This window comes from Pelobates fuscus, chromosome 5 (assembly GCF_036172605.1).
Source record: "Pelobates fuscus isolate aPelFus1 chromosome 5, aPelFus1.pri, whole genome shotgun sequence".
Lineage (NCBI taxonomy): Eukaryota > Metazoa > Chordata > Amphibia > Anura > Pelobatidae > Pelobates > Pelobates fuscus.
The window spans coordinates 211,853,665-211,997,843 of NC_086321.1; positions in this window are offsets into that span (position 1 = coordinate 211,853,665).

Here is a 144,179-nt window from a genome sequence, read left to right on the forward strand (position 1 = left end):
TCATCCAGAGCAGGAATAGCAGTGTCGGAGAACCTACGATTTACATTTATAATAAAGTAGTTTACAGGACTTATGTAACAATTAAAATAAAAAATTTTATATACACAAAGAAAATAATCCACACTTCCAGCCACAGAGATGATAATTACTAAAAAGTTGATGTATTCTCTTGTAATATCTCACATTAATTAATTTAATTATCTCTTAAGACTTACTTTCTCTCCTGTCACTTGTACCCATACTACAAACTTACAGGACCTCTTGCGAGCAGCTCTATTCCTATGGAACCACCTACCTTCACCATCACACGCTACTCTACACTCCAATCTTTTGAGAAGTCAATAAAAGTCAACCTTTTCAGAATAGCCTATGGACTCTCAAGACAACTATCATTAATCTCTCAGCTCAATTAGTAGGTCCATTCAATGTCTACTTTTCCATGCTTTTACTTGCTTGTTATTCCCTACGCTGTCCTTCCTATTGTGTTTTTCTGCCCCACCTCATCTATATTGTAAGCTCATTTCAGCAGGGACCTTATCAACCTGTTGTTTGTGACAAATTTATAATTGTCTCATTTATTGTTAAATTTCCCTTAATAACAATATAAAGTGATGCAGAATAATTTGGTGCCATATATATGTCAATAAGAATAATTGTTATAATTGAAGACTGAGATAAGGTTGCATTGACTGGCTAGATGTGTCCAGCAAATCACAATGCATCCCTAAACAAACCCTTTGAGGATACCCACATAGTTTAGAGAGTTTTCCCATAGATTGTTCCACATGGGAAAATACATTGAGGCCAAAATATAACTCACTGGATGATCTTTACAATTATTCCACATGGTTTGTTCAGTGTAGAGTAAAGAGAGAAAAGTACACATTGAGTTATCAGATGGAGACACCATGTTTGCATGGAGATGTCTATCAAATATGTCACATAGGTGGTTTTATTACAGTCTGTTCAGATGTTTAAACATCAACTGGATTAAAACTTGCAAATGCATAATATTCATTGATATCATTTTTAATTGTGTGGTAACAGGTTCTTGATCCAATGATAAATCTGACTGCCATTCTAGGGTCGAGAAGGATTTTTTTCCTCTAGTTTGTTGCAAAATTGGAAGTTCTTCAAACTGGGTTTGTCCCTTCTTTTGGATTAACAGCAAAAAACAGATGTGAGAGACTGAACTTGATGGATGCATGTCTCTTTTTGGCCAATGTAACTTTATTGATTTTAAACAGTGACATTAGAGTTCTGGGAAGTCAATACCATTTTTATTGTGTATGCATGCATTATTGTGTGTGCATGTGTGTGTATATATTTTTTTTACTTTAGTGCATCATAGAACTGAAAATTATAACTTTTAATGATGGCTAGGCAATATATTAGTTTTTATTAGGTGTTCAGTGTGTGGAACAGAGCAGACCAGTCATGAGGCAGATAATAATGTGTTCAGTTTTGATTGGCTGCTCTTTTGTTCAACTTTTTCGGGTATTTTACTTTTCAAGTTGGTCTGTTTCAGTAGTAAAAGTGTTCCATTCGTAGCTGATATTGAATAGTTCAAGCGCTGGACTGATTTTCATTGTTTTCTAAGTCAATTGCAGGCCTGCTTTATGTGAAGTCTGCTCTAGAGGGCAATCAAGGTGAAACAAGAATACGACATTCAATGATTAAGTGTGACATCCCAGATCCCAGCAATCAGTAGAGGGCAACTGAGGACAATGTACAGGTAATGCAAAGTGATTACAGTAGAATCTTCTGTATTTATATCAGTAGAGCAAGCACTTTCCTTGTAGCACCGCTGATAGGCAGGTTCCTGCTCTGATAAGAGGGGGATGCTCCATTCTCCCCATGCTGTCACCATAGCAGAATCAATAGTACTCACTAACTGAATGTGTCAGCTGATTGCTGTCCAAACAGAAATTGCATTTATTTTGCTGATGTGGTAGTATACCAAGTGATGGGACGGGCCATGTGCACCCTAAAGAACTATTGTTTTGTCTCAAACCTATTAAAAACAGTTTAACAGAAAACGAGCGGATGGAGTCAGGGGAAAGTTGTCTTTAGAACCATTACATTGGGCTGTAGTTGTCATGGTGTCGAGAGAGCATCTATAAATGTAATGTTTAAAACAAAATAAATGAATAAATACATATTAAAAAAATGATATATTATGCACTTCCTGCCTGTTTATTCTACTATTGATATCTGAATATTTTGATGTATCACAGATATACATTTTACAAATAATGTATATATGCGACTTTTTTTCCCTGCAACTATAGAAACTGGATGTTTTTCTTTGGCAGTTAACCTGCATGCTGATGAACTAACAGGATCTATAATTTAAAACCGTACTTGATGACACAAATGCAATTCTAATATTTATGCTGTCTTTTAAACTGCTAAGCTTTATGCTTTTTCAGTGTTTGAGAAGGATGCACAATACAAACTGCCAAAAATTCCATAAACCTTCTTGCCATATAATTATAGCCTGTAAGACTATGCAGTGCTGACAGTGCTGTGCTATTTGACTCTTGACACTCTCTAAAGAGCCTAATTATCTTTTCACTTCCGACCCCTTTTCATCCCTGTCAACTGTTCTGCACTGATTATGGGGAAAATAGTTATAATAACAAAAGTTTATCACAAGCAAAAGGATATACCAGGTCTTGTAAAGTTTAGATTCGAATAAGAAAATCCGTATTTCTTTATAACTTTAAATAGAGCAAGGTTGACAAACCTAAAGCTCTGTGAGAATCAAACTATTTTAATAGGTATGTGACTCAAATTCTGCATTTTAATTTGCAGAATTATTTTAGCTCCTGCTCTTCAGAGGCATTTGTAAACTTCTCAGATCCATCCAACATATGTATCAGGCAGCACAACTAGATCTCGCTCTACTCACAGATCACATAATACAGTCAAATTGACAAAAAAAGTGAATTGAGTTATGTATAAACTCATAGCAGCTGTGGTGTGACTGCCATTAGCTGATTGAGCAATTCCACTTACCACTATAATGAGTGGAACTGTGAAAAAAAAATATGTACACATCCAAAGGTATTTTTTACCATATAAACCAACTATATTAAAAAAAAAAAGCCCAGAATTTGAAAAATCTATTAGCTCCAAGTTTACTACTGAAAATGTTTAATTCTATTTTTTCACAGAATAAAGCTGAAGGATTTCGCAGGTGTGGTAACTGTTCCACCTGTGAAAATCAAGTTAGAAACATGTTACTTTTATAATTTTCCATGCAGGAAAAAAATTGTAAAATTAATTAACGTATGGACTGTAAATCTATATACAGGTGATACTCGAAAAATTAGAATATCGTGCAAATGTTCATTTATTTCAGTAATGGAAAGTAAAAGGGGAAACTAATATATGAGATAGATGCATTATATGCAAAGCAAGATAGTTCAAGCCGTGATTTGTCATAAGTGCGATGATTATGGCTTACAGCTCATGAAGATTGTGGATTACTGGGCTTGATTGGCCAACAAACTCTCCCGACCTGAACCCCACAGAGAATCTATGGGGCATTGCCAAGAGAAAGATGAGAGACATTAGACCGAACAATGCAGAAGAGCCGAAGGCCGCTGTTGAAGCATCCTGGTCTTCCATAACACCTCAGCAGTGCCACAGGCTGATAGCTTCCATGCCACGCCGCATTGAGGCAGTAATTGCTGAAAAAGGGGCCCAAACCAAGTACTGAGTCCATATGCATGCTTATACTTTTCAGAGGTCTGATATTGTTCTATGTACACTCCTTATAATACAAAAAATAAGGTGCGCTATACCTTTAAAAATATAAATATGTACATAAGTAGTGCATCAATTTCTTAAAGTGCAAGTGCAATGTGCAACACGTGAAGGTACCTTCAAAAAGGAAAAAGCACACTTAAAGTGGCGACTGGAACATATACTATATGGCACTGTATGTCCCTCAGGGTAATATATAAAATAAACACAAAGAGAAATATCCTAGGATAATATGTAACATAAATTGAAAAATCGAATGTAAAAGAGTAACACTCACAATGGTAGAGCAGTGAAAGTCTGCTCTAACTTAGTTGGCATGAGTCCTCTTTTCTCAGGACTTAGAGACCTTTCAGATCCAAGACAGCAGTTTCAGTTAAAGGCCTACGCTCCTCCCCCACCCGCTGATGTCCTTTTGACCTAATGAGCATGCGTGGCCAGCGGCAGGGGAGACCTAATGCGCATGCGCGGCAGTGCTTTCAATGCAATGCTTTCAATGCTTTCCAATAGGGATTTCGGCGACGCTAGAGGTCCTCACATAGCGTGAGGATGTCCAGCGTCATTATAACACACTTTTTGTGTTCTATGAACATGGAAGTGTCCTCTAGTGGCTGTCTAGTAGACAACCACTAGAGAAGGACTTAACCTTTTAAGGTACATATTGCAGTTTATGAAAACTGCAATAATTACACTTACAGGGCTAAGGGTAGTGGGAGTTGGCACCCAGACCACTCCAATGGGCAGAAGTGGTCTGGGTGCCTGGAGTGTCCCTTTAAATGCTCTCCAAAATCGTGACACAAATTGGGAACCCCTGTCTGACACAATATTTTTGTGGAATACCATGACAATTTCGCGTATAAATATATGAACCAGATCTTGGGAAGTAGGTAACTTTTTGAGTGGAACAAAGTGTGCCATTTTTGAAAAGTGATCAACCACCATAAGGATGGTGATATAGCCATTAGAAATTGTGAGTTCCACAATGAAGTCCATAGACAAATGAGACCATGGAACACTGGGTATAGGAAGTGGTTGTAATAACCCACATGGTAGTTTATGGGGAACCTTGGAAACCGCACAAACAGTACAAGCCTCCACATACTCTGTGATGTCTTTTCTAAGAGAAGGCCACCAAAATAATCTGGAGACAGCGGATACAGTTGTATTAATTCTCTGATGTCCAGCTGTCACATTATCGTGGAACACTCTTAGTACCTCCTCTCTTTCGAGGAATGGAATAAACAATCTATCTTGAGGTTTATCACTAGGTGCCTGAGACTGAGCCGCCATTATAGCACAAAGAAGAGGAGAAGACAAGGAAAGGACAGTAGGTGGAACGATAGGGGAGGTCTCTTGTTCTGACTCTACGTCAAATTGCCTAGATAGGGCATCAGCCTTAACGTTCTTAGGACCTGGTCTTTACGTGATGATAAAGTTAAAGCATGAGAATAACAATGACCATCTAGCTTGTCTAGTAGACAGCCTGTTAGCATCTCCAATGTATGCTAAATTTTTGTGATCAGTTATGATCAGGTGGGGTTTCTTGGAACCTTCCAAAATATGTTGCCATTCTTTCAGAGCTAGTATAATGGCCAACAATTCTCTGTTACCAATATCATAGTTACGGTCCACTGGTGACAACTTTCTAGAAAAGAACCCACAAGGATGCAAATGGGGTATCCTGAATCTCTCTCTGATAAAGAACAGCCCCTACTCCAGTCTCAGAGGCGTCTACCTCTAGTATGAAGGGTTTGCTAGTGTCAGGATGTACCAATATGTCAGCAGAGGCAAGTAATTTCTTAAGAAGCTCAAAAGCTTTTCTAGCTTCTTTAGACCGTATAGTACAGTTAACCCCCTTATTAGTGATGGGGGCTATCACGGTAGAGAAACCTTTGATGAATCTCCTATAGTAATTTGCAAACCCAATAAACCTTTGTATGGCTTTTAACCCATTAGGTAATGGCCAGTGTAGAACGGTTCTTCTAGTTTGCGAGGGTCCATCTGAAAACCAGAGGCCGAAATATTATATCCCAAGAACTGTTCCTCTGACTAATAAAATATGCATTTCTCAAGTTTGCAATATTGCTAATTTTTTTTATTTTTTAAATTCTTTATTTTTTGTTGTGCGGGGGGTTACAGACATTAACAAACGCCACAACAGCGTATCACGTAATCAGCGGCGTGAGGATCCGCACCATTTTATACAATTAGCATGTTTATCTACACATTGGTTCCAACAGGATAATATTCAGCTAGGATAGCTTGCGTAGAGGAGATAACATATTTTAAGTACAATTAGAAGATTAACATGGGTAAACGTTGCTAATATAATACTAACTTAGAACGGCCTAATGTGCTGTGAGATGGGATGTTGTATGGACCAACAAATATTGTGTTATTGCCTATAATGGTTCGGAGGGAGCGAGGCTGTGTGCCAGGTACGTTGTTTACCATAAGTGAGAGTGTAGAGTGGGGCATACGGCGGAGAGTTAGAGTGTACCAGGCTGCAGTGTGTCATCATGCACCCATTTTTCCCAGGTAAGGGCATAAATAATAACGACGTACATTGCCAGGTAAGTCAAAAACAAAACCTATAATAACATCGTTTTTGCTTTTGTCGTAGTAAGATATCATGCTATGTCAGATGTTAGTCAGATATACACCCGGTTACGGGTCTGGTTAAAGATAACATAGGTATGATGTATCTTTACAACCATTGAAGATACAGCAGAAGATACTAAATGTAAATGTAATATGGACTGACAGTGAGAAATAAATATACCCAATGGGATGAAATAACAGTAGGGCTGCGTCACATACAAGGGAGCGACTTATTAAATGAAACCGAAAAGATATAACTGGTATGTGAGCGCTCCAATTAATTATGCAGATCTACATAAAAATCAAGATGAAAATATCAATAAACTTAAAAATGACCAATCTCGCCGAGATCACCACAATGACCACCATAAACCACAATTGAATGTACTGGGTGAGTCTTATCTGAATCAGAATACTCTACACATATATATAAGAGTATAACAAAATATCATTTATTGTATAGTAAACCAATCATAAAAAATGAAACAACATCTCAAAACGTCCAGTATCAGATGTAAACGTGATGAATAGTAAGGGGCCCCTTATTCATATTCTTGTCGACAAAGGACTGATGTAAAAAATCAGAGATGTGCACATTAGCATAAAAACTATATGTGAACTCAAAAAAGTTCAAGCAGTAGGCTCCAGTCCAGTCCGTGAAAAAATATATAAGTGGATAAACGGATAATGCCCAGACGACCAAGCCGTCTTACGGAGAGGGAGCTCAAACACCAGCCAAACACCCTGGTCAAGACTAAGAGGGAAGCGATAGGGATGGCCCCAAAGGTGAAAAAATCACATCCAGATATGGAAAACTATGGGGATATCACTTCAGCAACTTACCCTATCCGTCCGACCATCGGGTGAGAAACTGGGAGCACATAAACTCCAAACCGTGAGGGCTGCAGGAAAAAGGCCGTTCTCGCCAGGTCGCTTGCCGAAAATCAATGGCGGGTCGTAAAGGACGAATCGGCTGGGAAGTTCAAATCCGTCGGCGGTGTGGTGAGGTAGCAGACAGCACGTCTACGCGTTTCGTCCTAGCTGGAGGACTTTTTCAAGACAATGTCTGCTGTCTAAGAGCCGGGTTTATATACCCACTCTTAATTGATTCATAGAATGGTCATGATTGTTAATTGATAAACTGAGATCATTACAGATCTAAAGTAAATGGTCATAATTGTTAATTGATAAACTGAGATCATTACAGATCTAAAATAAAATATGCTGCAAGTGGATAGAAAAACACAAAATATAATAAATGAAAACATATATCCTTATTAGGACAATCTCATATTATTAACATCGAAAAATTATATATATATAGACATAAAATAAAGATTAAAAATATATTTTTATTTTTACTTTTATTTTTACTAATAAAGTATTTCAATCTCAAGTTTAACAGAGATAATTAATCAATCTTGATTTGTGAGCCTTTTTTTAAAAATAATAATAATGATAATATAGTTCAATTGTTTTATAAAAATCTATTGTTTATATATATTAGATTAGGAACAAGAACATTAAAATAAATGTTGAGCACTATATTTTTGTATATATATTTATATGTATAATTAAGAAAAAGAACATTGGAAAAAAATGCTGAACACTCATATAGGATTCATATAAGTGTTAAAGAGACCATGGGGTCTAAGGTGAATCGTAATATATATGTGGATCCCGATTGATCCTCTCCCACATATAGAGACAGTGAAAGATCTTTCACTCACAGGGACAAATAAGTATGTCTTCCAAATTTTAAATGTTACATTCCACTTCTTCATTTAACCCATTAGGAGTAAGTGTGTTGAGTCTAAAGATCCATTTAGTTTCTGCTGTAATTAAGGCTAATTTTCTATTGGGTATATTCTCTGCAATATGCTCGATGCCCATTACTAAAAGCTGTGAAGGGTTACTGTCATGGGCCATTTGGAAGTGTCTGGCTACTGGAGATACTAGCAGAATACTTTAGTCCAAGACTGGCCTGTGGGCACTAGGGACTGTCATGTTTAGATCCTAGGTGGGTACCTTTAGCGTTGAAAAAAGAGTAAGCGGATCAATACAGGCTAAGGCTAACCTGTGAGAGCCAGATAACGTTACATTTCCTCTAATCAAGGCAAAATTAATAAGTTAATAAAGGTATGCATGCAAGGTAACTGAGCAAAAACAATATGGGTTTATCTGTACTGCGGCCGTGAATGGTATATTTGTGGTTCCTTCAATTGAGGAATATAGCTTGGTATATAAAAGTACATGAATAGTTTTGAGTAATATACACATCAGAACATTGGCAGGGTCATATCTTGGATACTGCGCTGATCTCCTTATGTGTCAGATGGGCATAAGATTGTTGCGGCATTGCTATGAAAAGCTAAACATGTAAGCACTTGGGTATGGCCCCACATCCATAAGGATACAGAGAACTAAATTTTAGCCCTGAGTAGCGGTATGGTTGGTCTAGTCTCGAGGTCCGAGACCAGGCGAAAAATTAGGGAAACTGGGGCGGTCGCCTAAGGGGCAAATCCCGTTATAACAGTAGGCATGGCCAGCTAGTTGCGAGGAAACCGCAGCGGTGCATAGCTTGGTTAGACAGGCCCAGGAGGCTGGTCGATAGCGGGGTTTAACCAGGAAGCCCAGTTGTCTTGCGGGGTCCCGTAGCTTAGTAGGGTTATCGCAGTTATGTGTGACGCCTCTAATGTGCTCAGGCATTCTCGCTACGCTCCTATAGTAGGAGCGAGTGAAGTATTGGCATTACGCTGAACAGTGTGGGCATATAGGAAAAACTGTGTATACATGCGGCTTAGAAAGCTAAAGGGGCCCAAGTGTAACACGTAGATACTGTCTAGTTAGAAAGTTAACATCTGGTTTGATCGACTAGGTGGCATCAGACAGTTACCGCTGGGTCGATATGTGACGTCCTAGTTAATAGGCATAGAAGTGATAACACCATAACTGAGCAACATGGCTTAGTCTAGGACGGCACAAGCCGTGCGGGGCCCTATCCGCTGTCTCCTAGAAAGACTGTGCTATAAAAGGGTTGTAGGTGCTACAGCGAGCAGTTATATTAACTAGAGGGTGTTGCTTAGGACCTAATGTCCGTCTAATTATCGGACATCAGCATGAGGCATAACAGGAAAAAAAAAAAAAAAAAAAACAAGAAAAACAAGAAAATCAACTGGCATATTCACGTGTTATATGTGTCATGGTAAAATGATAAGTTCACAGGCTCTTGTAGGCCTCGAAGGGTCCCCTCTGGGTGGCAGTAGAGCTACCCCTTTGAGGCTTGGCAATCTCCTGCAATACTGTGTAGTGGGTCTAGGGCCCAGACAGGTGAATGTCTCTGTGTCTCTATGTCGTGACCGCTGAGTATGCGTCCGGCGTGGAGCTTTGGGGTATGAATGGTGCAACCCGTTCTGGGTCCCATGTATGGGTGCAGTTGGGGGAACTGTTATTGTCCCTGGTGGTCTCTCCAGTCGGAGGCAGCAAGTCGTGAGGTAGGTCCAGGAGTCGGAGGAAGGCCGGGGCATCCTTGATGTCCTGAATGCTGTGTAGGGTTGACCCTTGTTGGACCGTCAATGTCCTGGGTGCCCGCCAGCGATAGTCAACCTTGCGGGTACGTAGAATCGATGTGAGTGGCCGTAGCGACCTGCGCCAGGCCAGGGTGCCGTTGGACAGGACCGAGTAAAGTGTGAGGTCCATGTTATCAAGGCGGAAGGGGGTCTTGCCTCGGAGGGCTGATAAGATCGCTACCTTATGGTCGCTGTTGTGGAGTGTCAGGATAACATCTCTTGATGCCGTAGTCGGAGCGTTTGCTGGTTTAGGGACTCTGAAGACCCTCTCCGGGGTGATTTTCGGCTGTTGACTACGAGGCAGTATTTCTTGTATCATGCGCTGCATTAGAGAAGGTAGGTCAGCCTCTGCTATGTCCTCCCTGACTCCCCTGATTTTGATGTTGGAGGCCCGCCTGGCGTCCTCGAGCGCCGCAAGGCGATGTTCGTATTGCCTGTTTTGCTGTTCCAAGGCTCGTACTGTGTGTTGCAGTGTGGCAACATCCTGGGCCTGGGATTGTGAGGTGCTCTCCAGTTTGGAGATGCGGCCTGTCAGGCCTTTCAAATCTGCACGGAGTGCTGTAATGTCCTCGTGGAAGCTGTGCTTCAGGTCCGCCAGTAATGTCTTCAGGACCACTATGGTGATCGGCTCTGTGTCTTTGTCGCAGCGCTGAGCCGTTTGTGGTGTGTTAGGAGGCCGTAATAGTCCCCTCTCTTCCTCGTCAGACAAGTCCTCTGAGAAATCGGAGCACCCACCGTGTTGAGCCGCCATGATTGTGTCGGAGGCTCCACGTGTCTGCCGCCATAACTCTCCGATTGTAAGTCCCGATGTGGGTTTGTGAGGTACCAATTTTTTCCCCTTTCTCCCCATTAGTGCTTGGGGTGGTTGCTGGTCCGTTGGGTTGTGAAGGGAGGGGGTATTTCACGCTTTTTCTTCGTTCAAGGCTCGGAGCTCTCTTAGTGTGCGTCCGTTCGCTTCAGTGTTCAACCGGAAGTCAATATTGCTAATTTTTAAGCAAAGTTTGCAATACTTTCTTAACATTCCTATGATTGGTGGAATAAATGAGAATATCATCCAGATCTACTAATACAAAAGTATATATGTAGTCTCTGAGAACATCATTAACAAAATCCTGAAATACAGTCGGATTATTGCATATTGCATAATTACCAAATTGTAAGCACTCCTAAGGTCGAGTTTGGTAAGCATCTAGAGTCTGTCAAACAATTATGAGGTAAGGAGAATGGGATAAGCATTTTTGATGGTGATCATGTTCAATGCCCTATAATCAATAAATGGCTGTAACTCTCCATCTTTCTTGGAAACAAAAAAGAACCCTGCACCTGCAGGTTAAGAAGATTTACGTATGTGACCTTTTTGTAGAGACGCTTTAATGTAATCCTCCATAATCCCACTTTCCTGTGGTGATAAGGCATAAACTGCCCCCTTAGGGGGCATAGTGCCAGGTAACAAATCAATGGAGCAATCTTAAGATCTGTGAGGAGGTAACGTATCGGTGTGACTTTTACTAAACACTTCTTTAACCTACCAGTACTGCACAGGAATTTTGGTAGGCTGAGGCGTAGGAGTAGGTAGAGCAACAATGCCCACTCTTTTAGTAATGGGTAACATACATCTCTCACTAAATTCTTTACCCCATTCCAGTATTTCCCAATTAGCCCAGTCAATATGAGGATTATGCTTAACAAGCCATGGGAATCTAGTATAATGGGACAAGAATTGTGGATCGGTATTCGAGCAGGACAATGACCCAAAACACACAGTCAAGGCAACTCATTTCACTCATTAACATGTAAATCAATGTATACCTTTTTTGACATGTGTTTTTCTGTATTTTTTGTTTAGTTATTCTGTCTCTCACTGTAAAAATACACCTACCATTACAATTATAGAATTATCATTTCTTTGTAAGTGGGCAAACTTTCAAAATCAGCAGGGGATCAAATATTTTTTACCCTCGCTGTAAAGTAGGTACAAAATTGAACGTACCAAGAGCACAAAGCATCTGTTTGTAATAAGAAATTCTAGAATTAATTAGTAGTGATGTGAGTAGAATGGACTGTGCAAAAGTTTAAAAAATAAGTAAAAAAAGTATTAAAAGTAAAGCTATTGTGAGTGATTTTGATTGTTGTACAAGCATTGAAATATATGTTACATATGTGAATGATTTTAGCTAGTGCAGGTAAAGTAGAGCAGGGAAATGGTTTATTGTAGACATATGTACACATTTATAGAAAATGAATGAAACTATGCACAGAACATAAAACCTTCCTCCAAAGAAAATTACATATGTTTGTCTGCAGAAACCTTTTCTATGTGTTTTGATTCAAAATGCACTTGTTGAATATGTATTAAATAATTGCAATGCAATTCTGCCCAAAAAATGCAAAGCATCGAAAATGCCCAGTGGTCAGTTGCTTTGGGTTTAAGATTTAAATATTTGACCACTGACTTCACTAGCAGTCACTATGACAATACCATTAGTACATAGGGGGCGTTATATATTCCCCATACTCCCATCCACCATACCATGTCTACTAAACAGTGAGTTATTCCTGCCCAGTCAGTAGTAACATACCCCCAATGGGTGGGTGGGGGCTTTAATTTAAAGAATGGTAGGTGTGGACAGGATCTGTCCACCCTGTTAACCATGATGGGGCTATCATATACAAATAATTAGTGCAGGTGTCTCCCTGTGCCCCCTAGGTGTGGCTCGAATTTTAATAATAAACAGAGAGGACATAGTGTCTCCATGTTTACACACCTACAGGCAGCAATTGTGGGCTAAAATAAAAATAAAAGGACCAGTGTGATTCAGTGTGTCCCCCAGCCGTCACCCATGGGCCGGGGCTATAATATTGATAAGGAGAGATACCTAATGTCTCTAGCTCCTAACCATGAGCAACAGTTGGGGCTCTAAGATAATGCTTTAAGTAATTTCTCCTACTAGGCAATTTCAGTCAATGCAGTCTGTGGGGATCAGTCCCCACCCTCTGCCTATGGGTTGAAGTTGGGTGTACACTAGTTCCCCTCTGCTATTCAAGACCTCCCCCTCACTCATAGATGAGGGCTGGGGGAAATTAGGTCTAGCCAACATCGACCATTCATAGGTGAGAGCTGGGATGGCACTATGTCCTCCATGAATTATAATTAATTTAGTGCCCAACACTCACCCTAGCAAGTGCTGGCCAGCCATAACATAACTAACCCTTACACCAGCAAGGGTTACTTAACTATTTGCCCACTAACTGCTAACACTGCAAATAGTTTGGATTTTTTAAGTACAGCTTAAATTTGGATAATCAAGGCCAGGATTTGGAGCATTTCATCCAGATTATAGTCATCTGGCAGTGTTCGGTCAAACTCGGAACAAAATTTAAATTACAAAATCCAGACTTTGTTGCATAGACTGAGAAGTGTCCGAATTTTTCAGTTTGCAGGGCCATTCAGACTTTAGTAAATAAACCCACAGGGATTTTTCAGGAACCTTATAACTCTTGTGTTTTGTAAGCTTGTGTCCCGATATATCCTTCACTTACATATATTTCTATTAACCATAGTCTAAATGGTAAAATAATGCAGACTTGACAATACCACTGCTTGTGATGTATATATTTTGTACATGCAGTCCACAAATATTTATTATTTTTAAAAACTATGTTTCATTGTAAAATAGGCTTTGTGACAAATGGAGTGGATGATCAGGTGAATTGAAGTTTATCTCACATGAAACATTTATCCTCTCATGCATTTAAATCTTCCAGATGTTAGCGACAACATCAGTGAGTAAAGTTTCCTTTACACATTGATGGGTTTGTTTGTTTGTTTAAATAAATGTGGTGTTCCAAAGCATGACTCGATTCTCTAATTAGGTCTGAGACTTTCAGCAAATTATACAGTGATTGCAATTGTCAAACAATGACATGTTGTTCTCTATTTCAGCATAGATGTTTTTAACTTAATGAGCCATAGTACAAAAATGTCATTGTTAGATTAAAATACATTTTACAGTAGGGTCACATTTTTTGTCAACTATATCTCTTAAAAAGTTAATAACAGTGATTATTCTATCTTTCAACTTTTTAAGAATATAAATGAAAGGTTGGCTGAATGAAGTTGTCTAAGATTAGTTTAAATCTGACCCATAAGTGTGGTGTTGACTGATAGTCAAGTATGGAATAAAAATTCCAACTTAGTTGACTAAAAAAGCCAGCAAGGGGGCGGGGCCGGACCGCCATGCTAACCGGTCACATGCAGGAGAGGCTCCAGAGAAATCTGGCCTCTTAGGCAACAAAAAGCAGACTTTACACAAAAGAAACAGAGCCCACGAACTACCCAAGGCTGTGGGAGAGGCAGCAGACCCCGAGATCGGGAGTTTTGAACCCCCAAGGGGGAATGCAAAGCTTCGAGGGCTGCGGCCTACCTGGGAGGGGAGCAAGGTGGACGGCCGCTGCCAGGTCTCCCTACCCGGCTACCACATCCGGACTGCTTGCTAGCCGGTCCCGTTTCCCCCCCTTTGGACTGGGGGGTCATCCTGGTCTCCACTGATGAGGGCTCATTAAGTAAGGCAACTGAGACCCACAAAACATCAGAGGTCAACCTCGCAAAAGGGCGGCGGTTTACGGCACAGCGCCAACTATTCCCGCACCACAGAACCACAGAGCAAGCAGCAGTTACGCCGTCCATTCTGACGGAAAGCCCCAAAGCAGGGTATCAGATAGAAACACCGACCTCCTCTGTCCGGGATAGCGCGAGACCCTCTACCCGACAAGCAGGCAGGATGTGAGAGGAGCCGACCCACAGCGGAATCCTGCCAAGTGGATATACCCAAACAGCTAAGTGCTGGAAAAGCATGGTATTTTCCGGGACAACAAGCCTGGCAATGAAGACCTACCGAGAACAGAGGAGTGTATGCGACATCTGAAATAATCGGAGGGTCCCCACAACACTAAGAGGGCGCAGACCTGCTGTGTTAACAGATAAGTGTCTATGGGGATCGAGTGAGACCTACAGGCATAGAGACACACACAGCCCACAGAACATGGACTATATAAGGGACAGCAGCTCCAAATGCATTGCTTACCGCTTAAGACCCATGGCCATGTTCTCCCTTCTCTAACGATCCCCTTTGCCCGCCTCACACAGAATCGTGTAATACAACTTGGGTTTACCCAGCTCCAGTGGTTACCTGCATGCTTGTTTGTTAACCATCTTGCTACATGTCTAATGTTAAATGTTTGTGAATATCACCTTGCCTTGTACGCAGTCATGGTATGTTTCAGCTAGTCTAAGCGAGCACAAAAAAAAAGCAAAAAAATAAATAAAAAACATTGATTTATAACTACGTTCTCTTGCAACAAAAACATCCTAAAGTACAAAGCAGTAACTTGTCAGTTGTGTAAAGCCTGTATTTAATACGCTTGTTAATGTTAAATCTACAAAATGTGCAAACACTCATGCCAATGTTAAATCTGTACGTATCCATGATGACGCTGTTGTGGTGATTGACAACATTATGTACCTACTTGCACAATAAAAATAAAGAATTAAAAAAGCCAGCAAAACTGTCACGGGAGATGGGAATCCTCATACATGTTCCCTTAGTTTATTTTGCCTAAAATCCTCTTGTAGTCGAATGGGTCACTACAAGATAATAGTTTCCTTTGTGTTCGGCTATCTGTTCCAATCTGTTCGGTTACCGAACAGAATATGTGTGGTCTCACTTGTGGCAGAGACCCTGGAAGATGGGCTCTAGAAAATACTACTAGAACAATTTTTTGCCAACACCGCCCAGGATGTATAGGACTGGGTAAGAGATCATGAACCCTGCACCTAGAAGCCGCTGCTCAACTTGCAGATCGATTTGTACATACCCAGCGGCCAACCTAGAATAGTTTCACCGGATCAGAGGCAAGGACCTTTCTCCTTTCGGGTGTTCAAATATGAACTCAGATGAGCACTCTCTTGGCTCTTAGGATGCGAATGCTCCCCCCTGTTCGGTAGTTCCTTACTCCAGAACACCGTTCTCCTAGTTGGTCGGGAAGTTGCATGGGCACCAGTACAAATTTCTCTAGGGTTCATGAGCTTGCGTACACAGAGATCCATACAGTCGACGACCGTGTACCGCTGCCTGAATTTGGGAGCTCTGCTAAATGAGCTACTCACTTGGGGAAATCCTTCCATCTTGAGTTCTCTGCAGTACAAGGCTTAAATAGGGTTCTGAAATGAGGCACCTGTAATAGGGAGAGGTGCAAAACTAACAAAATTGTTCAGCACTAAAAAACACTGTTTAGTAGATAAGTGAGTGCGCTGGATTTTCATTTTTACTGTACTTATTGGTCCCCAGCAGCACCCTATTTAAGTATGTTTAGGTGTTTTCTCCTATATGTATTTATTTAGGAGTCTAGCCAGCTCCTTGGGTTTTGCACCCCTCCCTGTTACAGGTGCCTCATCTCAGGACCCTATTTAAGCCTTGTACTGCAGAGAACTCGAGATGGAAGGATTTCCCCAAGTGAGTAGCTCATTTAGCAGACAGAGTAGGACCTGCCAAAGCTGTTTAGTAGATAAGTGAGTGCACTGGATTTTCATTTTTACTGTACTTATTGGCCCCCAGCAGCACCGCATTTAAGTATGTTTAGGTGAGTGCAGCCAAACCCTTGTTTTCTCATATATATATACATATATATATATATATATACACATATATATACACGTATATATATATATATATATATATATATATATATATATATATATATATATATATATATATATATATAGTGATCATCCACAACATTAAAACCACTGACTGGTAAAGTGAATAACATGTGGCAGGAAAAATGGGCAAGTGAAAAAAGTGCCCAATAGTGATGGCTAGACAACTGGGCCAGAGCATCTCCAAAATGGCAAGTCTTGTGGAGTGTGCCCGGTATGCAGTGGTAAGTACTTACCAAAAGTGGTGCAAGGAAAGACAAACTGTGAATGAGCTTAGGGCCAAAGCTCATCGATGCATGTGGGGAGTGAAGGCCAGTATGTGTGCCCTGATCACACAAAAGAGCTACTGCAGCTTAAATTGGTGAAAAACTTAATGCTGTCCATGATAAAATGGTGTCAGAACACACAGAACGTCAGTATAGAATCATGGATTTGTAGATCAAGTGGATTTCCAGGTGCATGTGCAGTGTTTACCTGTGAAAAGATTGTAGCTGGATACACTATGGAAAGAAGGCAGGCTGGCGGAAGCAATGTTCTGCTGGGAAACCTTGTGTCCTGGAATTCATGTGGATGTTACTTTGACACATACAACCTACCTACAGATTGTTGCAAACCACAAACCACATACATTTCGATTTTTACCCCTCTTTCTCTGTTTCCCTCTATTGGATACTTCTCAATTGATTTGTGAACAATGTAGTGTTCTCTGCTCACTCCTAGTATCATTCCCAATGTTACACTGTATTCTGAGGCAAAAGGACTTAGTCAAAATCCCAACATTGCATAAGTCCTGCATCAATATTGACACAATCAAAAGGACTTAATTTGGGGATAACATTGCCTTCACAGGTGAATGACTTTTTGGTGTCTTCTTGTGTTTATTGAATATTTTGTTACTGATTCCCGCTTCTCTTACTACTTTTGTCCTCTGGTCTTTTTGTGTTTCTTGACTATGGCCTGTTCACGTCTTCAATTTGCCTGTTATCAGATATTCTATTTGTCTATACTTAGTCCTAGCCTGGCTACTATAAGGACTAGAACACACTATTGTCTCGCCTCTGCCCGGGTTGTGTATTAGGGTTAGGTTAGCCTTGACAGCTATTGAAAAATTTATACATAATAGTTATATTTTGCAGTACCTGGATTGACCCATTTCTCTGACATTTTGCTTTGTCAAAATTGTTTTGCTTTGCCAACATCTTTCCAAGCAGAGCAAATTTCTGACTACCCAAACTTTTTTTTTTCAGCTGAACCAAATTTGTTCCTTGCCCATAATTCTACTAAATAGTGTTTTGTGGCAGCATACTTAACAAAATCTACAAACAAATTAAAGCAAATCAGTCTAAAGTGTGGTGATAAGGAAAAATATAGATATTGACAGCAATGAGCCATCAGCAGGGAAGCAGTAAAATTACTAACTACTTACTTACTACAGATATAAAATATGTTTGCATTTCACCTGACTTTTACAAACTGGCTAAAGAATGCACACATTCCTTTCGTCACTTCCCCATACCATGCAACTGACATATAGGAGAAGAAACTGACCCTTTATTAACCATAGCGGATATAAGGAATGGAAAAATATATCTTCCATCGTGATACAAACAAGCAATATTTGATTCTGTAATTCTATTGAAAGTTTGAAAATACAATTACATTGAGTACCAGAAGACATTTTTTAACTTTATTTACTTCATCTCACCGTATAACTCAAAACAAATATTTGCACCAGCATTACCTGACTCTTATGCATAAATCTTGTTAACCAAGCTTTTTAAACTCAATTGTTTCACTGGGGAGAAAGCACCAAAACCTTGCTGGATTGATAAGATACAGACAAGGAAAAAAAGTGTTACAGAATATAGATCGTGTTTACCATCCAGCAATCTGCAAAGCTACACATGTAAACAAAACAGATACATTCCAGAGAATTTGTAATATAATCATATAAAAACCCTCATTTATGTTATTTGCATTATTCATATCAGAGCATAAAAAACTAGATATAGTGTATTTTGTAAATATAATTATTTACTAAATTACACTATAAGGGCTATTTTTTAATGAGAGGAATATTTTTCACAATTGTTTGTTTAGAAGGTTCTAGGTTTAACAATTATCTCACGTGTAAACTGGGAGCCTTATTATGGTAAATCCAAAAGGAGAACTGGTAATTAAACATAAAAATAGACAACCCAACCAGGCATCCTGATCTATTAACATCACCAGAGCTGTATTAAGGTAGCCCAGGGCCCTAAATAGGCCCCCCTTTTAGAGCCCTGGGCTCTGTTTCTGTGAGTGGTGTGTAGAGACTGAGTTGTGTGTGTGTGTATAGTGATTGTTGTATGTGGAGAAAGGTGAAAGCTGTATAGGAAGAGGCTGAGGGGTTTTGTGTAGTGACTGAATTATGTGTATATGTGTATGTAGGTGTGAAAAAACTCCTGTACTCCGACTGAGTACCTCTGCCCAATCTGCTGTCCATGATGCCTCTCCAAAAGGCCATAGCATGGGAGCATCTATCAGAGTAGGGAATTCTGAGTGTGTGTGTTTCTATGTCATAATCTCTAAACAATGATATGTCGGGATAGTCAAATCACCTGAATTAAAATTCTTTTAATCCATACCAAAAATGTATTAGAAATAAGTTACAGTTGTTAGACCCAGAGGTCTACCCTGTAATCAAGTTGGACAAGGACAAAAAAGAGAAAGAAGTTACAGGTGTTAGACCCAAAGGTCCACCCTGCATATTTCGCATGGTGTCTTACTTGTGGCAAACTTGGTTATGCTAGTGTCTCAGTCAGCCTGTGATTTGCTAGAAAGGTTCACATTGGCTTGGGATTCACTGCAGTTATTAGCCTTAGACTTTGTGTGACTTTTTCTATGTGTTAGCACTCCAGTCAATTTGTAAAAACCTTTATCCAGATTTCAAACTGACTTGGACTAGACTACACAAGAGATAAATCACTATTATCTTTAAGCCTTTCAAACTCTAAAATATACAATAAAGGCTTGAAGAACTGTTAAACTGTTAAACCCTCTCTTTGTGTCCAAATCTTTTAAAGAGATTGAATTTTTTGATATTCAAACGATGTAAGCATAAACACATTAAATATATAGTACCCTCCTAGTAATATATAGACCAGTGGTTCTCAAACTGTGTGACAGGCACATTACTGCTGAACAAGGGCCTTTAAGATGGTGACCGTGGACTTGTGTCCGTGTGTATGTATGTATGAGTGTGTGTGTGTGTGTGTGTATGTATGAGTGTGTATGTATGTATGAGTGTGTGTGTCAGGCTTTGCATCAGGTCAGAGACGAGACTTATGCTGGGGTTAACTTTATGTTCTTTATTTTGGACGTTAGACATGATTTGACAACAAAGTAATAAGAGTAGCAGAACTTAAGGGGAAAAGGAAACAATACAGATGAAAGGAGATAATAGAAATGTAGGTTTAGGCAATATGCCCTAAATAGGTTATCAGGGTACGGGTTGTAAGAGATGAATAGAGGTAGAACATATAAACAAAATGATAGGTTAATAATGAGGCAAGCAAGTTATCAGGAGACAGGTTTGTCAGGATTACAAGTTGATCCAGCACGCAGAACTGTGTAATGCCTATGACTAAGGATAACGTACAACCGGACCTTAGAATGGCCAAACTTAACGTATCCAAGAATAGTCACAGAATCAGACACCACGATGAGGGAAAGCCAAAAGTCAAGGATACCAGAATTCAGGGAAGTCAAAATGAAGTCAAAGTCAAATACCAGAAAATCAAGATCAGGAACACACTCTCGGATTACCATCAGGATGAAACCACAACAGGGCAATGAGCAAAATGAGAATTGGTTTTAAATACCCCTCCTGTGGATCCGATTGGCTGTAACCGGCCTTTGACTCCAAAAGCAATTACCAGGTTTCCATGTGCATGATTGCTGCTCAGCACAAACCCTCCTGTGGATCTTATTGGCCATGACCGGCATCTGACCCCAGAAGCAATTAACAGGTTTCCATGTTTTTTTCTGTCAGGACGGCAATGCTGCTCGCCACAACTTTTCCTGTCAAGACGGTAAATGCCATTAACCACATTTTTATGTGCGGATGAATACGTAACATTACCCCCCACCTGAAGACCGCCCACCTGGCGGGCAGTACCAGGTTTTAGAGGAAGCTTTGCGTGAAAAGAACACATTTTATGGCCAGCATGAATGCCCAAGAATGGTCAGCAGGCCCATACCCTCTCCAATCAATTGTAAGGAACCATAAGAAAACCTGGAATCAGTGATGGAGGAGGCTTTGTACTTTGCCAGATCCCTTTCGCTTGCAGCGCTGGGCTTTACCCTGGGCAACCCTACCTACACTCTACCCATCTCCAGCCAGAACGGTGACCCATCCTGCCCTACCACCTCCTCGCCATGGGTGCACCGCCCCCCCACTCCAGGCCAGACCGCCATCTGGGGTTCATGGGACTCCCAATCCTCCCCGAGACTGCTACTTGCCACCCCCCCGATTCCCTTTGGAGCCCCAAGGGGTATCCCCCTTCCCACTCCTTCTGTGGCCCCAGGTGAACCCTGTTTGCCTAACACCCCGCGCCCTGCCCCCCGCCCCTTTGCCCACTAGCCCTGGGCGAGTCCCTGGTGGCATCCCTTGTGCCTGGTCCGTGCTGCCCTGGGGCCGGCCATGCCAGGGGGCGCCCTCCTGGGTCACGACCCCGTCTGGCCACCAATTCAGGGGGCACTCCGTCCACAAAAATAACAAATGAATTGCAGAAGCAAGAACTTTATGCAAATATGCAGAAGCAAGCACTTTATTAATACTCCTGATGAAGTCTAGTTTAACTAGACGTAACGCGTAGAGTTAGTTTTCATTTGTTATTTTTGTATTTTATGCTGCTGGTTTATATTTTGCCTTTGGTTCCTGTGAAGACTCCAGGTACCTACATTGTTGAGACCTGGACTGAAGTCCATGAGAACGTATTGATGGGCATTTTATTATTTTTTATCTTGTAAGTGTGACCATTAAAGGGTACTTTTTATTTACAATCAGTATTGCACTATGGGTTCTCAATTTTTCTCCATATGAACCTCTGCATTCCAGAATATATAATAGAACTTGGTGGAACCAACAGTTTATTGATGAGCCTGAATTTTCAGTCATTCTGTGAGTGCAACCTTTAATTCTGGGGGTGTTTTAATATTACGTTACTACCTATATTTTAAGGTATATTTTGTTTTTTTCTAATTAATGTAAACAAGGTAATTTTACTGTTCTAAATGTAGATAGCGTTCAGAAAATTATTTTAAAAAGCTCTGATGCATCATTTTGGTGTCATCATCTAAATGTTATACTGTGACCTTTTTTGTTATCAAGAAATGTATTGTCTGCACATATATCATTCTAGGGAGTAGAAACATGTATTTTATGTATTAAGTACAAAAATAATCATAAAAATATATTTTTTTACACATCAGTATTTAATTTAATTTTTTTAGGTATTAAATTAGAAACCTAGAATATTCAGTCAATTTATTAATAAAATTTAAAAATCATTTGGTCAATTGATTTAACTGGGAAAACAAACACAAAATATCCTTTTTCATGAGTTTAGTGATATGGGCTAAGGAGATAGAAATTAGGGAGCTAAGAGCATCAACAGCAAGTCAGAGCAAAGAGAGTGAAAAGATGAAAACAAGAGAGACCTACAAGAAATTCAGAAGTATACAATAATTACTACAATACCAAAGACAGTGCTCATGGGCTACCACTGTTGTAATCAACATTATTCAACCCATATTGAAAATCAGGTTTTGCAATCAGTTGTTTGCAATCAGAAGGGTGCATTGCAAAATGTACATTGTGTGGCAAGGAAGTGAGATGGGGAGAAATATAGATAATCTCACTACTGCCAGTATGAACCAACATCTGTAAAGAAATCACATGGCTGTATTACTAAGGAAAGAAGCAAAAAGAGAATTTGCTAGAGCAGGTAGCAGTTCCTCTAGTGCTATCTGATTCTGCACCGTTGACACCACCTATCACCAACACTACCTTCACCGCTACTAATAAGAGTACCCTTAGGCAGAGCTGGGGGGATGGTGAGGATTGTACCACTACTCAACAGAGGCATATTGGACAGCTAAGTCCGGCAAAGCCCTGGGCCCGGATGGATTCTCCACTGGATACTACAAGATTTCTGGAATACTCCTGCCATGGCTGACCAAAGCACTCAATGCCGTAGCTGAGGGGGGAAATATTGGACCGGAGTCACTGACCACGACCATAACAGTCCCACTCAAACCAGGAAAGGACCCGACAGCATGTAGTAGCTATCGTCCAATCTCGTTGTTAAATGTCGATACTAAACTATTTACGAAGACCTTGGCAACGAGGTTTCAACCGCTCCTCCCGGACCCGGCACACGCAGACCAAACAGGCTTTATCCCCGGACGCAAGGCAAGAGATAGCACCCTGCGACTCTTTTCTGTTCAACACCATGCGAGGAAGACAGGGAAGCGATTGCTACTATTGTCCACAGACGCGGAGAAGGCTTTTGACCGAGTCAACTGGTCTAATTTGATAGCGACTCTGAGACAGATGGGACTTGGACAGAAGCTTCTCACATGGATTTCAGCCATATACAACAAACTGCGAGCATCGGTTAGGGTCAATGGGGCTCAGATGACCGACTTCAAGATCAGGAATGGAACCCGGATGGGCTGCCCCCTCTCCCCTCTACTGTTCGTCATGTCTCTGGAACCATTACAAAAGGCGATACGCTGGAACCTGGACATTCAAGGCTATGAATAGCAAGGGGTAACCCATAAAGTTGCGACATACGCGGATGATCTCCTCTTCTATTCACAATCCTCGAACAACACTACCGTGTCTCCTATCGGAATTTGACCGATTCTGAGAGCTTTCCGGCTTTAAGCTCAATCTCCCAAAGTGCGAAGTACTGATTATCACGCTCCCTACAGAAGAATACATTGCACTAGATTCCCAGTTCGCATTCCATTGGTGCTTGGCAAAATTAAATACCTTGGCATATGGATGACTACCGACCCAAGAGACGTGTACAAATATAACTTCTTGTCCCTACTGAAGACACTGCTGGCGAACATAGATAGATGGGCATGTGGCTTGGCATGGATGCATAGCAGTACTCAAAATGAACGTACTAATGAGAATCTTAAACCTTCTCCAGACCATCCCCCTCGTTCTACCAGGGACCTTCTTCTCTGCTCTAAAAACAGTAGTCATTAGATTTGTTTGAAGAGGAGAACAAGCTAGATTAAGACATGGCATACTGTGACGGCCCAGAAATAATGGAGGCCTGGTGCTGCCAGACTTTCAGAGATATCGCTAGGCCATGGTGCTTCAACGCGTTCTGGATTGGCATTTGAGCCCCCCGAGGAAACAATGTGTTACGTTAGATAGAGGATATATCGGACCATCGCTGGAGACAAGGGTATGGGATGACACCGGGGGGGGCAATGGATCAGAGTATCAGTGATTCAGACCCCACGCAGCTGGAGAACACTACAAGGGCAACCTCACATCTCACCCATACCTAGCTCTTATACCGGTGACACATAAGGGCAAAATAGGAAGAGGGTTGCCTCCCAAGGCCTGGACCATCCTAGGTAATGGAGACTACATTCCTATACGTAGAGTGATACGAGACGTTACGTCACTACTAGAGGGTAGAACTCAGACCCCCCTCAACCTCCTCCGATATATGCAACTGAAACACTACTAAAACGCGCTGCAGCACAAAGATCGCCTACACAGGGAGCTCACCTGGTTTAAAGACCTTTGTGAACGAGGTGCCCAGCTAGAACACACAATCTCTGCACTATACCAGTATCTATTTGTAGGTGACCAGACAACTAACAATAGGAATAGGAGGAACTACTTTGTAACACGTTCACCACATCACAATGGGACAAAGCGCTAATATGGCAACATAAAAGCTCCATGAGCTCCTACTATCAGGAGTTGAAATATAAACTAATTTCCTTCCAGTACAGAATGTCAACCCTATTATATCGAATCTTTCCTACAGTTCCTCCGATGTGCTGGAGATGCCACACGGAGAGAGGCACGCTACTACATATATGGTGGGAATGCTGAAAAATAACCCCGTACTGGGAGATGGTCAAAGAGACAGTAACACTGATCCTGGGGGATATACCTGGAAGGTCAGCTGAACTGGCATTATTACATGTTTCGCCACAACCGATCTCACTCTATAAGAAATCGATCCTGCGACACTTGCTAAATGTGGCCAAAGCTAACGTGCCAACTAAACAAGAATGGATTCAAAGAGTGGAGGATATTCAAGGGGCGGAGGCACATCATGCCTCCCTGACAGGGAGGGGGACCAGACACGCGGAGATGTGGCAGCCGTGGTTTCTTTACATGACCCGCTACTCGCGAGGTGGGGGGACCCCCGGCTCTAAGGGCAACGGGCCGGCAGGTGTGGGCCCTCCCTAGAGTGGACCACGCCCTTTCCCTCTATTTATTCCTTTAACCTGATTTTTTCCCTTACTTTCTTATACTCAATCACCTAATCTCAGACCCAAGAGAGATGGGGGTGGATGGCAGAGGGGTTGACATGCACACCGGGTGGAGACTCAACTCCCTTCCAGAATGGGATTACTTGTGACAATAGTCACCCACTCACTGAGGCCACCAACCCTCATACACAAGAGCATTACACGCTGAGACAAACTGCAGACCACAGGAATAGGAGCAACTGATGAAAACACACGCCTAACACACACACACACATGCTAGTTCCACCAGAGCATCCCTAAGATGCTAACACTGTCTATATCCATATCAGCTTAAATGGATACAACAGCAAACAACACATTCACAGTAAATACATCAAAGGGGTAGGTGCCAAAAACAAAAACACAAAAAATTATAAATATATATATTCCACGCATCACGGGCTCCGATACTTTGGAATACGAGACGAAACAACAAACTAGGTAGAGATCGATAATGGCCCATAAAGCCCAGTTGAGCGGGGGTGGGAGAATGCCTAGGAGGACAGTCTACGAGCTCCGTTCTCGCGGTGACTCAGTATTTGGTTACCTCGCTCTGTATCGTCTAATTGTAAAGAACATGGACCTTGTACGCTTCTCTCATGTCTGCTAAGCTTCTCTACTAATGATGAGGCTCATGTATAGCTCACCACCTACCTGTGAATTGAAGCTCATGTACGTCAACAAAATTATTATCCTAACACTGTTGTACTTGGGACCTGCGAGTCCCACACTGAATCTTTTCTCTTTTGTTTGACTTGACAAAAAATATCTTAATAAAAACAGATTTACAAAAAAGAAAAATTAAACAGGGAGGACATAAGGAGAGTAATGGAACCATAACCACTGCAGCAGGTAAAAAATCACATAAATAATGACTTCCTAGGTGCACACGCTAATGGAATATATATTTAAAGTGATTATATATTATATTTTTTCTATATTTTTTTTTATTGTGTTACAAATATATAACCCAGACCAAACTACAATCTAATGTGTAAATAAGGCGGAGCCTGAGCGCCGAAGAGAACGGTCGCATGTGCCTGTAGCTCCGTGCTTCACCCGGGGAAATTAACGACTGGCCTACACCCCCTCACCCTTAAACGGCAGGAAAGGTCCCCGAGATTACATGGGACGAAAAACTAAAAAAACAGTACCGGGCAAGCCCACCCCAGGACTAACGATCGGGGAAATGTGGCGGCAAGCAAGCTACGCCTGTGGGCCCAACATGGCGGCTCTCCATGGCGGCTGCTCCAAATTTTCGGAGGATCTGTCTGAGGATGCAGATGACGATCATCTACCTGCTCCTGCCCCAACGCAAACGCCTAAACGTAACAAAAAGGGCGCTGATTCTGAACCGGTCACCACGGCGATCCTCAAGACACTATTAGCGGACCTTCAGAGAAACATCCTAGCGGATGTAACGGCGCTTCGAAACGACTTACAGGGGCTGACAGGCCGCATCGGCACGCTTGAGGGATCCACACAAACCCATGCACAGAGCATTGCCACATTGCAACAGGCAGTGCACGACCTCCAACTACAGACCCAGCAGCTAGAAAGCCGCTCTGCGGCACAAGAGGACTCTAGACGGAGACACAACTTGAAAATCAGAGGAGTCTCTGAGGCAGTGCCAGAAAACGACCTGCCACAAATCATAAAACGCCTGTTAACCGCCATCCTGCCGACCAGGCAAGCCATAGAAATCAATCCTGCAGACCTCTTTCGGATTCCCAAGCCTGCAAAAGCACCAGCCACAGCCTCCAGGGACGTCTTACTTACGTTCCGAAATGGCCGAGACAAAGCTGCAGTACTCGCGGCTCTGCGAGGGAAAACACCTCTTCAATTTGAATCCATTGAGCTGACGTTCTTCGCGGACTTATCCAGTGGCACCTTAGCCTGGCGTCGGTCGCTCCGACCGCTAACCACCCTGCTTCAACGCCACAAGGTCGGGTACCGCTGGCGACTCCCTCGGTCTCTCCTAATTCAACAGGGGGCAGACACGCACCAACTCCACGACATCCGGGATGCCGCAGCCCTGCTAAAGACTCTGGGCCTACCGCAGGACTCACTCTCACAGGAGGGACCTCCTACCCCCACTTCTACCACCTGCAGATGGGACCCAGCGAGGATCACACAATTTTTCCCCACGGGCACAACACCGGACTCATATGCAACGGTCACCACCTAGATGCTTCAGTCATCCCTGACGGCTCTCTGGTAGGCCCTTGAACGCCCCAATTAGTAGGGACACAGTAGCCCCATATCTGGACTCAACCACGGCTGGACAGCACAGTCACCCTGCGATGGGGAGTACGACTCACCACACATCCACACCCGGGGCCAGCCCATAACAAGGGCACAGAATGCTAACGGCAGAACAACTCACTGCAGCTCTGCTATCCACGCTGCACACTCTCTAATGCCGGAGGACTTTAACAAGCCCCTGCCGAACTCAAGTAGCCGTCTCCAGTTCTTGACGTATTTAGATTTTTCGTTATTGTCTCGCACCTCACTATGTTATTTTATTTTAAGTTACTAAGCCATCTAATATCAGTATTTCCTATGGAGCATCTCGGTGGTCCCGGGACCTCATTGGGTTTCAAGCTGTGTATTCTTGTGCAAGGGCCTACTAACATGTTTGAATGTTGGCAGTACACCACAATAGGATACGACCCTACAGGCAATACACTATGTCTCAACGTGTACACCTAATGTAGCAACACTACTACCCTGCAGAGCACACTCTATGACCGATGAACCAGCTAAAAATATACCCGCTCACCTCATTTACCTAGCATGTATTATAATATAAGATGTCTTGCCCTAGATCACAGAGGCCTAACATATATATGATGCAGGTTCAAAGTTTACCACACAGACGTGGAAGTTAGCATGTTGGCTTATTAATGTTTACTGCTGTGGGACACGAGAGCTCCCGCTTAGAGATAATGCTCCGTTTAGATTTTAAATTGGTTACAAGTTCGGTTGATCCACAGCATTTGCGCTCTCTTTTCTATTATGTTACGCAAACAAGCTGTAGTAGCCTGGCCTACCTGAACCATACGACAGCAACCCTGGTGGATCGGAGCACAGGTTATTTCTAATTTAGTTTGTTTTGTCAAAATTAAGTTTAATCATCGATACACTTCAACACGCCATACTGAGATGCATGTACGTTCTATATTAGCCTGGACTAGCCAAAACATACCACGACACACATGGTAGATCTTAACGTACCTAGTGGTTAGCATGGCATGCTGCATCACACTCAGGTCTCATTCCCACTATAATTACAACACCTCGCACGCAGGCCAACTACGCCACGCAGCACAGCGCACTATCGCACTACAGCTGTTTTAACATACCAGATATACCTTATAATACGCTAAGCTGGCGATTTAGCGCAGACTCACATTGTAACCTTAATTGTGTCGAGCACAGCAATGTTAACTCAGGTTTTGTCTACTTAAATTTATCTTACTTGAATACATCAAACATTTAATATAATATAATATAAAATTTGTGCAAATTATCATGCCACTGTCTACCTAGGAAGCTACTTGTTGTTACGCTGTTGTGGCGCTTGTATGAACTGCTGTGTTTATCTGCACTACAAAAATAAAGAATTTAAAAAAAAATAAAGTGTAAATAAATGTCATAAATTAGGTAAGCCAGCAGTAATTATGTATATTTATACGTAATCTATTAATGCGTATCTGCTTAGATTTATTGCTTCTGGATATGTTCTAGCATAAAACACACATTGGTATATTGGTTAAGATCCATCCCATATATTTAGTTTTTTTTTAAGTTAAATATATATATAAAGAGACAATGGCAATTAGAAAATCCTACCTCAAAGTTGAAAAAAGTATACAAATATATATATATATATATATATATATATATATATATATATATAAATATATATATATATATATATAAATATATATATATTTATATATAATAAATACACAAGATCCAGCGCACTCTCCTATCTACTAAACAGCAACTTCAATGTTGACAGATTTTATTAGTTTGTAAAAGTTTTTTTTTTTTTAAAAAAACACCTAATCTAGGCAAAAAATGGGGATTTAGTTACATTATATGATCATACATTGCATACGCCTGCCACAACGTCAATGTACCCCATCTTTGGCAGGTCCTACTCTCACAGTCTAATGTCTGCTCTTATGAGATTAACCACTTACTTGGGAAAAAATTCCATCTGAGGCTCTCTGCAGTACAAGGCTAAATAGAGACCTGAGATGAGGCACCTGTAACAGGGAGGGGTGCAGAACCAAGGAGTTGGCTAGACTCCCAAATATATATAGGAAACATGGGGGGATGGTTGCACTCACCTAAACATGCTTAAATGGGGTGCTGCATAGATATATGATATATATATCCATTACGGTCAAGAATTGATCTGTGCATGTAACAAATAATAATAATAATAATAAATAATAATAAATTTAAAAAAGGGTTATGTACTACAAAAGTGTTCTTAAGAGGAAATTTTCAGAAAGTGTATTTAGCTGATTCTTCTAAATTAGGTTCAATGCATTTTCCACACTTTAAAGAAACTGTATAATCCAGGGTTTGTTATCAGTTTTCTTAATGTATTTCCTTGAAATGACAGGCTTGCTAGAAGTAGACTGGTCTAACTAATGTCTGGATTACACTGTAGCTATGGTAACAGGTGTTACTGTGATACTCTGTATATCACGTTCTCTGCTGACCAATGCGCTGGCATCAATCTAGCTGATTTGTAGAGCACTATATTATAAGACAGTCAGAGAGGAAAATAGCTGTTTTTTGAGAGTGTGTGCTTTTTACTAAATCCCGAAATTATACTTTAAATTTACATTTTCAAAACAAAATAATTAAGAATTAGACTTGAACCCTTCAAAAAATAAAAATAAAATGTTTGGGAGCATGAATTTCAGCCATGCACACTTTTCAGGAAAAACTATTTATATGATCCAAAACAACAAAGTATATGTATATATTTTGCACTGCACTGATGCATGCCCCCTCTATTTGTTTCACAGATCAAGTAAGAACCAACAGAGGGGGGGAAAGGGAGAAGCATTAAAAATACAACAACAAAAAACTATTAAACATTATGGAAAATGTATTAATACTTACTGTAATTTCCGTTTCCTGGCTATTAATCATGGCAGCATTTAACCTATGGGTTAGCTTCTCCCTTTAGCCAATAGGACAAGAAAAACAATTTAATCCTTAAGTCAGCAGGTATAAGAGTATCCTACAATCCCCCACATAGTCTAGTAATAAGATAAAAAAAAAAAATAATAATTATAGTGATGGGAAACCCAAATGCTGCCATGAATAATAGCCAGGAGAAGAAAATGATGGTAAGTATGAATAAATTTTTCATATTCCTGGCTAATCATGGCAGCATTTAACCTATGGGAATACCCAAGCAGTAAGAAAAATACAGGGCGGGAATACATGAAAAAAAATATTTAATTAAGTATGAGAAGAACATGATTTGAGGACTGAAAGGCCACTCTGAATCAGTTACAGAGGCCACATCCACCCTGTAATGACAAACGAAAGTGAAGACCATTTAGCGACTTTACAAATGCTCTCTGCTGGTACACCAGTCTCTGCAGCTAATGAGATAGAAATGGATCTAGTAGAGTGAGTTTGTATACCTTTAGGTACAGGAAAAAAATTTAGGCTTTAGAAATAGCCGTACTTACCCAAGAACTTGGAGTGATAATGGAGGCAGCCCCTTTATGTGCACCCCATGGGGTGACAAACAACTGAGTAGACTTCCTCCAAGCAGCTGTACACTGAATATAAAGAGAAAGACATCTCTTGAGATCCAATTTTTGACATCTCTTAAGATCCAATTTGTGACATCTCTCTTCCTCCAAGGAAGAAGGGTTAGGAAAATATTCTGGTAGTACAATTCCCTGATTGATGTGATATGAGGAAACCACTTTATGAAGGAATTCCGGTCTGGATAGAATTACCACCCTATTATGGAAGAAGGTGGTGTAAGGTTCTTCCACTGAAAGTGCTTTCACACCCGCCATGCGTCTAGCTGAAACCAAGGTCAACAGAAGCAAAGTTTTCTGGGATAATAATGTGATGAAAATATCGTCAAAGGGGCGTCTGTCATGGCATGAAGAATAGTGGCAGATCCCAAGCCACCGTAAATGCCTGAACTAGAGGCCTATTTCTAATGACTGCTAGTTCTAATGACTGGATTTTCAGCCAACTTTATTTCTGAAACTACTGATAAGGCCGAACATTGCTTCTTCAGGGTATTATGGCTTAGACCTGCCTGCAGAAATCCCAGGACTTGGTAAGCAGAAATAGAACTTAGAGATCCTACATCCACTTTCAACCAATCTGCGAATGCTTGCCATATCTTGCGGTATGTACTAGAAGTGGAAATCTTCCTTGAACACAAAAGAGTTGAAACTACTTGTTCTGCAAAATCCTGCGCCATCAGTGACTGCCGCTCAAGAGCCAGGCCTGCAATCTGAGCTTGTGGAGTTCTGGATGAAGAAGTGGACCCTGTGACAGCAGGTCCAGTGATAACGGGAGTTCCAAAGACTCTGCAACAAGGAATGACAGCAATCACATTGCCCTTTCCCCTTGACATTTTCCTGAGGACCACATGGATCAGGGGAATTGGAGGAAAAATGTATGCCAGACTAAAATGCCAATCCACTGACAGAGCATCTTGTGCTATTGCTCTGGGGTGAAATATTCTTGATTTAAACCTTAGGACCTGTGCATTGCCAGCTGTGGCCATGAGATCCACCTGGGGAAGACCCAAACTCTGGACCAGTTGTAGAAATACTCTTCTGGAAAGGTACCATTCTGTTTCCTCTATTTGATGCCTGTTCAGGAAAATGAGTTCCTTGGAAGGATCCAACTGGCTTTTCTCAATGTTTATGAGCCATCTGAAATGGGCCAGTGTACTTAGGACTAAGGACCTCTGATGGAATATCCGCTCATAATCTGGAGAGACCACCAGAATGTCATCCAGATAGTGAAAGACGGCTATTCCCTGCTTTCTCAATAAAGCTATAACCGTTACCAGGACCTTGGAGAAGGTTTTTGGTGCTGTGCTTATCCCAAAAGGGAGAGCCTGGAACTGATAATGATACTTCCCTATACAGAATCTTAGGAATCTTTGATGAGCTGCAGTGACAGGAATGTGGACATATGCATCTCTTCTTGGATGAATCACCAGGATGATGGAGCTCAGGGACACCCTACAAAACTTCCTGACTCTTAAAAGATGATTCAGCAGATGCTGGTAAAAAATAAATCAGTCTCCACTTTCCTCCTGGTTTCCTTACAAGAAACAGAGGGGAATAGAATTGCTGGAATTGTTCCTCATTTAGGACCTGGCTGATTACCTCTTGCTGGGTAGCAATATACAACTTTAATGCCCTTCATTTCATTTTGGATTGACCGAGAGAGTCTTGTACTGATAAATTGATGGTGAGGCAACTCTTTTGCAAATTCTAGGTTATAGCCTGTTGATACAATAGCTCTTACCCATATGTTTCATATTTATTCCCAGGCTTTCTTGAGCCTTAACAGTCTGGCACCGAGAAGCCTCGGGACTGTAAACTTCAGAACTGCTTGTGGGGATGAAAGGAATCAGAAGGTCTCTGTCAGGTCCTAACCTGCCGGCATCTCCGCTACCCTGAGACTTCCGGGTAGACAGAGCTCGGCCACGCCCCCTCCTCTGACGCGGTCTACCCACGCTACATAGGGAGACCACACCAGATTCAAAGGGCTGAATTATTGGAAGCTTACCGGCAACCCGAACTCAGCAAAAGAGATTCTTCTACCTCCACTGTGTACCGGAACCGGACTGGTAACCATTGACCTACCTTCTCCTCACCTCGACCACGGATTATACCAACACCAACTCTTACCTGCCAAGTCCTTCAATTCCTCTCAAGGAAAGCTGAGCAAGCCTGGACTTCCACCACTACAAAGATAAGTAGTACTTTTCGTCCAGAATTGGATTCTGCCTGCTTGCAATTCTGCTTATCCTCTATTTCCTTCAAACTAACTGATATCTCCTGCAACCTACTAAACTAATACTGTTCTGGAAAGTCTCTCTATGCCATGGACTAACTATTGCCTTTCTCTTATACTAATACGCAATTCTGCTGCTGCTTGTTCCATTTAGCAAATTCCGATTATTTAAAGATACAGTACCTGTACTAAATTAAATCATTATCTCCACACCTATTCATTAAATAAAACCACCAGTTATTTGCAGTTGTGTTCCATCATATAGTTCCAAGTAAAGCATTACAGAATAATTCAGCCTTTTTGTAATGGATCCAGCAGATATCAATTCCAAAATTACTGTATTGAACCAAAGAGTAGATACACTTGCCCAAGGCATGCAAGATCTACAGATTGCAAACGAACGGATCCTTACTTATGTAAGAGACTTACAAACACATACTCCTCATACTGTTACGCACTCGGCTAGCGAACCTGCTGTCTGTAATCCCGAAAAGTTCTCTGGAGAGGGGTCCAAATACAGGGAGTTTCTTAATTCCTGCAAATTATTGATTGCCTTAAAACCTAGATCTTATCCCACTGAAAGATCCAAGGTTTGTTCAGTTATTTCTTTTCTAAGAGGTGAACCTATGGCCTGGGCTCACTCCTTCCTGGAGAACGATGACCCCATCCTAGACTCCTTGGATGAATTTTTTGAAGCCATGTCTCTTCTTTATGAAGATCCCAATAAACAAGCTACAGCGGATTTAACCATTAGAACCTTACATCAAAGAAACAGACCGGTCGAAGATTACATTGCTGAATTTAAAAGATGGGCAACAGAAACTCAATGGAATGACATAACCCTACGCAACCAGTTCCGTATCGGGTTATCTGAAGCAGTAAAAGATGAACTCTCAAGAACTGAACTGCCCACTACACTGAATACTCTGATTCAACTTTCAATCAGCATTGACAGACGGCTAAGAGAAAGAAAAGCTGAGAAAGCTCTCTCGAGTTCATTATGGAAAAAAACGTTCATTCCGTCAAAGACGCCTGAAAAACCAACAATACAAACAGAACCTATGGGCATAGGGGTAATAAGAAGTCATCTTACTCCAGAAGAGAGAACCAGAAGAAGAAAATTAAACGTCTGCATATATTGTGCTTCACAAGATCATGTGATCCCAGAATGTCCCTTATTGAAACGTCCAAGAGGCGGTAAGCATGCTTCTATTACTTCTATATTGAGTGTACTTCCTCCAAAATCAACCACTCATTTCTCCTCTATTTCTCTCATATTGCAGTGGGACAAAGAAAGAATTACGACTGAGGCCATTATTGATTCTGGTGCAAATGGGGTGTTCCTCGATTCATCCTTTGTAACAAAAAATAAAATTCCATGTGTTCGTAAAAGCACTTCTGTCTCTGTCAGAGTTATTGATGGATCCTTAATATCCTCGGGCCCCATTCGAAATTAAACTATTCCTTTAAGAATAACCACTAATAATATTCATTCCGAATTTCTTGTATTTGATGTTATCGCATCTCCTCTTTATCCGGTTATACTAGGAATCAACTGGTTAAGGACTCACAATCCACAAATTACATGGTCTCCCTTCTCTCTCACCTTTTGCTCTGCTTATTGTAAAGGAACATGTTTACAACATATCCCCATTTTCCAGGTTACTGAAGAACCGATTATACCTACCTATAATTCCGAGTTTGCAGATGTATTTAGTAAAAAGGAAGCTGAGACTCTTCCACCTCATCGACCCTATGATTGTCCAATAGACCTCATACCTGGTGCCCCTATTCCTTTTGGGCACATTTATCCTCTCTCCGAATCAGAGTTAAAAAACCTCAAGGAATACCTGGATGAAAAGCTCCGTAAGGGGTTCATTAGACCTTTCAGCTCACCGGCTGCTTCCAGCATGTTTTTCGTAAGAAATAAAGACCAGACTATACGTCCCATCATAGATTACAGATCTTTAAACAAAATAACAGTTAAAAATCGTTATCCTCTTCCCCTGATAAATGAGTTGATCGAAAGGTTAAGAACAGCTACCATCTATACTAAGCTTGATCTCCGTGGGGCATATAACCTTATTAGAATTAAAGCTAATGATGAATGGAAAACTGCCTTTCGGACCCGATATGGCCTTTATGAGTATCTTGTTATGCCTTTCGGGCTCTGTAACGCCCCCGCAACCTTTCAGCATTTCATAAACGACATCTTCAGGGATCTTCTAGATGTATGTGTTATCATTTATCTAGATGACATACTTATATACTCTAACAGTCTCGAGGAACACAGGAAACACGTTAGATGGGTGTTATCCAGACTGAGAACTCACAAGTTATACGCCAAACCTGAAAAATTTATCTTCGATGTTAATGAAATTAACTTTTTAGGGTACGTTATTTCACCTCATACGATAAGAATGGATAATTCCAAAATAGATTGTATTCTCAACTGGCCTACTCCTACTAATGTAAAGGACTTACAACGTTTCCTTGGGTTTGCCAACTTCTATAGAAAATTCATTAAAAATTACTCCGACGTAGCTCATTCACTTAATCTGCTTAACAGCAATAAACATCCCTTTACTTGGAATGAAAAGGCTCAATCAGCCTTCGATGAATTAAAGAGAAGATTTACAACTGCTCCTATTCTTCAACTGCCGAACCCTGCATTTCTCTATGTCCTGGAAACAGATGCTTCAGAGACAGCTATCGGAGCTGTCCTTTCCCAACACAAAACACCTCAAGATCCTCTCCATCCAGTTGCCTTTTTCTCACGATCCATGTCTCCTGCTGAAAAAAACTACCCTATCGGTGAAAAATAATTACTGAGTATAAAAGCAGCCTTTGAAACCTGGCGACATCTTCTTGAAGGGACACAAACTCCTATAATAGTATATACTGACCACAAAAACCTTGAATATCTGCACTCCAACAAAACTCTCTCAGCCAGACAAGTAAGATGGAATCTTTTTTTTTCTCGGTTTAATTTTCAAATTATTTATAGACCCGGATCCAGAAACAAAAAGGCGGATGCCCTGTCCAGAATCCACCAAGGTCCTCCTGTACTTGGAACTCCTCCCTATAAAGTTATTGGAATCATATCATCACTAATAGATGACATAAAAAATCTAAAAGAAGAAGCTCTTGAACTTCCCAAGTCAAACAAACTAACAAAGAAAGACGGTATCTACTATTTCAATAACAGAATCTACGTTCCTCCCATATTTAGGAATAAATTTTTTTATTTTTTTTAAATTCTTTATTTTTAGTAGTGCAGATAAACACAGTATTTCAACAAGCGCCACAACAGCGTATTTCAAGTTTCTTTCAAGATAGACAGTGGCGTGATAATTTGCACAAATTTTATATTTAACAGATTAACTAAACGGTTGATTTGTCCAAGCAAGATCAAGTTATGTAATGATACTGGTAGCTCAGCTAGGCCGCCTATGCTGCACGTGCACCATGTTATGTTTTGCATGCACAGATATACAAAAAGGTATGCTTAGCCACATTAGCCTCTGCAAGCACAGAATATCACATAATGACATTATCATGTTTTTGGTAGACTAGCACCTTTTTAGTTTAGGGACATCACAATATGTATAGGTATGTCTGATGCTTTCAATGCTTGAATAGAATATATAATCAGAAGAGGGACAAGAGAGGAAAACATAAGATGCCAGCTAGGGTGTCTGATAATGTAGCTTTGTCAGGTGAAGATTAAGCTAGTGTGTCATAAAATATATGGTATACAAGCTGAAATAACTTTGTTAGGCTAGCTGACCGCATCAGATAGGGCAAAAATAGTGCAACCACCAGTGTTGAGTGTTATCAAGGGAGTAAAACATGTTTTAAGTAGTGTAGTAAAAAGGGGGTGCAAGACATCCTAGCACACGTGAAAAGCACTTAGGTGGAGTATCTAGTGTAGTGCACTAAGGATATGTCCCTCTGGGTGGCAGGCATGAGTCCAACATAGTCATCCTCCACTGATGCCCCGCAAGGGGAGGCTGCTGGGATCTGCCAGTGAGTACAACCAGTGCTGGCCGGCTGCTTGCTCTGGTGGATGCTGTGCGCCTCGCAGGAGGATCCTGGATGCGATCATTTCTGGGTCTCAGAAGGAGCGATGGTGTCCTCCATAGACAGTGTGTTTTTCGCTCGAGGTATGCGGTGCAATCATCCCCTCGGTCAGCTCGATGTGGGCAGCCGACACAACCCTGGTGCGGGTAGTTGTGGTAGTCAGATGGCGGTGGGTGGTTTCTTCTGTGGCAGGCTCCATCTTGTTAGCAAGTTGCACCTATGGTGTGCGGCGGCCATCTTGGGGGGCATCGCCGGGGAGAGTTCCTCAGCAGGGTATTAGTGTTCGGCTCAGCTTGGCGGCATGGTCGCTTGTGCAGACCGGGATAACCCCCCCGGTCCAGGGGGGGGGGGAGCCCAGCCACCGGCCGGAGACCAGGGAGAGCGGCCGTCTCAACCCGGCTCAAGCTCCTGCACGCTTCAGGCCTTCATCGGGTTACTGTAGGTGCCGAGTATGGTTTTGGGGGGTGTCCCCTCGAACCCCAGAATCTGGGGGTTTGTGTGGTCGTCGTTGCGGGTGTCTGGGTGTAGTTAACCTTCAGTTAGCACCGTTTTTTAGGCCCCAAAGCGGGAGCTCAGACGGAGCACGTCTGATCCCTTCGGCGGTCTGGCCCCGCCCCCATTTAGGAATAAAATACTCGAATTAATTCACGATTCTCCATTGGCTGGTCATCCTGGTATAAAGAAGACCCTAGAGTTATCTACGAGATATTATTGGTGGCCTCGTCAGGACAAATCCATCGAATCCTATGTCAAAACTTGTTCAACCTGCCAGAGATCCAAGTCTGAACATCATCAGCCATTTGGTCAATTATTGAACCTACCGATCCCGGAAAGACCTTGGCAATCCATTTCAATGGACTTCTTGGTAGAACTCCCTCCTTCTCAACATCATACCACCATTTTAGTAGTAGTGGACCGCTTCACAAAAATGTCCCATTTTATTCTGGCTCTCCTCAAAAAACATTGCCACCAACCGTCCCTCGAAGAAACTGAGTTCCCTCTTTCTTAGTCCTTTCCAAATATTGTCAATCATCAACAATAACGTTGTTAAATTGAAGCTTCCACCTACTTTAAAACTTCCTCCTATCTTCCATGTTTCCTTGCTTAAACCTCACCTCTCCGACCCTTTCCAGAGGGATGCTATTACTACTCCTGATCCTATTTTGGTGCAAGGTGAAGAAGAATACGAGGTCCAAAGGATCCTGGATTCACGGATCCATCGTGGCTCCCTGCAGTATCTCATTAGGTGGAAAGGTTACGGAATCGATGAGGACACTTGGGTAAACGCCTCTGTAGTCCATGCAAACAGGTTGATTACCGCGTTTCACAGACGCTATCCATCTAAACCTTGTTGATAGCACCCTACGGGTGCTTCTTACAAGGGGGGTACTGTCAGGTCCTAACCTGCCGGCATCTCCGCTACCCTGAGACTTCCGGGTAGACAGAGCTCGGCCACGCCCCCTCCTCTGACGCGGTCTACCCACGCTACATAGGGAGACCGCACCAGATTCAAAGGGCTGAATTATTGGAAGCTTACCGGCAACCCGAACTCAGCAAAAGAGATTCTTCTACCTCCACTGTGTACCGGAACCGGACTGGGAACCATTGACCTACCTTCTCCTCACCTCGACCACGGATTATACCAAGACCAACTCTTACCTGCCAAGTCCTTCAATTCCTCTCAGGGAAAGCTGAGCAAGCCTGGACTTCCACCACTACAAAGATAAGTAGTACTTTTCGTCCAGAATTGGATTCTGCCTGCTTGCAATTCTGCTTATCCTCTATTTCCTTCAAACTAACTGATATCTCCTGCAACCTACTAAACTAATACTGATCTGGAAAGTCTCTCTATGCCATGGACTAACTATTGCCTTTCTTTTATACTAATACGCAATTCTGCTGCTGCTTGTTCCATTTAGCAAATTCCGATTATTTAAAGATACAGTACCTGTACTAAATTAAATCATTATCTCCACACCTATTCATTAAATAAAACCACCAGTTATCTGCAGTTGTGTTCCATATAGTTCCAAGTAAAGCATTACAGTCTCTTACCTTTTGAAGCCTTTTCCAGATTGACCACTTCTGCAGTTGGTATTTCTGGTATATTCATGACCAGGTGCTATTCCTATATGCATTCAGATCTCTGTAGGTACGTCTTTCCGGTAGGTTCATCCTTGTTCTTCGATCCTGTGGTAGAAATACCTGCTATATGTCTGCAGCTCTTTAAATGACATCTTCCAAAAGCTTGACAAACAACACTTATCCTGAAAAGGGAAGGGAGTAGAAGTTGTGCTTAGAGGCAATATCAAATAATAAAAAAAATTCTCACCTTTGACCTATTGTAGAAGATTTAGATGAAGTGGGAGAGAGATCCATTTAACCAATGTGCTAAAATCATAATAAAAAAGGCAAGCAATTAAAATTCTGCCTTAAAAATTTTTTTTTTATAATTTGATGCAGTGTGCGGTGTATGGTCTGAGCACTGACAGGCTGATCCCCCACCCCTTCAACCTCTGCAGCAATGATGGCAGCACTCATACATCTATTCCCAAAGAAAACCTCTAGATATGACGCTGAGCACGTGCACGCAACTTCTTTGGTCGACCATTGCATGGCCTCTTCTGAGCGGAACCTGTCCTGGGGAACCGCTGTTTGGTCTTGCCCACCATGCTGCAGCTCAGTTTCAGGGTCTTCAATTTTCTTATAGCCTAGGCCATCTTTATGTAGAGCAACAATTCTTTTTTTTTCAGATCCTGAGAGAGTTCTTTGCCATGAGGTACAATGTTGAACTTAAAAAATCTGTTTAAATCTGTGTTAGTGAGTACTTCATCTTTGCTGAGAAAATCCATCCACCTCACAGGTGTGGCATATCAAGATGTTGATTAGACAGCATAATTATTGCACAGGTGTGCCTTAAGCTGGCCACAATAAAATGCCACTCTAAAATGTGCAGTTTTATCACACAGCACAATGCCACAAATGTCGCAAGTTTTGAGGGAGTGTGCAATTGGCATGCTGACTGCAGGAATGTCCACCAGAGTTGTTGCCCGTGAATTGAATGTTCATTTCTCTATTAGCTGTCTCCAAAGGCATTTCAGAGAATTTGGCAGTAAATCCAACCAGCCTCACAACCGCAGACCACATGTAACCACACTAGCCCAAGACCTCCACATCCAGCATCTTCACCTCCAAGATCATCCTAGACCAGCCACCCAGACAGCTGCTGCAACAATCACTTTGCATAACAAAGAATTTCTGCACAAACTGTCAGAAATCGTCTCAGGTAAGCTCATCTGCATGCTCGTCATCCTCATCGGGTCTCGACCTGACTGCAGTTCATCATCATTACTGACTTGAGTGGGCAAATGCTCACATTCGATGGCATCTGTCACTTTGAAGAGGTGTTCTCTTTACAGATGAATCCCGGTTTTCACTCTACAGGGCAGATAGCGTGTATGGCATGTGGGTGGGTGGTTTTCTAATGTCAACGTTGTGGATCAAGTGGCCCATGGTGGCGGTGGGGTTATGGTATGGGCAGACGTATGTTATAGACAATGAACACAGGTGCATTTTATTGATGGCATTTAGAGATACCGTAACGAGATCCTAAAGCCCATTGTTGTGCCATTCATCCACAACCATCACCTTATGTTGCAACATGACAATGCATGGCTCCATGTTGCATGGATCTGTACACAATTCCTAGAAGCTGAAAACATCCCAGTTCTTGCATGGCCAGCATACTCATCGGACATGTCACCCATTGAGCATATTTGGGATGTTCTGGATCGGCGTATACAACAACATGGACCAGGTCCTGCCAATATCCAGCAACTTCTCACAGCCATTGGAGGAGTGGACCAACATTCCACAGGCCACATTCAACAACCTGATCAACTCTATGTGAAGGAGATGTGTTGCACTGCATGAGGCAAATGGTGGTCACACTAGATACTGACTGGTTTTCTGACCCCTCAGACCCTCCAATACAGTAAAACTGCACATTTTAGAGTGGCCTTTTATTCTGGCTAGCCTAAGGCATACCTATGCAATAATCATCCTGTCTAATCAGCATTTTAATATGCACCACCTGTGGGGTGGATGGATTATATCGACAAAGGAGAAGTGCTCACTAACACAGATTTAGACAAATTTGTGAACAATATTTGAGAGAAATAGGCTTTTTTTGTACATAGAAAAATTCTTAGATCTTTGAGTTCAGCTCATGAAAAATGGAGGTAAAAACAAGTGTTGTGTTTATAATTTTGTTCAGTGTATATTTTATTTTTTATTTTTTTACAGCAGAAGATGGTATTTGTTGTTTCATATTTCGTAAAGCATCAAAATCAACAATATCACATACCAAATCATCATTTGTTATTTCATACTTATGCTTTTCTTTTCTCTTTGTTTTAATAATCTTTTCTTTCTTTACTTTTATTTACCAATTAAATACAAACAACAGACTAACCTAGACAAACAGGTTTTTTTGGTCGCAGTGCTCCGGAAGTATAACTATAAAAATCTGGCAAGGGACTCGAAGCAGGGGGTATCCACATAGTCGTATACTGTAAAAGGGATTTGATCAGTCAAAAGTAGGTGCATAGAGTCTCTGTCCAGGATCTAATTTTTAATCCATCTACCCCAAAAACTGCATTGATGACCCTTCAATGGGGAGCGCTTGACGATAGCACTCTCCTTTTTACATTGTATAATACTTGGAGTATGAATCTTATGTATAGTTAAACAGTGACAAGTTTTATATAATGTCTTAAGAGAGTTATTCAATTCTTCCATATGTATTTGTGTTTTCCAATCATAATTCCATTTTGCAATTGTTGGGGGGATTGATTTAATCTGAGCCTTATAAACTAGTTTTTGGCATTTATTGACTGAGTTAAATCTGCTTGTTCCAGCATTTCTGTCAAGGTCTTAACTAGGGGTACAAGAGAATTAAATCTCAAATGAGTTTTCAAGAAAGATATTACCCTTGTATAATTAAACCATTTGGTAGAAGGTAAACTATATTCAATTTGAATTTGTTCAAAAGATTTGAAAGTATTTCCTCTAAAGAAATTATAGATCTTTTCCATACCCTTATTGGTCCATGGTTCCAAGCTTATATCTATTATTAAATTTTATAATATATTTAAATTTATACCAGGAATTATTTTCATTTTTAAACCATTTTTTTTTTTTTTTTTTTTTTTTAAAGAGAGGCTAAACTGGGAAGATGTGTTGAACTATTAATGATTTTGAGGTTTTAATATATTAATATAATGATTAGTTTCTTTATCTATGGACCATAAAAGGGCCTTATAATCATTGTCACTTATGGTTAAATTCTGTTCTCTTATATACCAATTTTCATTCATAGAATCTTCCTTATTTACAATTAAAGTATGTGCCAATAAATTAGCTTCTGCAATATCTTGAATGTTTGGGATACTCATGCCTCCCTCATCTTTTTTCCTTGACATTATATCTCTTTTTATTCTGGATTTTTTACCTGACCAGATCAATTTAGTAAATTATGATTGAATTAAATCCAACCAGCTATCTGAGACCTTTATTGGGATCATTCTCATAATATAGGAACATTCCGGCATAATATATGCTTTTAATGTATTTATCTTCCCTGGCCAGGAGATTTCCAAGGTTTTCCATTTTTTAAAACTAATATTGGTTTCTTTAATTAACGGTAATATTTTAATTTTCATCAATTTCTTTAAGTTTTTAGAGATTTTTATACCTAAATAATTTAAATAACTTGTAACTTGTTTGAATCCATATTTATGTTCTATCTTGTCAATATTAGTTTGAGATGTATTAAGATATAATGCCATAGATTTTTTTTTAGCATTTATTTTATAATTAGAGAATTGACTGTAATTTTGAATATTATTCATAACGTAGTTAATAGACTCCTCAGGATTCTGAATAGTTATCAATACATCATTGGCATATAACTTAATTTTTTGGGTGTTGTTGTTTCCAAAACCTATAATGGCCTTTTTGGATCTTATATCTGCTGCCAGGGATTCGATCGAAAGAATGTATAATATCGGTGATAATGGACAGCCCTGGCATGTGCCGTTTGTAATGCAGAACCAATTGGATTTGATACCAGGACCCACAATTTTACCTTGTGGGCCTCTGTATAAAGCCATAATAGCTCCAAGTATCTCTCCCGAGAATCCAAACGATGTCAAGGATTCTCTCAGAAAAGCCCAGTTGACTCTGTCAAAGGCCTTCTCTGCATCCAAAGACAGGGTCAACATAGGTATGTGCTAATCTCTGGTCTGTTCCAATATCCCAATCAAATTTCTTGTATGATTAATCGAAAGTAATCCCGGAATAAATCCTACCTGGTCTTTATGTATTAGATGGCCAATAACCCTCTTCATTCTATCTGCCAGTATTTCAACGTATAGCTTAATATATTAATTTAATAGAGAAATTGGGTGATATCTATCTAATCCCTCAGGGTTCTTTCCTGATTTTAATATTGGGACAATATTACCTTTGAGCAACTCCTCAGGAATTTTAGCTTTAGATATAAATTAATTAAAGGTAGTCTCCAGACAAGGTGATATTTCAGTTTTAAATAGTTTATAGAAAGTCCCCGTAAACCCATCTGAACCTGATGCTTTATTAGGCTTCAATAATTCTACGTATGTATATATTTCCTGTAAAGTAATTGGAGCATTTAGTTCCTTCGATTGTACCTCTGGGATCCTCAGATAGGTCTTATTTCTAAAGAAGTCCCTGGGGTCTGCTAGGTTATAGGGCAGATTATACAACTAATAATAACATTAATCATTAAAAGCTATCCCAATCGTCTCTGGAGATAAACATGTCTTATCATTATATATGATTTTAGAGATAATTTTTTTGTTTGATTTCATTTTTGAGTTTATTAGATAGCAATTTATCTGCCCTATTACCTCTATAATAGGATGTTGCTTTTAGTCTTTTGGGTGTTTTACTTACTTTATTTATTAAAAGATCATTAATCTTATTTTGTAAGATGATAATTCTATTAGACTACGCCTCAGTAGGGGATACTTTATTATCTCTTGAGAGATTGTATAATTACATTTGTAAATTAGTTAGATCTTTTTCCTTATATTCTTTGTTTTCAGAAGCAAGTTTGATTAATAGCCCCCTAGTTACAGCTTTATATGTGCACCATGCAACTGAGGGGGAGATCTCTTCGGTCTGATTCGTTTTAAAATAATATTCAGTCTGTTTTTTAATAAATTCTATATTATCTGGATTTGAAAGAATATCATTATTTAGTTTTCATACTGGTCTCGGAATTTCAAAAGAATCCTTGACATCTATAATAACTGTTTTATGGTCTGACCATGTAATCTCATTTATTTTAATCGTTTTTGTTTGGTGAGTTAATTTATTATCACTCAGAAAAAGATCGATACGAGAATATGCATAGTAAGATTTGGAAAAACAAGTAAAACCTAAATTCAATGGATGAAAAATACGCCAGATAACTAATAAGGAATAATTTTGAATTAGCTGTCTGCATTTATCATAGCGTTTTAGTATTCCTTCATTTCTTATCTGACCCGTAATGGGTTTTTTTAATCCAAAAATGGGTCAAATACAGAATTAAAATCCCCAAAAATCATCAAAATTCCCTGTTTAACCATTTCTGCTCTCTTTAAAATCTTACTTATAAATGATAATGATGAATTATTTGGGGCATAAAGATTAGTTAATGTATATATGATGTTGTCAATTTCACATACCACTATAATGTATCTTCCCTCGATGTCTGGTTCTATATTGATATTTCTAAAATTTAAGTTCTTAGATATCAATATAGCGAACCCTCGTTTTATTTTTTTTAATTTTATTTTTTTATGTTCAAGGGATGCAGACAGAATTGTCCTATATATTTTGGATTTTAAATTAATATTATCTTTGTTTCTCCAGGGAGTTTCCTGCACACCACAGATATCAATTCTCTGTTTCCTCAGGTATTTGTCCGGTTTTTACCTGAGTTTGGAGTCTGTAGTGCAGATATGTTGCTCACCCTTGCAAATAGAAACAGTCCAAGGTGACCAGATAATAAACCACCTGGACTGTGAATCTGTGCATGGGGGCTGTGCAGGATAAAGTTCCAAGTCGCAATACAGGCAAGGACACAAAACAGCAGCATAGTCAAGGGATAGCCAAAGTCAAAGGATGCCAGAGGTCAGGATCAACGAAGAGTAGCCGAAGTCAATGGATGCCAGAGGTCAGAGAAAACAATGGCAGAAGCCGGGGTCAATATAGAATAGAGACTCAATAGACTGGAACACAGGAACATAACACACACAACAGGATCAAAGACTTGAAAAAGTTCACAGGATGAGGCTGTGTTTATATACCCTGCTGATGTCTGATCAGGGTCAGATGAAGCACAGTAATTGTCAAAGTCCAGCCCCCAGTGCTGCAGACGAGCCAGGTTGAACAGAACTGTAAAAGCTCAAAACAAACAAAACTGCTGTGGCTCAAAGGTAGAATGCAGGCCAAGGACCGCAAAGTTCCCAGGTTCAAATCCCCTTTTGGACACTTCTGGGGCGACAATGTCTTGGTGTCTGGATGTCACGGTGAGAACCCTGATAGTATTCTAGTAAGATAGAGCTCTTAAATAGAGAATTAAGTTCCTGCGCGTTAATCGTAGCAATTCTAACCATAGTCCCTGAGTGTTATTCTCTTCTGATTCCTGGATCCCCATGCCCCGGACACCAAAATTACAACTTCACTGCAGATCAAACAACAAAAACACATTAAAAACATAAAGAACCCCATTGTTCTTAGGGTACAAAAATGTCTCGGTGGGTACCTTACCCTAACAAGAGACACAAAAATTATTGTCATTGACAAATGGCAACCCAAGCAGAGATCTGTTTTGAAGTACATGTTTCTCATTTCTTTACAAGGGGGAAGAAAGAAAGAGAAAAAAAAAAAAAAAACCACAGTAACCATATTTAATAAAATTCATATTACTCTTATTCTCTCTTTTCTTTCATCCTACTTCTGTATTTTCTCTTTGTTCTACTTTCATTTTCTTTCTCTTTCCCTTCCTCCTCCCCATGAGATCTTATGTTTTTTTTCCTCTTTAGAATCTTACAATATTTCTGACCTATTTCTACTATTGTGCAATGTTTTAATACTTGATGAATCACTTTCCTGTCTAATATTCTTAGTCCCAATCCTCCTTTGGTAAATTAGGATTCAATTCGGAGATAAGAAATGTTTGGGTTTTTTTATGTTTATTTTTTTCTGTTAACCAATGCTTAGATTTCACCTTCCTTTCCTTGTATCAGCTCTTTCTTCCTAAGTAATCTACCCTTACACTCTCTTTTTTTTCTTCTCATTTTATCTGGAGGGGAGAAAACACAAAAAAAAAAATTAAAAAGAAAACAAAAAGAAAAAATTGGAAACCAAAGAGCAAATAAATAATGAATTATCATGAGTCTCTATATACTCTTATTTTGTTGTGTTTAAATTTATATTTAGTGATAATATTATAGACATAATATGTGGTTAAGGTGCACCTGTTGTATTGTGTGCATTATAGTGTCGTATGTTTTAATATTATTGTTTCCTCATGTTCATTTTTTGCGTTATACTACAGTCTCTTCTTGTAAAGCTTTTCTGATTTTCTTTTTTATCCCCTATCCCTTTTCCTTCCTTTTTCTCCCTCTTTTCTCTGAATTCTAACCCTTACATTCCCCTTCTTTCTTCTACTCTCCTCTCTCCCTTAATTACTTTCTTTTCTATCCTCTATCTCTCAAAAAAGTGTGTAAATGAAAAATAATTCTAAATCTTTCATTTATAGATATCTCTGTGTCTCGCTAAGTAAAAAAGAGAATATTTGAGTGAAAAATAATAATGCCTTAAAACAATTAAATATTTCCTTTTCTCTTTACCTTCCTCTTTCCCTCATTCTTCCACTTATATTTCTTACTCTTTAACATTATTCTAGTACTAGTCAGGATATTATTCATATTCGGTAAAGCACATCACCCAATTTTGTAATTTTCTATAGTAGGGTGTATCATTAGCATCCAATAGAAAAAAAAATCTTCCCTTCTTTCTCTCTTTATCTTTCACCTCCTCTCTAAAGATTTTTCTCATAAAGACATACGGCAAGTTTTTCGGGTGAGTAACATACTACCGTATTATATTCGTAGGAGATAATTATTTTTGTGGGGTAACCCCATTTATATTTTATTTCCTTATTCCGTAGTAACTTTGTTAGAGCAGCATAACATCTTCTTTTGGATATAGTATAATAGGACAGATGTGGGAAAATCTTTATTTTTGTGCATGTGGAGGTCAGATGCACATATCGTGTGGCTTTAATAATTTGATCTTTAAGTCTGACTGATGCACAACATATAATAACATCACGTAGTTTAGAGCTGTGAATTCCTGGTGGTTTAAAAGTCCTATGGTATATCTCCAGGGCATGGTTGTATCATGATATGTCTATGCCAAGTGCTTTTATAAGATCCAATATATATGTTTCAAGTTCTTCATGGGTAATCGATTCTGGAATGTCTCTGAGCCTTAAATTATTTCTTCTGGATCTGTCCACTAGTTCAGCAATCTTTTTATCCATATTGTAAATTCTATCATCTTGGTTTTTGGCTGAATCTTCTTGCTGCTGTAAATTAACCTGTAATTGTGTCATAAACACTTTGTTTTCTTGAAGCTGCTTCCTTAACTGTTGTTGTTCTTTTTTAATTTGAATTTTTCTAATTGGGATTTAAATGCGCATTCTAGGAAGGCTTTAGTTATTGTTTGATCCTCTTTTTCTATATTAGATGGAGAATTATTTGAGACTGGATCTAGCAAATCTAAAGGATTTTCTTCCAGATTTGTCCTATCCAGATCAGTTTTACATGTTCGTTAGGAGAAAAAGGAGAGCCATTTCTCCGGTTTATTTTCTTGTTTCTTATCTCTTTTAGTAGGGTTTTTTGGGTTTGTTGGTCTTTTTGGATGACATTTCAATAATCTACATACATATATATATATATATATATATATATATATATATATATATTATTTTTTTTTTATAAAAAAAAACTAATGTAGAAAATATTAGATAGGAAACATAAGACTATTCACTAAAGTACAATTGGTCCCATACTGAATGGGGTAAAACATCTGGTTGTGTATGTTGTTATTCACTCCAGACATTATTTAAAAATGTTAAGATTTTGCAATTTAGGCACCAAATGGTTGTGAATTTGGCCCAGATTTCACCTGGACCAAATGCTGCCTGATGGCTTAGATATGGACCTGAATGCTTTAAATTCAGACTTGGATGCTTCAAATGTGGGCTATTTAATTAAAAAAAGCAGTGTGATATCTCAATGTTCCCCTCTGATACCATCTGTGGTCAGCTGGTGGGACTATAACATTTATACTAGGTTGACATAGTATGCCCCCAGCCCTCACCCAAGTGCAGTAGGTAGGATCTGTTATAATATAACCAGAAGAGAGACATAATGTCCCCAGCTCCCACACATTAGCGGTAGGTTGGCTTATATAATAATAATAATAATAATAATAATAATAATAATAATAAAAAAAAAATAATAATAGGTGGAGGAACCTAGTGCTTACAAGCCAACCAATCATAGCACAATGAGAATTCTAAGCATGGGGAAGCCATAGGGAAATCTGATGTTTAAGGAATAACCTTGACAATCTTATTTCACTATTGGGTTTACACACTATATTGCAAACTACCAAAATCATGTTTACCTACTAGAACATATTACTATTTGCCAGGATCTTCTAAAATATATGATGGGTATGGTAGAAAGTGCAATATACTTCTTTATGAAGACAAAGTAAAATAAAGTTTACTCTTTATTTATTTTAAAATAGCAGAGTCTAAAAAATGCATCTGCATATATCCTGAAGTTATTATATATGTATTACCTATTTAAATAAATCTTTGACATTATATTGTGAAAATATATTTTGAATAACTCACCAAGAAGTGAAATTAGATTCAGGTGTATTTGTACTAGTACACTTTGAATGACAGTCTTAAAATAATTAGTAAAAACGTAGTAATGCTGCGCATTAGTACTAAAGACTTAGTAATGCAGCACATTTTTCACACACAACATATATGAATGCTAACTTTGGCCAGTGTTTGTGACTAAGTGGCTGCTTAAAAAGACTGGACATAGCCCATTTGTAATTAATTGGGTTGTCTACTTTTGCAAATGATATGCCGTTGTGGGGGTAATTTTCATTCTTGGGCTACCATACGCTCTCAAAGGCAACATAACCAGTCTGGCAGATTTCAATGTGTATAAACTGAAAGATTTGACCCTGTAACTTTCCAAAAAAACATAAAATCTGTACACTGGGGGTGCTGTTTTACATGTGAGCCATCCCTGAATATAAATATGAGTACTTTATTGCAGTAACAGCTAACAGTATTGTGACATTCACAGTTAAAATGTCATGCAGAACTAAAAAAATAACAACATTTCTTAATTTCTCACTTTTTTTATATTTCATTCATATTAAATTATGCTCAATATACAAATATTTTATGTGACATAAAAGCCCTGTTTCTCCTAAACAAAATGATATATGATAAGTGTGGGTGCACATAATATAAAAGATGTGAATTACGCCTGAACAGACATACAGCGCAAATTCAAGGTTTTGTTTACGTTTTGTTTTGATCACAACTTGTACAACTGCCTCAGTCCTAAAGGGGTTAAATTGCACCAGGGCTCAGACAATATGAGGTGAGTGCTTAACATTCTCTTTTATCTACATTCTAAATGGCAGAAAGATATTCTCATCACATTTTGTTGTTGAGAATGCATCTGACAAGTTGAAATAAAGTTTTATGTAAAGAGGCTTATCCACCTATGGTTTCCCAATAGAATGTATTAGGAGTATTATGGCACTCAACAAGAGTGTTCAGTTCAGGCTTATCCACCTATGGTTTCCCAATAGAATGTATTAAGAGTATTATGGCACTCAACAAAGGTGTTCAGTTCAGGCTTATCCACCTATGGTTTCCCAATAGAATGTATCAGGAGTATTATGGCATGCAACAAGGGTGTTCAGTTCAGGCTTATCCACCTATGGTTTCCCAATAGAATGTATTAGGAGTATTATGGCACTCAACAAGGGTGTTCAGTTCAGGCTTCTGCACCTAGGTTTCCCAATAGAATGTATTAGGGGTATTATGGCACTCAACAGTTCAGGGTTCACATCTTTTCCATTTAGTATTACTAATGGTTTAGACAGGGTTATCCCATAAGACACCACTCTTAAACTTCTGGTATTTTGTTTGACCCTGGGGAGCATTTTTTATCCTAATTTGCAGACAAAAGATGTTATTAGCACTGTCAAAATCTAGTATTTTACTGCCTAGTTTGATGGCTTTGATTTCCAACTTTGGTAACCTGCTTTCTACAAGCTCAATGCCACAAAGGCCCAGGCACTTCCCACTAACAATGCCGAACCATTTAGTACATACCTTGACTCAAAATATTACATTTTAAATGTAGATAAGATTATTTGATTTATGTAGGTATAAAAATTCCTAAGACATTGTCTTCTGTGGTTAAGTATAATCAATTTTTCACCAAATCAAACTTACTCTTAAATCATGGAGCCATCTCATGGTCTCTTGGGCAGCCACATTGGTGCAGTTAAAATTATGTTGCTTGCAAAACTATTATATCTAATATTGCTGATTACTTCAAAACTTCCCATTTGGCTGTAACCATCTCTCTGCATTCTCATATGGGAACCTTTGATGGGTTGACACAGAAATATCAGTGTCATGGCCCACCAATTGTGGACCTTTTGTGAATACTCAAAAAATGTAGACAGAAACAAATGTATCTGTCTTCTATGACTGCTTTGTTCCTTGTGAACTGGAATGGTTTTGAATGAATAAGCTGAAACCTGGGCATTTTTTTTCCATCCGGCTCTCACAATGCTCCTATGGGCTATTTCCCTGGATCTTTCTTTAAATCCCTGGATCTCTAAAGGTATCAAAAATGTACAGTAACTTACCAATGTCATTCATTTTACCACTCTACCATCCAATTACAACCTGCCCTCCATCCCAATTTATTTTTATAACTTAAGAGTGTTCTTCTTACATATTTTAAATCTCCTGGGACACAAACTCCTATAGTTGTAGCCTTATTTTCAGAAACATTAGAAAGTTATTCATAGATGCTGCTCCTCTTCCATTTAAGCAGTTTTTAGCTATGTGTGACAGTGCTCTGATAACACATGCAAATGATACTAATGCTCATTGTATGTTATTGCGAGAAAGTGATTGTGAAAAGGCATTATCTAAATGTGAGTGTATCAGGCTGCTCAGTGGGTTACATGGTGTAATAACGATATAGAGGCTCATCATTAATTGCCTTACTGCAGTCATATATCATGTGCATTCTACTCCTTGTTGCAAAAGATATATACTTTGACCAATCCTAATCGCTGGAGGTGCTCAGAAGCTACCTGTACTACCAAACCCCTAATTGGTGGGATTGCATAGCTTTGTGTTCTTTTTGGACACGGGTGTGTGACTTGGTCAATACTCTGACTAAAGGAAGCATAACCATGTCTCTAGCATCATTCTTATGCCTTACTTTCTCATATTATGTTTCTTTTTATTCAACGTGCACTAGCTACATATGCTATTCTGGCTGCTGAGAGCATGTAGCCCTATGTAGGAAAAGACATATGGTCCCCATTCATCAAGAGCTTTTTTTTTTTTTTTTTTTTAAATAGTATATACTATACCTTTGAATGCATGCCAGCCTTAACCACCAGTCTGAAGAAGAAAAATAAAATAAAAAATAAAAAACTGGGGCAATGAGTAGAAGCATTTCATTTGTTCCCCAGGATTATTGTTTCTTTTTTTTTTTTTTTAAACTTCCCATATAATTGCTCAACAAAATTGCTCCAAAAGTCCAGTGAGAGTCATGAGAAGGGAAGGTTCCTCATTACATCATCTGCCTAAAGAAGTTGATGAGGTAGTTTTTGTTTTTTTTTCAAATCCAGTGTATTGTACAATTTGATATTATTGGAAATTCAGTTGACAGGTTGGCATTAAGATGGGTTTTTCCATTTTAGGTCTTACGACAAATCACCTTAAAGAGACACTATAGTCACCTGAACAACTTTAGCTTAATGAAGCAGTTTTGGTGTATAGAACATGCCCCTGCAGCCTCACTGCTCAATCCTCTGCCATTTAGGAGTTAAATCCCTTTGTTTATGAGCCCTAGTCACACCTCCCTGCATGTGACTTGCACAGCCTTCCATAAATACTTCCTGTAAAGAGAGCCCTATTTAGGCTTTCTTTATTGCAAGTTCTGTTTAATTAAGATTTTCTTATCCCCTGCTATGTTAATAGCTTGCTAGACCCTGCAAGAGCCTCCTGTATGTGATTAAAGTTCAATTTAGAGATTGAGATAAAATTATCTAAGGTAAATTACATCTGTTTGAAAGTGAAACCAGATTTTTTTTCATGCAGGCTCTGTCTATCATAGCCAGGGGAGGTGTGGCTAGGGCTGCATAAACAGAAACAAAGTGATTTAACTCCTAAATGACAGTGAACTGAGCAGTGAAATTGCAGGGGAATGATCTATACACTAAAACTGCTTTATTTAGCTAAAGTAATTTAGGTGGCTATAGTGTTCCTTTAAGTTTAGACTTTTTTTTTTCTTTTTTACGACCGCATTTTCAAGGATAATCCTTGAGAAGTTAAAAAAAATTATGTGACTTTTTTTCAAATCAGCTTAAAGGAACACTATAGCGTTAGGACTACAAATATGCAGTCCTGACATTATAGTTCCCTGGTGGCTGTTTAGTTGACCAGCCACCACCTGCAGGGAGAAAAAAATAGTTTATTTACCCTTTCTCACATGCAGTACTGGTCAGCACAGCTGGCCCTGCTCCTTTGGCTGAGATCATCAAAATCATTGATCTCACCCAATCTAATGCATTCATGTGGGAAAGTATTGGGAGGTTAGTGTATATGAGTGGAAAAACACACTGCTATTTTCTTGTGAGGGCCTCTAGTGGCTGTCTGAGTAACAGCCACTATAGGTACTTAAACCCTGCAGTGAAAACATGAGTTAAGACAGGGGGGACATGACACAGAGACCACTTTATTTGAGATGGAGTGGTCTGGGTGGCAAAAGTATACCTTCAAGTTTGTTTGCTTTTTTGATAGGTCATTACTATTCACTGGCAAAGCACCACTAGTTTCAAGGCAAATGCACCTCTTTATTTCCAGAATTATATATGCATGTTCGTGTATACTTATGTATGTTTGTCTTTCAAGTAGAATTCTTGACCAAGATTCAAAAAGTCAGACCATTACCCAGAACATTCAGTTATTTCTAGTGATACTATTGGCTTGTCTCAGTAAAAATCTAGTTTCATCAGGCAATATCCTAATTTTATTTATTCTATTTTAGTAATACTCTGACCACTATAAAATTATATATGTTTTTATTATAGTCAGTATGTGTCAGAATTTCATGTGTTTTGTATGGTAACTGCCCCACTTTTTCAATTTAATTATAGAATATCTCTTTAAACATTGCCACCATTTGTTCCTGAACTAATATATACTCATTGTTGAGTTTCATATTTAATAATTTCCCTGTGGCCTTTGCCCTCTGCTTTAGTAAAATATACTTCCAGGTATATTGCATAGTGCAGTCTGGTAAATAGCAATGCTGTAAAATACAAGCTAACAAAATGATAATTTTATCTTCTTTCTCCGATTACCATAACATAAAGATACTCAAATTACAAAGGTATTTTAATCATATTTATTTTCTACTTTACACTGGGTTTTATTGCACTGTGTAAAGGATGATAAATCAGTATTTAATATACATCGATTTGAAAACTATAGCTAATAAATTCAGTTTGGATCATTTTTTATGTCCTTGTAGTGAAAGTTCTTTAATAAAACTTGATTCTGATTTAAAATATTTCAATCTATTCTATGGTAAAACTAAAATATAGCATAGCCTAGGGAACTAGGAACATCAAAAATGAAATTGGAAAGCAGGATTACATCTGAAAAACATTATAATGTTATTAGCAGCTCCAACAAAATAATTTAAATGGAATAGCTAAAAAAGATTTTTATTTCTTAAGACAAATAGATATTTTTAAAAAATATGCCCAAGAAAGAAGAAATTCAAAGGAGAAAATCATTTTATAATGCAGCCGTGCATAAACAAGGCAGAAATGATCTGAACACATTCATCAAGTGTTGCACAAAAGATAGAAAATTGTTTATCACAATCCTTGCTTTACCAGCTTTTAACATGTATTCACAAAACTGTATGGGTGTAATTACTATTACTACTATTACTAGGGGCTTCCTAAAGAGCTCATTCACATTTTTCTCAGATTCATAATTTTCCTTATGCAGACTGGTCACTGAGACAATAATTAGATTGCAAAAAGTAGGCACAATGGGGGCTCCTTGTGGTATTTCATGTGAGAGGCTGTTTGTGGGGTTTGGGTGTGTATGTGGATTGTGAGGTGTGTTGTATTTGTTTGTTTGTGTGTGGGTTGTTTGTAATATTCGTATGAGGAGGAGGTTTCTTCTGCAACTCTGTGTATATCTAGCAGTGTGGGTGGCTTCCCTGTGGTCCAATGGGGACTGGGCTGGCCAGGTACAGGTCAGGAACAGGAGCTGTGATAGCTGCTGCAGGCTGCTCTACTCCAGTGCAGATTCCCGTTCACTAGTGCTGGGTGGAAGTGATCTAAGATCACTTCCTCTATGAGCTGCAATGCGTAAATTGAGGATTGTCCTTCACCACCAGCATACACTGCTTGGGCTGCACTTGTAGATACCTGAAGTTCCACTAGGACTACTATTAGGCCAGACCCTGTTTGTCCCTGTTTGTCTCTGACATCCTTAGTGCCGTGCAAAGGCACCTCCACATATTCTGAATCCTGAATACATACATTCTGTTTCCTCTCTTACAGTTTTGTTGTGTTTTCTCTTATTCTATTATCGCTTATTAAAATTATAAGAGTTATATCATTTATGTGCAAGGCTTTTAAAGTAAATTATAAAATGTTTAAATATATGCACATTATATGTGCATAAAAATAATACATTTACCTGCAATTCCTTCAATGTACCAGCTTTTTAAAAAAAATAAAAATAAACTCTTCACCTAACTGTTTTTGTTAAGAAAGTTGGTACACCCAATAAAATAAGAAAATACATGGTCAATATGCAATGACTCTTGTAAGTAGAAAATGTGAGTTTGAGACAGTTCTAATACAGTCAGCAGACTTGTCTAGATAGTCGCAGACAGTTCATAACAGATATTATAACTTTCAACCAGCCTTTACTGGGTAGCAGTAAAATAGATCTTCAGACAGTATAATTATCTGCTGAGTGAGGCCAGGAATTTGCAAATGCTTCACTTCTGAACCTGACTAAAAGATCATTCATCTGCTCAAAGTCCTTAGAAAGCCATATATGCTAGCAGTGGTGTCAGTTGTGCAACAGCCTAGCATAGTGTTAAGTGTCACTGGCTCTGATTCAGAATGGGACATCATTGCCACCCTCAGTACCTTTATATAGCTGTCTGTGTTTATGGTGTACATAGAGTTAATGTCCTTCAGTTGCTCTATTTTCAAGGATGGGAAAGCAGTTGCTAAGCATTTCTAAATGACAGCCCCAGGGTTCATTAAAAATATGGCAAACATTTGCAAAGCTCATTAAGTGTAATTTTTTTTCTCTGTGTGTATCAGATTCTCCTCTGTATGTTATGCGTGACCAAACATCTATTAGCCTTAATCCCATTGACAAGTCTGATACGTTCAAACCAGCAATTAAAGAAAACAAAAGGGATATTTATTGAGATAATCATACATGGACATTTTTATTGGCCTTGGCTTCTCTGAAATTACAGTTTAATTTCCCTTGTTAATCCATACCTGTAAAGATACTCACTTTACTAGATTATAGGCTGTCATTCGTATGGGTTTTTATTGTATTGGAATTTCATGGGGAGCTTGAAATTCATAATTATCAGTGTTAAGCATGGTTGCATTACAATGTAGATGTTTCCAACTGAAATCAGCTCAAAAAAGAAAAAATTTAAAGAACGTACATTTAAAAATACCCAATTTAACTTTTAATCATTGTTATCTTTTCTAGAATTTAGATCAAGATGTAAAAAATATTGTATTGTGCTAACTACTAGTATACCAGTATAATATTAGGTGATATATGTATTTATTTTGTGTAACTCCATGGTGATTTGATGAGCACATGAATAGTCAATTTACATTCCAAATTGATCACAATTTTGTTTTCAGAATCAGTATAGCTGATTTTACCAGAGTAAATTGGTATTTTCCCACAATTCTATTTTTAATTTGCAGCTGTGTCTGGAGTTCCATTCTTGGAATATAATAAAATAGAATAATGCATCAATACAAGTATGTTTATTCCTGTTTTGTATTCATACTATGTAGCTACATTCCCTGTACAAGCTAGTTACAGACTTTCAATTATTTTTTTTTATACAGCTGCTTGTATATAGTTAGGGTAGTTCATCTTACTTGACTGGATATTCAAATGTCAGCCAACAAATAAAACAACTCACAGTTTTGACCTCACAAACAAATTATTGAATAAGTATATGAGCATCATGAAGCACAATTTAACATTTTAATGGCAGAGCCTCATTTTAATTTAATGTAAAATATAGTGTAATAGACACTCAGGGGTTCCTTAGATTGTGTATGTTGAGCCTTATTGTAAGGTCCTTTTTCACTAAATCCTTTCAAATTTGTAATATTCCTATTGCATTTTTTTACATGGAAATTTCACCTTAAATTAATAAATGTTCCCTAAAGGAAACAAAGTATTGGAATAACACTCCTGTATAGAGTTGAATTAGTTAAGTCAAGTCCCACCTAAATGAATGTGCAGAAATTGAAGTGAAAGAAGTGTATACTACATAAGACTATACCTCAGCAAATCCAAATGCTTAATTGTAAAGAATTCCTTTATTATTACTCGGATTGCATGGTCTGTCTACTAAATGTTAAAAAGTGAAAGTGGAGAGATAACGTATGATGGAGGAACAACACTGATCAAGAGGAATCAAAGGAATCCTCAGAGACACTTATGTAGAGACTTAAAAATAAGCTCTCCCTAAGAAGTCTTACAGTTGCCTCAATTCAGGTTAATGATAACATCTACAGCTTTACTAATAAGTATAACTCTTAAGGGAAAACGGGACCACCCTTGAGAGCAGGCTTAAAGAGGGCTCTTCTCAGGATATCTAACTGTAGTCTCCACTAGGAGTTACTATATAATATATGTATCCTAGATGAGCCAAATATGCTTAACTCAAAGCCAACCAGACAAGCCTAAAAATGTGTACACTTCACCTAAGGGGGTAAGAGAAGTTATGTCTTATAACCAAGGAGGTAAAGACCTGCGGTCTGTAGTAATGATAAATGCCATGACTGTGATACTATCCTGTGCTGTCAATAAAACAAAACAGAAACACACTACTGGCAATACAATTATCAACTAATCACCCCTAAGGGATATAAGAAACATAGAAACATAGAATGTGACGGCAGATAAGAAACATTCGGCCCATCTAGTCTGCCCAATATTTCAAAATATTTTTAATTAGTCCCTGGCCTTATCTTAAGTCTAGGATAGCCTTATGGCTATCCCACGCATGCTTAAAACTCCCTCACTGTGTTAACCTCTACCACTTCAGCTGGAAGGCTATTCCATGCATCCACTACCCTCTCAGTAAAGTAATACTTCCTGAAATTATTTTTAAACCTTTGCCCCTCTAATTTAACACTATGTCCTCTTGTTGTGGTAGTTCGCCTTCTTTTAAATATAGTCTCCTCATTTACTGTGTTGATACCCTTTATGTATTTAAATGTTTCTATCATATCCCCCGTCTCATCTTTCCTCCAAGCTATACATGTTAAGTTACTTTAACATTTCTTTTATCCTGCAATCCATGGGCCAGTTTAGTAGTCCTTCTCTGAACTCTCTCTAAAGTATCAATATCCTTCTGAAGATACAGTCTCCAGTACTGCGTACAATACTCCAAGTGAGGTCTCACCAGTGTTCTGAACAATGGCATGAGCACTTCTCTCTTTCTACTGCTAATACCTCTCCCTATACAACCAAGCATTTTGCTAGCATTTCCAGCTGCTCTATTACAGTGTCTTCCTACCTTTTAGTCATCTGAAATAATTACCCCTAAATCCCTTTCCTCAGATGTTGAGGTTAGTAGGGTATCAAATATTCTATACTCTGCCTTTGGGTTTTTACATCCAAGGTGCATTATCTTGCAATTATCCACATTAAATATCAGTTGCCACAGCTCTGACCATTTTTCTAATTTTTCTAAATCATTTGCCATTTGGCTTATCCCTCCTGGAACATCAACCCTGTTGCAAATTTTAGTATCATCAAGACATACCTTACCATCAAGACCTTCTGCAATATCACTAATGAAAATATTAAAGAGAATGGGTCCAAGTAAAGATCCCTGAGGTACCCCACTGGTGACAAGCCCATTCTTCGAATATACTCCATTAACTACAACCCTCGGTTGCCTGTCACTCAGCCACTGCCTTACCCATTCAACAATATTGGAATCCAAACTTTAAGATTGCAGTTTATTGATAGGCCTTCAATGTGCAACAGTGTCAAAAGCCTTATTGAAATCTAGGTAAGCAATGTCTACTGCACCACCCTGATCTATTATTTTAGTTTTCTAATCAAAAAAATCAAGATTAGTTTGGCATGATCTAGCTGAAGTAAACCCATGTTGTCTCTGATCTTGAAATGCATGTGATTTTAGATGTTCAACAATCCTATCCTTTAACATGGTTTCCATTAACTTCCCCACTACTGAAGTAAGGCTTACTGGCCTATAGTTGCCCGACTCCTCCCTACTACCTTTCTTGTGAATGGGCTTAACGTTCTCAAACTTCCAATCTACAGGGACTACTCCTGTTAACAATGATTGGTTAAATAAATCTGTTAATGGTTTTGCTAGTACACCACTAAGCTCTTTTAATAACTTTGGGTGTATTCTATCAGGTCCCAGGACGTTGGAACCACTGGGGTGGAGTCTGGGAGCAGGACTGTGGTCTAAAAGGTGAGTGAGTATGACAGAGCCCCCCTCTCGAGACCCACTTACCGGGCGGGAAGGACCAGAATGAGAGGGAAAACGGGAGTGGAATGACCTCAGAGGACAAGGAGTGTGCACATCAGACGATATGACCCAAGAATGCTCCTCAGGACTGTAACCTTTCCAATCAACCAGATATTGGAGATGCTTACTTTCCTTACACACTGTTAGTGCAGAGTCTGCTTTTAATCCATAAAGGGCAGAAATCACCTAACATTGACACCTGTCCTCAAAACCCCTGATATACACTGACACAGAGCAGAATAGGGACTGTTCCTCCTACATAGGGTCACTTGGCAGATATGGATTGACACCTGTCCTCAAAACCCCTGATACACACTGACACAGAGCAGAATAGGGACTGTTCCCCCTACATAGGGTCACTTGGCAGATATGGATTGACACCTGTCCTCAAAACCCCTGATACACACTGACACAGAGCAGAATAGGGACTGTTCCTCCTACATAGGGTCACTTGGCAGATATGGATTGACACCTGTCCTCAAAACCCCCGATACACACTGACACAGAGCAGAATAGGGACTGTTCCTCCTACATAGGGTCACTTGGCAGATATGGATTGACACCTGTCCTCAAAACCCCTGATACACACTGACACAGAGCAGAATAGGGACTGTTCCCCCTACATAGGGTCACTTGGCAGATATGGATTGACACCTGTCCTCAAAACCCCTGATACACACTGACACAGAGCAGAATAGGGACTGTTCCCCCTACATAGGGTCACTTGGCAGATATGGATTGACACCTATCCTAATGATCCCTGATACACACTGACACAGAGCAGAATAGAGACTGTTCCCTGTCCTCAGAGACCATGATACACACTGACACAGAGCAGAATAGGGACTGTTCCCCCTACATAGGGTCACTTGGCAGATACGGATTGACACCTGTCCTCAAAACCCCTGATACACACTGACACAGAGCAGAATAGAGACTGTTCCCTGTCCACAGAGACCATGATACACACTGACACAGAGCAGAATAGAGACTGTTCACCGTCCACAGAGACCATGATACACACTGACACAGAGCAGAATAGAGACTGTTCCCTGTCCACAGACACCATGATACACACTGACACAGAGTGTCCGCGTGAAATAGGGCCGTGAGTAATGACGTCACGGGTAGCCTGCCCATAGTATCGCATAGGGTGGAAGAGCTGATAGGACATCTGAAACGTATTGGGATGGAGATGCTTAATTGTTCTCCAAAATGCTTGACACCACCCCATAGTGAATCTCTGCAAACTTTAATACCATCAGAGGAGGAAGAATGTGGCAGCCCACTGGGATTATTCGAAAAATTTCAAATTGATGATTTTCCAGACCCTGGGGTTGACATTAGTCCAGATTTACATCTTGTGACCCATGAGGATGTTCCAGGCACTACTTGTGAAATAAAGACAGATAATAAAGTGAATGATCCTTCTCCTTGGGACTTGCACCCTGTCGTTGAAGGTGGAGTAGGCAATGGCAAGAGCATGCTGTGGGTAGTCAGTGCAAACACTCTCTTCCCGGTGAATAATGAGGAGACTAACTATGATGACGTTATTTGCGTTGAAAGTAATGATGCCAGAGATCTTTTGAAACCATATGGAAGGAACAAATTGGTTAAAAGAAAGGCAAGAGACCACCTGCATATAGACAAGAATACGCATAAGAGGAAGAAGAGAACAGGTGAAAAAGAGAAGCTGCAGACTGCCTATCTGCAAATAGTTGAGTTATGTCCTGAAGATGTCCGTGTTACCACAGTTCAGACTCTGTTTGATACACTACTGAGGAGAGTCAGAGAAACCCCAGATCTTCACGTATTGGATGAGTCGGTGCGTGGAGTTGCAGAGAACGTAGAACAAGAAATATTTAAACTTTTCCTGTGTACTGACAGCAGATATACATAGGGTCACTTGGCAGATATGGATTGACACCTGTCCTCAAAACCCCTGATACACACTGACACAGAGCAGACCTACAGCGTGTACTCTGCCAACCTTTGCCAGTGCACATTGCCACTCATATCTGGTGTCACAATAGTGTGCATTTAAAACCAAAAAACTTTTTTCACTGTAATAGATTGAATAGCAGTTAGTTTTCTGCAAGCGTCTGTGTGTCAGGCCTACAGCGTGTACTCTGCCAACCTTTGCCAGTTCAAAGTGCCACTCATATCTGGTGTCACAATAGCTTGCATTTAAAAAAAAATATATTTTTTTTCACTGTAATAGATTGAATAGCAGTTATTTTTCTGCAAGCATCTGTGTGTCAGGCCTACAGCGTGTACTCTGCCATCCTTTGAAGGCAGCAGGGGCGCAAATGACCCACTCCCGACGCGGGAAGGTAGTGACGACAAATAACAATACAGGACTCTTTAGAGGCCCTGTAATTGTAATCAGTCCACTTGAAATCCTTTAACTTTGATCAATTGGAGGGAAGTCTGGTGCAGAGCCACTGACCCATGCGCAGGGCCAGCCTTAGGCCTTTGGGCGCCCTGTGCAAGAAATCTTCCCGACGCGGGAAGGTAGTGACGACAAATAACAATACAGGACTCTTTAGAGGCCCTGTAATTGTAATCAGTCCACTTGAAATCCTTTAACTTTGATCAATTGGAGGGAAGTCTGGTGCAGAGCCACTGACCCATGCGCAGGGCCAGCCTTAGGCCTTTGGGCGCCCTGTGCAAGAAATCTTCACCCTGTCACACCCATGTGCAAGAAATCTTCACCCTGTCACACACACACACACAGGCAGACAGCCATACACACGCACACACACAACTGCGACTGACTAGGTTTGTCACCTCCTCAAAAGGACGCATGAGCCTACAGGCATTGCGCATGAGCGTCCAGTAACGTGGCAAAAAAATTCCCAGCTCCCCAGAGGCTGTCCTAGCACCCCGGTCATACAAATATTCATTAACAGCTTTTTCTTGTTGGAGCAGGCGGTCGAACATTAGGAGTGTTGAATTCCAACGTGTAGGGCTGTCGCAAATCAAGCGCCTCACTGTTTCGCCGCTGGATATCGGCAAAGTGAGCCATGGCCGTGTAGGAACGCCTGAAATGGCCACACACCTTCCTGGCCTGCTTCAGGACGTCCTGTAAGCCTGTGTACTTATGCACAAAGCGTTGTACGATCAGATTACACACATGTGCCATGCACGGCACATGTGTCAACTTGCCCAACTTCAATGCCGCTATCAAATTTTTTCCGTTGTCACACACCACTTTGCCGATATCCAGTTGCTGCGGAGTCAGCCACTTTTCCACCTGTGCGTTCAGGGCGGACAGGAGTGCTTGTCCGGTGTGAATCTCTGCTTTCAAGCAAGTCAAACCCAAGACGGCGTGACACTGCCGTATCCGGGATGTGGAATAGTACCTGGGGAGCTGGGGGGTGCCGTTGATGTGGAGCAAGAAGCAGCGGCACAAGAGGACTCAGCCGAGGAGGTTATGGAAGAGGATGGAGTAGGAGGAGTAGAGGAGGTGGCAGCAGGACTGCCTGCAATTCGTGGCGGTGTCACCAACTCCTCTGCAATGCCACGCATTCCTTGCTTGTCAGCCGTCAGCAGGTTTACCCAATGCGCAGTGTAGGTGATATACCTGCCCTGACCATGCTTTGCAGACCAGGTATCAGTGGTCAGATGGACCCTTGCCCCAACACTGTGTGCCAGACATGCCATGACTTCCTTTTGCACAATCGAGTACAAGTTGGGGATTGCCTTTTGTGAAAATAAATTCCGGCCGGGTACCTTCCACTGCGGTGTCCCAATAGCTACAAATTTTTTGAACGCCTCAGACTCAACCAGATTGTATGGTAAAAGCTGGCGGGCTAACAGTTCGGACAAGCCAGCTGTCAGACGCTGGGCAAGGGGGTGACTTGGTGATATTGGCTTCTTACGCTCAAACATGTCCTTGACAGAAACACATGACTGTGGGCAGATGAGCAGGAACTGCTCAAGGCGGGAGACGGAGTGGCGGATGGTTGAGAGGGGGCAAGAAGGACAGCAGTGGTTGACGTGGCTGAAGATGCTGGACCAGGAGGAGGATGGCGGCTTAGAGTAGGCGTGCTGCTTGTACTCATGTGTTGATCCCATAGGCGTTTGTGATGTGAGATCATGTGCCTACGCAAAGCAGTTGTACCTAGGTGGGTGTTGGACCTCCCACGACTCAGTTTCCTTTGGCACAGGTTGCAAATGGCATCGCTGTTGTCAGAGGCAGACACACAAAAAAAATGCCACACTGCTGAGCTCTGCAATGACGGCATTCTGGTGGTGGACACAGCATTCGTTGATTGGCTTGCTGTCGAGCTGACCCCGGGTGCCGATGCATGCTGTCTGACTGTGCCACTAGCTCCTTGCGACGACCCCCCCCTGCTTCCAACTCGTCTCCTCCTCCTCCTTTCTGTCTCCCCATCTGAACTTTTGCCCTGTTCTTCTTCTTGCCGAGCGGGCACCCACGTGACATCCATGGACGCATCGTCATCATCAACCACTTCGCTTGTATCTGACAACTCAGAAAAGGAAGCAGCAGCGGGTACAACATCATCATCATCACACCGTACCTCCATGTGTTTAATGCTGCCTGCCTGAGACATATCCCTGTTATCTACATCCTCTGGCAATAATGGTTGCGCATCACTCATTTCTTCAAACGGGTGTGTGAATAACTCCTCTGACATACCAAGTAAAGCGGCTGTGGTGCTAGTTTTGATGGTGGCGGCAGGCGGGTGAGTGCTATCTTGAGAGGTGCCTGAAGCTAAGCTGGAGGAGGATGGTGCGTCAAGGTTCCGAGCGGAGGCTGTACAAGATTGAGTGTCCTGTGTTAGCCAGTCAACTAAGTCCTCAGAACTTTTCAAGTTCAGGGTACGTGGCTTCTGAAAACTGGGCATTATTCTAGGGCAAATGGGAATCACAGCACCACGACCACGACGGCCCCTGCGGGGTGGCCTGCCTCTGCCTGTCATTTTTTTGGGGATTAGTGGTACTATGCGTGCAAGCTACTGTGAGACCAGATATGATTGGCAATGTGCACTGGAACAGTTCTGTAGAGCACACGCTGAAGGAAGGACTGACAGAGCCGCTTGAAGACAAGTAACTGCTATTCAATCTATAACAGTGAAAAACAAATTTTGGTTTTAAAAGCACGCTATAGAGACACCAGATATGATTGGCAATGTGCACTGGAACAGTTCTGCAGAGCACACACTGTAGGCCTGAGACACCCGCTTGAAGACAAGTAACTGCTATTCAATCTATAACAGTGAAAAACAAATTTTGGTTTTAAAAGCACGCTATAGAGACACCAGATATGATTGGCAATGTGCACTGGAACAGTTCTGCAGAGCACACACTGTAGGCCTGAGACACCCGCTTGAAGACAAGTAACTGCTATTCAATCTATAACAGTGAAAAACAAATTTTGGTTTTAAAAGCACGCTATAGAGACACCAAATATGATTGGCAACTGTCAAAGCACGCTGGAACAGGTCTACAGAGCACATGCTGAAGTAGGCCTGACACCCAGACGCTTGCAGACAACTAACTGCTCTTCTATTACAGTGAAAAAAATTATTTATTTTAAATGTAAAGCTTAACCAATTGTTAAAACAGATATGAGTGGTGGCACTGGGCAAGTAGGCACAGTATCCAATGTGAACCTCACACAGAAGCTGGCAGGCAGGCAACTGCTCTTCTATTACAGTGGAAACAAAATTTTGGTTGTAAAAGCACGCTATAGAGACACAAGATATGAGTGGCAACTGTCAAAGTACGCTGGCAGGGTTGTGCAGGGCACACGCTGAAGGAAGGCCTGACAGAGCCGCTTGAAGGACACTGACTGTCTGCTATTAGCTTACACTGGAAACCTTTTTTCTTTGTAAAAGCACGCTAAAGAGACACCAGATATGATTGGCAACTGTCAAAGCACGCTGGCACAGGTCTGCAGAGCACACGCTGAAGTAGGCCTGACACCCAGACGCTTGCAGACAACTAACTGCTCTTCTATTACAGTGAAAAAAATGATTTATTTTAAATGTAAAGCTTAACCAATTGTTAAAACAGATATGAGTGGTGGCACTGGGCAAGTAGGTACAGTATCCAATGTGAACCTCACACAGAAGCTGGCAGGCAGGCAACTGCTCTTCTATTACAGTGGAAACAAAATTTTGGTTGTAAAAGCACGCTATAGAGACACAAGATATGAGTGGCAACTGTCAAAGTACGCTGGCAGGGTTGTGCAGGGCACACGCTGAAGGAAGGCCTGACAGAGCCGCTTGAAGGACACTGACTATCTGCTATTAGCTTACACTGGAAACCTTTTTTCTTTGTAAAAGCACGCTAAAGAGACACCAGATATGATTGGCAACTGTCAAAGCACGCTGGCACAGGTCTGCAGAGCACACGCTGAAGTAGGCCTGACACCCAGATGCTTGCAGACAACTAACTGATCTTCTATTACAGTGAAAAAAAATGATTTCTTTAAAATCTAAAGCTTAACCAATTGTTAAAACAGATATGAGTGGTGGCACTGGGCAAGTAGGCACAGTATCCAATGTGAACCTCACACAGAAGCTAGCAGGCAGGCAACTGCTCTTCTATTACAGTGGAAAAAAATTATTTATTTTAAATCTAAAGCTTAACCAATTGTTAAAACAGATATGAGTGGTGGCACTGGGCTAGTGGGCACAGTATCCAATGTGAACCTCACACAGAAGCTGGCAGGCAGGCAACTGCTCTTCTATTACAGTGGAAACAAAATTTTGGTTGTAAAAGCACGCTATAGAGACACAAGATATGAGTGGCAACTGTCAAAGCACGCTGGCAGGGTTGTGCAGGGCACACGCTGAAGGAAGGCCTGACAGAGCCGCTTGAAGGACACTGACTGTCTGCTATTAGCTTACACTGGAAACCTTTTTTCTTTGTAAAAGCACGCTAAAGAGAAACCAGATATGATTGGCAACTGTCAAAGCACGCTGGCACAGGTCTGCAGAGCACACGCTGAAGTAGGCCTGACACCCAGACGCTTGCAGACAACTAACTGCTCTTCTATTACAGTGAAAAAAAATGATTTATTTTAAATGTAAAGCTTAACCAATTGTTAAAACAGATATGAGTGGTGGCACTGGGCAAGTAGGCACAGTATCCAATGTGAACCTCACACAGAAGCTGGCAGGCAGGCAACTGCTCTTCTATTACAGTGGAAACAAAATTTTGTTTGTAAAAGCACGCTATAGAGACACAAGATATGAGTGGCAACTGTCAAAGTACGCTGGCAGGGTTGTGCAGGGCACACGCTGAAGGAAGGCCTGACAGAGCCGCTTGAAGGACACTGACTGTCTGCTATTAGCTTACACTGGAAACCTTTTTTCTTTGTAAAAGCACGCTAAAGAGACACCAGATATGATTGGCAACTGTCAAAGCACGCTGGCACAGGTCTGCAGAGCACACGCTGAAGTAGGCCTGACACCCAGATGCTTGCAGACAACTAACTGATCTTCTATTACAGTGAAAAAAAATGATTTCTTTAAAATCTAAAGCTTAACCAATTGTTAAAACAGATATGAGTGGTGGCACTGGGCAAGTAGGCACAGTATCCAATGTGAACCTCACACAGAAGTTGGCAGGCAGGCAACTGCTCTTCTATTACAGTGAAAAAAAATTATTTATTTTAAATCTAAAGCTTAACCAATTGTTAAAACAGATATGAGTGGTGGCACTGGGCTAGTGGGCACAGTATCCAATGTGAACCTCACACAGAAGCTGGCAGGCAGGCAACTGCTCTTCTATTACAGTGAAAAAAATTATTTATTTAAAATCTAAAGCTTAACCAATTGTTAAAACAGATATGAGTGGTGGCACTGGGCTAGTGGGCACAGTATCCAATGTGAACCTCACACAGAAGCTGGCAGGCAGGCAACTGCTCTTCTATTACAGTGAAAAAAATGATTTATTTAAAATCTAAAGCTTAACCAATTGTTAAAACAGATATGAGTGGTGGCACTGACTGTGCAAATGGGCAAGGCATCCAACCTGACACAGAAGCTGGCAGGCAGGCAACTGCTCTTCTATTACAGTGAAAACAAATTATTTATTTTAAATCTAAAGCTTAACCAATTGTTAAAACAGATATGAGTGGTGGCACTGGGCTAGTGGGCACAGTATTCAATGTGAACCTCACACAGAAGCTGGCAGGCAGGCAACTGCTCTTCTATTACAGTGGAAAAAAATGATTTATTTAAAATCTAAAGCTTAACCAATTGTTAAAACAGATATGAGTGGTGGCACTGACTGTGCAAATGGGCAAGGCATCCAACCTGACACAGAAGCTTGCAGGCAGGCAACTGCTCTTCTATTACAGTGAAAAATAATATTTATTTTAAATCTAAAGCTTAACCAATTGTTAAAACAGATATGAGTGGTGGCACTGACTGTGCAAATGGGCAAGGCATCCAACCTCACACAGAAGCTGGCAGGCAGGCAACTGCTCTTCTATTACAGTGAAAAAAAATATTTATTTTAAATGTAAAGCTTAACCTATTGTTAAAACAGATATGAGTGGTGGCACTGGGCAAATAGGCACAGTATCCAATGTGAACCTCACACAGAAGCTGGCAGGCAGGCACCTGCAATTACATTACACAGGAAAAAAAAAAAAAAAGCAGCCTGATGTTATAGCCCTAAAAAGGGCTTTTTGGGGTGCTGTCCTTACAGCAGAGATCAGATGAGTCCTTCAGGATTGTAGTGGACAGTGAATTCCCTAGCCTAGCTATCAATTTCCCTATCTAATCAGCAGCAGCTAAACTTTCCCTCCTCTCACTAAGCATGCATCTTCCGAATGAATCGAAAATGGATGCTGGGAGGGAGGTTGGAGGGTGTGGAAGGGAGGGAGTGCTGCTGATTGGCTGGAATGTGTTTGCTGACCGAGAGGCACAGGGTCAAAGTTTGCCCAATGATGACGAATAGGGGGCGGATCGAACTGCGCATGTGTCCGCCCGCCGCGGCGAACGCGAACACGCTAAGTTATCTACTAAGGTGTCTGACTCAGTGTCTGACTCAGACACCTTAGTAGATAACAGAGACATAGTCGGGACATTAAGCAAAAAAATAGATTTTCCTGCGGTGACACAGTTCTGTAGACAATGGTCACTCCAGGATACTATCTCCCCATTTACCCAATCAATTGAAGGATTGTATAACCTTAACTAGTGATGTACCGAACTGTCCGCCGGCGAACAGTTCCCGGCGAACTTAGCGTGTTCGCGTTCGCCGCGGCGGGCGGACACATGCGCAGTTCGATCCGCCCCCTATTCGTCATCATTGGGCAAACTTTGACCCTGTTCCTCTCGGTCAGCAGACACATTCCAGCCAATCAGCAGCACTCCCTCCCTTCCACACCCTCCAACCTCCCTCCCAGCATCCATTTTCGATTCATTCTGAAGCTGCATGCTTAGTGAGAGGAGGAAAAGTTTAGCTGCTGCTGATTAGATAGGGAAATTGATAGCTAGGCTAGGGTATTCAGTGTCCACTACAATCCTGAAGGACTCATCTGATCTCTGCTGTAAGGACAGCACCCCAAAAAGCCCTTTTTAGGGCTAGAACATCAGGCTGCTTTTTTTTTTCCCTGTGTAATGTAATTGCAGGTGCCTGCCTGCCAGCTTCTGTGTGAGGTTCACATTGGATACTGTGCCTACTTGCCCAGTGCCACCACTCATATCTGTTTTAACAATAGGTTAAGCTTTACATTTAAAAGAAATATTTTTTTTTCACTGTAATAGAAGAGCAGTTGCCTGCCTGCCAGCTTCTGTGTCAGGTTGGATGCCTTGCCCATTTGCACAGTCAGTGCCACCACTCATATCTGTTTTAACAATAGGTTGAGCTTTACATTTAAAAGAAATATTTTTTTTTCACTGTAATAGAAGAGCAGTTGCCTGCCTGCCAGCTTCTGTGTCAGGTTGGATGCCTTGCCCATTTGCACAGTCAGTGCCACCACTCATATCTGTTTTAACAATAGGTTAAGCTTTACATTTAAAATAAATATTTTTTTTTCACTGTAATAGAAGAGCAGTTGCCTGCCTGCCAGCTTCTGTGTCAGGTTGGATGCCTTGCCCATTTGCACAGTCAGTGCCACCACTCATATCTGTTTTAACAATAGGTTAAGCTTTACATTTAAAACAAATAATTTTTTTTCACTGTAATAGAAGAGCAGTTGCCTGCCTGCCAGCTTCTGTGTCAGGTTGGATGCCTTGCCCATTTGCACAGTCAGTGCCACCACTCATATCTGTTTTAACAATAGGTTAAGCTTTACATTTAAAAGAAATTATTTTTTTCACTGTAATAGAAGAGCAGTTAGTTGTCTGCAAGCGTCTGGGTGTCAGGCCTACTTCAGCGTGTGCTCTGCAGACCTGTGCCAGCATGCTTTGACAGTTGCCAATCATATCTGGTGTCTCTTTAGCGTGCTTTTACAAAGAAAAAAGGTTTCTTGTGTAAGCTAATAGCAGCCAGTCAGTGTCCTTCAAGCGGCTCTGTCAGTCCTTCCTTCAGCGTGTGCTCTGCAGACCTGTGCCAGCGTGCTTTGACAGTTGCTAATCATATCTGGTGTCTCTATAGCGTGCTTTTACAAAGAAAAAAGGTTTCTAGTGTAAGCTAATAGCAGCCAGTCAGTGTCCTTCAAGCGGCTCTGTCAGTCCTTCCTTCAGCGTGTGCTCTGCAGAACTGTTCCAGTGCACATTGCCAATCATATCTGGTGTCTCTATAGCGTGCTTTTAAAACCAAAATTTATTTTTCACTGTTATAGATTGAATAGCAGTTACTTGTCTTCAAGCGGCTCTGTCAGTCCTTCCTTCAGCGTGTGCTCTGCAGAACTGTTCAAGTGCACATTGCCAATCATATCTGGTGTCTCTATAGTGTGCTTTTAAAACCAAAATTTATTTTTCACTGTTATAGATTGAATAGCAGTTACTTGTCTTCAAGCGGGTGTGTCAGGCCTACAGTGTGTGCTCTGCAGAACTGTTCAAGTGCACATTGCCAATCATATCTGGTGTCTCTATAGCGTGCTTTTAAAACCAAAATTTATTTTTCACTGTTATAGATTGAATAGCAGTTACTTGTCTTCAAGCGGGTGTGTCAGGCCTACAGTGTGTGCTCTGCAGAACTGTTCAAGTGCACATTGCCAATCATATCTGGTGTCTCTATAGCGTGCTTTTACAAAGAAAAAAGGTTTCTAGTGTAAGCTAACAGCAGCCAGTCAGTGTCCTTCAAGCGGCTCTGTCAGTCCTTCCTTCAGCGTGTACTCTGCAGACCTGTGCCAGCGTGCTTTGACAGTTGCCAATCATATCTGGTGTCTCTATAGCGTGCTTTTACAAAGAAAAAAGGTTTCTAGTGTAAGCTAATAGCAGCCAGTCAGTGTCCTTCAAGCGGCTCTGTCAGTCCTTCCTTCAGCGTGTGCTCTCCAGAACTGTTCCAGTGCACATTGCCAGTCATATCTGGTGTCTCTATAGCGTGCTTTTATAAACAAATTTTTTTTTCACTGTTATAGATTGAATAGCAGTTACTTGTCTTCAAGCGGGTGTGTCAGGCCTACAGTGTGTGCTCTGCAGAACTGTTCAAGTGCACATTGCCAATCATATCTGGTGACTCTATAGCGTGCTTTTACAAAGAAAAAAGGTTTCTACTGTAAGCTAATAGCAGCCAGTCAGTGTCCTTCAAGCGGCTCTGTCAGTCCTTCTTTCAGCGTGTGCTCTGCAGACCTGTGCCAGCGTGCTTTGACAGTTGCTAATCATATCTGGTGTCTCTATAGCGTGCTTTTACAAAGAAAAAAGGTTTCTAGTGTAAGCTAACAGCAGCCAGTCAGTGTCCTTCAAGCGGCTCTGTCAGTCCTTCCTTCAGCGTGTGCTCTGCAGACCTGTGCCAGCGTGCTTTAACAGTTGCCAATCATATCTGGTGTCTCTATAGCGTGCTTTTACAAAGAAAAAAGGTTTCTAGTGTAAGCTAATAGCAGCCAGTCAGTGTCCTTCAAGCGGCTCTGTCAGTCCTTCCTTCAGCGTGTGCTCTCCAGAACTGTTCCAGTGCACAATGCCAATCATATCTGGTGTCTCTATAGCGTGCTTTTATAAACAAATTTTTTTTTTCACTGTTATAGATTGAATAGCAGTTACTTGTCTTCAAGCGGGTGTGTCAGGCCTACAGTGTGTGCTCTGCAGAACTGTTCAAGTGCACATTGCCAATCATATCTGGTGTCTCTATAGCGTGCTTTTAAAACCAAAATTTATTTTTCACTGTTATAGATTGAATAGCAGTTACTTGTCTTCAAGCGGGTGTGTCAGGCCTACAGTGTGTGCTCTGCAGAACTGTTCAAGTGCACATTGCCAATCATATCTGGTGTCTCTATAGCGTGCTTTTACAAAGAAAAAAGGTTTCTAGTGTAAGCTAATAGCAGCCAGTCAGTGTCCTTCAAGCGGCTCTGTCAGTCCTTCCTTCAGCGTGTGCTCTGCAGACCTGTGCCAGCGTGCTTTGACAGTTGCTAATCATATCTGGTGTCTCTATAGCGTGCTTTTACAAAGAAAAAAGGTTTCTAGTGTAAGCTAATAGTAGCCAGTCAGTGTCCTTCAAGCGGCTCTGTCAGTCCTTCCTTCAGCGTGTGCTCTGCAGAACTGTTCCAGTGCACATTGCCAATCATATCTGGTGTCTCTATAGCGTGCTTTTAAAACCAAAATTTATTTTTCACTGTTATAGATTGAATAGCAGTTACTTGTCTTCAAGCGGGTGTGTCAGGCCTACAGTGTGTGCTCTGCAGAACTGTTCAAGTGCACATTGCCACTCATATCTGGTGTCTCTATAGCGTGTTTTTACAAAGAAAAAAGGTTTCTAGTGTAAGCTAATAGCAGCCAGTCAGTGTCCTTCAAGCGGCTCTGTCAGTCCTTCCTTCAGCGTGTGCTCTGCAGACCTGTGCCAGCGTGCTTTGACCGTTGCCAATCATATCTGGTGTCTCTATAGCATGCTTTTACAAAGAAAAAAGGTTTCTAGTGTAAGCTAATAGCAGCCAGTCAGTGTCCTTCAAGCGGCTCTGTCAGTCCTTCCTTCAGCGTGTGCTCTGCAGAACTGTTCCAGTGCACATTGCCAATCATATCTGGTGTCTCTATAGCGTGCTTTTAAAACCAAAATTAATTTTTCACTGTTATAGATTGAATAGCAGTTACTTTTCTTCAAGCGGCTCTGTCAGTCCTTCCTTCAGCGTGTGCTCTGCAGAACTGTTCAAGTGCACGTTGCCAATCATATCTGGTGTCTCTATAGCGTGCTTTTAAAACCAAAATTTATTTTTCACTGTTATAGATTGAATAGCAGTTACTTGTCTTCAAGCGGGTGTGTCAGGCCTACAGTGTGTTCTCTGCAGAACTGTTCCAGTGCACATTGCCAATCATATCTGGTGTCTCTATAGCGTGCTTTTAAAACCAAAATTTATTTTTCACTGTTATAGATTGAATAGCAGTTACTTTTCTTCAAGCGGCTCTGTCAGTCCTTCCTTCAGCGTGTGCTCTGCAGAACTGTTCAAGTGCACGTTGCCAATCATATCTGGTGTCTCTATAGCGTGCTTTTAAAACCAAAATTTATTTTTCACTGTTATAGATTGAATAGCAGTTACTTGTCTTCAAGCGGGTGTGTCAGGCCTACAGTGTGTTCTCTGCAGAACTGTTCAAGTGCACATTGCCAATCATATCTGGTGTCTCTGTAGCGTGCTTTTAAAACCAAAATTTATTTTTCACTGTTATAGATTGAATAGCAGTTACTTGTCTTCAAGCGGGTGTGTCAGGCCTACAGTGTGTGCTCTGCAGAACTGTTCAAGTGCACATTGCCAATCATATCTGGTGTCTCTATAGCGTGCTTTTAAAACCAAAATTAATTTTTCACTGTTATAGATTGAATAGCAGTTACTTGTCTTCAAGCGGCTCTGTCAGTCCTTCCTTCAGCGTGTGCTCTGCAGAACTGTTCAAGTGCACATTGCCAATCATATCTGGTGTCTCTATAGCGTGCTTTTAAAACCAACATTTATTTTTCACTGTTATAGATTGAATAGCAGTTACTTGTCTTCAAGCGGGTGTGTCAGGCCTACAGTGTGTGCTCTGCAGAACTGTTCAAGTGCACATTGTCAATCATATCTGGTGTCTCTATAGCGTGCTTTCAAAACCAAAATTTATTTTTCACTGTTATAGATTGAATAGCAGTTACTTGTCTTCAAGCGGCTCTGTCAGTCCTTCCTTCAGCGTGTGCTCTGCAGAACTGTTCAAGTGCACATTGCCAATCATATCTGGTGTCTCTATAGCGTGCTTTTAAAACCAAAATTTATTTTTCACTGTTATAGATTGAATAGCAGTTACTTGTCTTCAAGCGGGTGTGTCAGGCCTACAGTGTGTGCTCTGCAGAACTGTTCAAGTGCACATTGCCAATCATATCTGGTGTCTCTATAGCGTGCTTTTAAAACCAAAATTTATTTTTCACTGTTATAGATTGAATAGCAGTTACTTGTCTTCAAGCGGGTGTGTCAGGCCTACAGTGTGTGCTCTGCAGAACTGTTCCAGTGCACATTACCAATCATATCTGGTGGCTCTATAGAGTGCTTTTAAAACCAAAATTTATTTTTCACTGTTATAGATTGAATAGCAGTTACTTGTTTTCAAGCGGCTCTGTCAGTCCTTCCTTCAGCGTGTGCTCTGCAGAACTGTTCAAGTGCACATTGCCAATCATATCTGGTGTCTCTATAGTGTGCTTTTAAAACCAAAATTTATTTTTCACTGTTATAGATTGAATAGCAGTTACTTGTCTTCAAGCGGGTGTGTCAGGCCTACAGTGTGTGCTCTGCAGAACTGTTCAAGTGCACATTGCCAATCATATCTGGTGTCTCTATAGCGTGCTTTTAAAACCAAAATTTATTTTTCACTGTTATAGATTGAATAGCAGTTACTTGTCTTCAAGCGGCTCTGTCAGTCCTTCCTTCAGCGTGTGCTCTGCAGAACTGTTCAAGTGCACATTGCCAATCATATCTGGTGTCTCTATAGCGTGCTTTTAAAACCAAAATTTATTTTTCACTGTTATAGATTGAATAGCAGTTACTTGTCTTCAAGCGGGTGTGTCAGGCCTACAGTGTGTGCTCTGCAGAACTGTTCAAGTGCACATTGCCAATCATATCTGGTGTCTCTATAGCGTGCTTTTAAAACCAAAATTTATTTTTCACTGTTATAGATTGAATAGCAGTTACTTGTCTTCAAGCGTGTGTGTCAGGCCTACAGTGTGTGCTCTGCAGAACTGTTCCAGTGCACATTGCCAATCATATCTGGTGTCTCTATAGCGTGCTTTTAAAACCAAAATTTATTTTTCACTGTTATAGATTGAATAGCAGTTACTTGTCTTCAAGCGGCTCTGTCAGTCCTTCCTTCAGCGTGTGCTCTGCAGAACTGTTCAAGTGCACATTGCCAATCATATCTGGTGTCTCTATAGCGTGCTTTTAAAACCAAAATTTATTTTTCACTGTTATAGATTGAATAGCAGTTACTTGTCTTCAAGCGGGTGTGTCAGGCCTACAGTGTGTGCTCTGCAGAACTGTTCAAGTGCACATTGCCAATCATATCTGGTGTCTCTATAGCGTGCTTTCAAAACCAAAATTTATTTTTCACTGTTATAGATTGAATAGCAGTTACTTGTCTTCAAGCGGCTCTGTCAGTCCTTCCTTCAGCGTGTGCTCTGCAGAACTGTTCAAGTGCACATTGCCAATCATATCTGGTGTCTCTATAGCGTGCTTTTAAAACCAAAATTTATTTTTCACTGTTATAGATTGAATAGCAGTTACTTGTCTTCAAGCGGGTGTGTCAGGCCTACAGTGTGTGCTCTGCAGAACTGTTCCAGTGCACATTGCCAATCATATCTGGTGTCTCTATAGCGTGCTTTTAAAACCAAAATTTATTTTTCACTGTTATAGATTGAATAGCAGTTACTTGTTTTCAAGCGGCTCTGTCAGTCCTTCCTTCAGCGTGTGCTCTGCAGAACTGTTCAAGTGCACATTGCCAATCATATCTGGTGTCTCTATAGTGTGCTTTTAAAACCAAAATTTATTTTTCACTGTTATAGATTGAATAGCAGTTACTTGTCTTCAAGCGGGTGTGTCAGGCCTACAGTGTGTGCTCTGCAGAACTGTTCAAGTGCACATTGCCAATCATATCTGGTGTCTCTATAGCGTGCTTTTAAAACCAAAATTTATTTTTCACTGTTATAGATTGAATAGCAGTTACTTGTCTTCAAGCGGCTCTGTCAGTCCTTCCTTCAGCGTGTGCTCTGCAGAACTGTTCAAGTGCACATTGCCAATCATATCTGGTGTCTCTATAGCGTGCTTTTAAAACCAAAATTTATTTTTCACTGTTATAGATTGAATAGCAGTTACTTGTCTTCAAGCGGGTGTGTCAGGCCTACAGTGTGTGCTCTGCAGAACTGTTCAAGTGCACATTGCCAATCATATCTGGTGTCTCTATAGCGTGCTTTTAAAACCAAAATTTATTTTTCACTGTTATAGATTGAATAGCAGTTACTTGTCTTCAAGCGGGTGTGTCAGGCCTACAGTGTGTGCTCTGCAGAACTGTTCCAGTGCACATTGCCAATCATATCTGGTGTCTCTATAGCGTGCTTTTAAAACCAAAATTTATTTTTCACTGTTATAGATTGAATAGCAGTTACTTGTCTTCAAGCGGCTCTGTCAGTCCTTCCTTCAGCGTGTGCTCTGCAGAACTGTTCAAGTGCACATTGCCAATCATATCTGGTGTCTCTATAGTGTGCTTTTAAAACCAAAATTAATTTTTCACTGTTATAGATTGAATAGCAGTTACTTGTCTTCAAGCGGGTGTGTCAGGCCTACAGTGTGTGCTCTGCAGAACTGTTCAAGTGCACATTGCCAATCATATCTGGTGTCTCTATAGCGTGCTTTTAAAACCAAAATTTATTTTTCACTGTTATAGATTGAATAGCAGTTACTTGTCTTCAAGCGGGTGTGTCAGGCCTACAGTGTGTGCTCTGCAGAACTGTTACAGTTCACATTGCCAATCATATCTGGTCTCACAGTAGCTTGCACGCATAGTACCACTAATCCCCCAAAAAATGACAGGCAGAGGCAGGCCACCCCGCAGGGGCCGTCGTGGTCGTGGTGCTGTGATTCCCATTTGCCCTAGAATAATGCCCAGTTTTCAGAAGCCACGTAACCTGAACTTGAAAAGTTCTGAGGACATAGTTGACTGGCTAACACAGGACACCCAATCTTGTACAGCCTCCGCTCGGAACCTTGACGCACCATCCTCCTCCAGCTTAGCTTCAGGCACCTCTCAAGATACCACTCACCCGCCTGCCGCCACCACCAAAACTAGCACCACAGCCGCTTTACTTGGTATGTCAGAGGAGTTATTCACACACCCGTTTGAAGAAATGAGTGATGCGCAACCATTATTGCTAGAGGATGTAGATAACAGGGATATGTCTCAGGCAGGCAGCATTAAACACATGGAGGTACGGTGTGATGATGATGATGTTGTACCCGCTGCTGCTTCCTTTTCTGAGTTGTCAGATACAAGCGAAGCGGTTGATGATGACGATGCGTCCATGGATGTCACGTGGGTGCCCGCTCGGCAAGAAGAAGAACAGGGCGAAAGTTCAGATGGGGAGACAGAGAGGAGGAGGAGACGAGTTGGAAGCAGGGGGGGGTCGTCGCAAGGAGCTAGTGGCCCAGTCAGATGGCATGCATTGGCACCCGGGGTCAGCCCGACAGCACGCCAATCAACGCATGCTGTGTCCACCACCAGAATGCCGTCATTGCAGAGCTCAGCAGTGTGGCATTTTTTTTGTGTGTCTGCCTCGGACAACAGCGATGCCATTTGCATCCTGTGCCAAAGGAAACTGAGTCGTGGGAGGTCCAACACCCACCTAGGTACAACTGCTTTGCGTAGGCACATGATCTCACATCACAAACGCCTATGGGATCAACACATGAGTACAAGCAGCACGCATACTCTAAGTCGCCATCCTCCTCCTGGTCTAGCATCTTCAGCCACGTCAACCACTGCTGTCCTTCTTGCCCCCTCTCAACCATCCGCCACTCCGTCTCCCGCCTTGAGCAGTTCCCGCTCATCTGCCCACAGTCATGTGTCTGTCAAGGACATGTTTGAGCGTAAAAAGCCAATGTCACCAAGTCACCCCCTTGCCCAGCGTCTGACAGCTGGCTTGTCCGAACTATTAGCCCGCCAGCTTTTACCATACAATCTAGTTGAGTCTGAGGCGTTCAAAATATTTTTAGCTATTGGGACACCGCAGTGGAAGGTACCCGGCCGGAATTTATTTTCACAAAAGGCAATCCCCAACTTGTACTCGATTGTGCAAAAGGAAGTCATAGCATGTCTTGCACACAGTGTTGGGGCAAGGGTCCATCTGACCACTGATACCTGGTCTGCAAAGCATGGTCAGGGCAGGTATATCACCTACACTGCGCATATCACCTACCTGCTGACGGCTGACAAGCAAGGAATGCGTGGCATTGCAGAGGAGTTGGTGACACCGCCACGAATTGCAGGCAGTCCTGCTGCCACCTCCTCTACTCCTCCTACTCCATCCTCTTCCATAACCTCCTCGGCTGAGTCCTCTTGTGCTGCTGCGTCTTGCTCCACATCAACGGCACCCCCCCAGCTCCCCAGGTACTATTCCACATCCCGGATACGGCAGTGTCACGCCGTCTTGGGTTTGACTTGCTTGAAAGCAGAGAGTCACACCGGACAAGCACTCCTGTCCGCCCTGAACGCACAGGTGGAAAAGTGGCTGACTCCGCAGCAACTGGATATCGGCAAAGGGGTGTGTGACAACGGAAAAAATTTGATAGCGGCATTGAAGTTGGGCAAGTTGACACATGTGCCGTGCATGGCACATGTGTGTAATCTGATCGTACAACGCTTTGTGCATAAGTACACAGGCTTACAGGACGTCCTGAAGCAGGCCAGGAAGGTGTGTGGCCATTTCAGGCGTTCCTACACGGCCATGGCTCACTTTGCCGATATCCAGCGGCGAAACAACATGCCAGTGAGGCGCTTGATTTGCCTGTTCGACCGCCTGCTCCAACAAGAAAAAGCTGTTAATGAATATTTGTATGACCGGGGTGCTAGGACAGCCTCTGGGGAGCTGGGAATTTTGTTGCCACGTTACTGGACGCTCATGCGCAATGCCTGTAGGCTCATGCGTCCTTTTGAGGAGGTGACAAACCTAGTCAGTCGCAACGAAGGCACCATCAGCGACATCATACCATTTGTTTTCTTCCTGGAGCGTGCCCTGTGAAGAGTGCTGGATCAGGCTGTAGATGAGCGTGAAGAGGAAGAGTTGTGGTCACCATCACCACCAGAAACAGCCTTATCAGCATCGCTTGCTGGACCTGCGGCAACGCTGGAAGAGGATTGTGAGGAAGAGGAGTCAGAGGAGGATTGTAGCTTTGAGGAGGAGGAGGAGGAGCAAGACCAAACACAACAGGCATCCCAGGGTGCTCGTTGTCACCTATCTGGTACCCGTGGTGTTGTACGTGGCTGGGGGGAAGAACATACCTTCAATGACATCAGTGAGGAGGAGGAACGGGAAATGAGTAGCTCGGCATCCAACCTTGTGCAAATGGGGTCTTTCATGCTGTCCTGCCTGTTGAGGGACCCTCGTATAAAAAGGCTGAAGGAGAACGACCTGTACTGGGTGTCCACGCTACTAGACCCCCGGTATAAGCAGAAAGTGGCGGAAATGTTACCGAATTACAACAAGTCGGAAAGGATGCAGCATTTGCAAAATAAATTAAAAAGTATGCTTTACACAGCGTATAAGGGTGATGTCACAGCACAACGGGAATCTAACAGGGTCAGAGGTGGAAGTCATCCTCCTCCTCCTCCTCCTCCCACGACCACGACGGCAAGGACAGGATGCTTTAAAGACGTGTTGTTGATGGAGGACATGCGGACCTTTTTAAGTCCTATGCATCGCCACAGCCCTTCGGGATCCACCCTCAGAGAGCGACTCGACCGACAGGTAGCAGACTACCTCGCCTTAACTGCAGATATCGACACTCTGAGGAGCGATGAACCCCTTGACTACTGGGTGTGCAGGCTTGACCTGTGGCCTGAGCTATCCCAATTTGCGATAGAACTTATGGCCTGCCCCGCTTCAAGTGTCCTGTCAGAAAGGACCTTCAGTGCAGCAGGAGGTATTGTCACTGAGAAGAGAAGTCGCCTAGGTCAAAAAAGTCTAGATTACCTCACCTTTATTAAGATGAATGAGGGATAGGTCCCGAAGGGACTGACACTGGGCGATACATTCGATTAAAAAAGGCCTCATGAGATGAGCTGCCTTGGGCTAAAAATGGTCCACACGCTGCTGTATTTTAGCTCTGAATGACGTTTGACTTGCGTGACTTATCCGCCACCAACTAGGGTTCAAGCCGCCATGTTTTAGGGCACTTTCTGCCTGTGAAACAAACATCAATTTTTCTGCCCGCTGCTACAGCAGCGGCTGCAACAATACCAAATTTTTCAGGCATGTGTACATGCCTAATTTTTAGGCCCACTGGTGCAGCACTGTGGCTTCAAAAACCAAACCAAAAAAAAATCCTCCAAGATGGCACCAATATACCAGTGGTCTAAGCATCTTACCACCTTGGCCTAAAAAGGGGAGGTGATTCAACAATTAAAAATCTCTGCCATTTACACGTCCACTGATAGGAGACGCGGAAGGTATTAAACTGATATGAACAATACTAAACTCACCACTCCTATCTGGTGGCACATTAGCTTGCCTGCGCAGTGCCCCAAATTTCAAGTAAGAGGACCGACCAAGCATCTTCTTCCATCTCCCTGTTACATAAATCAATGCCATATCCATAGAAATTGTAGAGAATATCCAGGATAGTTTTACAGGGCCAAATCATGTCGCCTGTTGAAAGAGGTGACCTTGCTCGGGTCCCAGGTGTGCTGTTCCTAAAATGGCTGCCATATACATGTCCTCTGATAGGAGAAGCGGAAGGTATTAAACTGATATGAACAATACTAAACTCACCACTCCTATCTGGTGGCACATTAGCTTGCCCGCGCAGTGCCCCAAATTTCAAGTAAGAGGACCGACCAAGCATCTTCTTCCATCTCCCTGTTACATAAATCAATGCCATATCCATAGAAATTGTAGAGAATATCCAGGATAGTTTTACAGGGCCAAATCATGTCGCCTGTTGAAAGAGGTGACCTTGCTCGGGTCCCAGGTGTGCGGTTCCTAAAATGGCTGCCATATACACGTCCACTGATAGGAGACGCGGAAGGTATTAAACTGATATGAACATTTACTAAACTCACCACTCCGAGTGCTGTTATTTATTTAATTTTTTTGTGGTGAGGCTTTACAGGACAGAGTGCTTCTCCACGGGACATGTTAACTCACGGGCAGCTGGCTCATCAAGGAACCAGAGCAGCTTGAACGAGGTGACCTTGCTCGGGTCCCAGGTGTGCGGTTCCTAAAATGGCTGCCATATACACATCCACTGATAGGAGACGCGGAAGGTATTAAACTGATATGAACAATACTCCACTCCTATCAGTAGGTCCGTCCCATTGTGATTTATGCCCTCCACCCACCGCGCAGGGATGGGGGCCGGAGGGAGGAAAGTAGGCCCCCCCATTGTGATTTATGGCCCCCATCCACCGCGCAGGGGTGGGGGCCGAGGGGGGGAGGACAGTAGGTCCCCCCATTGTGATTTATGGCCCCCACCCACCGCGCAGGGGTTGGGGAGGACAGTAGCTCCCCCCAGTGTGTATCATGGGCTTTGAGGACAGATGTCAATCCATACCTGCCAAGTGACCCTATGTAGGGGTAACAGTCCCTATTCTGCTCTGTGTCAGTGTGTATCATGGTCTCTGTGGACGGGGAACAGTCTCTATTCTGCTCTGTGTCAGTGTGTATCATGGTCTCTGTGGACGGGGAACAGTCTCTATTCTGCTCTGTGTCAGTGTGTATCATGGACTCTGTGGACGGGGAACAGTCTCTATTCTGCTCTGTGTCAGTGTGTATCATGGTCTCTGTGGACGGGGAACAGTCTCTATTCTGCTCTGTGTCAGTGTGTATCATGGTCTCTGTGGACGGGGAACACTCTCTATTCTGCTCTGTGTCAGTGTGTATCATGGTCTCTGTGGACGGTGAACAGTCTCTATTCTGCTCTGTGTCAGTGTGTATCATGGTCTCTGTGGACGGGGAACAGTCTCTATTCTGCTCTGTGTCAGTGTGTATCAGGGGTTTTGAGGACAGGTGTCAATCCATATCTGCCAAGTGACCCTATGTAGGGGGAACAGTCCCTATTCTGCTCTGTGTCAGTGTGTATCAGGGGTTTTGAGGACAGGTGTCAATCCATATCTGCCAAGTGACCCTATGTAGGGGGAACAGTCCCTATTCTGCTCTGTGTCAGTGTGTATCAGGGGTTTTGAGGACAGGTGTCAATCCATATCTGCCAAGTGACCCTATGTAGGAGGAACAGTCCCTATTCTGCTCTGTGTCAGTGTGTATCAGGGGTTTTGAGGACAGGTGTCAATCCATATCTGCCAAGTGACCCTATGTAGGGGGAACAGTCCCTATTCTGCTCTGTGTCAGTGTGTATCAGGGGTTTTGAGGACAGGTGTCAATCCATATCTGCCAAGTGACCCTATGTAGGGGGAACAGTCCCTATTCTGCTCTGTGTCAGTGTGTATCAGGGGTTTTGAGGACAGGTGTCAATCCATATCTGCCAAGTGACCCTATGTAGGAGGAACAGTTCCTATTCTGCTCTGTGTCAGTGTGTATCAGGGGTTTTGAGGACAGGTGTCAATCCATATCTGCCAAGTGACCCTATGTAGGGGGAACAGTCCCTATTCTGCTCTGTGTCAGTGTGTATCAGGGGTTTTGAGGACAGGTGTCAATCCATATCTGCCAAGTGACCCTATGTAGGGGGAACAGTCCCTATTCTGCTCTGTGTCAGTGTGTATCAGGGGTTTTGAGGACAGGTGTCAATCCATATCTGCCAAGTGACCCTATGTAGGAGGAACAGTCCCTATTCTGCTCTGTGTCATTGTGTATCAGGGGTTTTGAGGACAGGTGTCAATCCATATCTGCCAAGTGACCCTATGTAGGGGGAACAGTCCCTATTCTGCTCTGTGTCAGTGTGTATCAGGGGTTTTGAGGACAGGTGTCAATCCATATCTGCCAAGTGACCCTATGTAGGGGGAACAGTCTCTATTCTGCTCTGTGTCAGTGTGTATCAGGGATCATTAGGATAGGTGTCAATCCATATCTGCCAAGTGACCCTATGTAGGAGGAACAGTCCCTATTCTGCTCTGTGTCAGTGTGTATCAGGGGTTTTGAGGATAGGTGTCAATCCATATCTGCCAAGTGACCCTATGTAGGGGGAACAGTCCCTATTCTGCTCTGTGTCAGTGTGTATCAGGGGTTTTGAGGACAGGTGTCAATCCATATCTGCCAAGTGACCCTATGTAGGGGGAACAGTCTCTATTCTGCTCTGTGTCAGTGTGTATCAGGGATCATTAGGATAGGTGTCAATCCATATCTGCCAAGTGACCCTATGTAGGGGGAACAGTCCCTATTCTGCTCTGTGTCAGTGTGTATCAGGGATTTGACTATCTTTATTCAGATTCAAAAATTACAATTCCAGGAAAAATTTAACAAACATTTACAAGAACATGTTATGCACATCATAGAAACAACGTAAACCTCTTTAAAGCCACACTGAACTAAACTTACTAAAAGCCACAAAAGAACTAACTTAAAGCCACACTGAACTGAAGACAAAAAATACGTACACACAATGTGTAAGGGTTTGAAAGAATATTCTGAATCCTTACATGTTTACTTTATCGTTTGTTTGATTTTTGTGAACCATATATAAACTACAAGCAGCGTGAAAACTATAAAAACTCAAGTGGCCATGCTGATCAAATTAAATAGTATGCTTTACACAGCGTATAAGGGTGATGTCACAGCACAACGGGAATGTAACAGGGGAAGAGGTGAAAGTCATCCTCCCCCTCCCACGACCCCGCCATATCTGCCAAGTGTCCCTATGTAGGGGTAACAGTCTCTATTCTGCTCTGTGTCAGTGTGTATCATGGTCTCTGAGGACGGGGAACAGTCTCTATTCTGCTCTGTGTCAGTGTGTATCAGGGCAGGGCTTTGAGGACAGGTGTCAATGTTAGGTGATTTCTGCCCTTTATGGATTAAAAGCAGACTCTGCATCAACTGTGCAATTTTCCATGGGAGTTTTGCCATGGATCCCCCTCCGGCATGCCACAGTCCAGGTGTTAGTCCCCTTGAAACAACTTTTCCATCACTTTTGTGGCCAGAAAGAGTCCCTGTTGGTTTTAAAATTCGCCTGCCCATTGAAGTCAATGGCGGTTCGCGCGGTTCGCGAACATTTGCGGAAGTTCGCGTTCGCCGTTCGTGAACCGAAAATTTCGGGTTCGCGACAACACTAACCTTAACCAAGGAAACCCTAGTACCACGGGAGATATATAGTAGAACGATGGGTTCCTTATGTAACAAAGGATTTATACGGGAGATGTTTCATGAGTAATCACAGGTCTCAGAAGTGGTCTACCATCTATGGCCTCAATGGCCAAGGGTGTATTTCTTGTCCGTATAGAAAAAGAATGCTTGTTAGCGAAGGTGACATCAATTAAATGCTCAGTGGTCCCAGAGTCAACCAAAGCTACAGTCTGTATCACAGTACTTTCCCAGGTCAAGGAGATGGGTATGAGAAGCCTATGTTGTTTTACTCTATGTACGGAGGACGTGATGGAAACACCCAAAGCCTCTCCTCCGGAGGGACTTAGATGCAGATGTTTTACGGCCTGCTAGGACATGTTAATCTAAGGTGTCCTTTTTCTTACCACAATATAAACATAACCCCTCTTTTCTGCGGTATTGCTTTTCTGCCTCTGTTAAGCAGGTTGTCCCTAGTTGTATGGGTTCAAGCAATTGACTCTGCTGCATTAAACGAGGGGGCTAACCGGATCTGTGATCTTTTAGGTCTTTCTCTGGTATTCTGCCTATACCTCAGACATTTGTCTATACGAGTAAGATACAATATCAAGTTCTCTAGGTTCTCTGGTAACTCTCTTGTAGCGACCTCATCTAAGATGGTATCTGAAAGGACGTTAAGAAAAACATCAGCAAAGGCTTGGTTATTCCCTTTAACCTCTGCTGCTAGTGCTCTAAATTTGAGTGTGTAATCCACTAATGCCTTAGTCCCTTGTCTAAGGCGTAGAATAGGCCTAGCAGCATTTGCCTTTCTACCAGGAGGGTCAAAGGTCCTACAAAAGACTTCCATGAAGGCCATGTAATTGTAGATCAGGGGATTATCATTATCATGGATTAGCCCAGGATAACACCTTATCTATTAAAAGGGTTATAATGTACCCAATCTTGGCTCTACCGTGGGGTATGCCCTGGGTTGTAGCTCAAAAATGAATACTGATTTGGTTAAGAAACCCACAACAAGCCTCAGGGGCACCACCATAGCGTAATGGAGAGGTGACATGAGAGGTAGTGCCATAAGGAGTCACTTTCATACCTGTGGATACTAGGTTAGTGACAGGTGGTTGGGTTTCACCCTGTTGGCCTGCTGAACGTGCCAATAAGGTCTGTAATGCAAGGGCCATCTGGTCCATGCGATGGTCCATTTCTTCGAACCTATCTTCATAGGTGGTTCTCTGGGGACTTACACCTGCAGGGTTCATATGGCCTTGTTGTAATGTCAGGACTCCTTGGAGACCCAACATGCAGGGTGTAATAGAAAAACGTATACCGGACCTTAGAGTGGAAGAAAGAGAATGGTCAAGGCCAAGCCGGGTTAAAGGAATACAGAAATCACAAAAATGTGTATACTAGCCGAGTCAGGGAACCAGATAAGAGAATAGTCTAGGTATGAGAGCTGAGTCAAGAACAGGAGAATGGAGGGTAGTCAGATAGCCGAGATCAAGATACCATAAAAGAACAATCAGGAATGAAGCACTATTGGTAACCAAACAAGAACCATAACAAAGCAAAGTCCTACGTGTGAACCATCCTTTTACAGATTGGCTCTTTAAATTGGAAGTGACGTCATCGGCGGCATGACGTCAGCGTATTCGCGACTCGTCAAAAAAGGGGGCGGAGTCACAGCGGACAGCGTTGGAACCGCTTGAGTGGAGTCTGGGAGCAGGTCTGCGGTCTAAAAGGTGAGGGAGTATGACACAAGCCTAATGCAATTTTCTGTTGCCTTCAGCAATGCAACTTTTAAATAATCCCATTTCTCTTGGACTCCATTTAAATTGCTCCAGTCTGATAATGACTCCTTTATACGTATTCTAATTTTAGAAAAGTCTATTTTTCTAAAGTCTAAAACTTTTGTTTTTGTGTGGTGTGACTCAGTCACTGTTCTTATATTAAACCACACTCACTGATGATCACTGGATCCTAAACTTTCACCTACAGTAACATCTGATACCAAATTTCCATTTGTTAACACTAAATCTAGTATGGCCTCCTTACGAGTTGGCTCCCAAATGACTTGTTTTAGACACAATCCCAGTAGGGAGTTTAGAATATGTGTGCTCCTGGCACAAGCAGTTATTTTGGTTTTGCAGTTCACATCAGGAAGATTACAGTCACCCATGATGATAACTTCCCCCTTCATTGTCATTTTAGCTATTTCCTCAACTAGTAGATTATCTAACTCTTCTATTTGCCTATAAACTACACCTCCAAGAGTTAGTGTGCTTATCAAATTCTAACGGACTCTATGTTCGCCTCACTAACTTTTATTATGTTAGATGTTATGCTATCCTTCACATACAGGGCCACATCCCCCCCTTTCTTGCCTTCCCTGTCTTTTATATATAAAGAGTACCCTAGTATAGATTTGTCCCAGTAATTTTTCTCATTATACCATGTCTCAGTAACGACTAAATCTATCAGTTGCTATTATTGCTATACGTTCATGGATCTTATTCCCTAAACTGCGAACATTTGTAGAAATGACTCTAAGCTCTTCATTTTTTAACACACTTGCTACAGGCACCTTCTGTCCTTGTTTTGGGTGGCAATTGGATTGATGTTTTTTTTCCACCCTTTTGCCCCCCCTCCTAGTTTAAATACATCCTAGCAAAACCTCTGAACCGCTCACTGAGAACATTTGTTCCCTTTTGAGAAAGATGCAAACCATCTTTTTTGTACAGTTTATTTCCATTCCAAACAGAGCTACCATGAGCAATAAAGCCAAATCCTTGCTCCCGACACCATTCACCAAGCCACAAGTTAAAGTCCCTATACACTTAATTCCCTATCTCTCCCTTACACAACAACTATTACCCCTTACTGCAATCTATAACTCCCCCATTCACTACAGTCCTTATCCCTCATACACTGCATCTCATAAACCCCAATACACTAAAGCCTATACTCCAATGCACTACATACATCCCCGCACACACTGCAGCCTCAATCCCCCACACACTACAGCCATAATCACCACCCCATTCAAGCCCCTGCCTCCAAACATAAACTATGATTCCTAATTCTTACACATAAACTACATCCCCACACATACACTATGATTCCTAACCCCTTCACATACACTATGCACCTAACAGGCCTCTCCACACACAAGCTGCTCTGGAAACTGTCCACTATCACTGCACTCTGCAGCACTCACCTGGTCCACGATGCCTGCATTGTCTTTGAGGCTGTCCAGGGACAATGATGTAAACAAAGATGTCTCTGAGTTACTGAACTATTTATTTAACCCCAGAGGGCTCCATCTACAGGTGGGAGATGGCTGGTCATGTGACTGTCAGCCTCTTTAGCCCCCTAATCTGTGCTTGGTTGTTCTAAACTCCCTGTTCTTGATTCCTGATGCCATTTAATTTTCTTGTTTCCTGAAATGCCTCTCTTCTAATTGATTTCCTGGGTCTTGACTCTGGCTTTCCTCCTGACCATGCTATCTCACTGTCTGACTTTGCCTACAGTCTGCTCTTCTCAGATTCCACTGTCTGGTATCTTTTTTCTTATTAAAGTCCTTCATGCCACCACTGACCTATCAGGGCCCTGTTCTAATCCCCAGGTGTCCCTGAGAGTGTTAATTGTAAGGGTAAGAGTTTCTTATCAACAACCAAACCCATTCACATTCACAGAAACAGCTTCTGAATGCATACAAAATCACAGGCAGCCTCCCTAAACAAACACAACACCCTATCTCGGCCCTGTTCATCTTTTGTTCTCTGATTTAACACTTATGGGAACACCAGAGACAAGTCAACAGCAAACGGAAAACACACATGTCATTAAATTCACTTGCATTATGCTAAACAAACACATGGCATTTGACTAATGCCAGAACTCTTCAGCAATGGCTCTGCACATGAGGTGGAGGGGCATCAAACTGACTTACCCACTTTGAGAAGTGTGCATGTGACTGTTGATGACATAACATGCTCCCTTTATGGTCCAGCTCCACTGACTCTTGTTATCAGGTGTTTTACCTTTAAATGTCCAAGCTTAATTATTGTCCCAGTCCAGCCTTCTCCATTACAGATATGAGACATAACTGGAGATTGGTAATGAATGAGTCCACATGGTGGAACGAACATAGAGGAACAGGGCAAATGTTGGAGTTTCTCTTGAATATAACTTGTCCGAGGTATTCAAAATGGCTAAAGCAGTTTTGTAGTCCAGATGATCCATAAGCATAGTCAGGGCATGAGAAATAAGTTCAGAAGCTAATGATGCCCTTGGAATAAAAAGGTGATCTATGTGTAAGTTAGGATATAAAAGCCAATGTCAAAGGCCAACGATCAAGTGAGATACAAGGATTATCCATATGCGTAATCAGGATATGAGAGCCAAGGTTAGAAGCCAATGAATTAAGAGACAGGTCACTTGGAATACACATGGACTGAGGCTGTTAAAGAAGGTTGTTACACACATGGTATAACAGACCAGGAAGACAAATTAATTAAGCAATGGGAAAACCATAGAGCAGTGTTTAAATAGGGAATCTTAATTAAAACAAGGATGAAACATAAGGCATACTATAATATCACACAGTATAGAATATGAGGCAGAGCTAACCCATACTTGGTAGACATTCTGATACTGACTGGGCTATTCACTAAAGTCCAAATGGCCCTGTAACAAAAAGGACAAAATCAACTGGCTGCACATGTGGAAGTTCAGTCTGTAAAATCCAGATATCGTTCACACTATTCAACAATGTCTGGATTTTGCAAGCCAGGCCTCAAACAGGCCATAATTTGGTTCAGATTTCAACCTGACAGTTGAAATTCAGGCCCAGATGCTTCAAATAGAAAAAAAATGTGAACTATTTGCCAATAAATAGATAAATAAAAAAAAAAAACTATGTGGTCAATAAAATCCCCATATTACAATAAGGGAGGCTTAAACCTCCCTATGCCCCTATCTGCCATGTGGCATATTAACTAAATATTTAAAACTAGCGACTGAGAAGTCATCAGTGGGGGACTTTAAAATAAATATTAGTGGTGAACAGACCACTGTCACCTACCTGCACCCACCCATGTGCAGAAGATGGTGATTAGTTAATAAAAGAAAAGGGGGAACATCCTTCTGTTTATTATTAATATTATTACATGTTACATTTTGTAAGACATAAAGGGGGAACCTAGTGCCCCCTCTGGCCCCTACCCAATGGTGGCAGACAGAGACCCTAATAATTTAAAGTTGATCACCCAAAGGCACAATTCTCAAATGCTGTAAGTATATATATATATATATATATATATATATATATATATATATATATATATATATATATATAATAGGAGAGGGAGCAGAGAAGATTATAGGGGGGCCTAAAAATAATATTTAGGGGGAAGACTTAATGTCCTATCCCCAGCCTCCATGCACTAGAAGCAGGTGGGGCAAGGGAGGAAATAAAGTGGGGGGGGGGACTGTGTCCCACCCACTATTTAATATGGGAATGGACCTTTATAGTGACTGGGCAGCAATGGCTGTTCAGTCACTTATTTTAAAAGTTTAGTAAACATTACTTATAGTAATATGGTAATCTTCTTCACACCCATAGAGTTGTTTTATTTATTTTTACTTTTTTAATGTGATAGCTAGGTAAGATAACATTTATACAACTCTAACTGTTTGAATTTAAAAGACAAATATATTATTTGTATCTTACATTAAACAATTATACAACATTTTGTGTAAAAATATTTTATCTTGGTACAAACACTGTCAAAATCTGAACACGTTAATTTAAAATAGATTCTAGTATTTATATTAATAAGAAGGATCCAAAAGATCCACATTTCTAACAATGCACTGCATTATTCCAACATAATATACAACAATTAATTTTCTTAATAACCACGTGTTCTTAATGTTCAATTATTTATCAAACAAATAATAATTTCAACATAAAATACAAAAGCTATATTAAAATAGCTGCTTAATTAATTGTTTATGTCTAAATAATTTATAGAACCAAATCTTTGCTGATCTGTGGGTCTTAATAAGCATTCTTTTTCACATTTACTGTTTAATATTCTTTGAATTACTAGGACAAGGAATTGTTCAACAGCTAAATGTTTACTTAAATTATCTACACAAAATGTTTTTTGAGCTATTTTTTCAAGAACGTATTTGTTAAAGGTCTTCCTATTCTAAGAATATTGTAGTGCATGTATTAATTTTGTGAGTTCAATTCAGGCTATTCTTTCAAATGCAAAAATTCCATGTGAAATGCAAACCAAATAGTTATAATTTAATTCAAATTACGCTATTAGTGTAAAGGTTTTAAAGAATAAATTTGACTTTGTGTGCAGCTGAATCTGGTGTGAAGATAGCTCTTAAACTATTGAGTGGTTTAAGACTTGTCAGCAGAAAATTATTCTGCTGTGCCTTTTATAGGCACTTGAATAAATGGCACTTGTATTATATTTTAAGGTGGCTTTTGCAAATTTCTTTGCCAACTGTAATTTTTGTCCATTCAACATGTGAGGGTAGTCATATGGAATTATTTGGAACCCTGAAATTATATATTGTTCCATAAAACTATCCAAGCCAGGATACTCAAAATCGTTTCAATATTACACATTTTAGAGGGGCATTCCAACCTGGAAAGGACCTATTATTTTTTAAAGTATTATTCAAATAAAGCATTAAAAATGCAAAAACAACAAATACAAATTAATAAATCATTAAACAAATATTACTCACATTTTACAAAGCTGCTACATATGCAACAAGTTCCAAAGATTTACCTAAATTATAAGTCGACACTACCCAAACAAAGAATAGATAGGTGTGTCAGGATGCTTTAAAACCTTTACAGGTATATCCCAATAGAAAACATCAAGATTCAGATTCCAGATGGAACATATCCAGTACAAATGGCTGAACTGTGACCGTATTGGTGATTCTCATATTTACTAAAGCCAGATATGAATTTGGTCAACTAAATCTGCAGCAATTGCCCAGATGCATTCGGTGTCCAGGATAAAACTGGTGCTTTTGTACCTGAATCCTATACAAAGTATAGGATTTAGCAGATTCACAAACCACCAGTTTTGATAAAAGTTGGAACCAAATGCATTGGGGTACCAGGGAGAACATTAGGTCCTCTTCCTGATTATTATTATTATTAGGCCAATGGGTGGGGGCAGGGGGGGACATAAGTATGCTCCCCTTATATTATTTTCTATACCCCCATGGGTTGAAGCCTTCTCTATAGACTGGGCAGCAATGGCTGCCCATTCACTAGTTTTAACAAGTCAGTAGAAACCTTTCGTATTGTACTGAACCCTGTATTGACCCCCATAGTCATGTATTTACCCCTATTATTTTCAATCTGTGTCCGGTTATAAAGCCACTGGGCTCAGATTTGCAGCATTTGGTTCCGATTTTAGCTGTCGACATTCAGTCTGGCTGCAATCCGAGACTAATTCAATCTCATTTTGGGCCTGAATTACAAAATCCCCAAATTATTAAATTGCATAAACAATGTCTGGATTTTGCAGTCTAAAAGGCCCGTAAGGAGCAAGATGGTTTTGCCCCATTCGGTCTTTACTGAATTTCACCATATGTGTGTAATTTGTTTAGCAGATTTTCTATAGATGAAATCTTGACTAGCAATACATGCAGATCTAGTATCTTCAGCTTATTGCAAGTCCTCTCCTTCTTGCTGATGACAGATTTTTTGAGATTGTCAATTACAAACTTCTTTATGTATGAGCAATATTGAACAGTTCATTGAGAAGTCTTCGTAAGGTAGGTTCTCTGGGATATTCCAAGCAAATAATCAGATACCTAAAGGAACACCACTTAGGATCTGTACACCAGTAAAGACACTCCAGCTCTGTCTACAGGGCTTAACCCTATCATAAATGAAAAGAGAGAAATAGGAATAAAGTCACTCAAACCGTAAAGGGAGAGTGAAAACTAGATAGTAATTTGGTATCTTGTTTAAATAGATGTTAAGCTTAACTGGACCAGCACCAAATGAACATATATAAAGACATGTGTCTCAAAACTAGATATAAAGTAAAACAACACTAGCACTAATGGTAGCTTTAGTTAAACTGCTTGTTTTAGCACAGGATCTGCCCTATTCCCAATCTACTGTAATGTGACTATACCAGGGTCAGAGTAAATACCCTATTTGTTTGGAAGTGTCCAAGACAAATAGACACAATATCTAAGGAGTGATATTAAGTCCTAACAAAAGTTAGTAAGTGTCACATCCTGTTCCCAGATGCGGATCATTCTGGCAATGGCTTCTGGTAACCAGTACTCTTTTTACAATTCTTGTTTAGTTTTTCTTGGTTTTTCTTGGTTTTTCTTGGTTTTTCTGGTTTTCTGTTCTATGTCTGGTTTTCTTTATGCTGGGTTTTCTGGGGTCATTCCTTTATTCCATTCCTGGAATTCTCAGTCTCTTGAATTCCTTTAAATGTTTGTTTTATGTTGCCACACCCGTTCCTTTTCCATTAATCCTTTTGTTTCAGTTGGTTGCTGCAGGCTGTTGCAACTAGTCCTCTGCCTTTTCTTGCAGGTAAGTGCTGTGTGCGTTTTATTATTGTTTATTTAGTCATGCATATTTAGGCAGTTAGTTTCTCACCTTAATTGAAGTACTTTGCCGCAGTTGGTGGGCTGCATACATCTTGGCCATTTATGTATGTCTAAATCTCCAATGTTTTACATATATAGTACTTAGTTATGTCTCCTTTTGTTTTGCCTATTATTATCTTTTCTTGTTTTATTTTGTATTCCCAGTCCATGTACAGTCCTGTCCTGTCCCTGTTCTGTTAATGTTTCCCTTATGTCTTGTGTGCATGTTCCGCCCAGACAGTGTCTGGGTCCCGGTCACCGGACCGCCACCCTGACATTATGGCTGTAGGTCCTTGGGGTTCGTGGAGTGGACTTTGCAGCTTTCCTGACCTGCTCTGTCTGTATTCAGTCCTGCCTGGATTCTTCCTAATTAGGCAGTTTAGGTGGCCGCCTAAGGCCTCACGCTGGCTGGGGCCTCGTGGCTGCCTAAACCGCCTGTAGGCAGACTGTGTCGGGTCCTCGGTCAGTGACCGAGGACCCGACACCAGGAGGGGACCCGGCGTCTTGCCCGGTATGCCGCCGGGTGTGAAGCCCCTCCTTGCTGCCCCGCCGGCCACCGCAGACACTGGTCTGCAGAGCTGCAGACCATGTGTCTCGCTGAGAACTGGCCAATCAGAGTGTTGCCACGGGTTACCACGGCAATGCCCTGATGGTCTCGCGAGATTACATAGTCTGCAGCTCTGCGGAGCTGCAGACTGGAAACGATGGCCACCGGACCACCAGGGAGCCCACTGGACCACCAGAAAGCCCACTAGACCACCAGGGAAGAAAAGGTATGTTGTCTCCACCCTCTCCCCCATCATCCCCCTTCACCACTGTCAGAATCACACCTCCTCACTATCACCCCCCTCAGCATCACCCCCTCATTATCACCCACTATCACCACCCCTCACCACCACCCCCTCTCACCACCCTCAGCATTACCCCCTCCCTCAACATCACCCCCCCAACACCTTCAACATGATCCCCTCCCTCACCATCACCTACTTCCTCAGCATTACCCCCTCACCATCACCCCCTCTCACCACCCTCAGCATTACCCCCCTCCCTCAGCATAACCCCCTCATTATCACCCCCCCTCACCACCCTCAGCAGTACCCCCTCACCATCACCCCCTCCCTCAGCATTATCCCCCTCACCCGCTCCCTCAGCATTACCCCCTCACCATCACCCCCTCCCTCAGCATCACCCCTTCACCATCACCCCCTTCCTCAGCATTACCCCTTCACAATCACCCCCTTCCTCAGCATTACCCCCTTACCATCACCCCCCTTCCTTAGCATCACCCCATTACCTTCACCACCCATCACCTTTACCTCCCTTCCTCAGCATCACCCCCCTCATCACCCACTCACCATAACCACCCCCTTCACCATAACCACCCCCTCCCTCACTATCACCCCCCCTCACCACCCTAAACATCACCCCTCACCATAACCCTCTTCCCTCAGCATCACCCCCTCACCATCATCCCCCCTCCCTCACCATAAACCCCCCTCCCTCACCATCAACCCCCTCCCTCAACATCAGACCCCTCCCTCAGTATCCATACCCTCCCTCATCATCAACCTCCCTCCCTCAACATCCGCCCCCTCTCTCAACATGATCCCCTCCCTCACCATCACCTACTCCCTCAGCATTACCCCCTCACCATCACCCCCTCTCACCACCCTCAGCATTACCCCCATCCCTCAGCATAACCCCCTCACTATCACCCCCCTCACCACTCTCAGCATTACCTCCTCACCATCACCCCCTCCCTCAGCATTATCCCCTGCACCCTCTCCCTCAGCATTACCCCCCTCACCATCACCCCCTCCCTCAGCATCACCCCTTCACCATCACCCCTTTCCTCAGCATTACCCCCTTCACAATCACCCCCTTCCTCAGCATTACCCCCTCACCATCACCCCCTTCCTCAGCATCACCCCATTACCTTCACCACCAATCACCTTTACCTCCCTTCCTCAGTATCACCCCCCTCATCACTCCCCTCACCATAACCAGCCCCCTTCACCATAACCACCCCCTCCCTCACTATCACCCCCACTCACCACCCTAAGCATCACCCCTCACCATAACCCTCTTCCCTCAGCATCACCCCCTCACCATCATCCCCTTTCCCTCACAATAAACCCCCCTCCCTCACCATCAGCCCCCTCCCTCAACATCAGACCCCTCCCTCAGCATCCACCCCCTCTCTCATCATCAACCTCCCTCCCTCTCACATCAGCCCCCTCACCCTCACATCACCCCCTCACCCTCACATCACACCCCTCACATACACCCCCTCACCATCAAGCCCCCTCATTATCAACCCCCCTCCCTCAACATCAACTCCCTCTCACCATCACCCCCCACACCAACACCTCCCTTTCCCTCTCACCATCACCCCCTGTCACCATCACCCCCTCTCCCAATCACTATCGCCCCCTCTCACCATCACCCGCCTCTCCCTCTCATCACTCCTTCTCCCTCTCATCACCCCCTCCCTTCTCCCTCTCACCATCACCCCCTCTCCCTCTCCCTCTCACCATCACCCCCTCCCTCTCATCATCACCCCCCCATACACACAACACACTTCAATCAGCTACCCCATACACATAGGGTCCCAGACAAAAACGCAAACATGCTCACAGAGACATACATTCACTCACACACACACACAAGGATACTCTCTGTCAGACACACTCTCAGACACATACACAGGTAAACTGTGCATCAATGTGTATATGTAACAGTGTGCATGTATTGCAACTCTATTTTTTCACTTTTTTGTTAGTGGGGCCTCATGTTTGAGTTTTCCCTAAGGCCTCATAAAGTCTAGAGCCACCTCTGTTCTTCCTGGTTCCGGTTCTGATTCCGATACTGGTTTTGTGGCTGTGCTCCTGTTCTGGTGGTGATATTCATTCATTGCTGTTGGTTCCTATGCAGGAGACCTCTCCGGCAGGGGATCCTTGCCTCTGGGAAGTCAAGAGGACTACGTTGCAGGATCCACGCACCTTTCCTGGTCTCTGTCTGAGAGCTGTTGGGAGCGTCCGGAGGTCACTCCTTAGGAGGGGAGTTATGTCACATCCTGTTCCTAGCTGTGAATCATTCTGACAATGGCTTCTGGTAACCAGTACTCTTTTTACAATTCTTGTTTAGTTTTTCTTGTTTTTTCTGATTTTCTATTCTATGTCTGGTTTTCTTTATGCTGGGTTTTCTTAGGGCTTGATATATACATCGACCCTGCATTATGCACAGTGGTGTATCCTGGTTTTCTGCTGCCCTAGGCAGGACAAAACTCAGGCGCCCCCCCCCCCATCCCCACCCAAGTCTTCCACGCGCCACCCCCACCCAACCCTTCCACCCTGCCCCGCATTCTAAATACACACACACACACATGCACTGACAAACACATACTCACTAACAGACACTCATTCACTAACAGGCAAACACACTCACACTCACTAACAGACACACACTAACAGACAGGCACACACTGACAGACAGACACACACACTTACAGACACACACACTTACAGACACACACACTTACAGACACACACACTTACAGACAGACACACACTAAGAGACAGACACTAAGAGACAGACAGTAAGAGACAGACACTATGAGACAGACTGTAACAGACACACACTAACACTAAGAGACAGACACTAACAGGCAGACACTAACAGACGCACACTAACAGACAGACACTAAGGGACAGACACTAAGACAGACACTAACACTAAGAGACAGACACTAAGAGACAGACACTAACACTAAGAGACAGACAATAAGAGACAGACACTAAGAGACAGACACTAACAGGCAGACACTAACAGCCGCACACTAACAGCCACACACTAACAGCCGCACACTAACAGGCGTACACTAACAGGCGTACACTAACAGGCATACACTAACAGGCGCACACTAACAGGCGCACACTAACAGACGCACACTAACAGACGCACACTAACAGAAGCACACTAACAGACGCACACTAACGGACAGACACTAAGAGACAGACACTAACACTAAGAGACAGACACTAAGAGACAGACACTAACACTAAGAGACAGACACTAACGCTATGAGGCAGACACAGGCACTAAGAGACGACACTAACGCTAAGAGACAGACACAGACACTAAGAGACAGATACTAACACTAAGAGACAGACACTAAGAGACAGACACTAAGAGACAGACACTAAGAGACAGACTAACAGACAGACACACACACTAACAGACACACACTAACAGACACACACTAAGAGACAGACACTAAGAGACAGACACTAAGAGACAGACTAACAGACAGACACACACACTAACAGACACACACTAACAGACAGACACTAAGAGACAGACACTAAGAGACAGACTAACAGACAGACACACACACTAAGAGACAGACACTAACGCTAAGAGACAGACACAGACACTAAGAGACAGACACTAACGCTAAGAGACAGACACAGACACTAAGAGACAGATACTAACACTAAGAGACAGACACTAAGAGACAGACACTAAGAGACAGACTAACAGACAGACACACACACTAACAGACACACACTAAGAGACACACACTAAGAGACAGACACTAAGAGACAGACACTAAGAGACAGACTAAGAGACAGACACACACACTAAGAGACAGACACTAAGAGACAGACACTAAGAGACAGACACTAAGAGACAGACTAACAGACAGACACACACACTAAGAGACAGACACTAAGAGACACACACACACACTAAGAGACACACACACTAGCAGACAAACACACTCACTCACATAACACTCACTTTTTTTTATTATATTTATTTAACAACCCCCCCAGCCTCCTTACCTTTAGGAATGCTGGGGGGGTGGGGGGTTCTCCCTCTTCCTGGGGCTGTCGGTCGAGCTGCTGGGCTGGCTGTTAGGCGCGGGCGGCACTGGCGAGGAAGCACTTTCCCCTGAGCTCTCTGCTCAGCTCCCTCGCGAGCCGCCCGCAGAGTGAGGCTGGGAGGCGGAGCCAGAATATGACGTCATATTCCGGCTCCCAGCCTCACTCTGCGGGCGGCGCGCGAGGGAGCTGAGCAGAGAGCTCAGGGGAAAGTGCTCCCTCGCCAGTGCCGCCCGCGCCTAAGAGCCAGCCCATCCAGCATGTCTGTTAGCCGCAAGGCTAACAAGACATTTGCCCTGGGCGTTTGGGGGCGGCTTTTTTTGCCGCCCCCTGGAAAATGCCGCCCAAGGCAAATGCCTTGTTTGCCTCGCGGCTAATACGCCCATGATTATGCATTGTGGTTGAGGTTATGGAATAATTGTATTGCTCACAAAAGGGAATATGCCCTTTAAAAGAAATGCATCTACACATGTAAGAATGAGTGCAGCTTCTCATTTAGATTCCTTATTCACAAGGATATAAATAATAATATTTCACAAATCTGTTGTCTTGATGCTGAAAAAAGGAAAAGAAGAGAGAAAGTGTAAATGATATTGAAATAAAGTATGCTTCTGTGTCAGGATGATGGAAAAAAGTTGTTTGTAAAGCGATGTGTATAACTAGTTTGATTTAAAACTGTCAAACTGTCAAGCCAGTATGTCTCTCTATATTCTTATTGAGTCATTAGATATAGAAATGACTTGGTTGGTGTGGAGTAGAAGAGTACTTGGCTTACTTTATAGACAATGTATCAAAAAATCTTGGGGGGAGTGCCAAAGAAATTATATAGTTTGTTATATTTAGCTATCTATCTTTTCAAAATAATCTTTCATAAATGACATGTGTATGAATCCATACAGGGTTATATAGAGTTCCTCTTTATTCTACAGTATATGTCCGTGTATATGTCACATCCTATCATAAGCTTAGTCCATCAATTATATCAGTATAGATGAATTTTTAAGAAATATTTATAGAACAAAATACTTATAGGCATGGGCGTCCGCAGGAATTTTTCCAAGGAGGGGGGCATAATTGTAATGACATCCATGCTTGGTCCCTTTTTGACAGTGTCATGAAAAGGAAGGGGCATAGTCATTATCACATAAAGCCAGGGTGAATAGCATTTTCACAACTATGGTGTCAGGAATACATGTGTGTATCCCTGACACTATAGCGAGCCTTTAAGCAAATTAAAGGAACATTCTGGTCACCATAACAACGTAATCTAAATGAAAATGCTATGATGCCAGGAAGTCCCTGGGTGCGCTCTTTCCTTTTGAAGGGTTAAACCACTCTCAAATGGTTTAACCCCAAAGGCTTCCTCCAGCTCCAGATCTCCAGGTCGCTCAGTGGTATTTGGCTTCTGAAACGGAGTGTCAGGAAGTGCAGATTGACGCAGGCATGGGTGCTGCAGATTGGCTAGAGTGGTCAGATGACGCTTTAAGCCAATCACTAGTTCCGGGTTCATAAAAATATTTTACTTTTTTATGAATGGGGCGCTACTGATTGACTTAGAGTGCCAGCTGACCGCTCTAGCCAATCAGCGACACCCCTACCTAGTGGCACTCTGTGTTTCCTGACACTCAGTAAATAAAAGTGAACACATTAACACTGATATTTTTGGGGGGAGATGAGAAGGTCCAAATTTTCCCTGCCAGGCCCAGGTACCATATGATGTGGTGTCCAGAATAAAGTGGAGGGTTCACTTCACTCTTCCTTCCTGCTCTAATCTCCTTTTCTTCTCCTTCATTTGACACAGTCTTCTTTTTCTTCTGACACTGTGGTCTCTCCTCCTTGGCTCTTTCTGCTCCTTTACCTTTCTGCTAATTTCTGCTTATTTTGCTCCCCCTTCTACTCCTTTCTCTTTCTGCTCCCTTTCTGATCCTTGCAGATCCTTTCTGCTCCTTCTCCTGCTTTACCTTTGTGCTCCTTGCTGTCCCTTTCTGCTCCTTGCTACCCTTTCCTGCTCTTTCTCCTAGTTTACCTTTGTGCTCCTTCTGATTCTTTCTGCTCCTTTACCTTTGTGCTCCTTCTGTCCCGTTCTGCTCTTGGTAGACCCTTCCTTCTCCTTGCAGACCCTTCCTGCTCCTTGTATCCCCTTGCAGACCCTTCCTGGTCCTTGCTGACCCTTCCTGCTAATTTCTGCTCCTTCTCCTACTTTACATTTGTGCTCCTTCTGCCCTTTCCAGCTCATTGCTGACCCTTTCCAGCTCCTTGCTGCTCCTTCTACTTTGTCTTTGTGCTGCTTTACCTTCCAGCTCCTTGCTGACCCTTCCGGCTCATTTATTTTCCTTTGTGCTCCTTCTCCTTCTTTACCTTTTGTTCTCCTTGCTGCCTCTTACAGCTCCTTGCTGTCCATTTCTGCTAATTTGTGTCCCTTCCTGCTCATTTCTGCTTCTTTCTCTTTCTGATCCCTTTCTGATCCTTGCAGACCCTTTTTGCTCCTTCTCCTACTTTACCTTTGTGCTCCTTGCTGTCCCTTTCTGCTCCTTGCTAACCTTTCCTGCTCCTTCTCCCAGTTTACCTTTGTGCTCCTTCTGATTCTTTCTGCTCCTTTACCTTTGTGCTCCTTCTGTCCTGTTCTGCTCTTGGCAGACCCTTCCTTCTCCTTGCAGACCCTTCCTGCTCCTCGCTGCCCCTTGTAGACCCTTCCTTACATAGTTACATAGTTACATAGCTGAAAAGAGACTTGCGTCCATCAAGTTCAGCCTTCCTCACATTTTGCTGTTGATCCAAAAGAAGGCAAAAAACCCAGTTTGAAGCACTTCCAATTTTGCAACAAGCTAGGAAAAAAATTCCTTCTTGACCCCAGAATGGAAGTCAGATTTATCCTTGGATCAAGCAGTTATTACCCTACATTGAAAGATTATATCCTTGAATATTCTGTTTTTTCAAGTATGCATCTTCCTGCTTCTTGCAGACCCTTCCTGCTAATTCTGCTCCTTCTCCTACTTTACATTTGTGCCCTTCTGCCCCTTCCAGCTCATTGCTGACCCTTTCCAGCTCCTTGCTGCTCCTTCTACTTTACCTTTGTGCTGCTTTACCATCCAACTCCTTGCTGACCCTTACTGTCCCTTCCTGCTTCTTGCTGACCCTTCCTGTTCATTTATTTTCCTTTGTGCTCCTTGATGTCCCTTTCTGCTCATGTCTGTTCCTTTCTGCTCCTAGATTTCCCTTTCAGCTCATTGCTGACCCTTTCCAGCCCCTTGCTGCTCCTTCTACTTTACCTTTGTGCTACTTTACCTTCCAGCTCCTTGCTGACTTGTACTGCCCCTTCCTGCTTCTTGCTGACCCTTCCTGCTCCTTGCTGACCCTTCCTGCTCATTTCGGTTCCTTTCTGCTCCTTCTCTTACTTTACCTTTCTGCTCCCTGCTGACCCTTCCTGTAGGCTGTCACCCTTATCCCTTACTTACCTGATCTATAGGCTGCCTCCCCCATCCCGCACTTACCTGATCTATAGGCTGTCTCCCCCATCCCTCACTTACCTGATTTGTAGGTGGATCCCCCCATCTCTCACTTCCCTGATCTCTAGACTGTCCCCCATCCCTCACTTCCCTGATCTATAGGCTGCCCCCCATCCCTCACTTCTCTGATCTATAGGCTACCCCTCCTATGCCTCACTTCCCTAATCTATAGGCTGCCCCCCCTTATGCCTCACTTCCCTGATCTATAGGCTGCCCCCTTATGCCTCACTTCCCTGATCTATAGGCTGCCTCCCATGCCTCACTTCCCTGATCTATAGGCTGCCCCCTATGCCTCACTTCCCTGATCTATAGGCAGCCCCCTTATGCCTCACTTCTATGATCTAGAGGCTGCCCCCATATGCCTCACTTCCTTGACCTATAGGCTGCCCCCATGTCTCACTTCCCTGATCTATAGGCTGCCCCCAATATGCCTCAGTTCCCTGATCTATAGGCTGCCCCCTATATGCCTCACTTACCTGATCTGTAAGATGCCCCCATGCCTTACTTCCTTGATCTGTAAGCTACCCCCCATGCCTCAGTTCCCTGATCTATAGGCTGCCCCCATCCTTGACTTACCTGATCTGTAGGCTGCCCCCATACCTCACTTATCTGATCTGTAGGCTGCCCCCATCCCTCATTTACCTGATCTGTAGGCTATCTCTGCAATCTAGGAGTTGCTGGCTGCATGTGCTGCTCCCCTGCGGATTCAGTCAGGAGAGAGAAGCTGGGATAAGATGTAGCTTCCTATCCCTGTCTCACTCCCTACTGGCCGGCACCGGTATTACACTATATTTTCAAAAATATATATATAATAAAAATAGCAGAACAAGCTGAAAATCCCCTCCCCCCCCCCACCCCCACCCCCCTGCAGACGCCCATGTTTGGTGCTAGTCCAGTTAAGCTCAAAATCTATAAAAACAAGATACCAAATTACTATCCAGTTTTCACTCACCATGTGGGGTTTGAGTGACTTTATTCCTGTTTCTCTCTGGGATATTACCTGCCTCTTGAGATTAGCGCTTTGGAGCTAAACTACTAGTAAGTAACAGGAATAAATTAAAGCTAACAAGTTGTAACAAGGTTCATAAAAGTGCCAATTTCCATTTAAATCACTATTATAAAATAACACAAATAAAAAATGCATGTTTCCTATATTTGACTTTAATGGTTATGTAGTCTTCTTCCCTTTGTGTTTTTTTTGACAGGTTTTCCTGCTCAGTGGACTGGCTGTGTTTTTCTCATCTCCACTTAACAATTTTTGTGCTCAGTGCCTATCCTTTGTATTCATTTTGCTCTCACTGTCTCTCTTTTTCTTTTTATAATCACAATATATTAGTTTTTAGCTTTCAGTGGTCACCCAGTGTCCTTTTGTGCTTACTGAGCACCGTGTGTCACCTTTGTGCTTTTTTTGTTCTCACTCTGTTTTTCTTTTCTGTTTCATTCCCTTTGTAATATGTATCTGTCCATCATTAGTGAAAAGAATAAGTTGAAAACTTGAAAGAACACAAGGTATTATGTTTTAAAGTGCTACATGGAGAATAGTCAACAACAAAAAAATGTATTGATTAATATTTCATTGCTTTCTTCAATAAATGAGAAGCAGACCCATACAGTATGTGTTGAGTTATGGAGTACATTTATTTTTAGGATATGTGACGTTTCCTATCAGTTAATATGATTGGGGGATATTTGCATTTTTGCCTACTACAAGGATTTTTGCAAATATACCTAAAACATTTTACATTATCTTTTTAAATGCCCTCTACCATTCTGCTTTTTTATTCAAAAGGCATATTTTTTTACACAAAAAGTGTAATTGTACATGCTTCTCTTTGTCAGAGAATTCTCCCACCAATATTTTTTACAAGAATGATGTACACAAAATAAGTATTTTTATAAGAACTGCACTAGTTTATTAAATTAGAAACTAAAAAATGTCAAAGACAGGAGACAAGCATAACACTATGTATTAAACACAGCATTGATAACAAAACATGTGTGTATTAAAATTTAATTTGTATTTGTTTTTTATCTAAGGAAATAAGGAAATAAATGTTGATTGTTCTGATAAAAGAACATGTTCACAGAGTGTTTAAATAACATTAAAAGTTAAATTGCAAAGGTTGCAAAATATTTAAGATTCATTTATTTATTGTATTTGCAGTGCCTCTAATGAAATTTGACTTCCACAAATGCTAGTATATTATATATAAATGTATGGAAGCAAACTCATGTTCCGACTCATTGTCCGCAATGCTTAATGCCTTGTTGCTGTTGCTCAATTAAGAAATCAAAATATGCAACTTGATAGAGAGCACTCATAGGTCTTCTGAAACAAACACTGTTAAAATAAAATAAAAGATACATGAAATAAAATCTACAATCACCTGATCAACATTTTAGTCTTCACACAGAACTTCTTTTCAACATATATACTGTATATATAAAATGCACAACATTGAACATGGAAATAATGGCTAGATATAAAGAATGGGATCAAAATGAATGATCAAAAAGAAGCCATTATGATAATAAAAAAAAAAAAAGGATTTTTTGTAAAGCAAAGTACAAAGTTTCCGTTGCAGGTAGTATACGTTGGCCTACCATTACAGTCTGCAAAAAATATAAACAGACTCTGCATTTGATATTTGCTTTGAAAAAAATATCTATCTATCTATCTGTCTGTCTGTCTGTCTTCTCTTCCAAATGCCCATCTTAGGGCACTTGAAAAATGTAAAAGTTTATATTTTACCCCAACTTGATATTAAAGTTCTTCTAGAATGCTTTGTACTTATAATTCAGGAGTGAATATACCATATTATCCAGTAGCTGCAGAGGTATAGGGGAAGGAGCCATTCCTCCACACATGGGTGGGACTTAAATTAATTAATAGGGCAGGCCAGGTAGACACAAGATTGGGCTTTATATAAGTTCTCTCCTGACCCGACCTTTGAATGGTAGGTGCGACCTATTTAAAGAACAACTTTGGGTAGTGTTCCAATGAGACCGAGCCTCCCCTCCCCCCACACCCATGGACTTCATTGGGGGCAAGTCTGGATTAAGGGCCTTACTGGCCTGGAACTAAAACTATTGATGTGTCTAATTCTATGAGTTTAATAAAGAAACACTCCAAGCACCGTAATCACTATAAAATGCTATGTAATAAAATTGTTTTAGTGCAGATTAACTGCTTATCGGGGTCTGCCAAGTGCCACTAATTGACCCAACTACCTCTGCTTAAAAGATTCAGTTAGCTCTCCTGAGCAAAGCCCTGCAGTGCAGGATTAGCCCATTTCCTAAGAGAGTGAGCCAATTGTTCACTACATAAGCCAAAGAGTTTGGTTTATGTAGTGAAGACAAGACCCAGGTAAGAAGTCAAATCATTCCAGGATACTCCTGGCACCATAACCACTACAGCGTACTTGGAGTGTTTCTTTATTTGGGTGTTGCAGACAAATCTAAACGCTTACCCAAGTGGCCATATGAATTATCAATTGTGGGCATATATAAAACCCATAATTGCATTCAAATATGCACACTGATATAGCAATCCTATATAAAAGCATCTGCACATGAAGCCTTTAGTGTTATTTGGTACCCTAAGTCTAGCCAAGTTAATACCTTCTTTCTATATAGAATATGGGGTGTAATCAATATGCAATGAAATGTAGAGAAATTCAATTTAAATAGATAAAATAACTGATCTGAAAACTCTCCAACTCAAATGTAGTCACAGCTTGTCTACTTTAGTAGCCTCAGTTTTGCATTTCAGATTTAAAAATGCAACAATTTGGTGGTTAGAGTTTAGCATTACGGAAAGCATGAAGTAAACTAGACTCAAAAAAGACCTCCAATGAAATGTATGAGACCAAATCCTTGCTTCTGCTGATTTACTTGCAATATGGCAAGTTCTGACCAGATACGTGTGTTAAGACAAAGAAATAGAAGATGGTCCCAGATCAGGCTAAAGAAACATTGGATGCGTTTCATGTCTCTTTGCAGACACTTTGTCAACATCTCACATGCATATTACTGGGGGCTCTGTAATTCCCGACTCTGTAATTCCCCACTCTGTAATTCCCCACATACTGTGTATACAGGACCGGATTTAGGCCAAAAGGCACCCTGTGCGAAAAATCTTCACAGCGCCCTCCCCCCTGGCCCCATCATACCTCTGCATCATGTATAATGTGTGTGTATAGGGGTGTAGTGTTTCTACAGGGGATTTATTTAATGAATTATTATTTCAAAACAAATATTAATTCCCCCCTCCCTTGCCGATAGGGAGGCATGCTGATCTCTGGTTGTCCAGTGTGCTGGGAATCTGTAACACACACACAGTTACAGGCAGACAGTCACACATACACAAACAGTTCTAAGCACAGTCACACACACACACTGTTAGAGGCAGACTGATACACATACTCAGTTGCAGGCAGTCACACACACAGTTACAGGCACAAAGATACACACACACATAGCTGCAGTCACACACACGACACGTTACAGGCAGACAGATACACATAAACAGCTGCAGGCAGTCGCACACACATACACATGGTTACAGACAATCACGCACACATACACATAGTCAGATAGTCACACACACAGTTAAAGGCATAGAGTCACACAGTTACAGGCACATAGATACAAACATACAGCTGCAGGCAGTGACACACACACAGTTACAGGCAGACAGTGAAACACTGTTACAGGCAGTCACCCACATACACACAATAAGAATGTCACACACACTGTTACAGGCGGACAGTCTCACGCACACACACATGCACATAGTCAGATAGTCACACACACAGTTACAGGCATGGAGTCACATAGTTACAGGCACAAAGATACAAACATACAGCTGCAGGCAGTGACACACACACAGTTACAGGCAGACAGTGAAACGCTGTTACAGGCAGTCACCCACAATGTTACATCTAGTCACACACACTTACAGGCAGTTACACACACAGTTACAGGCACACACACACACTTACAGACAGTCTAACACTGTTACAGAGTCACACACACACACAGTTGCAGGCAGCCACACACATATACAATCACTCACACATACACACTTACCTCTTGTCATTATGGACTGGAGTGAGGAGGGAAGGTTCCTAGCAGCTGGGGAAGCAGCGGCTCCTTTCTGCTTTCCACTTAGTGTGCAGAGGTTAAGGGCAGCGGGTGCTTTTAACCCTTCCTCCGGATAAAATTAAGCCCCGTCCACATCACATTAGGCTCCACCCCTGTCGCCTTTTTTATGTTTTTTTAATGCTCCCAGGTGGAGAGTAATGAAGTTCTCCAACCGGGTTTGCAGACTTGTAGTATAGGGGTGCTCTATGCACCCTGTCACCTGGGGCATGTGCGAGCTATGTCGGCACCATGGTGCCCCCTGCACGTATGGCGCCCTGGCTGCTAAATGTTTAGTATGCATGCTTCACCCACAACATGGCATCTAGGATCATAAGGGAGGTTTTACACCTCATACACAAATATGAGTGTCCTATTTGATTTAGTATTAAAACCACATAATTTAACCCTCGCAACCTTCAAAATTATTGTTCACTTGCAAAAGAAAGTGAACAATAACTGCTCTATGCGGCCCTGATTTTTATTAAACTCTGCTTTGTAAATATTCTGAATCTTATACTGAGGATTCAGATGTATAAATCGCTTTTAAACCAAACACCAAATGCATCCAGTCTATTGGTGCAGATTTGGTTGTTTTGACTCTAGTTTGACCAAAGTACGCTTAAGTACCTGAGAGTTTCCATTCCATCCAGACATCTCTACTAATCTAGCAATATGTAAGATTATGACATGAATTAATGCCCATGTAAATGATGTCTGATTGGCATTATTCATCTGAATTTGGGCCAGTTGGGTGAATTGTTGAATTCCTGAACGACAAGCCCATATGTACCCAAATCACGAACCAACTGAAATGTGCAGTGGCTGAGTATGTCTGTTTCGGTTCATGATTCTAAATTCTGTGGTGCCAAAAAAAAAAGAAAGGATTGATGGCTAGGGACAGTCACTAAGTGATGTTTTTATTCACAGATCAAGGGAGAAGTGAGCAATTGAGGGAAAATAGGAGCAGTCAAAAAATAAATTATATGTACATGTTATGTATTTCATTAATATGTAGATATAGATTAATTGTTTTACTGTTCCTCCTCTTTTTTTCCTATATTGGTTACTTTTTCTCAAATAGCAAGAAAATGCTCCTCTCAATGTTCTGTAAAATATATGCATAGTTTTTGTAGTTTTTAATGCTAGTCTCACAGGCTCTTGCAATCAGGCAAATGTGGCAATGTAACATGTTACTGACCTTTATACAGAGGTAGTGCTTTATGACTGAGGAAAGTGGAAACAAAAACTTTCATATTACTAAGAATCAACGTGATTTTTTATTGAAATAATACATTATTAAAGTTCAAAACCATTATGAACTGTGCAGATTTTTATTCATTATGCTTTAACATTACTTAGTGGTGAAGGGGATAGTAAATTAAATACTTTATTTTCTTTTTTTTCTCGCCAGTATTTTTCTTCTCTGTTTTTTTTTTTTTTTTTATAGAAAATATGCTATTCCTTGTATTACTGCCTTTGTTGTCAGAATCACTTAGAGTAAGGGGTAATTTCCGGGAGAACTGGTCATTTCCTTGCATGAATAGCTTTAATTGCAGTGTTAATGCTTGATTTTTAAAGTGAATTGGACGTTGTGTTTACTAAATCAAAGGCAATTGCAATAATGTTCAGTAACTGCCAGCTAACAGTGCATCTTACCGGTATTTCAATGATACCCAAAAGAGAATCAAGAAGACTTATTATGGAGAACAATATTCCTTATGCAAAGAAATTGAATTAAATCAACAAAGCAATACATTATTATTTAAATTGTTTGTGGGCCCAGGACATACTTGAAAATTAGAGAAATCTCAATGTATCCTTCCTGGTAAAATATTTTATAAATAAAGAAATAAAATTAGAATTTGTATTTTTATTTTACAGGTAGTGATACAACAAACCTAATCACACACACACACACACACACACACACACATGTACATATATATATATATATATTAATATAGTTTATATATATATAACAAAATTCAACAAATTACTGTTGTGCATCACATGCATATCACAAGTCAAACTTTGGTAGAAGTCCACTTTGGTCCAATTAATTCTGAGAATTAACTTTCAACAGTTCTCCCTGCATGTCTCGGCTTGACATGCAAATGAGCACAGGCAGACATCATGTTCTACCTTGCATTTTTGCAGTCACCATTACCTATGGTACAAACAAAGGTATTAAAGCAAAAGCCAGAAAGACTTTAGCTCCTAGACTAGAACCAGTGCCATGCTGATGAGACCCATTCAAGTGTATTAGGGAACAAAATGCATTGTTTTAGGCTCTTTGAGACTTTGTGCAACATTACACAAGTCATACAGCAATACCAGAATATTTTTTTTCAAAATGAACTCAAATGTAACACTTAACAAAAATGGCATCTCTTAGTGTCTGTTCTCAATTAAAATATGTAATATTCCCTGTTGTTTCTTATATTTTAGTTAATATTTTTGTTGTTTATTATAATTATAATATAGAAAGACTGTTGGCATTTTTTTTCTTCTAATTTATATTGTTGATATTGCTTATTAGACTTGTGCAGGGTGTAAAATGTTGGTTCATCCAAAGCAGAAAAAATAAATTTAGGACAACAACATTTATTTAATTTCGCTGTTTGTTTTAGACAAATGTTGTCATGAAAAAAAAATTGTGAAAACCATTCAGACAGCAACTATAGCAGGAAACATGCTGTCTATGACTGTGCTGATATGCAAAAATAGCTACATTGCTGTCTGCCCTAATGATTACACAATATCAGCCATTTTTGCAATGAATTGTCAAAATTAGATTATTATATATCTGGTAAAAAAAAATACGAGGTGAGATATGTTTTAGAATTACTGACTGAAATATTTTGCCTTTTGCGATCTTATATTTAAAAAAAATTGGAAAAAGGAGTAATTAAAGTTCAAAATAAGGAATTAGTTTCTTAGAAAAAACTCATTGGGAAATTAACTACCCCCCAACGCCTTCCAACCTGAGAATAAACAAGCTTTCCTACATATTCAGTCTGTACGATTACTGAAAATACTTCAGTTTATTGATTTGTTATGTTTGAAACTGGACCCTGGCTGCACCAGGAATCAAACAAAAAGGGCATTTTTAAGAAATGAAAGGGTGGATAAATGGGTCATCAATTATGGAATGTCCCCCATGAAGTAAACTCTGCTATGCTATTCTTGTTGCTTCTTGGGGGGGAGGGCACAAAGAAGATATGATGCGTGAACTAGCTGTGGTAGAAAGAGCTGCTGTGCTAGTGTAAGTGGCAGTACAAGTTGTTGCAGTATGAAGAGTATTGGACAAAACAACTGGCTCCTGGATGTTAAATTAGATGTAGAGAACAAGTTCAAATTACACTATCTATCCTGAGGCTGAATACTATTAATAGAGGAGATGGCAGCAGTAGTAGTGGAGACAAACAATGACCGAGGTGTCAGTAGTCCTCACAGCCGAGGTGTTTCAGTTCTCAAAAGTCACCACACTTCTGCTGAATGATAGATTGGAGAACAATACCCCTTCCCCTACCCTTCCTCAATTTCAGCTTGGGAGTAGTATGTGACATTGATGATGGAGGGTTTGTGTTTTTTATTACGTTAAATGAGTTATGTAAATGATTGTTTGTTGAGTAAAGTAACATAACTTTATTCAGCAAATGCAGGTGTTTGTGTTGCAAGATGGTGCTTGGTAGCTTTACTGCTGTGATGCTATTGTGTTTGACTTTACAAAATGTTGCACAGTGCTCACACACTTGCATATACAGCACACACTGGACTGAACACAGTCAGAAAATACAATTACAATTAATTTTTATTTTCTCCAAACAGTTCATAAAAGCTGTATATTGGTAAGCTAGCGTCGCACAAGGACCAGTGACCCAGGCTACGCAAAGGGAATTTTTTTTGTAGCTCTAAAATCCCCAAAAGAAGCATGTTCTTTCTAGTTAACAAAATTAAATAAATAACTTCTAACAACCATATATTAGTAAAACAGTCTCACGCTAAGATCAATGGCAAAATGCCTGCCAAGTGACAGTTTCCTATTTCCCTCACAAGGTTTCTGTCCTGGCAGAACTACTCGATACAGCTTAAAGCTAAAAACTAGTTTCACACAAGAATCAAGGCTATCTCCCACTCAAATGTAGGCACAATAAGGGTAACAAATACGCAGGATCACTACTTGTCTGTCTCAATAAGTGAAGTCAAAATCTAAGGAAGAATCCTGCTTGGAAGTATATTGCTCGTCCTTTTTTCCTCTGTATTGGTCACTTTGCTTGATCAGTGACTAAAATAAACGTCTAGTGACGGTCCCCTAACTATCAATCATATTGTTTTTTTGCTACCTCTTAACTGGATAGGGCATCCAGTCTACATGATTGGCCATACCTCTTGTCCATCATTTTAAACAAAGCTGCTTACTCACCCCCTCGCGCAGAATGAATCTGCCTCTTCTTTATTCCATACCACCTTTTGACAGAAACCACACACTGAATCACAAATGAAAACGAGCGCATATTTTGGCTCAGTGAGTAAGTTACCCTGAGATTCTGCTACATGGCTGTTTAGAACTGGTAATTCTTCCAATCTTCCGATCGACCCACTTTCAGTCAAGTTGCAGTTCTGTCTAATACAAATTTCCAAGTATTTTGCATATATTTGTGCTTGATGCATCAGCTGAATACAGGTTTTAGTTTTGTACATGTTTTTGATAATTTGTGTGCCAAAACAATTGGGAGTGCCCTGTACTAGCAGTGAGGTTACTTGTCTCATTATTTTTATGATATATTTATTTATATTATATATTACATTTATTTTAATTTTCTCAGTGCATAGATGCAGATAAGTAAAAGATACAGGCCTAATTTAATATGCTTTCCAACTGATTCAATACTGTTAGAAAAATGTTAAAATTATTTATGTACAAAAGTCACCTTTAAATTAAAGTTTTTGGTAGTTTTTGTAGTTAAATCGTATGAAAAGTTCTTTTTTTTAAATTGAGGCTATAAAAAGAAAAACATAGGACGGAAAAAAATGTTAACAGTAACAACATGTTAAGTAGTTGCAAAAAAAGTAACCGACTTATACTTTCCCTGTAAAACAAGCTCCACAAGAAAATTGCGTATGCACTTGCAGGTTGTTTCAAGCTCTTAAAATGTGCAATATGCAACAAGTTCACAGTGTGAGAAATAAGTACAGTGACAAATTAATCATGTTACAAATAAGTATTGCATGACAAATTAACTATGCGACTAGTTAACCTTGTAATGGATATATAATGTTGACATGATCATTGTGTGACGAATATTTAATGTGTGACAAATACACCATGTGACGAGCAAACTGTAATGAGTTCTGCGCCTATCATATAAATTGTGACAATTCACCCTGTGCCAAACTTAAAGGAACACTGTACTATCTTCCACTTTATTATATTTCAGATGTAATATATATATATTTATATATATTTATATATATACATATATACTGTATACCACCAAACACCATTCCAATTATTTAATTATTAGTAATATTTACATTTAAAATAAGTATTTACCTGGTTTTCTTACAGTTGTTTAATTGACCTCATAGCATTACGCCCCAACCCCTTTTGCATCATCAGTTACTTATTGTTCGGGTACAATCACTAGCATGCGAGGCATTTGCCACTATGCACCAATCAAATTACACTCATAGTGAATCAGAGATCGTCTCACTGCTGTAAAGTCCTCCATATTTAGATTGTCCCTCCATATTTAGATTGTGCCTATTGTTCCATTCCCCCGGCCCCCACTCGCCATGGGTGGTGGCCGAGGGGGGACGGGACAATAGGCACCTGTTTGAACAATCTAAATAGTGACAATGGGGGGGGAGGACATAGGTCCCCCCCATGGCATCCACCCATGAGCGGCAGGTGGGGGCCCTAGTGACAATGGGGGGAGTACATAGGTCCTCCCCCCGGCCCACAACCATGATCGGCGGATGGGGCCCAAAATTACAATGGGGGAACCTATTGTCCCTTTCCTCCCGGACCCCACCCATGCTAAAAAGCTAGTGAGGGGGGAAGTAATAAATCTAAATACCTGTAAAAAAATATATATATATATACTTACCATTAGATGTTTTTGTTTTTTCTAAAACCTTCCTTTTTCAGTCCCCAAAAAGCCCAAATAAAAATCCATAATTTTCATCAAACTTCTAAAATAAAAAAATAACCTGAGCACAAAAAAAAAAGATGCCGGAAAAAATAAATCCCAACGCTGAAAAATTAATCCATCTCCACCCAGCGAGGACACCACGCAGACTGAGCTTTGCAGGGCCTTGCAATTTGACTCAGAGGGTTCTAATAGGTAAATTGTGAGCCTTACCCGATTAGGTACCTGTAAGGCTCACTATTTACCTATCAGAGCACTCTTATTGGTATGCTTGGAATCCAACCAATTAGAGTGCTGCTGAGTAATTTTACACAGCATGGGAAAGTTCCTTGGAATGAATGCTGTGTAATTTGAGGTGGGGGCTGGGTCCTCCTGTATCATCTTCGGGTGGGGGCCAGTGGCAGGAGACATTGCCCTGACATTGTCATGGGTGCATGGGTTGGGGCTCGGAGGGACACTGTGTCCCTCCTGCTGGTTAATATATGCTGTTTAGTAGATATGCCCCTACTCGCAGCATAGCAGCATAATCTCCCCTATGCTAATGTAATGGCACCCCAGGCATAAAAGGGGTTAAACCACCATTTAGAAGATCTTCCCCTTCCAGAGACACAGGCACAGCTACCACAAAACCTCAAACTCCCGAACAGGATACAAAGTAGCACTCCAAACTCCTGAACTGGAACCTCACGAATAGCTGCTAGCAGCTGAACAGGAAAAGCACCCAAGCGGCTTACACTCCTGGAAATCAGTTTCTAACAGCATACAGTAAATCCCCCCAAGAACGAGACAAAACGAGACAAAAGCTCCAAATACAAACATACTCAAAAATCAGACAATTCCCTCCAGTGGTTTAAAAGTTAGGTCGAAAGTCCTTTGTGACCACTGAAGCATGGCTTTTCCAGCCCAAACCAGTTCCACAGAGTCCTCTATCCTGGAAATAATTGGCTTAACTGGGTGTGGTAAGCCAACTATATCAGGTACAGAAAATATCTCTATTCACAACAACAGCATAAATACACAAAAATACATAATTCCTATCATACTGAACAGAACCCCCACATTTATCTGAGCGCTCAATATATCCAAACAGCGCTCAAATCCCACAAACACAGTCAAATTGCCATGGGGTTTAAGTTTAGAATGGGTTGATGAGAGGGGCCATAGTCATGAGGCAGGAGGCTGGCAATCAGGCTTCTCCACAACCAAGTGGCGAGGTTAGTTTCGCCACAGCTAATATGGGGGTTGTAACGGATCACCTCCGCCGACTCCTTCCCACCCTGGAACTCCAACCTCTGGATCCAGGAGAGTATGGAAAGGACTAAACCTCCAAGGGAATATAGCTGGGTCTCTCCTCTAAGAGAGTGTAGCGGGGCTCTCCTCCAGGAGAGTATAGTGGGGCTCTCCTCCAGGAGAGTATAGCTGAAGAGAGAGAGAGCTCTTACAAGAGCTAGCAGTGATATAGCTGGTATAACTGGTATAGCTGTTCCTTACAAGAAGAGCCAAGGCTACAAGTTGAGGGTAAGAAGATCTGGTTTATTGAGTGCAAGGGGCATTTCTTTTATACAGTTTTCCCACAAGGTTACAACCCACGTGGACCTTGTTGGGCACCGACAACACAAATCCAACAACCAATCATTTACAGACACACAGTTAAGCACTCCCATTCATTACTGTAAAAGTCCTCCCCTCTGCTTGGGAGATAATTGAGTTAATTGCTGTATCAACTCAATTATCTCCAAGCAAAAAATATACTTTTTATACAATTTTTATAACTCCAAAACTATACATGCAGTTACACTTTCTGAAACAGCATACTAGGGGACAAACATATCCATGTTGGTGGTTAAGAAGTGGTAGGGAGCACAACTCTCTGACACTTCTATTTTTACAAATTACAAGGAGGGAGCTGCAAGACATAAACGAACGAACACCGACATTCGGTCTTTGTTTGTTCGTGTGTGCACCCTGAACCCTGCAGACAGCAAGGCGCTTCAGTATTTATCTGCATTATTGTGATCCACCTGCAGCCCCTTACTAATTACGGTCAGCTGTTCCTAATCAGCATGCTGTAAAAGCCAGCTCTGCCTGAGGCCTGGTATCTGGTCATTTTGTTTGATTTTTCCTGCCAGATCTTTGTTACTCTGCTGACTGATTTCCTGGACTCCGACCTCTGCCTGCCTTACCGACTGCTATACTCCTGGTAAACTGTGACAGTGTGAAATTTCTATTCATTCATCTTTCTGATGAATGAATAGACGAATTTCTAATATCGCGGGAGCGCGCATTAGGTGGCAAAATTATACCTTCGTCAGTTAGGTCAGTTATGCGTGCTGACGTCAGAGTATGATTGGGTATGAGAGCTGGGAAGTTACATTCTCGGCTCTCAGAATCGACTGGCTTGGGGGCGTGGCTTGAAGTCTCTCTTCAAAGCCTTCAAAAAGAATAAAAAAAATGATTTGAAAATTAGAGAAGGATGAAAATATTTAAGGCACTTTAACAACTTAAATGAATTAAGTTGTTACAGTGTCTACAGTGTTCCTTTAATAATGGGTACTATTCCATCTGCACAAAGGCATTCTACAGACACAACTGCTCTCGAAGATAAACGAGCTGTGTGGGAAAAGAAAAGACTCTTGTATTTTGAACCTTTACTTCAAAACTTTTCAGCTATTAGACAATTTAACAGAAACTACGGTATGTATGTTCACTCAACAGTAAATTATTTTACATATGTATATACAGTATTACAAAACTGAGTTAAGACATTTAGGACACAATTTAATAAGCTTTCCAAATGTTTCAAAACTGTTTAAAAATATTTCCAAATGATTTATCAACAGAAGTCCTCATTAAAATCGGTGGGAATTTTTGTAGATAAAAAAAAAATCATCTGGAAAGTTGTTTATTTTTATTTTTTTTAACATTATTAAATCATGTTGGAAAGTGTTTAAATTGAGGCAATATTTTTGGCTAAACTTTTCAAATTATTTCACATTTTTGGCTAAATTTTTTAAATATCTTTTCAAAATATTAAAATATGTCATATATATCAAATGTATGAAAATGTAAAAATATTAAACATATTTTTCAAAATAATAAATATAAGTATCCACAAAATATTTATGTCAAGAGGCTGAAAAAATATGGTTAATGGCTATAGGACAGCCATTAAATGTTGATTTTATTCACAAATCAAGTGAAACTGCCCAATAGAGGAAAGACAAAAAGAGCAGTAAAATAAAATATGCTTCCTCGCAGGGCTTGTTCCATACATTTGACTGCAGCTACTGAGGGAGATAGACCAACAGCACTCTTGCTGTGTCTGTGTGAGAGTGGGAGATGTGGGAGCCTGGATATTATACCTATCTGAGGCTGAGCCTAGCTTTAGGTTGCTGCTGAAACTAGGTTACCAAAATACAGTTGTTAAAATATTTTTTTCACAAGCTTTAAATGGTATATTGTAGACTTGAGTAGGATGGAGAAATGATGTTCTTCTGAACCACTTTGACAGAAATATGGTGCCTGTGGCTTTGCTAACATGCAGATATAGCTATAATATTTCCTGACCTAATGGCTATGCAATATCAGCAAGTTTACAATGCCAATATTATGATTGATTCTAACCTTTTGCCCCATTTCTCTCTTGTTTTAATGAGAAATGAGTAATATGAGTAATTTCAAGTTGAAATTTGTGACCTTGTCAAAAAATAAAATGAAAAAGTCAGTGAGCAGTTCCTGTTACCAATTACTGCTTCCACCTTGATAAGAACAGTCTGCAGTGTCAGTCCATCAGAGCTGAAAAAAACTTCTCTTTCAGCTTCTCCCAACTGGATCGGTGGTGGTAATAGTCACTGCAAGACTTTAGGCAAATCAAAAGCATTACAATAAAAGAGGCAGCAGAAGCATTTTTTTTTCTCTTTATTTTATGAGGTGGGTGAACAAGGGATTGACCTTCATCAAACTGGCAACACTGTGACTCAACGTTTTTGTTATGTCCCTAAATGTTATAAAATCTGACACTAGCTGCGCAATTATTGTCCAATCGTGATGCCCAAGTAGCAAGTCAATGCCAGTGGAGTGATGGGAAGATTATGGATTGCTCTCTGTTGTATCAAAAGTCTTTCAACCTAAAGTGGAGTTTCACCATGTGCTTACATCCTGTCATAGATAATGAGTTAAGAAAATAGACCTGCCACACTCAGTGTAGGTAGGGTACACCTATGGCAATAAACTGTCAACTTCTGTAAATATTACTGAGGAAACGAGGTTTGGCAAATGCAAACTCATCTGAATTCTATGAAATTTGGTAATTAATGCAAAATTTGAATGAACGATTAGCAATATGGATGAAATGACCAAGCAATGAAGTAAAAGTGGAGAAAAAAAAAAATCAATCATGTACTTCATTAATTTGCTATTCATCCAATTACAGGCTCCCTCCTTGTAATTAGTTCATTTAAAAATAGAAGCTGTGGGGTTTCCTTTCACCAATGGGTTAAATTAACTTTTTCCAGGAGATATATAAAGTCCTTTAATTATATAATTAGAATTATAAGGGAGGTTTACAATCTCCCTCATGCCCTTTACAGGCTATTTGCTGCTATAAAATACTAGTGAATGTGTAGCTGGGCAATAAAGAGAGACCTAGCGCAGGTCTGCCAGCTCCCCACAGTGCGGCTACTAATAAATAATAAAGCGAGGGAGGACATAGCTGGCCATTCGTATGGGTTATTAAATAAAGTGATAAGGGACCTAGTGTCCTTCTCTGTCCTTAACCATGAAGGTGGAATGGGGCTATAATTATAATAATTTATGAGGATGTGGAATTAAGCTGTTTTTGCCCCTGTAACTATTATTTTCATCTTCATTGCTCTGCCTCAGGGAGGTGGTCATAGTAGTGTAGGACGTAGCACTGATTTTAGGTTGTGTGAACTGTAGAAAATCAGATATAGTGTCTGTGGACCTTCCTGTCATAGTGCTTCATTGTTGTGTTTTTTTCTAATACAGAATATTGGTACTATGTGCTGCTACTTCATACCGGCACTAGTGAGATGAACATTAACTCACCCCCTACTCAGTTAAACCATTTTCACGTTGCAGGCTGTCTCTACCACTCAAAGTTTCTGTGGGTGCCAATATGGTACTAGCTAGGCAAGAGGAATGCTTTTCATCTTCAGTATTTTCACAACTGTTTGTTGTTGGCCAAGTTTCCCACTAGAATCAATAACACAATAGTAATCTCCTATCACCCATTCAAAGTTTATTTTTTTTTAAGTACTATTGACTGCTAGATAGATACATATAGCAGTAACTTGAACCTAGTCTCACACTAGGATCAATGACACAGGCAATCTGCTATCTCTTACTGAACGTTGTTTCAAGTGCCCCTGAGATTAACTAGCTAGACATGTATAGCAGGAGGCTGAACCTAGTCTCATGTTAGAATCAATAACGAGGGCTACCTCTCACTCTCACACAGGCACAGCAAGAGCGCAACTCACAGTATCAATGCTGGTCTGTCTCCCTCAGTAGTTGCAGACAAAGTGCATAGAAAACGCTTGCTTAGTTGCCACTGTCACTCAATACTAACTTGAAATCACCAATTAACAGTGTTAACAGTTGTTTTCTTTGTTTCTTTATAGGACACCATTTTGGAGGGTGTTGTTCAAGAAATAAGAAGATATAGGTTCTTCTTGCCTAGATACTCCAACAGTAACGATCACACAAACTTTAAATGGTGGAGATAACCTGCTTCATTCATCCTACTGTGTCACTGTTGTTCAAGTTTAGTGCTAGCCACTGCAACGTCACACCAACGTGAAATCACCATTTTATAGTTCTTTAAAGATTTGTTTTTTTAACGGTTTGTAGAAAGAAAATCCTATTTTGGGGAAATGTGTTGTTCAGTAAAAAAAAAGAAGTTCCTCTTGCCTTCCACATTGGCACTCACATAAACATTGAGTAGTAGTGACAGGGCTGGATTAACATAGGGGCTGATAGAGCTGCAGCTCCTGGCCCATTGCCATGGAATAGGCCCATTGATTTAAAAAAAAAATGTTTTGTTTTGTTTTGTTTTTTTACATACTACTCCACATATTCTTGCATAAGTATGGAAACTTGAGAGGGATGTAGGGGAACAAAACTTGTGTGGACTGGCTGACAATGAAATTAGTTAAGGTAATGCTGACTTTGTCTCTCTAACACTGTGACATGCCCCCTTTCTTCTACACTCACTACATACAGCTTTTCTCAGACTATGTAACAGGAGCTTCTGCCAGCTATTAAGAAGGTAAGGAGACAAGCGGACATGTGAGTGCTAGGGGACAGTTCTTAGAATGCGTGGAGAAAGTACATAATTAGACGCATTTATGCCAAGGTCAGGGTGCTGTCTGTATAGTATGCCCTTAGTTGGCCAGCCTGCATGATTGGCAGGCACCTTGACATGCATTCACACCAGACTGGCCTTCAAATTCTTTGGGTAGACATGCCCCCATTTTGGGCATGGTTGCCACTTTTAGCAGTTTTGGTTACGTGATTTGCATCAGTCGCACAACCTTTTACCCCACCGATTGACTTCCTGCTTCACTGGACACTGCTGTTAGGAGGTATGAATTTACTTGAAAGATGAAAGCATAAATTAGAGAGAGATTAGCATAGAGTATGTTTTCTCACAGCTGCATCCTATGAGTTTCGTCTCTATCAGATTCATGATGCTTGGGAGGTATGACTGTTTTAGTGTTTTTGGTCGCCAATGTTCTGTAATTAGGCCCATCATAATTGTCAGCACCAGGCCCACTGGGCTCTTAATCTGACCCCGAGTAGCGATAGCTTGCTTCATTCATCCTAGTGTGACACTACTGTTTAACCCCTTAAGGACACATGACATGTGTGACATGTCATGATTCCATTTTATTCCAGATGTTTGGTCCTTAAGGGGTTAAAGCATTACAAAACTGTTTTTCCCCTTCACATTTAAATTTATAAGGTCCTATTGTGTATGTTCACCCCCCACATCGCTGGACAAAGCACCCCTCAGAGGATTCCATTTCTCTATCTAAAGTCACCAGTGCAACTCATGGACCACCTGATCAGAGTGCATGCACACAAGGGGAGGGAGGATGGAAATGGGACTGGTCACATGGAGGAAGGGGCTCTTTGGGAAAAAAAAGTAAAGTTAAAGGTATTGGGAGGTGGGGACGGTGGGGGACTTGAATGAAAAAAGAGAGGTAATGGAGGGGAGATACACGCTTTCCCTTGCAGGTGCTACTTGCAAGAGAGAAGCTCATTATGTCTGTCACCAGCAAGCTTAAACATTATTGACATTAGGCAGTATGGAACAGAGTTCTGGACTTCCTAAGTTATTTATGCCAAAAATATGCAACATGTCCCTTGCACAAAAGTACAAATATATCTGCACAGAGAGAAACAATAGTAGAAATACTGCACATGCAGACTCCTACAACCATGACCACGTTTAAAAGCAGTGGTGATCATGGTAATTGGAGTAACCCTCTAAGGCTAGCGAAAGGCACTGCTTGCAACTGTCACTTAACACCAAAATGGAATGCCCAATTTACAACTTGACAGGTTTTTTTTTTTTTTTTTTTGTTAAATGTTTGAAGAAAATAAATAAATCTTTATTTTTTTTCTGTTTGGGTTCAGTCAAGTGTGGGCTGTACAAGTATGTGTGCACTGTGTGTGAAGTGATGTGTTTCTTAAAGTCAAGCATAATAATCTCACAGTAGTAAATCCACCAAGCACTAAAGCATTTTGCAAACCAAATACATATTTTTTTCTGAATAAAGTTATGTTAGTTTACACAATCATTCATATCCAGAGGCGGACTGATAACTCACAACTCAATAGTGGATCAAGGGTCTCGTCCAGGGGCAAGGTTTTTGTGCGCTCTCACACACATAGTACATGCACGATGCCCATCACCCACAATGGCTGTGTGAGAGCCACACAGGCATGACTCCCACACTCCAAACAGGGCTAGAATTACGTTTAAGAGGTCAAATCCACCCAAAAACAGTGTTTTAATAAAGAACTGTTTTTGAATAAAGTAACCATTACAGGCATGCCCCACAACCCTTCCCCCTGACCCCCCCCCCCAACAAAATAAAGCAATAAAGCAAATGTAAGTATACGATTGCTCTGTGTTTGTTAGTGACAATTAGCAGCATCCCTCATGTGTAACCATACTAGTCCATAAAAGTAGCCTCCAAAAACATGTGTTTGTAGGCTACTTGTAGGGGTTGCTTCTATGGGATGCTGCTTGTGATGTTGTGTTCCTGTATGTCAATGTGTTGAGTTAGAATTATTACTTGTCTTGTTTTGCCTATCGTACTGCACAGCAGAATATGTTGTTGCTATACAAGTAATTGTAATATTTGCGTTTGTGTGTATAAGGAAACTGTATGCAGTATTGCAATGGTGGGGATGCTGCTTGGGATGTGTGTAGGGATGCTGCATGTGTGATTGTGTGTATACAGTGAGGCTCCTTGTGGGTCTACGTGTGTGGATGGGACTGTGTGCAGTATAGTATGTGGGTGGAGACGGCTGGTTGTGTTGCAGTGTGTGTAGATACAGGTTTTTGTATGTGTATGGATAGAGGCTGTAGTAGGCGTCTGGGAGACACTGAGGCTGTAGTGTGTGTTTGTATAGATACTAGAGGCTCTACTGTGTGTGGGGACTATAGAGGCTGCAGTTTGTGTGTGTATATGGATGGTGGCTTCAGTGTGTGCAAGGGAATATGGGCTGTAATAGGAGCAGGGGGAATAGTGATGGTAGTAGGTGCCAGGTGGCATAGGAACTGCAGTAGGTGCATGGGTGTTAGTGGTTATAGTGGGTGCAGGAGTGATCGCAGCGGTATCGGGTACTGAGAGGTGCTGTAGAGGTACATGCTGTAGTGGGCCCAGTGAGGGAGTGGGGCTGTAGTAGGTGTAGCAGGGGTTAGGGTTGTGGGTCTACATGTGTGGATGGGACTATGTGCAGTATAGTATGTGGGTGGAGACGGCTGGTTGTGTTGCAGTGTGTGTAGATACAGGTTTTTGTATGTGTATGGATAGAGGCTGTAGTAGGTGTCTGGGAGACACCGGGGCTGTAGTGTGTGTTTGTATAGATACTAGAGGCTCTACTGTGTCTGGGGACTATAGAGGCTGCAGTTTGTGTGTGTATATGGATGGTGGCTTCAGTGTGTGCAAGGGAATATGGGCTGTAATAGGAGCAGGGGGAATAGTGATGGTAGTAGGTGCCAGGTGGCATAGGAACTGCAGTAGGTGCATGGGTGTTAGTGGTTATAGTGGGTGCAGGAGGGATCGCAGCGGTATCGGGTACTGAGAGGTGCTGTAGAGGTACATGCTGTAGTGGGTCCAGTGAGGGAGTGGGGCTGTAGTAGGTGTAGCAAGGGTTGGGGGCTGTAGCGCGTATAGAGAGGAATAGGGATGAGAGGGACTGTAGAGGGTGCAGGAAGGCATTGGGGCTGCAGAGGGTGCATATGGGTGCAGAAAAGCATAGTAGCAATATTGGATGCAGAAAGATATGGGCTGTAGTGGCTGAGGTGGGTACAAAGAGACATAGAGGCTGAGATGTGTGCTGGAAGGCATAGAGGCTATGGTGGGTATAGGGAGAGATAGGAATAAGAGGGATGGGGTCTGTTGTGGGTACAGGAAGAGAGAGAGGCTGTGGTGGTTAAAGGGAGGGTCGGGGCTGTGGTGGGTGCATAAAGGCATAGGGGCTGAGGTGGGTGAAGGGTGTGATGGGGTGGAGGGGGACATATGAGCTAAGGTGAGTGAAGGGGAATAGGGGCTGTAGGGGATGCAGGGTGGGATAGGAGTTGTGGTGGGTGCAGGGTTGAATTAGATTGTGGTGAGTGAAGGGAGCATAGGGGTTGGTATACATAAATGGGGCCTAGGGGTTGGGATGGGTGAAGGGGTACATAGGGGTTGGGAAGGGTAATGGAGGGCATAGAGGCTGTGGTGGGTGCTGTGTGGGATAGTGGCTGTGTGGGTAAAGGGCTGGATTGGTAAAGGAGGGCATAAAGGATGTGGTGGGTGAAGGCAGGCATAGTAGTTGGATGGGTAAAGGGGGATAAGGGGGATAGGAGCTGGGATTGGTAAAGGAGATTATAGTGGCTGTGTAGGTTCAGGGGGGCATGGGGCTGGATGGGTAAAGGGGGCATAGTCCTGGTTGGGTAAAGGGGGCTCAGGGTCTGGAATGGGTAAAGGAGGCTGTGGCCCCTGATTGCCTCTAGCCCTCAGTCCATGACCGATCTACCCAAGTGGTCAGTCCACCCATGTTCATATCCCTAATTTATTGAAATATGAAAAACAAACCCACCATAATCAGTGTTGCATTTTTATGAGTCATGTTTTCCAGTCCACTATAATCAAGAGGGCCTTTGGCTCTGAGAGTCTGAACACCTCTTCCTCTGCTATGAAGACTGCTGACACCTCCTCCACCACTGCCTCTCTTACCACCAACACATTTAGTATTATTCAGTTATAGGGATGATGAAATAGGGATTTGTTGCATGTCTGTGATATCTGATTCACCACCCAGGAAATAATTGGATTTTTATGAGCTTTTTAATGCTGCTATGACTTCTGTTGCTGCTTCCACTGACACTGCTTCTACCATAGATAGTTCAAGCTTTACATGTTCTGTATTTTATGGTGCTCAAGGTGGAGAAACTACTTTAGTGAGACTTTGTTGGTACCATCAGTCAGTTAGAAGAAGAGATAGAGCAGCAGGGCCGGTGCATCCTATAGTCACCAAAGGCACACAGGCCCAGGGGAGGGGGAAGTGGGAGGGGGGGCGCCAGACCCAGTAGAAGGGAAGTGCACAACACTCCCTCCTACCTGTCACTCAGTGTAGAGAGGCCAGGCGGCACGGCCGCGGTACAGGAGCTTCCTGGGAGGGAGACAGCCCTAAGGGACACTGGGGGGACTCTGGGAGACAGCACTAAGAGACACTGGGGAGGGGGTGGGGGACGACTAGGGGAGACAGCACTAAGGGACACATTGATCACCAACATCATAAACAAGAGGCCTTCCTAAAAACATGGAATTAGTACCTGGTGGCAGACTCCACGCTGACTTAGCACCAGTGGTCAGGAAGATGAAAGATTTATTTAATGCTCTTCTGAGTGAACAAATTGCCTAAAACAGATGCTAGCTTCCATGTGTGAACCTAGGCTTAAGGGGAAAGTGGCACATCAATCAAACAGACTGGCTTTCTAGGGGAACTAGTTAACTTAAATTATAGAGCTGATAAAGATGTGCACATTTATTCTACTATGTTTTCATTGTCTACTTCTCCCAGCAGCAGCACTAGCAGCAAAACCCCAAGACAGAAATTGAACAGTTGCAGTTTGGGTTGACGCAGTTGTGTAGGAACAAGTGAAATAGCCAAAAGAAGAGGTGCTTCTAAAATGGTCAGAATGTTCCTGTCTGAATTTATTTTTACTCCTAGTAAAATACTCTGAGAAGAACAGTGTGACCTGATCTGTGTCTGGTTACCTAGCATATATTGTCATGTCCACCAACAACTGTCCAAAGAGAGTGTGCTTTTTTTTTTTTTATCTCTGCAATTAGATCTGTAACGCATACTATTTTGGTTTTCTTAAAGGCACAGCACGCATTTCTATATCTTAAAGGCACAGCACGCATTTTTTCTGCTATCTCTATACTTGCACCTTCTATCATACTCAGCCAATATCATAGGTTAGCTCCTGGTATCTGCATACTATAGCAGAGTGCTCTCTTTATTTATAGGTTTTAGTGAATCCCTATTTTCCAGTTTTGAGCGACCTATTGTTAGTCAGACTCCCTCTCCCCTGGGCATTACATTAGGTATACCAGAATAATCTACTTACTATGTTTTCATTGTCTACTTCACCCAGCAGCAGCACTAGCAGCAAAACCCCAAGACAGAAATTGAACAGTTGCAGTTTGGGTTGACGCAGTTGTGTAGGAACAAGTGAAATAGCCAAAAGCAGAGGTGCTTCTAAAATGGTCAGAATGTTCCTGTCTGAATTTCTTTTTACTCCTAGTAAAATACTTTGAGAAGAACAGTGTAACCTGATCTGTGTCTGGTTACCTAGCATATTTTGTCATGTCCACCAACAACTGTCCAAAGAGAGTGTGCTCTGTTACAGGGAACATTTTGAATCCACAATGCTTACACATGTCCCAGCAACTGAAGGAGCAAATAACCTACTCAAGTTCAATCTATGCAACCCTGCTCATCATTTTGATACTTGAAGGAACAATATAGGCACCCAAACCAATTGATGTCAGTGAAGTCATTTTAGTGTCAATTGGCTGCTGACATCTCCTGAAAACGAGCAGTGATTAAAAGAATTTCAAATTAAATTGTTGCTGCTGCCCCACTTTTATTTAAATGCCTTTCCACTTCCCTTATTTAGTCTGCTATCTATTTGTCATTAATATAAAAATAGGATATAAAAAGGAAAAACATTACAAATTGTACATTAATTTGCACTCTTTATGCAGAGTATACACACTGATCATCCACAATATTAAAACCACTTGCATAATATTGTGTGGGTCCCCTCATGTTGCCAAAACAGTTCTGATGTGTCAAGGTACGGACTCAACAAGTGAATGTGTCCTGTGGTATCTGGCACCAAGACATTAGTAGCAGATCCTTTAAGTCCTGCAAGTTGCGAGGTGGGGCCTTCATAGATCAGATTTGTTGTTCCAGCACATTTCACAGATGCTCAGTCAGATTGAGATCTGGGGGAATTTGGAGGCCAAGCCAACACCTTGAACTCAATTTTATGTTCAAGGGTGCAAGAGGCCACTGTCATAAGGGAACGACATTGCCATGACAGGATGTATGTCTTCTGCAACAATCTCTAGATAGGTGGTTTTTGTCAAATTAACAAACATGTGAATGCCAGGACCTAAGGTTTTCCAGCAAAATATTGTTTAGAGTGTAATACTATTTCCACAGGACTACCTTCTTTTCTTAGTGCATCCTGCTGTCATCTCTTCCTCAGGTAAATGATGCACACACACCTTCCCATTGCCCTGATCAAAAAAAAAATGTGTGATTCATCAGCTAAACTGTGATGCACTGTGTATTCTGGCACCTTTCTATCATGGCCAGCATTATGTTTTTCAGCAATTTAAGCTACCAATGTTCTTCCGTGTGATTGAACTAGATGGGATAGCCTTCGTTCCCCATGTGCATCAGTGAGCCTTGGGCAGCCATGACTCTGACGCTGGTTCATGGGTTGTCCTTCCTTGCACCACATGTTTAGGGACAACCCACTGCCTACCGTGAACACTATGTAAGACTTGCCATTTTGGAGATGCTCTGACCCAGTTGTCAGACCATCACAATTTTACCCTTGTCAGAGTCCCTCAGATCTTTTCACTTGCCCATGTTTCGTGCTTACAAGACATGTAACACATACAATTATATAAGCAATGTTATTCACTTCATTGTCAGTGGTTTTACTATTGTGGCTGATCAGTGAATATGCATGCTAATTTAGTATGCTTTAAGCAAGTATTTTATGAAAACTTAAACCAAGGGAAAATCGCTCACGTCATTACAGTTCATGACAACAAAAAAGACATGGCTGATGATGGTAATGATCATAAATGTGTCACGCTTCCTACTAAGACATATTTTTCAATAGCACAGTTAGAAGAAGAGCTATTCCAGAATGTGGACCATCTTCACACTTTCTAATATATTTCCAAAATACTTATGCCTGAATAAATGGCCCATTGGATGTTTCCTACCAGCAACATTTATGATATCGGTTTATGTGTAATCAATGCGTGATCCTGCATTACACCATTCACATGTAGTTCTGACACATATTGTAGTTGCATGTTAATCATTTGTTGCATTAGTGCAATATATTCATCTTGTATTTTCATAAAACAAACTCCATTAAATCCAGATAATGCTAAATTTTTCAGAAATGTTACTACAATATCAGACACAATCTTGTCACACAACACTTATCCTCTCTTTTTAGCACGTTGTCTGTAAAATGGCAAATCCTCATAAAGTTGGCTTGATGACGTTTAACTCTCTAAACCAAGGGTTCTCAACCCAGTCCTCAGGACCCCCTACCAGTCCAAGATTTGGGGATTACCTGGGTGTGTCTAAGGTGTGTAGAAAAAGGGAAAAAAACACCTTAGACTCTAAGGTGTTTTTTTTTTCTTTTTCTAAACACCTTAGACACACCCAGGTAATCCCTAAACCCTGGACTGGTAGGGGGTCCTTGAGGACAAGTTTGAGAACCCCTGCTCTAAACAAACAAGGATGTAGATAGATGATGGAGCTCTTGGTTCCTAATATTTCTGATCACTTAATAAGATCAGCAAAATAATTACAGATAAAGATTCCAAAAGTCCAACTAACACCATTTGGTGCTTGAGCTGTTTGTCATATTCTTTCTACTTTTTGGGAACTGTCTGTCTTGTACTGTGAAAAGTCTTAAACTATTAGAATGTAAATTAAGCTAAAGTATGGAGACGTATCGCTTTGCTCGAACTTTTGAAAAATAGTCTCCATTGAGTTCTAAACCTTATTGAAAACGTTCAGTATAACAAGGCTATGGGCTACATAAAATAGTTTTGTTGTTACTATTATAGATTTCATGTTACTATTATAGATGTCATTGACACAGAGATAATATTCGATTATTCTAGATTTAAAAAAAACAGCATGAAATCTAAATATGCAAATTAGAGAGGCTAATACACCACAAATTTGATTCAGGAAAGCTCACTTGTGTGAGTCCTACTGTCCATGGTACTGAACATTAACAATGCCAGTAGAACTACTTTTTCCATAATAGTGATCAGCTTCTTTCTGTATCTCAGCATTTCTTTGTTTTGTGAAATAGTGAACTAGTAACATACACATCCCTGTTGCTGAAAAATATCATGAACCTATTGATGATCATTCCAAGGAAAGGTCTTGTAACGATCTTACCATTTTTTAATGCATGTCTTTATAATAACTACATTCTGTTCATTGTCTATAAAGATATTCAAACCCCCCTCAAAAAAAAAGCAGAACATCAGTATGCTTACCTGTCACTTTAAATTTATCAATAGGTACATTATCCATTATATAGTGCAAATTCTAGCATTGCTTCAGACATGGTGGTTAGTGCTACAGCAATCAAGACAATGGGAAAAAATGTTCCAGGACTAACAAACTACAAATAAAGCTTTACTGAAAACTTATTAAAAGAACACAATAAATTAATGTGGAGCTCTTGCACATTTGTTCTATCCTATCAAGACCTTTTATTGAAAGCATTATACTGCATATGCTGAAAATTGACAAATGCATACTTTGCTTTAATGTACTGTAAGTGCTATTTACACTTTGTTCAACATATGTGCATATGTTTATCATATGATAGATGCAAGGTTTTCTCTCTATTATATAGAATGCAAGAATAAATCAGGTCAATTTCAATGTTGCAAAATAAATGAAAAGTGTAATTGCCTATGTGTTTGAGAATGTATTCAAAAGGTTATGAACATGTTCAGGATTCTAATTTGAAAGACCAATGCAATTATAATGGGTGTGCCTGGTTTTAGATATAGTCTGTGTCAAAATAACTAATTTGTAGTGTTGTCGCGAACCCGAAATTTTCGGTTCGCGAACGGCGAACGCGAACTTCCGCAAATGTTCGCGAACCCCGCGAACAGCCATTGACTTCAATGGGCAGGCGAATTTTAAAAACAACAGGGACTCTTTCTGGCCACAATAGTGATGGAAAAGTTGTTTCAAGGGGACTAACACCTGGACTGTGGCATGCCAGAGGGGGATCCATGGCAAAACTCCCATGGAAAATTGCACAGTTGATGCAGAGTCTGCTTTTAATCCATAAAGGGCAGAAATCACCTAACATTGACACCTGTCCTCAAAGCCCAGCCCTGATACACACTGACACAGAGCAGAATAGAGACTGTTCCCCCTACATAGGGTCACTTGGCAGATATGGATTGACACCTGTCCTCAAAACCCCTGATACACACTGACACAGAGCAGAATAGGGACTGTTCCCCCTACATAGGGTCACTTGGCAGATATGGATTGACACCTATCCTAATGATCCCTGATACACACTGACACAGAGCAGAATAGAGACTGTTCCCTGTCCACAGAGACCATGATACACACTGACACAGAGCAGAATAGGGACTGTTCCCCCTACATAGGGTCACTTGGCAGATATGGATTGACACCTGTCCTCAAAACCCCTGATACACACTGACACAGAGCAGAATAGGGACTGTTCCCTGTCCACAGAGTCCATGATACACACTGACACAGAGCAGAATAGAGACTGTTCCCCGTCCACAGAGACCATGATACACACTGACACAGAGCAGAATAGGGACTGTTCCCTGTCCACAGAGACCATGATACACACTGACACAGAGCAGAATAGAGACTGTTCCCCGTCCACAGAGACCATGATACACACTGACACAGAGCAGAATAGAGACTGTTCCCCCTACATAGGGTCACTTGGCAGGTATGGATTGACACCTGTCCTCAAAGCCCATGATACACACTGGGGGGAGCTACTGTCCTCCCCAACCCCTGCGCGGTGGGTGGGGGCCATAAATCACAATGGGGTGACCTACTGTCCTCCCCCCCTCGGCCCCCACCCCTGCGCGGTGGGTGGGGGGCATAAATCACAATGGGGGGGCCTACTTTCCTCCCCCCCGGCCCCCATCCCTGCGCGGTGGGTGGGGGGCATAAATCACAATGGGACGGACCTACTGATAGGAGTGGAGTATTGTTCATATCAGTTTAATACCTTCCGCGTCTCCTATCAGTGGACGTGTAAATGGCAGAGATTTTTAATTGTTGAATCACCTCCCCTTTTTAGGCCAAGGTGGGAAGATGATTAGACCACTGGTATATTGGTGCCATCTTGGAGGATTTTAATTTTTGGTTTGGTTTTTGAAGCCACAGTGCTGCACCAGTGGGCCTAAAAATTAGGCATGTACACATGCCTGAAAAAATTGGTATTGTTGCAGCCGCTGCTATAGCAGCGGCCAGAAAAATTGATGTTTGTTTCACAGGCAGAAAGTGCCCTAAAACATGGCGGCTTGAACCCTAGTTGGTGGCGGATAAGTCACGCAAGTCAAACGTCATTCAGAGCTAAAATACAGCAGCGTGTGGACCATTTTTAGCCCAAGGCAGCTCATCTCATCAGGCCTTTTTTAAGCGAATGTATCGCCCAGTGTCAGTCCCTTCGGGATCCATCCCTCATTCATCTTAATAAAGGTGAGGTAATCTAGACTTTTTTGACCTAGGCGACTTCTCTTCTCAGTGACAATACCTCCTGCTGCACTGAAGGTCCTTTCTGACAGGACACTTGAAGCGGGGCAGGCCAGAAGTTCTATCGCAAATTGGGATAGCTCAGGCCACAGGTCAAGCCTGCACACCCAGTAGTCAAGGGGTTCATCGCTCCTCAGAGTGTCAATATCTGCAGTTAAGGCGAGGTAGTCTGCTACCTGTCGGTCGAGTCGCTCTCTGAGGGTGGATCCCGAAGGGCTGTGGCGATGCATAGGACTTAAAAAGGTCCGCATGTCCTCCATCAACAACACGTCTTTAAAGGGTCCTGTCCTTGCCGGCATGGTCGTGGGAGGAGGAGGAGGAGGAGGATGACTTCCACCTCTCCCCCTGTTAGATTCCCGTTGTGCTGTGACATCACCCTTATACGCTGTGTAAAGCATACTTTTTAATTTATTTTGCAAATGCTGCATCCTTTCCGACTTGTTGTAATTCGGTAACATTTCCGCCACTTTCTGCTTATACCGGGGGTCTAGTAGCGTGGACACCCAGTACAGGTCGTTCTCCTTCAGCCTTTTTATACGAGGGTCCCTCAACAGGCAGGACAGCATGAAAGACCCCATTTGCACAAGGTTGGATGCCGAGCTACTCATTTCCCGTTCCTCCTCCTCACTGATGTCATTGAAGGTATGTTCTTCCCCCCAGCCACGTACAACACCACGGGTACCAGATAGGTGACAACGAGCACCCTGGGATGCCTGTTGTGTTTGGTCTTGCTCCTCCTCCTCCTCCTCAAAGCTACAATCCTCCTCTGAGTCCTCTTCCTCACAATCCTCTTCCAGCGTTGCCGCAGGTCCAGCAAGCGATGCTGATAAGGCTGTTTCTGGTGGTGATGGTGACCACAACTCTTCCTCTTCCTCTTCACGCTCATCTACAGCCTGATCCAGCACTCTTCGCAGGGCACGCTCCATGAAGAAAACAAATGGTATGATGTCGCTGATGGTGCCTTCGTTGCGACTGACTAGGTTTGTCACCTCCTCAAAAGGACGCATGAGCCTACAGGCATTGCGCATGAGCGTCCAGTAACGTGGCAAAAAAATTCCCAGCTCCCCAGAGGCTGTCCTAGCACCCCGGTCATACAAATATTCATTAACAGCTTTTTCTTGTTGGAGCAGGCGGTCGAACATTAGGAGTGTTGAATTCCAACGTGTAGGGCTGTCGCAAATCAAGCGCCTCACTGGAATGTTGTTTCACCGCTGGATATCGGCAAAGTGAGCCATGGCCGTGTAGGAACTCCTGAAATGGCCACACACCTTCCTGGCCTGCTTCAGGACGTCCTGTAAGCCTGTGTACTTATGCACAAAGCGTTGTACGATCAGATTACACACATGTGCCATGCACGGCACATGTGTCAACTTGCCCAACTTCAATGCCTCTATCAAATTTTTTCCATTGTCACACACCACTTTGCCGATATCCAGTTGCTGCGGAGTCAGCCACTTTTCCACCTGTGCGTTCAGGGCGGACAGGAGTGCTTGTCCGGTGTGACTCTCTGCTTTCAAGCAAGTCAAACCCAAGACGGCGTGACACTGCTGTTTCCGGGATGTGGAATAGTACCTGGGGAGCTGGGGGGGTGCCGTTGATGTGGAGCAAGAAGCAGCGGCACAAGAGGACTCAGCCGAGGTGGTTATGGAAGAGGATGGAGTAGGAGGAGTAGAGGAGGTGGCAGCAGGACTGCCTGCAATTCGTGGCGGTGTCACTAACTCCTCTGCAATGCCACGCATTCCTTGCTTGTCAGCCGTCAGCAGGTTTACCCAATGCGCAGGGTAGGTGATATACCTGCCCTGACCATGCTTTGCAGACCAGGTATCAGTGGTCAGATGGACCCTTGCCCCAACACTGTGTGCCAGACATGCCATGACTTCCTTTTGCACAATCGAGTACAAGTTGGGGATTGCCTTTTGTGAAAAGAAATTCCGGACGGGTACCTTCCACTGCGGTGTCCCAATAGCTACAAATTTTTTGAACGCCTCAGACTCAACCAGATTGTATGGTAAAAGCTGGCGGGCTAATAGTTCGGACAAGCCAGCTGTCAGACGCTGGGCAAGGGGGTGACTTGGTGACATTGGCTTCTTACGCTCAAACATGTCCTTGACAGAAACATGACTGTGGGCAGATGAGCGGGAACTGCTCAAGGCGGGAGACGGAGTGGCGGATGGTTGAGAGGGGGCAAGAAGGACAGCAGTGGTTGACGTGGCTGAAGATGCTGGACCAGGAGGAGGATGGCGGCTTAGAGTAGGCGTGCTGCTTGTACTCATGTGTTGATCCCATAGGCGTTTGTGATGTGAGATCATGTGCCTACGCAAAGCAGTTGTACCTAGGTGGGTGTTGGACCTCCCACGACTCAGTTTCCTTTGGCACAGGTTGCAAATGGCATCGCTGTTGTCAGAGGCAGACACACAAAAAAATGCCACACTGCTGAGCTCTGCAATGACGGCATTCTGGTGGTGGACACAGCATGCGTTGATTGACGTGCTGTCGGGCTGACCCCGGGTGCCGATGCATGCTGTCTGACTGTGCCACTAGCTCCTTGCGACGACCCCCCCTGCTTCCAACTCGTCTCCTCCTCCTCTCTGTCTTCCCATCTGAACTTTCGCCCTGTTCTTCTTCTTGCCGAGCGGGCACCCACGTGACATCCATGGACGCATCGTCATCATCAACCGCTTCGCTTGTATCTGACAACTCAGAAAAGGAAGCAGCAGCGGGTACAACATCATCATCATCACACCGTACCTCCATGTGTTTAATGCTGCCTGCCTGAGACATATCCCTGTTATCTACATCCTCTAGCAATAATGGTTGCGCATCACTCATTTCTTCAAACGGGTGTGTGAATAACTCCTCTGACATACCAATTAAAGCGGCTGTGGTGCTAGTTTTGGTGGTGGCGGCAGGCGGGTGAGTGCTATCTTGAGAGGTGCCTGAAGCTAAGCTGGAGGAGGATGGTGCATCAAGGTTCCGAGCGGAGGCTGTACAAGATTGGGTGTCCTGTGTTAGCCAGTCAACTAAGTCCTCAGAACTTTTCAAGTTCAGGGTACGTGGCTTCTGAAAACTGGGCATTATTCTAGGGCAAAAGGGAATCACAGCACCACGACCACGACGGCCCCTGAGGGGTGGCCTGCCTCTGCCTGTCATTTTTTTTGGGATTAGTGGTACTATGCGTGCAAGCTACTGTGAGACCAGATATGATTGGCAATGTGAACTGTAACAGTTCTGCAGAGCACACACTGTAGGCCTGAGACACCCGCTTGAAGACAAGTAACTGCTATTCAATCTATAACAGTGAAAAATAAATTTTGGTTTTAAAAGCACGCTATAGAGACACCAGATATGATTGCCAATGTGCACTGGAACAGTTCTGCAGAGCACACACTGTAGGCCTGAGACACCCGCTTGAAGACAAGTAACTGCTATTCAAACTATAACAGTGAAAAACAAATTTTGGTTTTAAAAGCACGCTATAGAGACACCAAATATGATTGGCAACTGTCAAAGCACGCTGGAACAGGTCTACAGAGCACACGCTGAAGTAGGCCTGACACCCAGGCGCTTGCAGACAACTAACTGAACTTCTATTACAGTGAAAAAAAATGATTTCTTTAAAATCTAAAGCTTAAGCTATTGTTAAAACAGATATGAGTGGTGGCACTGACTGTGCAAATGGGCAAGGCATCCAACCTGACACAGAAGCTGGCAGGCAGGCAACTGCTCTTCTATTACAGTGAAAACAAATTATTTATTTTAAATGTAAAGCTTAACCAATTGTTAAAACAGATATGAGTGGTGGCACTGGGCAAGTAGGCACAGTATCCAATGTTAACATCACACAGAAGCTGTCAGGCAGGCAACTGCTCTTCTATTACAGTGAAAAAAAAATATTTATTTTAAATGTAAAGCTTAACCAATTGTTAAAACAGATATGAGTGGTGGCACTGGGAAAGTAGGCACAGTATAACCACCCTCAACCAGGTCCTGCACATGAACCACATCAAGCCCTTTCCAGACCTCCAAAGGGAATACCATCTACCGAATTCCTCAGTATTCATGTATATGCAACTCAAGAGCATCATACCCACCCATGTCACGCCGGATACTGCACTGCATAGCGCAGACACGAGGGACCTGGAGGCTTTATATGATAGATGCTGGCAGGCCCCATCCAAACCTAAATCTCTTACCTCTTGCTACAGATCCCTACTGCGCACATCACCGCCTCCGCCCCCTACATTTATGACACAGTGGCTCATGGAATGTGACACGATCTCTAACACGGAAATTCTGCAGTCTCTCAATGCACTCAAAGGACTCACACAATGCTATTCTCATATTGAAGCGCATAAAAAACTAGTGTATAGGTGGTACCTAACGCCCCAGAGACTTCACAAAATGTACAAAACGGTCCCCCCGTTCTGTTGGAGGTGTGGAATAGATAGTGGCACGATGTTGCACATTTGGTGGTCATGCCCCCGTATCCGGCCGCTCTGGCAGGAGGCACAAACTATCCTGCATACTATAGGTATCACTAGGCCACCTCTAGACATGCAATCAGGTATATTCTTAAAGTACCCCAGCTTAATACCGAAACGAGTTAAAACCATCATGGCGCTCACGGCTTTAGCAGTGAGAAACCTAATCGCAAACCATTGGAAGCAGACAAACTGCCCCTCTGGGACCCTACTCATGGCCAAAATTCACCAGTACTACACCCATGAGTGTTTCTCCGCTCAAACGGTGACACACAGGCTAAATGTCTTATCAACCTGGACCCCATGGGTCACATACTGGGAGGGGCAACGTACGCACCCAACCCCCTTGGTCCACCAGGGAGGGCCCCTTAACAGCCCAACATCCTCAGCTTCTGACTAAGAGCTATACAATTAAGGCATTACTATAATTCCAGGTACAACCTAAGCTTGTAATAAAATAGGATGCCACCCGAATCATGTAAACCCATCTCCGTGTCGCACTATGGGTGGACCTAATGTATGAATGCGGGAGGCTCTCCCTCCCCTCTCCACACTTGACTGCATCCAGGGCTCGTGGCCTTTCCTAACAGGACCTTACAATTCATAGATTACTGAACCTATGTCTCCCACAGGAGTCCTAACTACCAACCCCCTTGAACTATCTGAGGCCCGATGCAACACGGAGATTTGGTATGGGGCAACTGACAATAATGAGTACCATGTCCACAACTTGAGCTGCTGCTAGCACAATCATGGCTAGCAAGTGAGTTAACATGAAATAAGCTGCTTCTCAAACTGTCCCACAACATTCCAAGGTATACCCCCAAGATTTAACTCCCAGGGTACCGAAGCACCTTGTAGAAAGGCACACCACAGCCCTTATTTCTAGGGTGAGAAGCGACTCACATACTCCATATGGCATATGTTAGTAGGTACTTAGAGTGGGCATCCAATAAGGATAACGGGACCACATGACATTTTGTTCTACCCATAGACACACCCCTATGCTACACCTCTACACCTCTATACTCGAACAATGGATTCACATTTGATACACAACAATGTAGCGGAATGCAAGGTGTGTCCCAAGCACTACACGCTATACTAGGCATCAACCATCACTCATAGGACGACGACCTGGATTTGTATTTGCATACAGCGTAACCCACACACCAAAGGTTCTGTATTGCATACTCTGCACCACTTGCTCTGCTTAATATATGGGGTATTCGTAAGCATAATTAATCTGTATTGTGTGCCAAGCTGTATTACTGTAAACTCTGATATCCCTACCCCTGACCCCACTTCTTCTTTCTATACCCCCCCCTCCCCCCTCGCAAAAATGTAATCATTGTATATAGGAAAAAAAAAAATGAAACATGTAAGCATTGCTGATGTGATGTTCCACAATGTAAAATGCCACATATTATACTGGAATGATTCGGTGGAATCTTGTGCACCCCCTACCCCTTCTTTCTTCTTTCTGTATCCCTTTTATTTTTTACTATTACAAAATAAAAAATTTTGATTCTAAAAAAAAAAAACAGATATGAGTGGTGGCACTGACTGTGCAAATGGGCAGGGCATCCAACCTGACACAGAAGCTGGCAGGCAGGCAACTGCTCTTCTATTACAGTGAAAAAAAATATTTATTTTAAATCTAAAGCTTAACCAATTGTTAAAACAGATATGAGTGGTGGCACTGGGCAAGTGGGCACAGTATCCAATGTGAACCTCACACAGAAGCTGGCAGGCAGGCAACTGCTCTTCTATTAAAGTGAAAAAAAATATTTATTTTAAATGTAAAGCTTAACCTATTGTTAAAACAGATATGAGTGGTGGCACTGGGCAAGTAGGCACAGTATCCAATGTGAACCTCACACAGAAGCTGGCAGGCAGGCACCTGCAATTACATTACACAGGAAAAAAAAAAAAGAGCAGCCTGATGTTATAGCCCTAAAAAGGGCTTTTTGGGGTGCTGTCCTTACAGCAGAGATCAGATGAGTCCTTCAGGATTGTAGTGGACACTGAATACCCTAGCCTAGCTATCAATTTCCCTATCTAATCAGCAGCAGCTAAACTTTCCCTCCTCTCACTAAGCATGCATCTTCCGAATGAATCGAAAATGGATGCTGGGAGGGAGGTTGGAGGGTGTGGAAGGGAGGGAGTGCTGCTGATTGGCTGTAATGTGTCTGCTGACCAAGAGGCACAGGGTCAAAGTTTGCCCAATGATGACGAATAGGGGGCGGATCGAACTGCGCATGTGTCCGCCCGCCGCGGCGAACGCGAACACGCTAATTTCGCCGGGAACTGTTCGCCGGCGGACAGTTCGGTACATCACTACTAATTTGTGTTTAGTGAAAATATTAATCAGGATGTCTTTGTTATAGATTTTGCTAAAAAATTTTGAAATGGCTAATGCAAAAAATAAATACTATTAAAAAAATAGATTTAAGTGAAATTATTGTTACTGGATTGAATTTTCACTTAAATATAGCAAAAAGTTGTTATTAATTGAAAATGATCAATCTGGACAAAAACAGGAAGGGGGTTGCATCAAAGTTTTGTATTGATGAATCTTCTATTTTTATTTCCAGGGATCATTGAATGCTAGATCTCAAATGACAAAAAAAGTAGGTAAACTTAAAAGATGTGAACAGAAAAGTATAGATAAATTAAAGAATCTGACAGAGAAGTAATAGATTATATTCAATATACAAACATGTGTAAACTAATGCATTTGTGGAATACAGCTATTAATGAAACATATGCTATTGGGTCTATTTACTAAAGTTCAGAGATCCTCCTACCAAATGGTGCGAAACCATTCTGTTTTATCAGATCATTCAGATTTCAAAATCTAGTACCAGATTTTAAATATCCAAGCTGTTTGCCTGCTGGCAGTGCTAGAAGGCCAGGGTGCAAAAAGTAAAAAAAAAAAAAACTAATATAAGAGATTACAGGTATAAAATATCCAATATCCCCCAACCACAAGGGGTAGAACATCTGCTACATAGTGAGCAGCCATTAAGTCACTGTCCAACCCCCATAAATCAAATTAGCGCCCACCCAATGCCAACAGGTTGGGGCATGGAGTAGATAATAAGAATCCTATACTTTCTACAGGATTAAGATGCAAAAGGCGTTGTAACCCCTTAGTGACCAGACCGTTTTTAAATTTTGGGAAAATTGCTCTGACCGCTGGTCAGAGATGTCTATAAGACAAATAGTCCCTACTTTGTCTTATGTTTTAAAGAAAACTAGAGCAGACAGGAAGAAATGAAGAACAGATCCTGAGAGAGGGAGAGAAGAGGAATCAATTAAATAAAGGTAAGTTCGGCATTACAGTGCCGCTTTAAGGATCAGGGCTCTTTTTACATTTCGGCAATGTTTGTGTTTAGCTGTAATTTTCCTCTTACTCGTTTACTCTACCCACACATATTATATACTGTTTTTCTCGCCATTTAATGGTATTTCAAAAGATACCATTATTTTCATTATATCATATAATTTACTATAAAACCAATTATAAAATATGATGAAAAAAATGTAAAAAAACACACTTTATCTAAATTTGACCCCCAAAATCTGCTATGCATCTACAACCACCAAAAAACAAGTGTGCTAAATAGTTTCTAAATGTTGTCCTGAGTTTAGAAATGCCCAATGGTAACATGTTCTTAGCTTTTTTTTTTTTAAAGTTATAGGGCTATAAGTACAAGTAGCACTTTGCTATTTCCAAACCACTTTATTTTCATACTTAAAGGACCACTCTAGGCACCCAGACCACTTCAGCTTAATGAAGTGGTATGGGTGCCAGGTCCAGCTAGGGTTAACTAATTTTTTTATAAACATAGCAGTTTCAGAGAAACTGCTATGTTTATCAATTAGTTAAGCCTTCCCCTTTTTCCTCTAGTGGCTGTCTCACTGACAGCCGCTAGAGGCGCTTGCGTGATTCTCACTGTGAAAATCACAGTGAGAGCACGCAAGCGTCCATAGGAAAGCATTATGAATGCTTTCCTATGCGACCGGCTGAATGCGCGCGCAGCTCTTGCCGCGCGTGCGCATTCAGCCGACAGGAAGGAACGGAGGCGGAGAGGAGGAGGAGAGCTCTCCGCCCAGCGCTGGAAAAAGGTAAGTTTTAACCCTTTTCCCCTTTCCAGAGCCGGGCGGGAGGGGGTCCCTGAGGGTGGGGGCACCCTCAGGGCACTCTAGTGCCAGGAAAACGAGTATGCTTTCCTGGCACTAGAGTGGTCCTTTAACGAAAGTTACATTGTAACACTGATATCTGTCAGGAATCCCTGAATAACCCTTTACATGTATATATTTTTTAAAAGAAGACAACCTAAGGTATTAAACTTAGGGTATTTTGACTCTTTTCATGCAACCATTTTACCACCAATCCATGCCAAATGAAAAAAATAATAATAATATTGGTGATTTTATTGACACACATAGCAATTTACGAATACATATACGGAGAACTTTAAGGGTTACTGCCAAAGAACACCACAATATGTGTTCAGCAACAGCTCCTGAGTACAGTGATACCACCCATGTACCAGTGTGTTGGGTTCTCGGGAGGCTAAAATACCTTATTTGGAAGGTGCGCATTCTAGTTTTCCAACCTGGAATTTTCACAGCTGGTCATCATGCACCCATGTCCTACTTGGGACATTTTTGAAGCCGGCGAATGTAATTTACCCCATCAAACCATATATTTTTGAAACGTAGACACCTTAGGGTATTTCAAATGGTGGTATTTTAACACTTTTCATGCACTAATTCTACCACTAGTCTTTGCCAAACCTTTGGGTAGTCATTTTGTTGTGTTATTTTTCTCTCACATTGTACTTTAGGCATGGATTCTCAGTTCCTGTTATGTGTTACTGACAAAGAACACCCCAATATATGCCAAATGTAGGGCTTTCCCCTTTTCCATGTTTGCACATTGAAATTTGCCAGATTGGTTTGCTGGGCCTCTGTTGCCTTTGAGACCAGATAGCAGCCCAGGAATGAAAATTAACCCCATCATGGTATACCATTTGTAAAAGTAGACAACCCACGGTATTCAAAATGGGGTATGTCCAGTCTTTTGTAGTAGCCACTTAGCCACAAACGCTTGCCAAAGTTAGTGTTCATATTTATTTTTTGCATTTTTTTTTATAAAGAATTCACTTTTCCTGGTGATTTCATCGTCGTGATAAGTTTTACTGTTTTAAACATATTTGTGTTCAGTGAAGTCTTTTAAGTATAACAATACCCCCAATGTACAGGTTTTATGGTATTTTGAAAAGGTAAAGGGTCAATATAGGGCTTGCCCAATTCAGTTTGCCAGACCTTGCCAGACCATCTTGCTTCCTTTCCTCTTGGAGACCTTACCTGCTTTCAGAGTGTCTGCCTGTTCCTGGATCAAGTTTCTTCTACTGTTCAAGATCTCCGGGATTTTTTCCCTCTCCTCCTGTCACCACCACACGGTCTCGAAGCTACAGTAACAGTGAGTTGGTTGACCCCGTCGCAGGCGCACAGTGTCATCACGGGCCAACTCTATTTCACATACTTACCTCTGTTTGAATGCTTTCATATAAGTCTTTCATTTAAACTTTCATACGAATGAACGGTTTCCATAGCTTGCCCACTATGTTCTATCGGTTCGTATACTTGTCTTTCGTGGGATTATACTCACCTGTTCGGCAGTTAGTTCGCATGTACGGTTGTTATGCGACTCTTTGTGCCTCTTTTGGAGCCGTTCATATGATTACTTTCTGAATGCCCTATTTTAAATTATTGGAATTCCTAGAGTCCATGCCGCCATTCGTTTAAATTACATGAATATGCTTGGTAGGCTATTGACCCCTAGAGGTCATAGGGAAGTACTGCACGTATTACAATTTATCCAATATATGTGTTTCACAAGTTAAATTCAGCAGCACTTTGTCGCCATTTTTCTGTCTATTTTTTTATACATAATAAACATGTTTTATAGGTTGCCGAGCCTGAAACGCACTTTTTGCTGTACCTCTGAGGTTGTCAAGGCTTATAAATTCTGGTTGACTCAGGTTTCACACTCTTTAGTTGGGTTCTGTTAATTTTGGTTGGTTTGTAATCAGTTATGCTCTCTTGAAGTTCTAATGTTGGCCATATTATATATTACAGATTGAAGTCACTCTGCATATTCACTATTGTCTCTTTTCTTTTGATTCCTACAATATTACATCAGTTAGTGGTTTTGAATTTGTCTTACGAATCCACGTTCTGCTCCTCATTCCTAGGATAATCTAACTGTTCCTTTTATGTTACTAGTTGCTAGGCCCTACTGGTTATACTACCAATTACGCTCCATCGGGGTTCATTTTTAGGCCTAGTCTATTAACTGGTAGGTATCCCATATTGTTTCATATTACTTACCACTATTTACAATCACGTGATGGGTACGATATGATGGCTATTTACTCTCATGGTATTACTTGAATTCATCTACACTTTACTACTCTATTCATCTGATAACTACAGGTAGGTGTACTCAGGGGTCGTTATACTTTTCCCCTCCCCATCCAGCACTACCTACTAGGGTAAGACTTTGGTCTACTGGCTGATAGTTGGTTTCAACGTCCACTTAGTTTATTTTTCTGGCCTTCTTGCCAAGTCTCAGTGGTCCCACAAGGCCAACACCCATCCTCATATTCGGCGGTACTCACACGCAAATAGCCAACACATAGTCGCCTTGCATAGTGGTATAAAGATGGTCTACCCTGTCACTCCCATGCTGTCTTTTTGCTTAACTGGTCACCCCGCCACAACGTCAGTGGCCTCAAAAATCCCCTCGGGCCAAACACATAGCTAGAGCCTCTCATGCACTTTGCAACTAGTGAGGGCTCCCCTCTCCCATTTGTAGATCATATCTTCACAACTTGGCATTAGATAAGCTAGCGAGTACATTGCTATCACTTTGGTTACTTATGAATCTTTTGTCCTGTTCAAGCATGTCTGACTACCAGAAGCTATTGAGGATCTGTCCATTCCAGGTACTCCTGCAAGGTCCATCTCTCCATCTCAGGGAGGGGACAATGCCAGCCTGTCCTGGACCATACCCAGGATCACGGCCAAATTAAAATTCAGGAATATTCCCTACCCTGCCACTGCCAGGAAGGCAGAGTTATATAGATTACTTAACGCCAACACGGATAATACCGGGGCTGGCGAGGGCTCCAGTAGTGCCCAGTCACCCAACCTCCAGGCCATACTGTCATCAGTCCTGTCCTCATTGGGACGCATTACGCATAGGCTGGACCGTTTTAATGCTAATGATAGGCCAGTGGCACTGTCTGGATTGGTTACTCCAGAACCTACTGGTCTCTCAGGCACCCTGACTGGTAAATTCATTGGTCCACTTCAAAACTCTAACATCATTTATTGAGCCTATATATATATACACACACACACACATATAATACATGTATATATAGTATGTATGCGTGTGTGTGTATATATATATATACATACATACACACACTTTTATTTCCTATATATGGATAATATATTATAATTAAAGCATTTTATAATATATTATGCATATGTGGATACCTATTGCAGCCATGTGACCGCTCTTAAAGAGCAATTAAAAGAAAGGAGACTTTTGAATAAGTATAATTTTATTTTAACATTTTTTGGCATCCCCACACTATTTTTAGGATGCAAATGGGTCCTTCATTTTTAATGGGGGGTGGCTAGGGTATTGAGGACTCCTAGCCACCCAAGGCATAGAGAGAAGTGGTGGACAATAGCATGTCCAACCCACTATTGTTTAATTAACTAGAGCCTCTATAAAGCCCAATACCAGCTGCCTATGGGTGGGGGCTGGGCAGAACATAAGCTCCCACTGAATAGTATAATTAGAACCTCTACCTGCTGCCTATAGCTGTGGGTAGAAACCCAAGGTCCTTCCACCTTTAAAGTGACACTATAGTCACCAGAACAACTACAGCTTAATATGCCTTTTCAGAGAACGTTCTGCATGGAGGCGCTGAACTTTGATTCAATGAATCTCCATGAGGAGATGCTAATTGTCACATGGCGCTGATAGTGATCTGTCCACCCAACATCAGTTTTTTGTAATATCCCATAATTAATGACCATGGGTGGTGGCACGGGAGGGTGGAGGGGGATGGGGTCCATGTCTCCCCACCATGTGCTGAAATACCTCCTTTATAGAAATGTGGCTTTAGTTATAAATATTAGAATTGCCACTCCGATCTGAATTTCATTAAATACAGCTAAATGTCTTTCATCAAGTACATTGAAATTAACATCAATTATGAAGTTTTGCCTCTTTAATAAGAGTAAAGAAGTATTCTGAACTGCATACAGACTGCTGGAAAGAAAGAAAACACATTGGCAAGTGGGTCAGTCATGACATTTGCAATGGCAACGATGAATATTGTCAGGATATGTATGGATCACAAAACACACAAGTCTAGCAAAGACAGAAAGATAGAACATTATAACGGTTCCAAGAGGTGGCCAGGCTTAACGTTATAACAAAAGTAAGAACGGTCAGAGAACAAGCACAGAGAACACAAGACCATTAAGCAAGCCAAAGTCCAAGAAGCAGAGAGATCTGGATAGCCAAACAATGAGCCAAGGTCAAATTCCAAAATGAGTAAACACTGTAAGGTTGCCCTCTCATGGCATTGGAGACCATGGAAGGGCAAAGATCTCCTATAAGAGAGCGTTTAAATAACCCTAGTGTCTGCAATCATCAGAGTGACTCCAAAATTTCATTTATTTGTGCTCCTGAAGTCAAGTCATTTTTGGCTACACATTTAATGTGGACATTGCTATTCACATAATTATTGGCACAAGACAGTGGCAAGATTGGAATGTGTTCAAAGTCCTTGATACCGAGAGCAACAGGAAAACATGACAAATATAAACTAACATCTGTGGAAATTCTGATTAGAAATCATCAAAGATGATTTGATACTTGATATGGACTACACAAATACAGACATGATGATCTATAGTAGTGTGTGAGTTATGCAATTTGATTCCTGATAACAAGTATCTAGGATGACCATGACAATGACCATGGGAGAAAGCTACTCATTATACAGAGTTCATATAAGGCAATGAAAGAGAGAGAGTCAGTTAGTAACATATATATGTAAAATACAAATACAATTGTAACACCTTGAGAAGTGATGACCATATAATGAAAAGGAATTTTGAAACAGTAATCATATAATTAGTTAATTTATCAGACTGGACAGTAGGTAGAATTGTTGTAGGTGGTAATAGTTATAGAAATAAGAACAGTTTAATCCCTATTTTATCATGTCTCTGTGAATAACTGGTTTTAGCTGACAACTTGTTGTTTTCTGATCTAATGCCTGTTTTAACAGTAAAGTTTAATGCCTTATATCAGAATTTCACTATATATATTTATTGAGCCTATTACAGCATTATGTTCTCATACAGACATAACTTTACATTTTGCAGGAGTTTTGGGAATGTGCATTTACAAAAACACGAGCAGATCCCATTCAAGTAAAGCGGTGCAATATGTTTTCCCTTTATATTATATTGTCACAATAGTTTCAGGTTACAAAATTGCTATATTTTCAAATTAAATGTCATATTTCCTTAAACTATCTTATTTTACTTATTTAGATATTGGCTTTAAAGGGTGGGCAGCTCTGTGCATGGCATTTACTTTTCATGCAAACAAGAATAAAAGTAATGCAAATTTTTGCTTTGTTAAGTATTAAAGATGAGTGCAAAATCTCAATAAGCCTTTCTCAGAATATTCATACAA